The sequence below is a fragment of the Salvelinus namaycush genome, chromosome 8, assembly GCF_016432855.1.
Source record: "Salvelinus namaycush isolate Seneca chromosome 8, SaNama_1.0, whole genome shotgun sequence".
NCBI lineage: Eukaryota > Metazoa > Chordata > Actinopteri > Salmoniformes > Salmonidae > Salvelinus > Salvelinus namaycush.
The window spans coordinates 39,711,622-39,842,877 of NC_052314.1; the positions used below are offsets into that span (position 1 = coordinate 39,711,622).

The 131,256-nt window shown below is 42.9% G+C and overlaps 5 protein-coding genes and 1 pseudogene across 5 annotated transcripts; 3 read left to right on the forward strand and 3 right to left on the reverse strand.

Annotated features, from left to right (window-relative positions):
* Positions 1 to 965: 965 nt before the first annotated feature.
* fam183a (family with sequence similarity 183 member A) lies at positions 966 to 2,493 on the forward strand. Its single transcript, XM_038998889.1, has 4 exons — positions 966 to 1,104; positions 1,859 to 1,915; positions 1,989 to 2,092; positions 2,231 to 2,493. Exons 1-4 carry the CDS (start codon positions 966 to 968, stop codon positions 2,342 to 2,344), a joined length of 414 nt encoding a protein of 137 aa, XP_038854817.1. The 3' UTR covers positions 2,345 to 2,493.
* A 4,047-nt stretch (positions 2,494 to 6,540) lies between these two features.
* ebna1bp2 (EBNA1 binding protein 2) lies at positions 6,541 to 14,838 on the reverse strand. Its single transcript, XM_038998793.1, has 9 exons — positions 14,665 to 14,838; positions 14,437 to 14,520; positions 9,506 to 9,681; positions 9,024 to 9,147; positions 8,058 to 8,147; positions 7,869 to 7,944; positions 7,600 to 7,729; positions 7,262 to 7,466; positions 6,541 to 7,110 (listed from the first exon to the last, which is right to left on the reverse strand). Exons 1-9 carry the CDS (start codon positions 14,758 to 14,760, stop codon positions 7,063 to 7,065), a joined length of 1,029 nt encoding a protein of 342 aa, XP_038854721.1. The 5' UTR covers positions 14,761 to 14,838; the 3' UTR covers positions 6,541 to 7,062.
* Positions 14,839 to 15,522: 684 nt separating this feature from the next.
* LOC120051909 lies at positions 15,523 to 38,899 on the forward strand (annotated as a pseudogene).
* A 686-nt stretch (positions 38,900 to 39,585) lies between these two features.
* On the forward strand, positions 39,586 to 47,841 carry LOC120052123 (transmembrane protein 125-like). Its single transcript, XM_038998969.1, has 2 exons — positions 39,586 to 39,971; positions 46,854 to 47,841. The coding sequence occupies exon 2, from the start codon at positions 47,161 to 47,163 to the stop codon at positions 47,839 to 47,841; it is 681 nt and encodes a 226-aa protein (XP_038854897.1). The 5' UTR covers positions 39,586 to 39,971; positions 46,854 to 47,160.
* Positions 47,842 to 53,780: 5,939 nt separating this feature from the next.
* Positions 53,781 to 90,485, reverse strand: LOC120052664 (AP-1 complex subunit mu-1-like). The gene is made up of 12 exons (XM_038999709.1): positions 90,149 to 90,485; positions 76,493 to 76,649; positions 75,594 to 75,661; positions 75,365 to 75,495; positions 69,972 to 70,119; positions 64,391 to 64,517; positions 61,335 to 61,477; positions 61,154 to 61,225; positions 60,570 to 60,728; positions 56,219 to 56,344; positions 55,984 to 56,059; positions 53,781 to 55,160 (listed from the first exon to the last, which is right to left on the reverse strand). The coding sequence occupies exons 1-12, from the start codon at positions 90,188 to 90,190 to the stop codon at positions 55,138 to 55,140; spliced, it is 1,272 nt and encodes a 423-aa protein (XP_038855637.1). The 5' UTR covers positions 90,191 to 90,485; the 3' UTR covers positions 53,781 to 55,137.
* An 89-nt stretch (positions 90,486 to 90,574) lies between these two features.
* On the reverse strand, positions 90,575 to 92,243 carry LOC120052665 (leucine-rich repeat-containing protein 19-like). Its single transcript, XM_038999711.1, has 2 exons — positions 91,618 to 92,243; positions 90,575 to 91,448 (listed from the first exon to the last, which is right to left on the reverse strand). Exons 1-2 carry the CDS (start codon positions 91,865 to 91,867, stop codon positions 91,033 to 91,035), a joined length of 666 nt encoding a protein of 221 aa, XP_038855639.1. The 5' UTR covers positions 91,868 to 92,243; the 3' UTR covers positions 90,575 to 91,032.
* Between the last annotated feature and the right edge of the window lie 39,013 nt (positions 92,244 to 131,256).

A 131,256-nucleotide genomic window follows, 5' to 3' on the forward strand; every position in this document is an offset into this window, starting at 1 on the left:
TTTGTCCAGGGCCCATAGGGCTCTGGTCAAAAGAAGTGTGCCATGTAGCGAATAAGATGCCATTTGGGACACAATCAGAGTGTACATCTAAAACATTCTGATTGGTGAGATTGTGGCAAAAAAAAAAGAAGAAAAATCACGATATGAAGACAAGAAAAAGTAAGATTGATAGCCACTCGCAAAACCTAGTAGGCATACAACATAAACCTAAGACAAGACAAATGGGTCTCTATGAAAACTCGGGAATCAATATCAAACACAACGGTCTTCGAAATTAAATCAACAGCAGTCTGAAAAACAAAAACTCACAGACTGACCAAGCAATAATCTCAGGCTATATATATATATTATTCGTCGAGCTTATCAGATATAAATATAGCCCTAGAGACGAGGCCGGCCGAGGACAACCAAGGTCTTGTATTGGAACTGGACACCACCTCTGGCAGGGCAGCCAGGCCTAAATATAAAAAAACACGTACTGAACGGAGCAGCTCGTGTAAAGATTTAAAGCCCCTAACGTTTGATATAGTATCTCTAGATATCAAACAAGCAAACTTGGCTTGCATTTTACAATATTTTCTTTGATGTTTTTCAATTGCCAACGTTGAAGTAAATTGATTTAATGGTGGCCTACAAGACAGAATGTACTCTCTTCACTAATAAGGCAAGAGCACAGTAGACTACAGCCCCTGTAGCTCTGAACAGAAATACATGTTTTATTTCATCCATGGCTGACTGAAAGAAAATGTGTACTGTGCGCCCTCGTGTGGCCACTAAATACCTGTACATTCTGAGGTTCTGTTTATTGTTGCTAGGCAACGAGAGAACTAAATAAAACTTGTTGCGATTGACAGCTAGTTTGTATTTCGACGGCTGGCTTGCTACAAAGTTGCACACTACGTAGTGTCTCTGGTGTTTTCTCTTGGTGTTTTCTCTGGATTGCGTCCGAATTTACACGAACCAGGATGGCAGCGGCTAAACAACCAAAAGAAAAGCATCCTGTGGATATTGTTCATCAGAACGCAATTCACGTCAAGACCATACAGAAGGAGAATAGGAGCCAACAATTGTACACGCTATTTAGCATAAACCCGTACAAAAAACGTAAGCACATTCAACCGCCGTAGAAAGGTTTGTGTATTAATGTGAACGATGAGGAATGTCATGATGAACAACTACTGTAATTGCTTTTGTTCAATCCCTTACTGTGTCATAACCTGGTCACAAGCTAGTATCACAGGAATGAAACCACTTCAAAAGCTTTAGCTATATACAAACTCAAAGTACTGGACAAAAAAACGAAAACACCTAGCTATCACCACACTCCAATTAAGAAATACAACCTCCTGAGTTGACAGCCTTTAATGCTTTGCCGACACCTCTGCTGTATAAGATCACTCAGTTAGTAACATACTGCAAGGACAATACCAGGACGACAAGAGCTTCAACCAGAGGAGTCTGCTCAATTCAGTTTCGGTCCACCAAATTAGGCCCGACCGCTTTTTCAGTCAGAGCGTCTGGATTATGGAACACCCTGCCAACCAGTGAGAGTATTTTTGCTAGCGTGAGGCAGACCTAAACAAGTGTCTAGTGTAAAACCAGTCATGTGAAGATTAAGGCATTCTGTTACTTAAAATGTCAGATACTGTAGGACCAAAGGAATTTAAACTCTGAAGTAGTATCATTATATTGTATATTTTTGCCTATTTTGATTTGTTTTATATATAGAGATATCTTAAGCGTTATATTGTAATGATGTATTGAAGTATATCGTTTTCTGTCCGGGACTACATATATCAGCTATCTAGCTAAATCTCTGACAAATAAACCAATAAAGTCATCTTCTTTTACTTCTCAGTTCATGTTTTGACTGACAAGCCTATGGCCAGCCCCACCCACGACAACATAGAGGATCGTAAGTATGATGGCTAGCTTTTCAATATTATCGGAGATGTTGGCCAGTCTCTTAGATTATGTTTCCCCCCCAGCTGCTTTCCTGAAGATCATCCACAGGGCTTGTTTGGAACCAACCAAGAAATACACTCACCCCCAAACTGAGAGCCAAGAGATAGGCTGGATATCCAGACCTCTGGTAAGAACTCCCACTTTGTGAGTGATTATGAGAATACGTTTCAAAGTTGTGTCCCCTTCTTTAGTGTCCTTAGCCTGCTCTGGCACTCCTACAATCTCATTTTTCCTAAAAAAAAAATCGCTTTTTTGCCCTGTCAAGATTGTTTCAGATCGCCGTGATAGGAGACTGAACTGGCCGCGGCAGAACTCTGAGATCACCAAGTACATGGATACAGCATGGCGTCTGAAAGAACAGACCCAGAACCTGGGATAGATCTCCGGCCTACTACAAGCAGGCTACGAGACTCAATTTGGATAAACTACTGGATCATTGGCCTCTTCGCTGGATATCAATTGAGAAATATTAAATGGAAACATGGCTATGAAGAATATTGCTTTACTGTCCCAAATAAACAACTGGTTGCAGACAGACCTACTGTATAATGTCAAACACCATAACGTCATACAGGAAATACATATTGAACTAGTACAAATCATTTATCAAAAAGAAACAGGAGCAGGTATAGCCTGGTCCCAGGACTGTTTGTGCCCTTGCCATCTCCATTGTGGTCATTGTCAAGCCAACCATGATACCGCATGACAATGAGTGACAAGGAGTTTGTATAATACCAGACTGGCACTCAAATCAAACTTTATTTGTCACATGCACCGAATACAACAGGTGTAGCACCTTACCATGAAATGCTTACTTACAAGCCCTTAACCAACAATGCAGTTCAAGAAAGCGTCAAGAAACTACACTGCTCAAAAAAATAAAGGGAACACTTAAACAACACAATGTAACTCCAAGTCAATCACACTTCTGTGAAATCAAACTGTCCACTTAGGAAGCAACACTGATTGACAATAAATTGCACATGCTGTTGTGCAAATGGAATAGACAAAAGGTGGAAATTATAGGCAATTAGCAAGACACCCCCAATAAAGGAGTGATTCTGCAGGTGGTGACCACAGACCACTTCTCAGTTCCTATGCTTCCTGGCTGATGTTTTGGTCACTTTTGAATGCTGGCGGTGCTTTCACTCTAGTGGTAGCATGAGACGGAGTCTACAACCCACACAAGTGGCTCAGGTAGTGCAGCTCATCCAGGATGGCACATCAATGCGAGCTGTGGCAAGAAGGTTTGCTGTGTCTGTCAGCGTAGTGTCCAGAGCATGGAGGCGCTACCAGGAGACAGGCCAGTACATCAGGAGACGTGGAGGAGGCCGTAGGAGGGCAACAACCCAGCAGCAGGACCGCTACCTCCGCCTTTGTGCAAGGAGCAGCACTGCCAGAGCCCTGCAAAATGACCTCCAGCAGGCCACAAATGTGCATGTGTCAGCATATGGTCTCACAAGGGCTCTGAGGATCTCATCTCGGTACCTAATGGCAGTCAGGCTACCTCTGGCGAGCACATGGAGGGCTGTGCGGCCCCACAAAGAAATGCCACCCCACACCATGACTGACCCACCGCCAAACCGGTCATGCTGGAGGATGTTGCAGGCAGCAGAACATTCTCCACGGCGTCTCCAGACTCTGTCACGTCTGTCACATGTGCTCATGTGCTCAGTGTGAACCTGCTTTCATCTGTGAAGAGCACAGTGGCGAATTTGCCAATATTGGTGTTCTCAGGCAAATTCCAAACGTCCTGCACGGTGTTGGGCTGTAAGCACAACCCCCACCTGTGGACGTCGGGCCCTCATACCACCCTCATGGAGTCTGTTTCTGACCGTTTGAGCAGACACATGCACATTTGTGGCCTGCTGGAGGTCATTTTGCAGGGCTCTGGCAGTGCTACTCCTTGCACAAAGGCAGAGGTAGCAGTCCTGCTGCTGGGTTGTTGCCCTCCTACGGCCTCCTCCACGTCTCCTGATGTACTGGCCTGTCTCCTGGTAGCGCCTCCATGCTCTGGACACTACGCTGACAAACACAGCAAACCTTCTTGCCACAGCTCGCATTGATGTGCCATCCTGGATGAGCTGCACTACCTGAGCCACTTGTGTGGGTTGTAGACTCCGTCTCATGCTACCACTAGAGTGAAAGCACCGCCAGCATTCAAAAGTGACCAAAACATCAGCCAGGAAGCATAGGAACTGAGAAGTGGTCTGTGGTCACCACCTGCAGAATCACTCCTTTATTGGGGGTGTCTTGCTAATTGCCTATAATTTCCACCTTTTGTCTATTCCATTTGCACAACAGCATGTGCAATTTATTGTCAATCAGTGTTGCTTCCTAAGTGGACAGTTTGATTTCACAGAAGTGTGATTGACTTGGAGTTACATTGTGTTGTTTAAGTGTTCCCTTTATTTTTTTGAGCAGTGTATTTACTAAAGTAAACATTTTTATTTATTTATTACATAATAGCAAGGCTATATACAGGGGGTATGCATAGATAGACAGCGAGTAGCAACAGTGTAAAAACAAAGGGGGGGTCAATATAAATAGTCTGTGTGGTATTTGATTAATTGTTCAGCTTGGGGGTAGAAGCTGTTAAGGAACCTTTTGGTCCTAGACTTGGCGCTCTGTTACCGCTTGCCGTGCAGTAGCAGAGAGAACAGTCTATGACTTTGGTGACTGGAGTCTGACAATTTTTGGGGCTTTCCTCTGACACCGCCTAGTTTATAGGTCCTGGATGTCACGAAGCTTGGGCCCAGTAGCCGTAGAACTTCTTGAGGATCTGGGGACCCATGCCAAATCTTTTCAGTCTCCTGAGGGGGAAAAGTTGTTGCCGTGCCCTCTTCACAACTGTCTTGGTGTGTTTGGACCATGATAGTTTGTTTGTGATATGGACACCAAGGAACTTGAAACTCTCAATCTGCTCCACTTCAGCCCTGTCGACGTTAATGAGGCCCTGTTCGGACCTCCTTTTCCTATTGTCCACGATCATCTCCTTTGTCTTGCTCACTTTGAGGGAGGGACTGTTGTCCTGGCACCACGCTGCCAGATCTCTGACCTGTCGGTGATCAGGCCTACCACTGCTGTGTCGTCAGCAAACTTAATGATGGTGTTGGAGTCGTGCTTGGCCACACAGTCGTGGGTGAACAGGGAGTACAGGAGGGGCCCCAGTGTTCAGGATCAGCGTGGGGGCGATCCGTCAGGAAGTCCAGGATCCAGTTGCAGAGGGAGTTGTTTAGTCCCAGGGTCCTTAGTTTAGTGATGAGCTTTGTGGGTACTATGGTGTTGAACACTGAGCTGTAGTCAATGAACAGCATTCTCACATAGGTGTTCCTTTTGTCCAGGTGGGAAAGGGCAGTGCGGAGTGCGATTGAGATTGCACCATCTGTGGATCTGTCGGGGCAGTATGCGAATTGGGTCTAGGTTTCCGGCATGATGGTGTTGATGTGAGCCATGACCAGCCTTTCAAGGCACTTCATGGCTACCTACGTGAGTGCTAAGGGGCGGTAATCATCTAGGCAGGTTACGTTCGCTTTCTGGGGCACAGGGACTATGGTGGTCTGTTTGAAACATGTAGGTATTACAGACCCAGTCAGGGGAGGTTGAAAATGGCAGAGAAGACACTTGCCAGTTGGTCCGCGCATCCTTCGAGTACATGTCCTGGTAATCCGTCTGGCTCCGTGAATGCTGACCTGTTTATAAGGATCGGACCCTTTTTACAATTTTCACCTAAAAAATGACGACACACACACCGATCCCAGAGGTTGAAGGTCTTCCTCACATCGGCTACGGAGTGTGATCACAATCATCCGGAACAGCTGGTGATCTCATGCATGCTTCAGTGTTGCTTGCCTTGAAGCGAGCATAAAAAGGCATTTAGCTCATCTGGAAGGCTCGCTGGGCAGCTCGTGGCTGGGTTTCCCTTTATAGTCCATATTCGTTTTCTAGCCCTACCACATCCGACAAGCATCTGACCCAGTGTAGTAGGATTCAATCTTAGTCCTGTATTGATGCTTTGCCTGTTTGATGGTTCGTCTCAGGGCACAGCGGGATTTCTTATAAGCGTCCAGATTAGTGTCCCCCTCCTTGAAAGCGGCAGCTCTAGCCTTTAGCTCGGTGCGGATGTTGCTTGTAATCCATGGCTTCTGGTCAGGATATGTACGTACGGTCACTGTGGGGACGACGTCGTCGATGCACTTATTAATGAAGCCAGTGACTGAGGGGGTATACTCCTCAGGCTAAACCAGGGGTAATTCTTGCACCAAATAAAAATAGTTTAGATTTAACATTTACCCAGATCTATAGAAAGTAACACATTGGTCCATCACATATTAATACTATTGATAGATGTTAAAGGCCTATTGATAGATGTTAAAGGCCAAACATGACAGCTGTTCAATATTACAAAATGTCATGTCACTAGAGGGTAGTGAATCAGTGTCAATTCGCAGACTTGAAAAGGTGTGGATTTTGCTAAAATCTATAAGTATTACCAAAAACTAAATGACAGCATACATTTATTGAAGTGGCTTGATCATTGTAACCACCGTCAGAAAATAGCTTCACAAACTTACACGCGTTACAACAATGTATAAAGATTTATTTTAAAAGAAACATGGATTTTTTTACAGACAGTAATAAAAGAAACAAAATGTAATTGTCTTTTGATGTCCAAATTCATGTTTGGGGTTTTAAACCTCCCCTCTGCAGAGGGAGTGTAGCAGGGCAGTTATTGAATTTGGCGTGTATAGTACGGTACCGCTCAGTCAGGTTATGCAAAAGGTGACATTCTAAAGCTCACATGCAGCCAAGTCCACATCTAGCCTCCTCCGCGATATTCTAGGAAAGATCATTCTGAGGGCTGGATGCAAGTGGACATCTTGGGTCATAGTGACAAAGTCCTCCATATCAGTCCACTGCCCCAAGGGCTCAATAACAGGTGGCGTGTGGAATTAAGTATAGAAAGAGAGCACTTCTCTTCAATATATGCGCTGGGATGCAATGTGTGTCACCCAAGACTGATGACGGGGTGCAAACCTGGCTGATGTCACAGACCGAGAGACCAATCAGACTGCAGGACCTTCGGCACTCAACTCTTTAGGAACGACCCTTCATCTTCTTGCGTGCATTCTTGCCCGGTCGTTTCTGAAGAATCACAAAACATAGTAGAAAAGGAGAAAAATTACAAAAGATCTACGATTTCAAATAATATAACTGGGGGAAAAAATGTAATTGAACAATCAATTATTTGTACTTTAATTTAAAATGTGATCAATGATGTCTGTCAGTCACTTACAGCCCCTCCTTTGGCAGGGCCCCTTCCTCCTTTTCCTCCAGGTCCCGCTTTGCCTCCTTTCCCTCCCTTTCCTCCTTTCCCATGAGCCACCTTGGCACGAAACCCTGACACATCATTGTGACTGTCCTTGGTGTTCCACTTGGTTCCACTCTTCTTTCCGCCAAAGCCAAACCTCTGGTCCTTATACTTCCTCTTAGCATTGGGGCTGTCAAGTCAAGAGGTTTGAGTCGAGGTACAGTACACACAAATGTTATAAAAGCACTGAATACAATGAGTATAGGTAGGTAGTGGAGAATAAGCATTGTGCACAACATTCACATCTGTGTGTGGCGTCTTACCCTTTTTTGTTCGTGGCTTTTTTATCAGGTGTTTGGCCTCCTGCTGTTTTCCCTGCTCCTCCTTTAGCTGGAGCGCCTCCTTTAGCCGTCTTCTGATCTCCTTCCAGGAAGTCCAGTTTGTCAGTCATGCCTACGAGAAGAGGAGGGTGTTTAAAACGGTATGAATCACATTTGGCAGTTTAAGCAGATGCTGTCAACCAGAGCAACTTACCAACGACAAGTGTGAACAAGTTGGGCCGTAAGCACAACACGTAGAACTGAGGACCTACCTTTCTGATACTTCTTCACGGCAGACATCATGGCCTTCTTCTCCTTCTGCCTCTTCTGAATAACCTCCACTTGCACCTACAGGACAGATTTCATATGACCACATGTACCACGATGACATAATAAAAAGTTAAGTGCCAGCGAGACCACCACTGCTGTCCTTCAAGGAAAAAGATGAGAGGATTACTAACCTTCTTGCCGTACTTCCTCTGTTCTCTTAGTTTCTTGGCCTTTTCGGACTTCTCCATCATTGTCTGCTTCATGATGAGTTTCTTCCTGATCTATAGGAAAAGACAACGGGTCGCATTATTCATGACCACACCAGTGTTTCAGCGCCAGTAAAATGTCAGAATTTGCTGGACAAACGTGAGATTTACCGGCCATACCAACAGAAATCCATTTGAATGCCTCCGCGTGTAAGGTAAAGTTTGATTAGGAGTGCCCACGGGCGATTTATTGACACCACGATGGAAGTGACTGCAATACTAATGCAAGAATGATAGCCCACCAAGGGTACGTTGGCGCCTTGCATAAAGCACGTCTCCCTCTGTCCATCTGGCTAGTCAATATCCGCTGTTTCAGCGTCAATTTATTGTGCCTTTATCCTCGTTAAAGTTGCTAGTTAGCTAGCTTGATTTGCATTTCTTTATTAAAAAAAAAAAATTTAAACGGCCAACTATTCGACCAGACATTAGATTTGTGGAAGAGGAGGAAATCAAAATTACTTCATCTTAATACTCCTTCTTGGTGGACTTGTATGGTACGTCTCACCTGTATGCATACAGTTCAGTCAGTGGTGCAGGAAACTTTGTGGGCCAGTACCATGATACAATGTAGCTAGTTGGCAAGCAAGAGCGCAAGACAGACTGTCAGATTAGAGATTATGCGATAACAAGACAACCTGAACCAACCTCCATGCATAGCCAATGTGATTTAAAGAGGATATTGATTTGTGTCAGGATACTTTGTCAAATATTGTTTTTAAGCATTAAAACAATTATTATATAATCTGCCATAAACAGGCAATTACGGAATAGTAAAACAGCAACTCTTTTTATAACCGTTTTGGTGTCAGAGATCTACCCATACCTGATGCAATTAAGTCACATACACATGGCAAGATATCTCTGGTCTAAGGCTACATCAGGGCATCCTACCTTCTGCATTTGCTGGTCCGACTTGGCCATCTCTGCAAAGTAGTCCTCGGGCCTCTTGGTGGCTATTTTAAGCTTCAGGAGCCGGGGCATCGCCTCCAGAACAGCGGCTTGGGCTTGGCGGTAGCTGGAGGACATCAATGCAAGAGAGGATGTGTTACAACTGCCATAGCTTAAAGAGCATAATATTACACCAAAGTCTCTCTTCAGTATGATATGAATGGATTTTTTTATTTATTTAACTTGGCAAGTCAGTCAAGAACAAATTCTTAATTACAATGACTGCCTACACTGGCCAAACCCTAACCAGGACGACGCTGGTCCAATTGTGCACCGCCCTATGGGACTCCCGATCACGGCTGGTTGTGATACAGCCCGGGATCGAACCAGGGTCTGTAGTGACGGCTCTAGCACTGTGATGCTGCGTCACTCGGGAGCCCCACACCCATGTATTCAACACCCATGTATCGGGGCAATACACTCACAAGAACATCTCTCGCTGGAAGTCGTCATCCGGGTTGAGGTCTCCGCTAGCCTTGTTGTCAAGTCTGCCCTCGGACTTGGCAACGATGTCATCAGCTGGGAGATTGACCATGTCCAGCCTCTCTACCCAGGGTAGTGTGTTCTTACGGAAGTCGGCAAGGCACTGTTTCAAACCCTCCTGTACACAACCATGAAGAAAATAAGTATTAGAAAAGCTAACGGTGATTCACATACTAGGCAACACCAATTTGGTGACTTCTGGCATATCAACAAAAATCTATCGGAGCACGTTTTTGGACTCATTCAGCAGTTTTACCTTGTTAAGTACAATACCATTGGAAACGAATGTTGTAAGTTATTTATAGTCCTAAAACTTACACATACAATCGTAATATGTTACTTATTTAGATTATTTTAAAGACAATGTTGCATTTTGATTTTAATGGGTCGCCAACGCAGTAAGTGCAACACTTTTTTGTTAATCACTAGGGTTTCTGTTAGCCGGTAATAGCCGGCTTTTGACAACAACAACAAAAAAGCCCCTAAATAAAATAAGAACTGTCGCCGGCCAATTGTCGGGGAGAAGGGGGGGGGGGAAATCCCATTGCAAAATGTTTGGCCTATTCATTGATGGAAATACCAGCCGATTAGGGGAATAACGGTACATGTAGTGGTGCCGAACCAGTCGGCGTGCACTGTAAATCCAAACGAATAGGCCTATTTTTTTGTTGCTATGCCTACGCTGCGTTTTAAGCCTGCCTGGAGTAAATCTGAGCTGAAAAACATATCAGGCTATTCTGTTCAAACTAGAGCCTATGCGCAAGTTGTAATCAAAATTCAAATCTTAATTGTCGCATTTCAAACTGTCCTTTTGTGAGGCGCGGCCAGGAACGAGAACTGGAGGATGCTCCATCATCGCTTAAATCTCCAGTTTGGGAACATTTTGGCTTCCCAGTAGATTACAACAGCGAAGGACAGAGCGTTGTGGATAAAACGTTAACAGTATAGTCGCTAAACTCAACGAGAGCTGGCAACAACTCAAATATGTTGACACATCTACGCCAACATCCCTCCAGTATACCAGAGCAAGATGGAAAAGCAAAGGAACACCACAACACCGCCGGTCTCCCCTCTGCATTCAAGCCGCCGATTCTGACTTGGTCAAGAAAATAACAAGAGCGATAGGTAGGCAGTGTTTACAGTCTTTGGTTTATAGCCGTGGATATGCGCCCATTCTCGGTGGCTGAGAATAGGAAGGGTCAGCACCCCGTGAAAGTGCTCGAGCCACGTTACGAATATAAGCTAACCAAAGCTGTGGCATGGGTCCTCAGATCCTCAAAATGTTCTAGAGCTGCACCATTGAGAGCTCCAACACTTGGTAGTATCTAACAAATCACAAATCTAAAAGAATGGAATTAAGAAATATAAATATTAGCACGAGCAATGTCAGAGTGGCATCATCTAAAATACAGTAGAAAACAGTATATACACTGCTCAAAAAAATAAAGGGAACACTTAAACAACACAATGTAACTCCAAGTCAATCACACTTCTGTGAAATCAAACTGTCCACTTAGGAAGCAACACTGATTGACAATAAATGTCACATGATGTTGTGCAAATGGAATAGACAAAAGGTGGAAATTATAGGCAATTAGCAAGACACCCCCAATAAAGGAGTGGTTCTGCAGGTGGTGACCACAGACCACTTCTCAGTTCCTATGCTTCCTGGCTGATGTTTTGGTCACTTTTGAATGCTGGCGGTGCTTTCACTCTAGTGGTAGCATGAGACGGAGTCTACAACCCACACAAGTGGCTCAGGTAGTGCAGCTCATCCAGGATGGCACATCAATGCGAGCTGTGGCAAGAAGGTTTGCTGTGTCTGTCAGCGTAGTGTCCAGAGCATGGAGGCGCTACCAGGAGACAGGCCAGTACATCAGGAGACGTGGAGGAGGCCGTAGGAGGGCAACAACCCAGCAGCAGGACCGCTACCTCCGCCTTTGTGCAAGGAGGAGCACTGCCAGAGCCCTGCAAAATGACCTCCAGCAGGCCACAAATGTGCAGGTGTTGGGTTTGCGCCAGACATAGCGTTTTCCTTGATGGCCAAAAAGCTCCAACACCAAACGTGTTTGCTTATTTATTTCTTTAGGCAATGGCTTTTGTTCTGGACACTCTTCCGCAAAGCCCAGCTCTGTGGAGTGTACGGCTTAAAGTGGTCCTATGGACAGATACTCCAATCTCTGCTGTGGAGCTTTGCAGCTCCTTCAGGGTTATCTTTGGTCTCTTTGTTGCCTCTCTGATTAATGCCCTCCTTGCCTGGTCCGTGAGTTTTGGTGGGCAGCCCTCTCTTTGCAGGTTTGTTGTGATGCCATATTCTTCCATTTTTTAAAGAATGGATTTAATGGTGCTCCGTGGGATGTTAAAAGTTTCTGATATTTTTTAATAACCCAACCCTGATCTGTACTTCTCCACAACTTTGTCCCTGACCTGTTTGGAAAGCTCCTAGGTCTTCATGGTGCCGCCCCTTGCTTAGTGGTGTTGCAGACTCTGGGGCCTTTCAGAACAGGTATATATATATATATATATATATATAAAATCAATACACAAGTGTATATTTTTAAACCTGCATAATTAGTTAATATTGCCTGCTAACATGAAGTTATTTTAATTAGGGAAATTGTGTCCTTTCTCTTGCGCTCCGTGTAAGCAGTCAGGGTATATGCAGCAGTTTGGGCCTCCTGGATTTTTGTTTTAGATTCCGTCTCTCACAGTTGAAGTGTACCAATGATAAAAATTACAGACCTCTACATGCTTTGTAAGTAGGAAAACCTGCAGTGTATCAAATACTTATTCTCCGCACTGTATGCACAAACCACTTTTCCGTTATTTTTTTAAGGAGTAATGTTTTTAATTTCACCTCACCAATTTGGACTATTTTGTGTATGTCCATTACATGAAATCCAAATAAAAATCCATTTAAATTACAGGTTGTAATGCAACAAAATAGTAAAAAATGCCAAGGGGGATGAATACTTTTGCAAGGCACTGTATCCGAGGACTTGAAGCATGGATTCCGATTGGTCAGACCAGCATTGAATAGACTTTAGCGCGGGTACTTCCTGTTTGAGAAACCTAAACTGGTCTGTGCATCAATACTGGCACAGTGCCCTCCACTAATATTGGCACACTTGGTAAATATGAGCAAAACAGGCTGTGAATTTTTTTTATTTGCTGTTCATTCGCTTGGTCTTTCATTCAAAATATTCACAAAAATGTACTTCAAATGATTGAAAAAAATAAATGCAAAAATGTAATAAATATTTTTTCTCTGAAACATGTGCCACAATTATTGGCACCCCAAAAAAATGTTATGGGTAAAATCTAATTGAGTTATTAGGAACACTTTAAGTGATAAGCCACGACTTCCTGTTTCACTGGGGAGTAAATGTGAGGTGACACACAGGCCAAGTTTCCATAGTCATCCATCACTATGGGAAAGAACAGAGAATACAGTAATGATGTGCGACAAAAGGTTGTTGAACAAATTTTCTGTTCATTAACTTCAATTTTTTTTTTTTTAACCTTTATTTAACTAGGCAAGTCATTTAACAACACATTCTTATTTACAATCACGGCCTACCCCGGCAAAACCCTAATGACGCTGATCTGAATAGTGTCCCACCCTATGGGACTCCCAATCACAGCCGGTTGTGATACCGCCTGGAATCGAACCAGGGTCTGTAGTGACACCTCTAGCACTGAGATGCAGTGCCTTATAACGCTGCACCACTTGGGAGCCCCAAAACTAACCACGACCCTCCATAGTCTCTATGGGGTTGCCACAGGGTTCAATTCTCGGGCCGACTCTCTTCTCTGTATATATCAATGACGTCGCTCTTGCTGCGGGTAATTCTTTGATCCACTTCTACGCAGACGACACCATTCTGTATACATCTGGCCCTTCTTTGGACACTTAACAAACCACGAAACGAGCTTCAATGCCATACAACACTCCTTCCGTGGCCTCCAACTGCTCTTAAATGCTAGTAACACGAAATGCATGTTCTTCAACCGATCGCTGCCCGCACCCGCCCGCCTAGCATCACCACTCTGGACGGTTCTGACTTAAAATATGTGGACAGCTATAAATACCTAGGTGTCTGGCTAGACTGTAAACTCTCCTTCCAGACTCACATTCAGCATCTCCAATCCAAAATGACACCTAGAATCGGCTTCCTATTTTGCAACAAAGCCTCCTTCGCCCATGCTGCCAAACATACCCTCGTAAACTGCCTATCCTACCGATCCTTGACTTCGGCGATGTCATTTACGCAATTGTAAATGAGAACTTGTTCTCAACTGGCCTACCTGGTTAAATAAAGGTGAAATTAAAAAAATTGAATACAAACAGTGACAACGGTTGGCTGTTATCAAAGTGATACATTTGACAGTCAAATTTGTGTATTGGTGTGTGGCCAGCGACTTTTATGGAGAGACCTACCCGAATTATTCGCGCCATTTGAGAAAGAAAATGATAGCTGCATTCTAAGTCCTGCAACCCCAAGCGTGTATGACACAAATCAAAGACATTGATCCGTTTTAAGCAATTGATATTGTGTAATGTTACCTCTATAACCTCTATAATAACAGTATGTAATTCCCCCCCCATCAGCGTGTGTAATGTAGTAACACACTGTCCACATCATGGAGTAACGTAATATAAATGAGATAGTAAAACAATTCAATAATTTAATTTAGGATGATAGAAAAAATGAAGCAAACTCAGACTCTTCCAATAATCATATATCTCACTAGTTTAACCATTTAGAGATTTAAAAAAAATCCTAAACAGTTTAACCAGGTTTAACGATTATAGCCTACATAGGACGTAGATCTTTGGAAACAATGGTTGATTGCGCATGTCAACACTCACCACATTGTTGACAATCTTCTTCGGTTCTTGTGTTGTAAAGTTCAATCCAGGCTTTAACAAACCCTTTGCAAATGCATCTTGAAGCTAATGAAAAAGAAACACAGCAAATTAAAGCTTTTTATAACCTAGCTAAAGTTAGCAAAGACATCGCTAACTAACGTTAACTACTATTTAACTTCGCTAATGTTAGCTAGCTACCAAGCACCACGCTATAGAATATCCAGTTACCTCTCCGTCAGATAATTCGCTGTCATCCTCCTCAGACGTCTCACCTAATTGCTCGTCATCTTCGTTAATATCCATGGTTTTGTTAACGAGAATCATTGGATACAAACAGTTATTTGATGTAAAAGCAGTGCTCACATGGAGCGGTTCACGTGGGAAGGAAGTGGCGGCTTTCAGGGTCCTCCGAAAATATCTTCCGGTGAAACACTCAGCCCGAAGAGATGAAAGGTTCCTACCCAACGTTTTTTTTTGCAGTATTTACAGTTTTCCTGGATTATAACTCGTGGAGAAAAAAAGACCAGAAGAGTCAGGACAAAAAACATATTCAATTTATATTGATATGGGTGTATGCTTTAATAATTTATATTCATTGTTTATTATGTAATTACGCATTGTATGAATGCTTTTCCATAGTGATAGAATGTAACGATAACATTCTATTCATATTATATTCCACGCCTCGGCAAAACATAGCATGTTAATCTCTGGATGTATCAATGATTTAAAAATAAATAATGAATAAGGAGTTTTGAGGAATCAACCAATTGTTTTTCCAATAAAGGTAAGTAGCTTAGTTAAATAAGAATAATTACTTTTCAAAGTTGAATGTATGGTTCCAGGTAAGGCTATAAAAATGTGCCTATTGTAGATCAGGAGTTGTAGATGTAAATGTACAGGTCCAATAGCGCAATTTCAGATCAAAGTGAAAAGGATCAATATGGTCTTAAATAATTTAATTAGTTTCCTTAAGAGTTTTGCTTGCCACATTTTAAAGATCAAAACCCTTCTGAATTAGTTTTTTCTTCTTCTGTCCTTTCACTGGCAGATTTTAGTCTGCAGCTTTGATTTGACAACACTCTGATGTCTGCAGTGGTGGCCCAGTGCCACTACAGCTTTGGTTTGCAGAGGGGCGTGGCCAATAACCTGTTCTACTTTGATGAGCAGACTGTCATCTTCCCATCCGGGAACAACTGTGTTCGTTATAACATTGATCAGAAATGGCAGAGGTTCATCCCAGGTATCTGCATGCTCACATCTCAGGAGTACAACAATATGGCTAGGGTGTTTTATAGTTGTTTAATGTCTCTGACACTACATCACTTTCTCTGAAATCTATTCATAGACAAATTTAAACCTGGCATCATTTTTTTGTTGCACCTGTTAAAGATATCCAACTTCCAGTTATGTTGTCTTTGTGATTCATCTTTGATTTTGCTCCTTAGGTTTGGAGAGGAGTCAGGGAATGTATGCCCTGGCTATCAGCTCAAACCGCCGATACCTGGCGGTGTCGGAGCGTGGAGAGAGGGCCACCATTACGGTGTACGACCTGCAGCATGAGCAGAGCCGGAAGAGGAAGGTGCTGAATGGAGGGGACATCCATGTCCAGGAGTTTGTCTCCATGGCCTTCTCCACCGATTCCAAGTACTTCATTGGCCAGTCAGGGGCGCCAGACTACACCCTTTTCTACTGGATGTGGGAGAAGCAGAAGGTCATGGCCATGGTGAAGACCACTGTGGCCGCTAATCCAGTCAACCAGGTGATGTCGGACTGCTCTCTTGTTATTGGGGCCAGGGAAGAGTCCTTGGCAAGGAAATGGTGATGTGGAATGATCCGCGTGTTCATTCAAAATAGCAGTGTTATTTTTCCATAGATAAGGCAGGGTTTCCCAAAGTCTGTTCTGCCCCCCCCCCCCCCCCCCCCTGGGTGCACGTTTTGTTTTTTCCCCCTAGCACTACACAACTGATTCAAATAACCAACTTATCGTCAAGCTTTGATTATTTGAATCAGATGTGTAGTGCTAGGGCAAAAAAACAAAACGTGCACCCAGGCAGCACCGACATTGGGAAACCCTGAGGGAAGGCATTAAATCGCATTCCGGGTTCTTGCTCCTTACTCTGTTATAGTATTAACTTTGTAGCTGATGACACACATGCTTATTTACTTTCAAAAGCTATATTATGATGGCACTGTCTCACACTCAACACTCTTAGAAATGAAGGTGAAGGTGCTATGGAAACATAATACACTCTTTGGAAAAATGGTTCCAAAAGGGGTCCTACCTGGAACCAAAACGGGTTCTACCTGGAACCAAAAAGGGTTCTCCCATGGGGGAAGCCGATGAACCCTTTTGGAACCCTTTTTCCAAAGAGTGTATTATGTTTCCAGGTCAGCTTGAACCCATACGACAACACCCAGATCTGTGTGAGTGGGAATGGAGTCTTCAAGCTGTTCCGCTATGCAGAGGGGGTTCTGAAGCAGTCCACCTTCCATAAGCAAGAGACCCATAACTTCCTATCCCATGCCTGGATGTCTGAGGAGAGGGTGATTGCAGGGACAGAAGCAGGTAGGCTGATGGTGTTTGAGTCTGGAGACCTCCGATGGGACATGAGTGTGACCACCAAGACCACCATGTCACAGGACCCAGACAGGTGGGCATAAGGAGAGAGGCTTGTGCTAACACAGTAATAACCTACCTGTCTACCATGAAATACAATTTTACCAAATTAGCTGTTTAGGAAAGCTAGATCAATCTAAAGTGCTCTTGGATATCATACCACAAAGGCAGTTAGAGTCCAGTTTGGGCAACTTCTTTCATTGCACAGGGCACAGAACAGATGTCACACAATTTCCATGCCTGCTGTGTTTCTTTTTACCTGCACACCTAAGAAGGTGAAAGCCGAAACGTCTGTGTATGTTACCCTCCTAATGGCGTAAAACATTCTAATAATAATACAAATAAATGTTTTACAGTGCAGAGGGAAATGATGAAGAGATCCCTCAGTTGCCACGGGTTACGGCCATCACAGCTTACTCGAAAGGCTTTGCCTGCTCGGCCGGTCCTGGGACTGTGTATCTGTTTGAGAGAACCGACGACAAGGACAACTACAGGAAGACCAGGGAGATCAGGGTGACAGAATTTATTTCACCAAACTATAACAATCACTCAAGCGAGCTGTATACTGCAAATCTAAGCACCTTCTGTACAAACAGACTATTTGTAAAGAGGTTTCTGATAATGTCTCTGCCTTTGTATTTATGCTTGTGTGTTTGTATTAATGTAACTGTGTGGGGTGTGCATGTATATGTGTGTGTGTGTATTCATGTATGTGTTCCATTTCAGATCCCCCCAGACCAGTGCAGTCACGATCCCAGCAATGCAGAGCAGCAGCAGATAGTCTCTCTGGTCATCAGTCCATCAGAGGAGACAGTAGTGACCAGCACAGATCGTGGTCAGCTCTACAGTATCACCCTGTCCTCTGCTGAGATGAGCAAGGGGGAGCAGGTCCAGTTTGAGTTCCTGTCCCACTCTTTCCACTCTGGGGCTATCACCGGCCTGTCCATCTGCATCCGCAAGCCCATCATCGCCACCTGCTCCCTGGACCAGTCTGTACGCATTTGGAATGTTGAGACCAAGTAAGAGCTGCGGGTTTCACAATCCCTTTTAATACAGATTTTCTGGAGTTTATGTCAAGTCTATACAGTGTCCCAGCCTGTGATGATTAACTCAGCTCCTTTGTTGTTTTAGACACTGAATGGTAGTTACAGTATATCTGAGAAAAAAACATTTCTTGGCTGGCTGTTAGGTTTTCTAGAGCCTATATTAGGTCTGTTTTTAGAGCCTATATTAGGTTTGTTTTTAGAGCCTATATTAGATGTTTTTAGAGCCTATATTAGCTCTGTTTTTAGAGCCTCCATTAGCTCTGTTTTTAGAGCCTATATTAGCTCTGTTTTTAGAGCCTCCATTAGCTCTGTTTTTAGAGCCTATATTAGATCTGTTTTTAGAGCCTATATTAGATCTCTTTTTAAAGCCTATATTAGATCTGTTTTTAGAGCCTATATTAGCTCTGTTTTTAGAGCCTCCATTAGCTCTGTTTTTAGAGCCTATATTAGATCTGTTTTTAGAGCCTATATTAGATCTCTTTTTAAAGCCTATATTAGATCTGTTTTTAGAGCCTATATTAGGTCTGTTTTTAGAGCCTATATTAGATCTGTTCTTTAAAGCCTATATTAGGTATGTTCTGTAAAGCCTATATTAGCTCTGTGTTTAGAGCCTATATTAGATCTGTTTTTAAAGCCTATATTAGCTCTGTTTTTAGAGTCTATATTAGATCTGTTTATTAAAGCCTGTATTAGGTATGTTCTTTAAAGCCTATATTAGGTATGTTCTTTAAAGCCTATATTAGGTCTATTTTTTAAAGCCTTTGTTAGGTCTGTTCTTTAAGGCCTTTATTAGGTCTGTCTCCCTTTCCGTTCCCCCCAGCACCCTCGAGCTGTATAAGGAGTTCCAGGAGGAGGCGTTCAGCATCGCCCTCCACCCGTTTGGCCTGTTTGTCATGGTTGGCTTCTCTGACAAGCTGCGACTTATGAACCTGCTCATAGACGACGTCAGGACCTTCAAGGAGTTCACCGTGCGAGCCTGTAGAGAGGTCAGAACGAAGAGTTCTCAATGCCAACAGTGCCTCATTGTAGATAGCTGAACATCACTGGTACTCAAACATTGATTTCTAGCTATTCCAGCTCTTGCAGTATACTGTGTGCTTTTTCCTTTCAGTGTGCCTTCAGTCACGGAGGACACCTGTTTGCTGCGGTCAATGGAAACATCATCCACATCTACTCCACCACCACGTTCGAGAACGTCCTCAACCTCAAAGGACACAATGGGAAGGTTAGGAATGGTACACTGGGGGAGGTCACTGATGGTTTACGGTGGGGTTTATCATCAGAGAGTAAGACCCTAGCTAGCAAGCTCCAACTAGCCCACTATCAGCCTGCCTCCGGCATATTTTCTCGCCCACATCTGGCAGCCGCTTGACCAACCTCAGTTCCAGTAGGCCTTACCTCAGGCCAACATTTCCTGGCCATGTGACCTGACCAGGAAAAACGTTTGGCGCTAGTTATAGCTTTAAGTTTTTCCTGGTCAGTTCACCTGGCTCGAAACACTCAGGGTCGCAGAGATAACGTGACCGCAAGTGGGTATTTTGTTTGAGGCTCGCCTGTCTCCATCTGCAGGTGCGCTCCATAGCCTGGAGTGGTGATGACAGCAGGCTGGTGTCGTGTGGTATGGAGGGGGCTGTGTACGAGTGGAACACCCTGACCGGCAAGCGGGAGTCGGAGAGCGTCCTCAAGTCCTGCAGCTACACCAGCGTCACCATCTCCCCTGACGCCAAGACTATCTTCGCCGTGGGGACCGATTGTACCCTGAAAGAGATCCAGGCCTGTCAAGTGAGACCCCCAAAAAGTTACATGTTTCTTCCCTCTAGGGAGTTTTTCCTGTATGTTGCTTCTGCTTTGCTTGCTCTTTGGGGTCTAGGCTGGGTTACTGTAAAGCTTTTCTTGACAACTGCTGATGTAAAACATTAGATTTAAATTTTATTGAAATGTCAGATACTCTGACCACTGCGTATTAGTTTTGAGATATAGTCAGTTATAATGATGCTATAAAATTATTTCAGGTTTTTCTTGTAATCAAATCAACAACAAAAAAAATCACATGCGCCGAATACAACAGGTGTAGTAGACCTTACCGTGAAATGCTTACTTACAAGCCCTTAACCAACAATGCAGTTCAAGAAATAGAGTTAAGAAAATATTTATGAAATAACCTAAAGTAAAAAAATTAGATCAAGAAGTAACACAAGAAAATTACATAACAATAACAAGGCTATATACAGGGGGTACCGGTACCGAGTCAATGTGCGGGAGTAAAAGGTTAGTCGAGGTAATTTGTAAAGTGACTGCGTAGATAATAAACAGCGAGTAGCAGCAGTGTAAAAACAAAGGGGGGTGGTGTCAATGTAAATAGTCCGGGTGGCCATTTGATTAATTGTTCAGCAGTTTTATGGCTTAGGGGTAGAAGCTGTTAAGGAGCCTTTTGGTCCTAGACTTGGCGCTCCGGTACCGCTTGCCGTGACTGGAGTCTTTGACATTGTTTGGGGCCTTCCTCTGACACCACCTAGTATATAGGTCCTGGATGTCTGGAAGCTTGGCCCCAGGCACTACCCTCTGTAGCGCCTTACGGTCAGATGCCAAGCAGTTTCCATACCAGGCGGTGATGCAACCAGTCAGGATGCTCTCGATGGTGCAGCTGTAGAACATTTTGAGGATCTGGCTATAATAATAGCTATAAGATGGTTTTAATAAGTGAGGGGTGCAGTTAGAACTTATTAGCCAGTTCTAAAGTATCTTCTTATTCTTACTATGCAGAAGTTTCCCTCGAGAGCGGTACTATGCTGACTGTTTGGAGTTAATATTTTATTTCCCTTAACTCTTCATTACATTTTTTGATGTGTTCAGTTTCCAGCTGTGTGAAGTGAAGTTCTGAAAGGGAAATAAATAGTGTTTCCCTCTCCGTCATAATGACTGGGGCCAGAGAGTTGATTAAATTCACACTCTGTTGTCACTTATTCTCATCCTTGAGTGACGGCCATCTTTCTGACAGTCTATGAAAATAATCAGGAAAGAGGATACAGTCCGTCAGATAGAGGCCCTTTGAGTTATTCTGGGCTGCTGGAGCTTGGAGAGAAAAACCCACAACAATCATAAACATCTCAATTTGGAAGAGTTTTATCCAGTCCTGAATAGATCAGTGGTTTTGTGGGATGTTGGATGCCTTCATCCTTCCCCATTAGGCTATTTGCATTCCAAGTGTTGGTGAAGTAAACAACTTTCCCTGACAGAATATCCACTTCAATAAATTAGTCCCTCGGGGTAACAAAGCTCGTCTTAAAAATGTACATTTACACTCCTGGATGAGGCTGGCATAATAACGCTAATGTTATGCATGAATGTTAACAACGCTTTACCTCTGCTGCATTTGTTTCTTGCCATCCCTTGATAGGACCCTTTATATGGTAGCCTCTATATGGTAGCCTTTATATGGGCTTTTCCTGGTTAAATAAAGGTTCAATTAAAAAAAAAATTGGTAGCCTTTAAATGCACATCCACTGTGTCCTCATCCCCTGGCTGTCCCATCTCTCTCTCTGTCAGATCCTACGTGAAGTGCCCGCTGAAGATGTGGCTTACACCACCATCGCTATGTCCCGTTCTGGGCGCACGCTTTTCACTGGGACCTCCATCGGAACCATCAGGGCCATCAAGTACCCCCTGTCCACCCAGAAGGACTGGATCGAGTACCAGGCCCACTCTTCACCTGTCACCAAGGTACGACTTGCAATACCTTCACAAAACAGTAAAATACTGTGCATTGCAATGGAATACTACACCACGCAGGACAATTTGAGCGATTACAGTGTAATGAACCACAACAACACAAAAACACACACAACCTGTTTTACAAGCATTTCGCTACATACCGCAATAACATCTGCTAAATAGGTGTATATGACAAATCAAATTTGACTTGATTTGATTTTTGATGACGCGCTGGATTCAAGATTGATGGCAAAGGCCATTGATTTGAGTACATTCGGGAAAGTATTCAGACACCTTGACTTTTTCCACATTTTGTTACGTAACAGCCTTATTCTAAAATGTATTCAAATGTTTTCTTCCCTCATCAATCTATACACAATACCCCATAATGACAAAGCAAAAACAGGTTTTTTGAATTTTTTGCAAGTGTATAAAAAATGTAACACTGAAATATCACAGTTACGTAAGTATTCAGACCCTTTACTCAGTACTTTGTTGAAACACATTTAGCAGCGATTACAGCCTTGAGTCTTCTTGGGTATGACGATACAAGCTTGGCACACCTGTATTTGGCGAGTTTCTCCCATTCTTCTCTCCAGATCCTCTTAAGCTCTGTCAGGTTGGATGGGGAGCGTTGCTACACAGCTATTTTCAGGTCTCTCCAGAAATGTTCGAACGGGTTCAAGTCCGGGTTCTAGCTGGGTCACTCAAGGACATTCAGAGACTTGTCCCGAAGCCACTCCTGCGTTGTCTTGGCTGTGTGCTTAGGGTCATTGTCCTGTTGGAAGGTGAACCTTCACTCCAGTCTGAGGTCCTGAGCGCTCTGGAGAAGGTTTTCATCAAAGATCTCTCTGTACTTTGCTCTGGTCATCTTTCCCTTGATCCTGACTAGTCTCCCAGTCCCTGCCGCTGAAAAACATCCCCATAGCATGATGCTGCCACCACCATGCTTCACCGTAGGGATGGTGCCAGGTTTCCTCCAGACGTGATGCTTGGCATTCAGTTCAAAGAGTTCAGTCTTGGTTTCATCAGACCAGAGAATCTTGGTTCTCACGGTCTGAGAGTCTTCAGGTGCCTTTTGGCAAAATCTAAGCGGGCTGGCATGTGCCTTTTCCTGAGGAGTGGCTTCCGTCTGGCTACTCTATCATAAAGACCTGATTGGTGGAGTGCTGCAGAGATGGTTATCCTTCTGGAAGGTTCTCCCATCTTCACAGAGGAACTCTGGAGCTCTGTCAAAGTGACCATCTGGTTCTTGGTCACCTACCTGACCAAGACCCTTCTCCCCTGATTGCTCAGTATGGCCGGGCGGCCAGCTCTAGGATGAGTCTTGGTGGTTCCAAACTTCTTCCATTTAAGAATGATGGAGGCCACTGTGTTCTTGGGGACCTTCAATGCTGTACAAATGTTTTGGTACCCTTCCCCTGTCAACTGTGGGACCTTAAATAGACAGATGTGTGCCTTTTCCAAATCTTGTCCAATCAATTTAATTTACTACAGGTGGACTCCAATCAAGTTGTAGAAACATCTTAAGGATGATCAATGGAAACAAGATGCACCTGAGCTCAATTTCAGTTTTTAAAAATGTCTAATCGCCTTTTGCTTTGTCATTATGAGGTATTGTGTGTAGATTGATGAGGAAAAGTTTTATTTTGTCCATTTAAGAATAAGGCTGTAACGTAACAACATGTGGAAAAAGTCAAGGCGTCTGAATACTTTCCGAATGCACTGAACGGAGGTGTTGAAGTGTGTGTCCTCTCTGTGTTCAGATGGTGATCACTTTTGATGACCAGTACCTGCTGACGGTATCTGAGGACGGCTGTCTGCTCATCTGGAAGATCATAGACAAGGAGTGCCGCTGCCTGAAGAGAGACAAGGAGATCACCTACGCTGAGGAGATCCTCATCACCAAGTCAGACCTGGAGGAGAAGGTAGCCCACCATGGGGATTTTGGAGCATTACACTGATGTGATACATGGGTTGGGTGTGTTCCATTATTGTAGGTTTGTGAGGGCCATGGTCACTCCTACTCTCACCTGATTAATCACATTATCCCTGTCCTCCTGTCCTCTCCTCTTCCCCCCTCTCCTCCCCTGCTCTCATGCCTCCTTTTCTCTCTTCTCCCACTCGCTTCACTTCACTTCACTTCACTTCACTGCTACTACTCTTCTTCTCTCACTCTACCTTCTCCCTCGCTCATTCTCTCCCTCACTACCTCCTCTCCTCCTATAACAGAACCAGCTGATGTTAGAGCTGAAGACACGTGTGGAGGAGCTTAAGATGGAGAATGAGTACCAGCTCCGTCTGAAGGACATGAACTACAACGAAAAGACCAAGGAGCTGTCAACTAATTTTGTTCGGCAGATGGAGTCGCTCAAGACCAACATACAGGTGAGACAGACAGGGCTTCAAACACAATCAGTTACCTACCTCAAACAACTTAACTAAATGAAGTACTTCTGAGGACACACGAGAAGCAAGTACAGGGAGTGAACATTTTAATAAATAACCGACATGAAACAAACAAGGACAGCGTCTGGACAGGGGAAACATAACTAAAGTAAAGCTGACACGGCGATCAAACTGAGAAACAGACAGATACGCGTAACGATGGTGACAAGTGTGCGTAATGATGAGCAGCGAGGGCGCCAGGGAGGGAGGGAGAACGAGAGCAGGCATGATAGTACTCATCAATTTGATTCAATTCATTCATGCTCTTTTCTATAACCTGTAGGGAACACAATATATGGCATGTAGTGTGGCACAAATTAGGATATAGGGGAGGGTAATGGGCAGGGTATATGCAAATGAAATACTGTAGTATTTACAATAGATAAAAAAGTGTAGTGGTTTTGTGGATTAGTGTGGACTGTAGTATTTTTGCGGACATTACTGTAGTAGTTACTACAATGTTTTTTGTGTGGATAATACTGTAGTATTTACAGTATACTCTACAGCAGTAGTTCCCAAACTTTTTATAGTTCCATACCTCAACCTCCAGCTGCGTACCCCCTCTAGCACCAGCGTCAGCGCACTCTCAAATGTTGTTTTTTGCCATCATTGTAAGCCTGCCACACACACACAATATACGATACATTTATTAAATATAAGAATGAGTGTGAGTTTTTGTCACAACCCGGCTCGTGGGAAGTGACAAAGAGCTCTTTTAGGACCAGGGCACAAATAATAATATAATAATAATAAATAATTTTGCTCTTTATTTAGCCATCTTACATATAAAACCATATTTGTTCATCAAAAATGGTGAATAACTCACCACAGGTTAATGAGAAGGGTGTGCTTGAAAAGATGCACATAACTCTGCAATGTTGGGTTGTATTGGAGAGAGTCTCAGTTGTAAGGGGTGCGTAACTGGTGGCAGGGAAGTCAGACGCAGTAGAGCAGATCTCGGTAATAGCCAGAGCAGTTTAATTCCAAAACCAACAAGAAAATAACAGCTTGGGTACTAAACCCGACACGCACCAGTCAACATGTGCACAAGCACTTACAAACAAACAATACTACACAAAGACATGGGGGGAACAGAGGGTTAAATTATGGTCAGTAAAGAAAACTTTAAGCTTGTCTCTCAATTTAAAAAAAACATGTCAATACTTTGCCCCTTGATAACCAGCGCACTTCTGTATGTTGTAAAAGCGTTACATGGTTGCTGCCCATATCATTGCATAATGCAGAAAATACACGAGAGTTCAGGGGCCTTGCTTTAACAAAATTAACCATTTTCACTGTAGTGTCCAAAATGTCTTTCAAGCTGTCAGGCATTCCCTTGGCAGCAAGAGCCTCTCAGTGGATGCTGCAGCGTCGGGAGCAACTGCTTGCACGTGCGTTACCACTCCACTATGTCTCCCTGTGATGGTTTTTGCGCCATCAGTACAGATACCAACACATCTTGACCACCAAAGTCCATTTGATGTCACAAAGGTGTCCAGTACTTTAAAAATATCCTATCATGTTGTCCTGATTTCCAGAAGAGGATGTCTTCCTTAATTGAGCCCCCATGAATGTAACGGACATATACCAGGAGCTGTACCAGGCCCGCCACGTCTGTTGACTCATCCAGCTGTAACGCATATAATTCACTGGCTCGTATGCGAAGCAGTAATTGTTTCAAACATCTCCTGCCATATCACTGATGCATCATGAAACAGTGTTGTTTGATGAAGGCATTGTCTGTATAGTTTTTTTGGCCTTTTCCTCCAGCATTGTCCCAGCATATCTGCGGTAGCAGGAAAAATGAAGTCCTCCACAATAGTATGGGGCTTGCCTATCCTAGCCACTCGGTAGCTCACCATATAAGACGCTTCTAGCCCCTTCTTATTAATGGTATCTGTTGCTTTTATACATGTCTTACTACTCAAAAAACTCCAGTGGCTTATTTTTCAAATTGTCATGTTTCGTTTCTAAATGTCTGCGAGAGAGTAACGGTTAATGTGATTGGATTTTAATTATTTGACTTGGCTTCCTGCATTTGACATTGTGTTGTTATTTCGCTGAACACTAGATGGTTTCATTTTATTTTTGGCAGTTACACGAGGCTACTCAGGCGAGAAAAAGAACTCACCCAAATGTATAGCCCTGTTGGAAAATATAAATGTACTCCCCAGTTTGGGAATACCCGCTCTACAGTATACTACAGTTTGCTCCGTTCCGGATATTATTATGAGCCGTTCTCCACTCAGCACCCTCCACTGACATGATTGAGGGATATTGCAGGGTGTAGTATAGTATTCTACAGTTTACTAAAGATTTCTATAGTAAGTACTGTGGTATTCTATAGTAAACTGTAATATTTCTGTGGGCGTACATATAAATAATCATATTTATTTCAAAAGCATTACTTATGTCTATGATAATTCATAAACATTAGTGTTTTTTAAGTTAAGTGAATGTATTTGGTTTATTTTTTAGGAGTTACATTTGACCCCAGCTACTGTTACTGAGACAGATGTACTGTACTTTCCTTATATTAAAAAAAGTGACTGGCCGAGTTCAAGTGGTCTCAATTGCCCCTGGTCTCCCCGACATCTGATTTACCTCGTACCAAATAACTCTGAGTCTGTTTACTGTACTGTACAGTCTTAGAAAAAAAGGGTCCCCAAAGGGTTCTTTGTGGGGGGATAGAGTTCTTGCAAGAACCGGTTTTGGAAGGCAAAGGGTTCTACCTAGAACCTTTAACATCCTAAGAACCGTTTTTGGAGGAAAGGGTTCTTTGATAATTCTTCGTAAGGCAAGAAGGGTTCTACATAGAACCATACATCATATTTCACAGCATGCGCTAATGAAGGGTGATTTTCAGAATAGTTTGTTTAAATATCTATGTTTTTGCATGTACAATGATTGGTTGATTATAAAGAACATTCTAGGTAGAACCTTCTGCAAATGGTTCTACCTAGCACCAAAAAGAACAAAACGAAGAACCCTTTATGGTTCTACTTAGCACCTTTTTTTCTAAGCTTGTAGCTCAGTATAATACTTTTAACACGGTTTGACTTTCAAAAGTGTTCAGCTCTCATTATGGTATGCACTGAGTGTACTTTGCCCTGTAAGAGTCGGCCTTGATAAGAGCTACTGCTAGATCGATACATGGAAATGAGAATTGAAAGTGGCTCTGGCTAGGCTGGCGTAAGGTGAACACCTCAGTGAGGTGCATGTGCAGAGATATCCCTCTCGCTCTCCACCTTTCTTCACCCCTCTCTCCATCTCTCCTGTCAGATCCTGAAGACGGAGAGAGACAATATGGAGGTAGCTAATCAGGAGACCATGTTCGAGGTCGTGGAGAAACACTCCAAAGAGCTGCAGGATATGGGTAAGTTCTGTTCTATTCTGTTCTATTCTATGCTATTCTCAGTTCTTGTCCGTCTTTCAGAAGAAAACAAAAGTGACCTTTAAGTTTGGAGTTAAGAGACTTGAATGAGACTTGAATGACTCCCATTGCAGTGTGTACATTGACAGCAGCACATAATAGCATTGACTGTGTTTGATCCAGGGTCCTCATTGGATATCCTCTCTGTCTCTCTCTGCGTTCCCCTAGAATCGGCCAACAGTCAGAAGCTGATGCTGGAATATGAGAAGTACCAGGAGCTGCAGTTCAAGTCTCAGCAGATGCAGCAGGACTACGAAAAGCAGCTGCAGCAGATGGACGAGAGCAAGACTGCTGCCCTGGAGGAGCTCACCCTCTACTACGACGGAAAGATGCAGGAGAAACTACTGGTGCTGGAGCAGGTAGTGGATACTAGGATATCAAGGGGTTGTATGGGGACGTTTGGAGGTGGGATTTGCGGCTTTATATAGTGTCCTCACAGATAGGGTCCTGTTTTTTCCCCTCACCAGGAATAACTTCGGGTTAGTGCCCAGAGTTCTCCCTGGTCAGATCATGTGGTCCGGAAAAACTCCTGGCCTTACTTCAAGGCGATGTAGTCTAGTCAGGCATTTAGCGGCAACCTTCACCCTCCCTTCTGTCCTCTCGTTCTCCTCTTCTCCCTGCTGTGACACTGATTGGAAGTGAAGAGACAAATGAATATCGGAGCACCAGGTTCTCCATCGAGGATGTCTGCGGAATCTTTAAGGAAATGCGACGTCAACTCCCATCATTGCTAATGGGGGTGTGAGAGGCGGGCGTGGGGAGAGGGGTGGGGTATGTGGGGGGGCGCAACACTGGGCCTGCATAACCACCTCATTATTTCATTCTGAGAGAGAGAGAGAGAGAGAGAATATTAAAGAACCCACACTACAATACATCACATTACCATTTAGCCCTCAGATGTCATACTCAAGAAATAATCACGAAAGCACAGCAAGTTGACAAGACACTGGAAGAGAACCCTCCTGAAAGGATTCACAGAATACTTCATTCGCCCCCACCCAATACATTCCCAGAAATATTTGTAAAAAGTCTGATGGCAAACCATCAATACCAGGGAGGCCAGAGGAGATCTGCATAACTGCAATGGACAGTTCCTGCAGAGTAATGTCCAAAGCAGCTCTCTGCTCAGGGCCCAGTTTAGGAAGTCCTTGAAGGAACTGTGCAGTGCACACAGAGTCACAGTCTTCCGCACTGTAGAGAGCAGAATAGAAATCCACGGCATGGATTTGCGCTGAGACACCGACCTGAGATACCGACCACTCGAGATTAAAAAAAGAAAGTGCAAAGAGCGGCCATATCACTGAGAGAGAGTAGCAAAACGAGACTTCTCATGTAAGAATGACCCCAGTTCATGTGTTTTCTCCAGTAAAGTTCTTTCTAGAACAGGGCCATTCGGAGTGAGTAGTTTCAGTTCAACAGTTTATATTCCGCTCAAGTACTCTGGCAGTTTCTTTCATCATCCCTTGTGGCTCAGTTGGTAGAGTTGGTAGAGCATGGCGCTTGCAACGCCAGGGTTGTGGGTTCAATTCCCATGGGGGAACGGTATAAAAGTCGCTCTGGTTGAACTACCTCCATCTAAATAGTAGATGGAGAAGTATACTGTTGACTAAACACACATAATTTGGCCTTCCCAACCTTCTACCATTGACTCAAAGTTCCCCTTTGTAGCTCTCCACAGGGCCTGCATAATCACCTTATTATTTAGAGAGAGAGAGAACCTCAGTAGCCTAGTCCTGACTGGGATAATTGAGGCTGTACTAAAGGTGCATAAACAAACAGCCAACGATGGGATTATCCATCTTCACAGATGCCATGCTAGGATGACCTAACCTCTGTCTGTGTTGTGAGGCAGAGCTCCCATTCAAACCATCTTTATCTCACTCTCTATCCTTTCACCTCTCTCTTTCTCTGTGTCTCATTCCTTCTCTTCAACTTAACTCTTCCCATATATCTTGCCTTGTTATTTGCTACCTCTTTCGCCTTCCATTTTTCTTTCTCTATCAATTTTTATTATCCAGAGCGACTAGCAGTTAGTGCGTTTCATCTTAAGATACACTACATGACCAAAAGTATGTGGACACCTGCTCGTCAAACATCTCTTTCCAAAATCATGGGCATTAATATGGAGATTGTCCCCCTTTGCTGCTATAACAGCCTCCACTCTTCTGGGAAGCATTTCAACTAGATGTTGGAACATTGCTTCGGGGACTTGCTTCCATTCAGCTACAAGATCATTAGTGAGGTCGGGCACTGATGTTGGGCGATTAGGCCTGGCTCGCAGTCGGCGTTCCAACTCATCCCAAAGGTGTTTGATGGGGTTGTGGTCAGGGCTCTGTGCAGGCCAGTCTTTCACACCAATCTCAACAAACCATTTCTGTATGGACCTCGCTTTGTGCATGGGGGCATTGTCATGCTTAAACAGGAAAGGGCCTTTCCCAAACTGTTGCCACATAGTTGAAAGCACAGAACCGTTGAATGTCATTGTATGCTGTAGTGTTAAGATTTCCATTCACTGGAACTAAGGGGCCTAGCCTGAACCATGAAAACAGCCACAGACCATTATTCCTCCTCCACCAAACTTTACATTTGGCACTATGCATTGGGACAGATAGCATTCTCCTGGCATCCGCCAAAGCCAGATTTGTCCGTCGGACTGCCAGATGGTGAAGCGTGATTCATCACTGCAGAGAACGTGTTTCCACTGCTCCAGAGTCCAATGGCGGTGAGCTTTACACCACTCCAGCCAACGCTTGGCATTGCGCATGGTGATCTTAGGCTTGTGTGTGGCTGCTCGGCCATGGGAACCCATTTCATGAAGCTCCCGACAAACAGGTCTTGTGCTGATATTGCTTCCAGAGGCAGTTTTGAACTCGGTAGTGAGTGTTGCAACAAAAGGACAGACGAGGTACAAGCTACACGCTTCAGTAGTCAGCGGTCCCATCCTGTGAGCTCGTGTGGCCTACCACTTCGCTTTGTTTCTCCTAGATGTTTCCACTTCACAATAACAGCACTAGCAGGGCAGAAATTTGACGAACTGACTTGTTGGAAAGGTGGCGTCCTGTGACGGTGCCACGTTGAAATTCATGGAGCTCTTCAGTAAGGCCATTCTACTGCCGGTGTTTGTCTATGGAGATTGCATGGCTGTGTGCTCGATTTTATACACCTGTCAGCAGCGGGTGTGGCTGAAATAGCCAAATCCACTCATTTGAAGGGGTGTCTACATGCTTTTATATATACTGTATAGTGTAGCTAGGTGAGACAACCACATCTCAGTATTTTTTTAAAAATAAAGTAGCGATCAGCAAAATCTGTACTAGTAGGACAAAGTCAAGTGTTAGTACACGAAAGGAAAGGGTGTTGTTTATTTTTTGTGGGGAGTGAGGGGGGGGGGGTGCTGTGGGAATATTTAAGTTACACTTTGAAGAGGGTAGGGTTTCAGATGTTTTCGAAAGATGAACCCGAGACTCTGCTGTCCTAGTGTCCGAGGGAAGCTTGTTCTACCATCTCCCACTTATTTCTCGCTCCCTCCCTAACCTCCGTAGTGTCAGGAGGAGTCTCGTATCCAGGCGAGGGAGTTTGAGGAGAGCAGGAAGCAGATGGAGGAGGATGGAGACAGGGAGATGCAGGACATCAGGATCCGCTACGAGAAGTGGCTGAGGGACGAGAGGGAGACCAACATGCGCATGAAGAGAGACACTGGCATCATGAAGAAGAAGGTAGGGACATGATCTTCTCACCCCCACTCCTCCAATCTCTCTCAAAAGTTTCCTTGATTCCTTTTGTCCTCTTGCCTTCTTCTCAGGACATCAGAGGGATAAGAGGAGAGCATTGGAGGAGAAGATCAGAGGCTCCTCTCCTCAGATCTTCTCCAATGCTCTCCTCGCTTTCCTCTGATATTTTGAGAAGGAAGTGGGGAGAGAACGGGAGGATGCAAGATCCACCCCTACTTTGCTTCCAAGTCCCATCCCATCCTACACGCCCCACTCAACCCTCTCCCATCTAGCCCCTGCCTGCCTTTTCATCACACCTCCCAGTCAGCTCTTCTCTCCCAGCCTGCAGGCGTGGTAGATCATAATTACAGCCAATCAGACTGCAAGCAGGGCATGTCCGTCTGTCCACAGTTAGGCTCTAATGCGCTCCCTCTGCATGCTCACTCAATATCCCAGGGATCACTTTAATGGAAATGGATGACGTTGAATCAGATACTCTGCATATTCAGCCGTCCTATACACCTGGTCCCATTCTGTCTATCTGTTGTCTTTTCTTGTCTTCTTTTGTCTCCTTCCCTTTCTTCCTAGATCAAGTCTGGCAATTTTTACTATCCAATATGGTTTTGGATGTGGAGGCCTTATTATGGGTTATGGAAGCTATAAAGAATATGACCATTGTGTAAGGGACAATGAGTTATGATGACATTTTCCTCCTCTCCCTTCTACCTCTCCCTCCCTCCCTCCCTCCCTCCCTCCCTCCCTCCCTCCCTCCCTCCCTCCCTCCCTCCCTCCCTCCCTCCCTCCCTCCCACACACACACACACACTGCAGTTCAGCAGCCTGCAGAAGGATATAGACAACAGCAACGTGGAGATGGAGAGGATGAAGTTGGAGCAGCAGAAGCTACAGGCCATCGTCAAGTCCTTGGAAAAGGACATCCTGGCTCTGAAGAAAGCGATCCAGGAGAGGGACGAGACCATCCAAGACAAGGTGCGTGAGTGGCTGCGGTGAGGGGTGCAAGGGGTGAGGGGGTACAGCAAGATGCCGAGGAAAGGAGAGTGTTAGTTTTGTTCCAAAAGCAGCGAGGAAGAAATTATTGGTTTGCATCCAAGGTATGCAGAAACATGGAAGGTGACTGGACGTCACTGAAACTGTTAAAACACTGAGGAAGGAAAACAGTCTGTTTTGTATAATGGAGATCTACTGGTATGATTGTGTTCCAGTTCAATTTGTTCTAATGCCCGTCTCTCAGAATCAAACACAATCAACTCATACGCTACCATAGATTGTCCATCAAAAAGTTTCCTCTCCCCCAGCCATTCATCCTGACTGAGTCCCGGTGCCATGCATCACACCAGGCAAGGTGACTGTGAGACTGTAAGACTCCCCCCCCCCCCCCCCCCCAGCGCAAAACAGCACTGAGCCTTGAGAAGTGAAGGTCCACTAATGACTAGTCCCACTCAGACACCTGCTCTATGAGCACGAACGCACAAATGCGTACGTGCATAGGTGCACACACATGCATGCACAACACGTGTCAATGTGTAGAACCTCCTTGACAACACGCATGCTGCTGTTAGCGCTATTGATGTGTGAGACACTGTAGTGTGTTATTTCCCTTAAAGAGCATGTACATATTTTACCATCAGTGTTATGAGGGGTAGACAGGGGAGGAAGGCATTTGCATCTCTCTCTGTTGGCTCTCTTTGTGCATACAGGGAAACTTAATTAGTGTGTAAATGTCACAGATGCTGTCCTATGAAAAGATCACCCCCCTACACACACACACATACACGCACGTACGCACACACACACACACAAGATTAAACGGTTTCAAACAGCTAATTGGACAGGGAGTAAATTCGAACAAAATGGTTCTGCATCAAAAGAGGATCCACCCAGTTCAGTTGAAACACCTTCCTCTTCATGAATAAAGATTCACACTCAGCAGCAATAACCTTGGCATCTGTTGTTCCTACGCTCTCTTGTCTGGTTTGCTCGCTCGTCTCTAACGATAATACATTTGAACATTAAAAGGTGCTGCCCAGAAGTTAAGCCGAACATTTAGATTTGGATCACCAAAGGGCTTTTATTGTTGAACTACCTATACAAAATGACATTTCCTTTCAATTTCATGGGATATCAAAGTTTGGAAGAGGACCGTGAACATAATTGAACTTTTTAAAAAAGTGACTATAAAAATCTCATGGCTGTTAAATGTGTAGTCTGTTAGTGTGAATACAAACTTTATACAGAGATCTGAAGCCTATTTATGCTTTCTCACCAACTCCTATTGTTGTTGTGTGACAATGAGTTGGCAAGACAGTACAAACAGATCTGGCACCAGGCTAAAGTCTTGTCCTGTTCCTGTGTACTGTAGGAGAAACACATCTATGATCTGAAGAAGAAGAACCAGGAGCTGGAGAAGTTTAAATTTGTCCTGGACTACAAGATCAAAGAACTGAAGAAACAAATAGAGCCCAGAGAGAATGATATCAAGGAGATGAAGGAGCAGATCCACGAGGTAAAACGAGATGGCTTCTCTTCTTCCTCCTTTATCAGCTCTTTAACGGGTTAACTGACATTTTTGAAATAGTTGAAAACCATCGCTGAAATGTCCCTTGAATACATACATTCTATCGGCGGTTGTCCACAGTAGGCTAACTGAAATGTCTCTTTGATTAGAATGAGAATTCAATATTCACAGAAAAAAATCTGTTCCTACTTTTGAACTTGTCATCATTGATACTTTTTGAAAGCGCCTGCCAACTTCAGGCCCTTTTCATCTACATGGAAATGAGCACTGGGGTCCATATCGATTTAGGGTTGATCAGGGTTTAGATGAGTCCTATAGATCAGCTGTGTGAGAGAGGGAGGTGGGAGAGAGTGGAGAATATGGAGATCAAAGCTATGCTCCCCCCCCCCCACACACACACACACACACTCTACACTCACACTTGTATTTTCCTACTAGCACTGACTTTACACATAACTACTTAATGCGAAAAAAATGACTTACCATGACTGTGATAATGTGGCTGTCTCGCCTAGCTATCTTTAGATGACTAACTGAGTTGCTCTGGATAAGAGTGTCTGCTAAATGTATTTTTTAAAACTATGTAAAAAGGCTATTGGCTTCCGGTGATTTGTAGATGGAGGAGGAGCTGGATACCTTCCACAAGAAGAACACTCAGGGGGAGCTGGACATCGCTGAGCTGAAGCTCAAACTCACCACGACTGACAAGGAAATGCACAAGGGCCTGCAGAAGGTGTGTACTGTATACGTAGCGACAGAGAGAGAGAGAGGTCCATATGTTTACATTTGTGCCTTTATCTTTGTCTGACTATCAGTGTCACCCAATTTGTCTGACAAGTCCACGATCTTCACCCACAGTCTCACCTCCATCCCTCACTTTACCTCTCTTCTCCACGATCTTCACCCACAGTCTCACCTCCATCCCTCACTTTTCCTCTCTTCTCCAAGATCTTCACCCACAGTCTCACCTCCATCCCTCACTTTTCCTTTCTTCTCCTTCTCAGGTGAGAGATGTGGAGGCCCTGGTACGCAGGTTCAAGACGGACCTCCATAACTGTGTGGGGTTCATCCAAGAGCCCAAGAGGCTGAAGGACAGCATCAGAGACCTGTACGACCGCTACGCACAGCAGAGTGATGTGGTGAGACAGCGTTGGCTACCGTGTGTTCCTGTTAAGAAGTGGTGAATGAATACACGTTTTTAAATGGCTGCTCTTCGTGTCTCTCAGCTGGATAAAAGTAGTGTGGACGCAAACGTCCAGAGGGAGTACGCTCGGCAAAGGGAGCACCTGGAGAGGAACGTGGCGTCCCTGAAGAGGAAGCTGGCCCAAGACAGCGTGGTCCACCATGCTGACAACGTCAAGATCATGCAGGTGACAGAGACGAGACTTTCAGAAATGACTATTGGAGTAGATGGATAAGTGTGTCTGTGTGCTCAAAACTATTTTCACATGATTTGTGGATTTGGTTTCATTCCCATTTATAAGACACCCTAAAGCTAGGCTTGTCGTTTTAGTGTCGTAGTCCTTGACTGGCTGACAGACAGACAGACGGACTAATTGACGGACTGACTGGATTACTTGATTGCTTAATTGGATAATTGATTGGTTGCTACAGGAGAACGTGACTCTGATCAGTGAGGTCAATGACCTGCGGCGGCAGCTGCATCTGGTGCGTTCCCAGGTCCATGACTACAAGAGTCTGGTGGGAAAGAAGGGCCTGACGCAGACCAACACACTCAAAGGTGACCTCTTTCTCTCTGATTTACAGTAAAGAGAATAGAGTGCAGCTTTCTACTCATTGGAAATATTGGTTGAGTTAAGTTCCCTGAACTTTTCTTTGGAGTAGAGCGTTCATATTTCTAGCCACTGGGTGTCACTGTGTGAATAGTCTATAATAACATTTATATTCATATACAGTTGAATCCAGAAGTTTACATACACTCCAACATAGGTTGGAGTCATTAAGGCTAGTTTTTCAACCACTCCACACATTTCTTGTTAACAAACTATAGTTTTGGCAAGTCGGTTAGGACATCTACTTTGTGCATGACACAAGTAATTTTTCCAACAATTGTTTACAGACAGATTATTTCACTTATAATTAACTGTATCACAATTCCAGTGGGTCAGAAGTTTACATACACTAAGTTGACTGTGCCTTTAAACAGCTTGGAAAATTCCAGAAAACGATGTCATGGCTTTAGAAGCTTCTGATAGGCTAATTGACATAATTTCAGTCAATTGGAGGTGTACCTGTGGATGTATTTCAAGGCCTACCTTCAAACTCAGTGCCTCTGCTTGACATCATGGGAAAATCAAAAGAAATCACCTAAGACTTCAGAAAGAAAATTGTAGACCTCCACAAGTCTGGTTCATCCTTGGGAGCAATTTCCAAACGCCTGAAGGTACCACGTTCATCTGTACAAACAATAGTTTGCAAGTATAAACACCATGGGACCACGCAGCCGTCATACCGCTCAGGAAGTAGACGCGTTCTGTCTCCTAGAGATGAACATACTTTGGTGCGAAAGGTGCAAATCAATCCCAGAACAATAGCAAAGGACCTTGTGAAGATGCTGGAGGAAAGGGGTACAAAAGTATCTATATCCACAGTAAAACGAGTCCTATATCGACATAACCTGAAAGGCTGCTCAGCAAGGAAGAAGCCACTCCTCCAAAACCGCCATAAAAAAGCCAGACTACAGTTTGCAACTGCACATGAGGACAAATATTGTACTTTTTGGAGAAATGTCCTCTGGTCTGATGAAACAAAAATAGAACTGTTTGGCCATAATGACCATCGTTATGTTTGGAGGAGAAAGGGGGATGCTTGCAAGCCGAAGAACACCATCCCAACCGTGAAGCACGGGGGTGGCAGCATAATGTTGTGGGGGTGCTTTGCTGCAGGAGGGACATGTGCATGTCACAAAATAGATGGCATCATGAGGTATTATTGTGGGAAGCTTGTGGAAGGCTACCCGAAACGTTTGACCCAAGTTAAACAATTTAAAGGCAATGCTACCAAATACTAATTGAGTGTATGTAAACTTCTGACCCACTGGGAATGTGATGAAAGAAATAAAAGCTGAAAGAAATCATTCTCTCTACTATTATTCTGACATTTCACATTCTTAAAATAAAGTGGTGATCCTAACTGACCTAAGACAGGGAATTTTTACTAGGATTAAATGTCAGGAATTGTGAAAAACTGAGTTTAAATGTATTTGGATAAGGTGTATGTAAACTTCCGACTTCAACTGTAAGTGCTTTAGAAGTGGTTGTCTGGTCACTGTTTCATTCCAAGAAGGCATATGTTGTTTGGGGTAAATCCTAAGAATTTAGGGTAAAGTCCTATTGGTCTACTTCTACTTCCCTATAAAGTAACTCCTGCATGATCTCACTCTGTATTTGGTCCCTATACCCAGCCCTGCTGTCTCCCAGGGCCAACCCCAGTAACATGGTGGTCCGTCTGAATGAGGAGGACGAAGGGGACCGCATCATCCAGCTGCAGCGCCTGGAGATCCAGAGACTGAGAGAGGAGATCCAGGTCCTGATGAAGACACACCCCTACAGACCCCCCTCCACCGCCAAGCTACCCTCCCTCCAAACCAACACATAACCACCACTACCACCCCTACAGACCCCCCTCCACCGCCAAGCTACCCTCCCTCCAAACCAACACATAACCACCACTACCACCTCTACAGACCCCCATCCACCGCCAAGCTACCCTCCCTCCAAACCAACACATAACCACCACTACCACCTCTACAGACCCCCCTCCCCTGCCAAGCTACCCTCCCTCCAAACCAACACATTACCACCCCTACAGACCCCATCCACCTCCAAGCTACCCTCCCTCCAAACCAACACATAACCACCACTACCACCCCTACAGACCCCATCCACCTCCAAGCTACCCTCCCTCCAAACCAACACATAACCACCACCACCACCCCTACAGACCCCCCTCCCCTGCCAAGCTACCCTCCCTCCAAACCAACACATAACCACCACTACCACCCCTACAGACCCCATCCACCTCCAAGCTACCCTCCCTCCAAACCAACACATAACCACCACCACCACCCCTACAGACCCCCCTCCCCTGCCAAGCTACCCTCCCTCCAAACCAACACATAACCACCACTACCACCCCTACAGACCCCATCCACCTCCAAGCTACCCTCCCTCCAAACCAACACATAACCACCACTACCACCCCTACAGACCCCATCCACCTCCAAGCTACCCTCCCTCCAAACCAACACATAACCACCACTACCACCCCTACAGACCCCATCCACCGCCAAGCTACCCTCCCTCCAAACCAACACATAATCACCACCACCCTCTCTCCAAACCAATACATAACCTCCTCACCACCACCCTCTCTCCAAACCAATACATAACCTCCTCACCACCACCATTCACCCAACACAGTATAAGACCTCCACATCGTAGTAAAATGAATTTATAGAAAATGTTTACATATTTAAAGTGCCTTTTAGCAGAAGTAATCATTAATGGCATATTTTTAAAGCAACTTGGAAATAAAAAGTAGAACAATTCCTATTTGAGTTTTTATATATATTTTTTTATGAGATGGGCCCATTGGAATTTTCAAAAGTGAATGGAGGCTTTTCTTGTCAGGGTGGATCAAATCAATAAGTCATTGTGTCAGACTGGAAATTATGAAAGTTTTATGACAAACTATTCATTAACAAGAACAATGGACATTGTTGGGTATTGTTCATCAAAAACAATTTTCACCATATTGATTCAATATTTTATAGGCTTGTCAGTAGCCTTTTTGTGTTTTGACTGATGCATGTGGTGTGCATATTTAACGGGACTGCTCGGTGAAAGGGTATTCCTTTTTACGTTACCGTATAAACCAACACATAACCACCCCTACAGATTCCCCTCCACCGCCAACCTACCTTCCCTCCAAACCAACACATACCCACCACCACCCCCCCTACAGACACCCCTCCACCACCAATCTACCTTCCCTCCAAACGAACACATACCCACCATCACCCCCACTACAGAAGTAATAATGATTTCTTTTAAATTAAGCAGCTTGGAAATAAAAAGTACAATAATTAATATTTGAGTTTTTATATAATTGTATTTCTTTTTTTTATGAGATGGGCCCATTGGAATTTCCAAAGGTGAATGGAAGCTGCTCTTGTCAGGGTGGATCAAATCAATAAGCCATTGTGTCTGACTGGAAATGATTGTTTTATGACAAACGATTCATTAACAAGACCAATTGACAATGTTGTTTATTGTTAATCCAAAACAGTCTACAGCATATTGATTCAATATTTTATAGGCTTGTCAGTAGCCTATTTGTGTTTTGATTGATGCATGTGGTGTGCATATTTAACGGGGCTGCCCGGTGAAAGGATATTCCTTCTTACTACAACCATAATAATGGGATATGGCAAAAACGATATGCCTGTCATTCTCTGGCCCTGAAAAAAGTATTGGGAAAATCCTATTTTGTCTGTTTGGTCCGTGCTATCTCAACCATGCACACCCCCCTTCATGAGATGTGGTTATAATTCAAGGCTAGAGCGCGGGCTTTCCCCGTGGGACGTCGGCGAAAGGTCGCGCGCTGCACTGTAGCCCAAGTAGGATAACTGCATACGTGGAGTGTGTCTGAAAGTGTAGCCCGATCCGCTCTCGCCTCCCAACCGGTGTCGCTGCGGCGTCTTGTGACCAGACCTACAACAGGATAGTCCGCTCGACCTGAGCACTGTTCCGGGAGCGAGAGGCACACACGTTCATCACCCTCAGTGGCTCCACACCGCAGAAAGGTAGTCTAGTCAGAGTTGTGTTGATTATAGAGACGAGACTGTTTCAAACAGTTTCTGCACGCACCAGATTAGCCGCGGCATATGGTTGGGAATTGGAAATACCTCCCGGCGCACGAGCGCAGATCTGTGTGTGGAGCGGTTCCGTTTCACGCCGCTGAGAAACGGGGATTAAGAGCGACAGGGAACGTGTCACCAGCACGGACAGGTAAATAACGTACTGAATATAAATGCCAGACAGGCAGTGAATGAATCACACAGTCGTTTTGATAAAATCAAGTCAAATGACCAAAAGCACACTGTAAATTTCAATTATAATATTAATCGATCCACCTCTTTTTAGTTCCTTTCTGTGCTACTTAATTGAAGTAAGTAGTCAGACCACTGCATAGACTAGCCTATTTCCCATTTTGTAAATATCCAGTTAATAGAGGTGAACGAGTTCATCATATGACAGTGTTATTTACCTTTATGACAGCCTTAGGAAATGTGTTACTGTATGTTTATTGAAATGTCTACCATGTCACCATTCTCATGAGACAATCATCACAGAGTAGGCTACATTGGAGAGTTAGCTCACTGCAGTTGCAACACATTTGAATTCTAATAACCCGGTGTATTTTCTGAAAGACTCCAAGCGTATTTTCCTGAAAGTTATCTCCCATGAAAATACATTGTTGCTCATAATTGAGTTATTCCTCAAAAAATGTTAAGTGGGAAATTGGTCACTTGCTTGGTCCACCCCCTCATAAAGATATTTCTAAAACTTTCATCGTGGTTATTAGCTGTTTGACATACGTTTTAATTATTAGTGCATTAACAAATAGTGTCAGCAGACCAGTGACCTTATGATACATTTTTTACAGTCATGAGTTTAAAAAAAACATAATCCTTATCCGGTCCATTCTTCAGTCTACATATGATGCAAATCATTTAGTCTCGTCTGTTTTCAGACACATTTATGCCATACTGGAATAGCTGAATAAATATGAACCTTTTATTGACAGACCAAATGGGTGGAACAGGACTGAATTGTCGAGTGTGTTTTGACTTAAGTGAACCAGGAAGTAGCCTATACTGTAACTTGTTTCTGTCAATATCACATCACACCTTAACCTTTGGACCACAGTGTTAGTGTTGTCCTCCAACCTCTGAACACTGTTATGATGTAGCTATGTCATGGACGATGACTCCACTTTTATAAAGCTACCATACAAAGCAAAGGTCAATGCATGCTTTCGTATGGCAGGGAGAAACAGAGAGAAGGAGAGAGAGAATAGTAAGTGAACGCGTGACGTTTAAGGAGCGTGCGCGTCCATGTACAGTTGAAGTCGGAAGTTTACATACATCTTAGCCAAATACAAATACACTCAGTTTTTCCACAATTCCTGACATTTTATCCTAGTAAAAATTCCCTGTCTTAGGTCAGTTAGGATCACCACTTTATTTTAAGAATGTGAAATGTCAGAATAATAGTAGAGAGAATGATTTATTTCAGCTTTTATTTCTTTCATCACATTCCCAGTGGGTCAGAAGTTTACATACACTCATTTAGTATTTGGTAGCATTGCCTTTAAATGGTTTAACTTGGGTCAAATGTTTCAGGTAGCTTTCCACAAGCTTCCCACAATAGGTTGGGTGAATTTTGGCTCATTCCTCCTGACTGAGCTGGTGTAACTGAGTCAGGTTGGTAGGCCTCCTTGCTCGCACACGCTTTTTCAGTTCTGCCCACAAATTTTCTATGGGATTGAGGTCAGGGCTTTGTAATGGCCACTCCAATACCTTGACTTTGTTGTCCTTAAGCCATTTTGCCACAACTTTGGAAGTATGCTTGGGGTCATTGTCCACTTGGAAGACCCATTTGCGACCAAGCTAACTTCCTGACTGATGTCTTGAGATGTTGCCTCAATATATCCACATAATTTTCCTACCTCATGATGCCATCTATTTTGTGAAGTGCAAATGTCCCTCCTGCAGCAAAGCACCCCCACAACATGATGCTGCCACCCCCGTGCTTCACGGTTGGGATGGTGTTCTTCAGCTTGCAAGCCTCCCCCTTTTACCTCCAAACATAACAATGGTCATTATGGCCAAACAGTTCTATTTTTCTTTCATCAGACCAGAGGACATTTCTCCAAAAAGTACAATCTTTGTCCCCATGTGCAGTTGCAAACCGTAGTCTGGCTTTTTTATGGCGATTTTGGAGCAGTGGCTTCTTCCTTGCTGAACGGCCTTTCAGGTTATATCGATATAGGACTCGTTTTACTGTGGCTATAGATACTTTTGTACCTCTTTTGCACTTTTCGCACCAATGTACGTTCATCTCTTGGAGACAGAACGCGTCTCCTTCCTGAGCGGTATGATGGCTGTGTGGACCCATGGTGTTTATACTTGCGTACTATTTTTTGTACAGATAAACGTGGTACTTTCAGGTGTTTGGAAATTGCTCCCAAGGATGAACCAGACTTGTAGAGGTCTACAATTTTTTTCTGAGGTGTTGGCTGATTTCTTTTGGTTTTCCCATGATGTCAAGCAAAGAGGCACTGTGTTTGAAGATAGGCCTTGAAATACATCCACAGGTACACCTCCAATTGACTGAAATTATGTCAATTAGCCTATCAGAAGCTTCTAAAGCCATGACATCATTTTCTGGAATTTTCCAAACTGTTTAAATGCACAGTCAACTTAGTGTATGTAAACTTCTGACCCACTGGAATTGTGATACAGTGAAATAATCTGTCTGTAAACAATTGTTGGAAAAATGACTTGTGTCATGCACAAAGTAAATGTCCTAACCGACTTGCCAAAACTATAGTTTGTTAACAAGGAATTTGTGGAGTGGTTGAAAAACAAGTTTTAATGACTCCAACCTAAGTGTATGTAAACTTCCGACTTCAACTGTATGTGTGTGTGTCACAGATGTACAGTACCAGTCAAACGTTTGGACACACCTACACATTCCAGGGTTTTCTTTATTTTTACTATTTTCTACATTTCTACATTCCAGGGTTTTTCTTTATTTTTACTATTTTCTACATTCTACATTTCTGCACTATGAAATAACACACATGGAATCATGTAGTAACCAAAAAAGTGTCAAACAAATCAAAATATATTTTATGAAGTTCTTTAAAGTAGCCACCCTTTGCCTTGATGACAGATTTGCACACTCTTGGCATTCTCCAGGTTCATGAGGCAATCACCTGGAATGCATTTCAATTAACAGGTGTGCCTTGTTAAAAGTTAATTTGTGGAATTTCTTTCCTTCTTAATGTGTTTGAGCCAATCAGTGGTACTTTGAAGAATCTCAAATATAAAATATATTTTGATTTATTTAACACTTTTCTAGTTAATACATGATTCAATATGTGTTATTTCATAGTTTTGATGTCGTCACTATTATTCTACAATGTTGAAAATAGTACAAATGAAGAAAAAACGTTGAATGACTAGGCGTGTCCAAACTGACTGGTACTATATGTGTATGACACAGATTGTGTTCTGGCCAGTGCTGTGTTAGGTAGGTTGCAGCCTGGAACCCTGTGAGAATCAGGTTGTAGGTTAGTCTCCTGTTTCCCAGAGCAGGGAGATCTAAATATGCTGAAGGCTGCCTCTAAACCCACACAACAACACTGAGATAAAGGTGAACAAAAAAAAACAAATAGGTAAACCAGTTTCCTGTCAGCGGAGTTGAGCAAGGCAAGAGAGACAAGACGCGCGTGCATGTTAATTGGTGATTTGATTAGTGGTTTAATATTGCAGCTGTGCTCAGTACAGGCATACTGGGGCCATGGACTCAACACAGGGAGTTTATCAGGCAGGCTGCTAGGACAAAGCAACGCAGAAAGAGAGAGGAAACAGTCTGCATCCTAAGATAGAAATGCTGTTCAGAATCGGGGTAGGATTATGATGGGGCGTATGGTTACCGTGTGCTTGTGTTCTGTTGTTTCTCCATCCAGTTTTCAGAAGAGCTAGAGCCAGGTGTCTGAGACCAGCAGGCTGGAAATACCAGTGTTTTCCTCATGTTATATGTTTGTACTAGTCTCTTGACAGTCTCCAATTAAAATAGCATTAAAGCAAATTTGGGGGGGTGTGACTAAACTTAACTGAACCGAACCTGCCCTCCCAAACCTCGCTACATCTCTCTATATCTCCCTTCCTCTCTCATTGCTGAGTGAAGGCATCCTGGGTCTGATGGTCTGATGTCTAAGGAGGACACAGTGACAAGGAGACCGAGACACAGGCAGTGAGTCAGCCCATTGTCCCCTCACTGTGCCTAGGCACAGAGAGAGTCCCCAGGCCCCTGACTGGAAAGTGACAGGAAGAGAGACACGGCCTGAATAAAGAACCATTCACAACCTCTCTGTCTCTTTCTCTCACTACATCTCTCTCTCTCTCTCTCCTTCCCTCTCCTTCTCTTTGTGTACTTACTAACCTCTCCCCTCCCTCTCTCATCTCTCCCTCACTCTCTCCCTCAATCCCTCCTTGTCTCTTTTCCCCTCTCTCCACCCACCACGCCACCTCTACCCAGAACATCCCAGCCTCATCCCCAGACGCCAGCCCCTAGCAGCACCAGCCTCACAGCCTCCTGGCCCCCATGGCACTTGGCACTGATTCCCACCACAAGGACATATGGTGCCAACCCTGACCCCTCTCCTCGCCCGCGGGGGACCACACCGCCAAAGATAGATCGCCCTTTGACAGGAACAGGAAGAGGAGGGAGCTCCGTCGCCACGGCAACTCCTAGCCCCACATCCTCCCCAAGGGCCTCAGATAAACACAGCAGGACCTCAGTGAGGTCCCTGTTTTGTTTGTCGCCGGCTAATTTGTGCCTTTGAGATTTCACCACCATCAGACTTTTTCTTTAGGCGTTCCATTCCATGCCTGTTTAGACTGTATGAGAATGTGCTGATGGACCAGGACCAGTGCAGGAGTATGACATTAGTTTGCTGAAAGCCAGTGAAACTTCATCCTGTCTGGGACTTCTCCTCTTTCCCTCCTGGCTGGCCTGGCCTCTCAGGCCTGGATGAATTATTAAACAGACTCCACAGCCAAGCTCAGGCTCAGTGCTGCTGGGAGCTCTATAGGCCTCTTTAAACCCTTGCTGATTGAAGGGATCGGCGTCACGGGTCATAGGTCAAACGACACTGCAAAGAGAAAAGAGGTAGAAGCAGTTTCTGCCGTTTAACTGCAGATCAAAGCAAAACCTCTGCAACTCTCTGGCTCCCTTGGCTCTCATCTCCTCCAGACAGAAGTCAAACAACCACAATTTTGTTTATTCTTTACTGGACATTATTATTATATTGAACCCATTAATACTTGATCTGCAGACTGATTACCATATAATGGCCGACTCCTGTAAAAAAAAAACAAAAAAAAACAGAAGAGCACTTCAACATAAAATTAGGCACTAATGGCTTGGTGGGATGAATTCAGCAGGGCCAAATAACAGAGGAGGGAATACGGTGTCCCTAAAGCGTAGCAGGTAATTGGAGAAAAGCACAGCTTCTCTGTCGAGCCGACCGACAGACTGACCTTCAGGCTGAAAACTCGGAACCAAAAAGGCATGAACTAACTGATTTTCAAGGCTTACGGTTATCTCTGGGATTTCATCATCGTTATCACATGGAACATTTGCATAACTGAAATATGCTGCACTGCACAGAACTACCATCAACATTGTTGGGTGCAGACGTTCGGGAGAAGCCGTTGTCTGCACCTGTCTGCTAGAAAATACGGAAGAGAGACTACAGTAGAGCACAGGGAGAGAAAACAGAGGAGCAGATGATAAAGGTATATATATTGAGGTCAGTGTAATCTGGGCGATGTGATGGAGAGGTCAGCTGTGATAAGAGAGAAGGCAGAAAGGCTTAGAGAGAGAGAGGGAGGGAGGGAGGGAGAGAGAGGGAGGGTAGAATGTGTATAGGTGTGTGTGAGTTAGTGCATGCGAGAGAGAGAGAGAGGGAGAGAGATGTGTAGGTGTGTGAGGTGTAGGTGTGTGAGTATTGTTTTTGTCCAGCTCATATGCTACCTCAATTACTTCCTTCTATTCCTGTTCTGTCAGTGGCATCAGATCAAAACCTGCTGGGATTTAATTAGTGACTCAACAACACTCACACACACACACTGTACACCTCTCTCCCACACACTGCACACCACGTTCTCACACAGTGCACACACACACACTGCACACCACGTTCTCACACAGTGCGCGCACACACACACACACACACACATACACACTGTGTACACCTTGTACACACATCCACCTCACAGTTATGAACTGAAACCACGTCGAACATTGGGACTCAAATAAACACAATGCACTCTGTGTAATTAAGTATCCCTTCATTTCACACCTCACGTGAACACCTTGTCTCGGTGCGATAGTCCCTGTGTGTTGGTGACGAGGGCTCATCGCAACCTGCTGCCGTTCAGCTCCGACAGACAGGTAGGGTTCGCGTAAGCAGGCCTGCCGCTCTGCGCTCGGCTCGCGCTGCTGACTTTGATAGCGAACACGCCGACAGGCTTTTAAAGACGAGCTGTCTGCGGCGTAACCTTGAGAGTCGCTGGGACTACAGGGACAGCTTATTGATAAGGGGATTAATACTTGAGCCCCTTTGTCGTTTGCGCCGCTGTCTTAGAAACATCACCCCCGGGGAAATAAACAAGAGGTTGCTCACAACACGGAGGACGAGAGCTGGGTTACTAGACATAGCTTCAGGGTGCTGGTCTGCATGCACAGGAGGAGTGAACCGTAAAGATGACAGGCCATGGTATCAGAGAGAGAGAGAGATGCGAAATAGAAAGTGTGTGTGTGTTGTTTATTCGATTAGCCTCTGATAGTGGTCTCACCTGATTGCCTCTGTACAAATTTGCGGAGTGAGAATGAGGGGGTTTCAGGTTGCCATTTCAGCAGTATGGTTTCAGTCAGTCCAAACACCTCTCTCTGCAGGCTACCTCTGTTTATATGGCAGGAGCTCTACTGTTTACAGCTGCTGTAAAGATGGCATATGCCGCAGTGTGTATGTGTGTGTGTGCGTGCATGTCAGCAGGTGGCTCTTATCTTCCCTGTCTCTCCTATCCCCAGGTATCTATCAGGCTCCATCCTGGTCCCATAGCTCTGAGGGTTCAGTGACGGGCTGTCCTCTCAGGCTGCAGTGGATTACATGAGGGACCCTGTGATCCACAAATAATACCTGTAATCCAGTGAGAAGGAACTGTGATCCGGAGAGAGGCCCAGTGATCGATCCACTAAGGGCTGCTGTGATTCACTGAGGACTGAGAGTTTCAGAGAGAAGGAACTATGACCCAGCACTGAGCATACCAGTGGTCCAGGTTGTGTCCTGTTAGTGTTCTGCTCTGTCGAGCGTGGCCGTCAGGCTGGGAGAATCAGGATGCCAGAGCTGGAGGACTTCCCCCCGATGCGGGGTGACCAGCCGGCTGGTCCTGACCCGGTCCAGATCCAGCGCAGCATACTGGACGAGCAGGTAGAGCTGTGGTGGTTCCGCGACCCGGCCAAGTCTCTGCTGTGCTACTCCGTCGCCGTCCTACTCATCCTGGGCTGCGGCCTGGGGGGCATACTCCTCCTCTCCACCACTACCAGCTTCTCTAGTGACTGGCGCATGGGAGCGGGCATGGCTCTGTGTCTCTTAGCCCTGGCCGTCCTCCTCAAACAGCTCCTGAGCTCCGCCGTGCAGGACATGAACTGCGTCCGCAGCCGGAGGCGGATCGATATCCTGAAGAGCGGAGGGCTGTCGGATCTGTTAGTGGTTCTCATCACAGGGCTGTGTCTGGTGGTCTGTGGGGCCGTACTGCTGAAGCTGGCACTAGAACACCACATGCCCAAGCCTGGCGTAGCCCTTAATGATATGTACATCTCTGGGGTGGTGTTGTTAGCTGGAGGGGGGTCAGCGGTGGTGGGGGTGGGAGTGTACACGGGGGTGGTGTTCCTGTTGGAGAGGACGTGGCCGGGACAGAGTTTCAGGGATAGGGCCATGGGGGTGTTCACTATCTCTGGACGACACATGGACCAGGGTAGGAGGGAGACCACCTCGAGCTTGGCTAACCTCATCTGACCTGACCACCAGAGACATAGCATGGGATAGGTAGCCCAAAACAGCAGATGACCGCAACACTCATATGGCCCAGATCTTATCCATATATGGGCACTGGGGAGGGTTGGAGCTTATTGGTCAGCTCTGGCTTGAGGTATGTGGGCTTGTAATTGCTGGGGCCCCATTTGGTGTGAACGTGGGCCACATCCACCTTGCTGTCTGGGAGGGACCAATGGACATCACATGTGAAAATGGCATTTGAGCAAAGTGGCCGCCTTTGAGCAACTAAGTATCAATTCAATTTTGCAGGTCCATGAATTGCAATATGGGATAAAGAGCTGTGTCTACACTACATGTTTTATTTTAATGATTCAAGCATGGGCCATCCTTGGATAATTACTTTTATGAGATTGAACCCCAGCAGAGCACTACTCTCTATAATGTGAAATAAACAGAATGACAGTGACACAGACACTGGTCCCGGACACAGAACAAAGATTCAGATTCATAATGTGTCTAATGTAATAGTATCATCCACTACAAAGCAGTTGGTGAAAAAGCTGCTGTATGGAATAATCATGTCATAGAATAATGTAAACAGGTTACTGTACTGTACGAAGTGATTTCCTGATAAATGTCACATTTTGTCACCTTTTTATGTCACAGGTTTACAGCTGTGTTGGGTAGTCAAAGGCCTTGCAACTCTACGAAGAATCTGAGGAGAATGCCATTGTCGCCTGGTTGAATGGTACAATATGGTTTAATTGAACAAAGCATCTGTGTGTTTGTGTGTGTGTGTGTGTGTGTGTGTCTGGCCCTCGCAACTCCTTATCAGGCAGTGCATGTGAGCTGCCTGTCGCTCAGAGACAATAGGGGTCACTGAGGCGGCCATTGTTGTTGTACCGACGGCCGGCCAGGCCAATGGACAATGGGCAGGCTGTGGATCGTAAGGGGTTGGCATCGCCCAGTACGGCTTTCCCTTACCACCCACTAACACACACACACACACAGCAGCGGCAGCGACTGTGGCTGTAATCCCTCATTGACAAGGGACTGTTCTCTGACCTGAAGTCTCTCTCTGTCTCTGCTGTGCAATGCTATGCAGGACATGCTCTTTAGGTGGTGGTGCCAAGTAGGTCTGTGCATTCACGACAGAGAGTGTGAGAGACGACAGCCATGAAACAGTGATGGGAGAGGAAGCGAGAAAGAGAAAACAGTACAATATAGCGACATGAGAGCAACCAGACGAGAAAGAGAAAGAGAGACAGAGCTAAACCCTCAGGTGCAGTCCACCTTTTAGGCCATAGAGGGTCCATACTCACAAACTTGTGCTTAAACTGGCAGTTTAGACCTTAGGTTTAAAATGTATATCTGCTAGCTTTTCTCATAGGCAAACCTGGCACAATTGGCCATCTGGCTACCATGAGTCATTTGTATAGTGAACAAAAATATAAACGCAACATGTAAAGTGAAATAAAAATAAAAGATACCCCAAATTTTCCATACGCACAGAAAGCTTATTTCTCTCAAAGTTTGTGCACAAATTTGTTTACATCCCTGTTAGTGACCATTTCTCCAGGTGAGGCATATCAAGAAGTTTTTAAATTAGCATGATAATTACACAAGTGTGTTGGGGACAATAAAAGGCCACTCTAAAATGTGCAGTTTTGTCGCACAACACAATGCCACGAATGTCTCAAGTTTTGAGGGAGTGTGCAATTGGCATGCTGACTGTAGGAATGTCCACCAGAGAAGTTGCCAGAGAATTTAATGTTAATTTCTCTACCATAAGCCGCCTCCAATGTCGCTTTAGAGAATATGGCAGTACGTTCAACTGGCCTTACAGCCGCAGACCACGTGTAACCACATCAGCCCAGGACCTCCATATCCAGCTTCTTCACCTGCGGGATCGTCTGAGAACATCCACCCGGACAGCTGATGGGTTTGCATAACCAAAGAATTTCTGCACAAACTGTCAGAAAACGTCTCAGGGAAGCTCATCTGCATGTTCGTTGTCCTCACCGGGGTCTTGACCTAACTGCAGTTCGGCGTCGTAACCAACTTCAGTGGGCAAATGTTCACCTTCGATGGCTACTGGCATGCTGGAGAAGTGTGCTCTTCACGGATGAATCCCGGTTTCAACTGTACTGGGCAGATGTCATACAACGTATATGGTGTCGTGTGGGTGATTGATTTGCTGATGTCAACATCAGGCACGGTGCCAGGATTTTTTCTTTCCCGGTGCAAAGGGGGGGCTTGACCAATATGTTGGGGTGCGAAGAAAATTTTCAGGACTATTTACAAGGGCATTTATTCCATATGCATAATCAGACAACTGTGCATTGGTAATAATGTTTCGGATGAAATGGCTATCACAACGTCAGAAATGAAATTAATAATATCCAAAGTGCAGCCACAACGAGAAGTGCAATGTATTTAGCCTATGCCTGTTAACTGTGCACACACTTGTAAAACGAACTGGCTATCAGCACAATCTTAGTGATTATATTTCTATTGCAAACAAAAATAACTTGTAGGTCGATGACATACATGCGTCCTGCTGTGCATTGGTTATAATGTTACGGATTAAATGTCTATCACAACGTCAGAAATGAAAGGAATAATATCCACAGTGCAGCCACAAAGAGAAGTGCATTTACCCTATGCCTGTCAACTTTGCCCACATGGTGTAAAACGAGCTGGCTATCATCACAATCTTAGCGATTATATTTCTATTGCAAAAATACTTGTAGGCCGACTGGCCGACAATATGCATGCAACTTCTTGTTCCATCCAGATCAGCGCGATTGAATCATGTTCCCCCCACCGGACAGGCACGCTCTGTCAGTAAATAAAAGGTCTTTCAGTTACTCACCAAGTGTTGTTTTATAGAAGGACGATGCGTCTGTTGTTGTGGTTCAGTGCAAATGAGTCTATAATCTTCTGGACATCCAGGGCCTTGGTTCTTTCTGCGTGTATGGACAGGCAGGCAAGCTTGCTGAGTCAAAGGTTTGCCCAGTATTTCATTCTGTATATCATGATGCGTGTACTTAACATTTCTAGGATTATCTGAGATGTTCTGTGCCACTGCTTTGTCGAATTTGCCCATGACCTGTAAAAGTTCAAGGAAGTTTCCCTCTCTGTTAAAGTCCCTGGTATGCAGTAAAACGCAATGACTCCACAACTGCTCTCATATACTCTCTGTTCTCTGACTATTTTCGAATGTCCATCACCTAGAGCATTGCATATTGTTGAGCCAGACTCTTTCTGAATAGTCCACTCATTCCACGCTGTCATTCCATATTTATGCTCCACACTAGCATTGTGTGTCTTGAACAAACTTGTCGCCTTCTTCCAGTTCTGGTAGCCATCGTGGGTAAATTTTGCCTTCTCTCCACCATAGTTTTCTGGATGTTGAAAGTGGCGGCATGCAAAGCAGAAAGCACAGTCCTTTGAAATAGAATATTCCAGCCATTTGTAATCCTCATACCATCTACGATTGTAGTAGCGATCTTGCTGTCCAACTATTGTGGCTGGATAATGCCGAAGAAGATGGTGCCTTGGTTCTTCAACAGGTGACTGGCTTAAATCAGAGGGAGTGGTGGCTGTGCTAACAGTGCAGCTAACGGTGGCTTTGGAGCAGCTAGCAGTGACGAACTGCTCTGGTGCTCCCTCACGTCGTGGCTCACGAGTTTCTCTCTCCGACTCATCTTTCTAATCTCCCTCTGCAGCCAGGGATCAGATTGGAACAGAATAGCTGGTTATTAACTTTTACATATTTCTTTATTTAAAAAATACTAAAATGCTTTTGAGGGGGCTTAACTGGGGCTACGCAGATTTGTGATGTAGCTATAGCCCTCCCTAGCCCCGGTGTAGCGCAGTGCCTGGTCAACATCGTGAACAGAGTGCCCCTTGGTGGTATGGGCAAACATAAGCTACGGACAACGAATACAATTGCATTTTATCGATGGCAATTTGAGTGCACAGAGATACCGTGACGAGATCCTGAGGTTCATTGTCGTGCCATTCATCCGCCGCCATCACCTCATGTTTCAGCATTATAATGCACTGCCCCATGTCGCAAGGATCTGTACACAATTCCTGGAAGCTGAAAATGTCCCAGTTCTTCCATGGCCTGCATACTCACCAGACAATTGAGCATGTTTGGGATGCTCTGGATCGATCTATACGACAGCGTGTTCCAGTTCCCCCCAATATCCAGCAACTTCGCACAGCCATCAAAGAGGAGTGGGACAACATTCCACAGGCCACAATCAACAGCCTGATCAACTCTATGCGAAGGAGATGTGTTGTGCTGCATGAGGCAAATCGTGGTCACACCAGATACTGACTGGTCTTCTGATCCACGCCCCTACTTTTGTTAAAGGTACAGTATCTGTGACCAACAGATGCATATCTGTTTTACCAGTAATGTGAATTAGGGCATAATTAATTTATTTGAATTGACAGATTCCCTTATATGAACTGTAACTTTGAAATTGTTGCATGTTGCATTTATATTTTTGTTCGGTGTATGTTCGGTAACAAAATAAATCATCTTAAATGGTAGAGCCACTATCCAATTGCATTTCTTAAACTAGGTCAACTTGGCCACCAGAGGTCGTTCCCCTTGGTCTGTAACAAGTAAAGTGTGCCAATATTTGCATGATGCATCTTTGACTAGGCTATTGACATTTTTTTTTTACGGAAAGAAATATGTAGGAGGATTATATGTTTATATTCGTAGCTACGTTGTTAAATTTTTTTTGGTTTTGTCAAATACTGTACCTCTTTTATGCTTTCACTGACTGGTGGTGCAGTCTGCTAAAGCGGTATGCTCAAAGTTTGGAGGATGAGACGGCTGTGAGTTCATATTTCACTTGTGGCAACAACAACAAAAAATTGGGGGGGAATAATGCTTCACTACTGGTCATCAAGTCAAATAACGTATATTTCACAAATTAATCATTATAAAATGTACATTTAAACATTGTAGGTCTACAAGTCCATGTAATGTAATATGATTATTAGGTCCTTGCAGTGTGTTTGTCTACTAGTCTGAAGAAAGATGTAGCTCCTTATTAAATTAATTCTTAATCTTAATATTCAAGGTGTTGTCTGCACTTCTCGTCTCAACACACTAACACAGAAATGTAATTCTACATTTAAGGGATTTTTTTTTTCATGTGGGTTTCTAACCTTTGCTGCAAACTGGGTCAACTATCAGGAGGTAGCTTTCCTACACTGAGATATTTGACCAGTCACTCACATACGCAATCTTCTTTGATTGGGACAGAAGTTCCGTTGGAATTCTGTTAAAGGGATAGTTTGGGATTTTGCAATGAGGTCCTTTATCTACTTCCCCAGAGTCAGATGAACTTCTGGATACCATGTCTGTCTGTGTGTGCAGTTTGAAGGAAGTTGCCATTTAGCGTTTGCGCAATTGCTAACTAGTTTTGTCGCAACGACAAAGTCTAGCTGTTCCTGTAAACCTCCGGTCATTGTGCTAAGCTAGTTAGCATTTTCTCGCGAAACTACCTCTAACTTCATACTAGACGCAGATACATAAAAATGGTATCCACACATTCATCTGACCCTGGGTAAGTAGATAAAGGGCTTCATTACCAAAGTCGTGAACTACCCCTTTAAGGACGCTTTTATGAAAAAGTGTTGGATCATGTCGAACTACGTCGACAATTTGAATTGGCTGATACGGAATTTGTTACCGGACATAATCATGCTGTTCAGCTGGTCATACTTAGCATAGTGGCTAATTGTGCCAGGTTTGCCTATGAGAAAAGCTAATACCGAGACATTTTAAACCAAAGGTCTAAACCTCGGTTTAAGCAAAAGTTTGTGAGTATGGACCCAGGGGGTTCAGCTCGTCTGTTCCCATCTTTCATTTGATAAAATACAAATCTCACTGATATATACGAAAATAACTAGAAGAGAAGGTACAAAGACATTTATTTATTTATACATAGGTCCCTTTGCCTCCCATTGACTTACATATGGTTAATAAATAAGATATTGAGAGATTGAAAAACACATGTACTAATCATTAAAACCCCACTGGAGAGGATATCTGAAAGAAAATCGTCATATTTGTTCTGTTCCTCAAACAACTATTTTACAAGGAAAGTGTAATATTTCATACAGTAGGCCTACACACCGCAAACTCATGCACATAACAAATTGACTGTAGCGTCTAGTCTGGGCTGAACCTTTCAACTCTATTCCCCTGGCAGAGACCCAAGGCTGATATGAGGGGTTGGTGCCCAACAGACTACAGTAACTATACCAAACAACACCTGCTTTGGAAAAGTTGGGTGTTTTTTTTGATGGAGAAACATAAATAAAAACAGTAATTTTAACACATTTTGGCATACAATAGCCAGGCAAGGTCTTGTTCATACTGGTCCACCTGTATGTCTGGAGGTTTATTTCTTTCTTTCATGTATTTTCCTCAAGTTATCTGTTCCCGCCAGATAGATAAACGACTTCCTTGTCAGTAAACCAAAAAGAAAAATAATTCCTTCAGTCTTTTCCATATAGTTGTAAGCTGAGTGCAAATACAAAGATGGCGACGGATGACAATATTGTTTATTTTGTATTATTTAGTAATCATTGATCTGACCAGCTCGGTGTTCATTTCATGAGACTGAATGCTGTTACAGAACTGACCCTAGATAACATCAACTGATAACCACACCCACCAGATACAAGTTTATATCAGTGCTGTATAAAAGCCACGTTTCAATGTTCACAGACTTTCAACCATGTCTCACACCCTGAATTCTTACGGTAAATAAAATACACTATGCCTTGAGAATAAACAAACTATACAATTTTTACAACAAGACCAATAGGAAAACCCTACATTCATTACTCTATAAACTGAGAAAACATGTCTCCAGATGCTGTAAAACTTTGTCAAAGGTGACACATCAGTCGAGTTCTGAAGGGAAACTATGGAAAGGTCTCAATTGCATACTCCTCGCGTCGTCTCCTCGTCTCCTTCTCAAAACCCATTGGAGGAGATGGTCAGAGGAGTGGGACCTCTGGCTTTCTCATCCAATGGTGTTTGAGAAGGAGACGAAGAGAGAGGACACGAGGAGTATGCAATTGAGATCGTCACAGAGTCTTTACGGTACTCAATGTCTGCAGATCAGGGGCATGATGGCTGCCTGGTCCTTTTGGAGAGTGGTGAAAATTGTTATCCTTTCCTTGTCCTCTGCTGTCCCTCACTCCCAGGGAGCCAGAGAGAGAGAGAGGGGGAGGGAGTGAAGATCCATTCGTCTGGCAGCAGGCTTGCCCTTAGTTTGTCCGAAGTTGGTAATCTGCCAAAAGAGGGAGATGTAACAGTAATACATTAACACTGTTCTGTGCATCATCACTTTGCCCCTGTACTGTGGCTGACCACATTAACGTTCAAATTAGCGCTGTTAGCATCTAAACCCACAAAACTGGAGCTCGGCGTGACTGTGGCTTCTGCCGAGTCCCCAACAACCGGATGTTCAGGTTTTCAGGGGGAAATGAAAAGAAAGCCTTTGAGATGACTTCCGCTTTTGAATGTGAACAAGGCGACATCTCTTAACTCCTCCAAATTTACTGGATTGGTTGAACAGTCAGAATAGAACCTCCCCCTACATAAAAAAAAAAAAAAATCTCGTCAAGACCAGTATGTAGGGGATCTAGTTTCATGCGTTTGCTATGTTAGGTTAGAGTGACAGTGATCACATTGGGGTCAGTGGAGCATTTATAAATGGCATTACAATAACCGCTTAGAACTCGCTTATGAATAAGTCAACACTGCCAGTGTAAGGTATCGGAGTGTGGTGCGCCTCTCTCCCTCTCTCTTTATCCCCCTCTCTATCTATCTCTTTATCCCCCCCCTCTCTCTCCCTTCCTCTCACTCGCTCTCCATCTCTCTCTTTCTCTGCCTCCATCCCTCTCTCTCTCTACCTCTGCTGATTACAGTGGAAAGGTGATAGTCACCTTGGCATGCAGAGCCAAGTGACACGGAGAACCTAATGGCACCAAGGCATAATTCAGATTCCCCATGCCCCAGCTTTATAAGGAGAGAGGTAATGGATATGAAAGCTGGGTTCACTACTGGGCCGTATTGTGCTGAGATAAGGAGTGTGTGTGTGTGTCTCTCACCTCCACTCTGTGTTATGTAGCGTACCCATGGTAACGCCTGATAGCCGCTCTTCTCAATGATCTTAAGATAGCGTACCTGAGGAGGAGCAAAGAACAGTTACAAAAACAACAGACACACACACCACACATACTGGTGAGTCTGCTCCTTCCAACCTGTATGCATTATTCAATGAAACTCATGTGTGGCTCTACGAGGGTTCACGTTAACAGAGATAAATGGGTTCTGTTAACTTACCTGGATACCAGATACAGTGAAATAGGGGATCTCAAAGTTGACAGTGATGGGCCTCTTCCCCTCCAACTCATCACTCTCCACACTAGGCAGCCCAAAGTGAGCCCTCATCATGTACTCCTTGCCTCCCTACACAAAACACACACACACTTTTATTGGGAAATCTGTGGCATTTCTCTCCTGTAGGTTTCTTTGTAACATACCTGATCTTATCAAAAACAAAACTAGCTAGACTATGCATTCCTATACTTGTAAAACTCTCCTCACACCTGCACTGGTGCAGGATACATCAGCAGTTCGCAGAAATGCCTTGTCCAATCAAGGTAAAGTAAACAACTACAGAGGTGACTTGAATGTCGTTGGTCACACATCAAACCCATTCCCCTACCACACACACACACACACACACACACACATCACTATAACACCACTACACAGTTATTAAAACTGTCCATGCGGCTCTGTTGTTTTTCGAAGCCAGGAAGGATGTGGGTTTACAGCAGCAGAGAGAGTTGACAGTCATGCTGAATGTAATGTTAATAGTCGGCCATGGGGTTGAGTGCAGTATCCTTATCGGTCTTTATCAATATGAAGTGTTGAGGCGTTTATATTTCCTCTAAAGCCGTTATCAGTAATTACTTGGCTAACCTCCCCTGGGTTCGTCTGGTGGAAGTGTAAAAACATGCTATCTATAAATGTGCTGCTTCCTGTGAGAATACTGTGTGTACTGCCTTCCGAGAATGGTAGGACAAGACTCTATTTTTACTATTTAGTTACCATTCAGTCGATAATTACACACGGGGTTGTTCCACCTCAAAAAGCTCACGACAGAAAATAAATGTTAGTGTTCCTGCAACATTATTTTATCTCTGAGAAATGATGTTTAATTGATTGCATCCAAATTGGCCATTTTTAATTTATAGGATTCATATAATATTTAATAAATATAGTACCTAACAGTCGATTTGGACAAAACTTTTTTGACAAACAATGAGTTAGACATGAGGAATCCAAAGGAATGGTCAATAGCCCCCCACGGACACCCTACACCTTACGTCAATCCCACCCCAACAACGATTAGATAGTATCAGTTCGCTGTGTCTGACAGTACATTTACATTTACATTTAAGTCATTTAGCAGACGCTCTTATCCAGAGCGACTTACAAGTACATACATTCATACTTTTTTGTACTGAGTAGTACGGAGCCGCGGCTCTGAGTATTGTTTCTTCATCCTATGTAATGTATTCCCAGTGAAATTTGTGACGTTTTTTTTAAATTATCCTCTTTTCATTGAAGTTGTTTGTTCGGTTTATGTCCCATACTAAATTCTGTTATTACCAGAATGTTAAAGGTATAGTTCACCCAATTTACAAAATTACATTGGTTTCCTTACCCTTCAAGCAGTCTACTGACAAGGTATGAAAGTAACCCATGCTTTGGTTTTGTTGGCCACTGTTTCAAATGCTAACTTTTTAGCATTTGTGGCACAAATCCAATGCAAGTCAATGGTACCTATATCAGTAATTTCATGCTTCATGTTTAAATCATACTAAAGTATCTAAAAAATAAGTCAATGATGTTACTTATAGATTATTTGGATATGAGGTGTGAAAATGCTAATATAGGAACCATTAACTTGCATTGGATTTGTGTCACGAATACATACCTAGCATTTGAAACAGTGGCCAGGTAAACATAAACCAAAGCATGGGTTGCTGTTATACCTTGTCCATAGAGGAAACCAATATGTAATTTTGTAATTTAAGCGAACTATCCCTTTAACCTGTTTGGGCTGCAGGGGCAGTATTGAGTAGCCTGGATAAAAGGTGCCCATTTCAAACGGCCTCGTACTCAATTCTTGCTCGTACAATATGCATATTATTATTACTATTGGATAGAAAACACTCTCTAGTTTCTAAAACCGTTTGAATTATATCTGTGAGTAAAACAGAACTCATTTTGCAGCAAACTTCCTGACAGGAAGTGGAAAATCTGAAATAGATGCTCTGTTCTAGGGCCTGCCTATAAATGTCCTTGATATATATCAGTATACATGCACTTCATACGTCTTCCACTAGATGTCGACAGGCAGTGAGAGAAGAAATGGAGTGTATAACTTGATCTGGGGTCGAATAAAAGCTCTTTGTATGACGTGTCACCAGTTTCCTGTTTTCTGGAGCGCGCGCGAAGGGACCTGGTATTGCCTTCTGAAAGGCTGTCGTTATAGACGACTAATATCTCCGGCTTTGATTTTATTTGATACATGTGACAATATCATCGTAAAGTATGTTTTTTCAATATAGTTTTATTAGATTATTGAAATTTTTTCGGGACGTTAGGCGTGTTGCTTTGTCTGCGTATGTTCAGGAAGGAGAGCTTCGCGCCACTTTGCTAGCTTTCCGTGCTAATTGACTGGAGAAGAGGACATTCTAAATCCAAACAACGATTGTTCTGGACAAAGGACCCCTTGTACAACATTCTGATGGAAGATCATCAAAAGTAGGACCCATTTTATGATGTTATTTCATATATCTGTCGTACATGTGTACTAGTAGTTTGCGGCCAGGTTTTGGGCACGCTCTCGCCATAACGTAAACTGCATATCGTAATGAAGTTATTTTTAGAATTCTAACATGGCGATTGCATTAAGAACTAGTGTATCTATCATTTCCTATACAACATGTATTTTTTAGTTATGTTTATGAATAGTTATTTGGTCAGAATATGTGAGTGTCAGAAAAATATCCGGACTTGGTGGGAAAAAGATGCTATGTTAGCACAATGTATAACCACTGATTTCAGCTCTAAATATGCACATTTTCGAACAAAACATAAGTGTATGTATAACTTGATGTTATAGGACTGTCATCGGATGAAGCTTATCAAGGTTAGTCAAAAATTATATATCTTTTGCTGGTTTGTTACGATCGCTAACTTTTGCTGCTGGGGAATGGCTTGTGTTTCTGGCTATTGTGGTAAGCTAATATAATGCTATATTGTGTTTTCGCTGTAAAACACTTAAGAAATCGGAAATATTGGCTGGAATCACAAGATGCCTGTCTTTCATTTGCTGTACACCATGTATTTTTCAGAAATGTTTTATGATGAGTATTTAGGTATTTGACGTTGGTGTCTGTAATTACTCTGGCTGCTTCGGTGCTATTTCTGACGGTAGCTGTGATGGTAGCTGCAATGTAAAACTGATTTATAGCTCAAATATGCACATTTTTCGAACAAAACATAGATTTATTGAATAACATGTTATAAGACTGTCATCTGATGAAGTTGTTTCTTGGTTAGTTTGGTTGGTTCTTGGTTAGTTAGGTTGGTTTTGTGCATGCTACCTGTGCTATGAAAAATGTCTGTCCTTTTTTGTATTTGGTGGTGAGCTAACATAAATATACGTGGTGTTTTCGCTGTAAAACATTTAAAAAATCGGACATGTTGGCTGGATTCACAAGATGTTTATCTTTCAAATGCTGTATTGGACTTGTTAATGTGTGAAAGTTAAATATTTCAAAAAAATATATTTAGAATTTCGCGCCCTGCACTTGAGCTGGCTGTTGTCATAAGTGTACCGACCTCGGGCTTGCAGCCAGAAGAAGTTAACATGAATAGCAGGAACAGCACCATCTAGTGGTCAGAACCTGGTATTATCAGGATGTAGGATGGGACATAAACCTAACAACTTCAATGACTTATTTCTATGAACGGGGAGAAAAAACTAAATATACCAAATTCACTGAGAATACATTACATAGGATGAAGAAACAATAGTCCAAGCCGCAGCTCCATACAACGTGTCAGACACAGTATCAGTTCTCCATCTACTCGTTGTTGGGTAGGGATTGGCGTGGGTGGGACTTTTAATCGTTTCTTTGGATTCCTCATTTAATTTTTTAAAAGTTTGGTCCAATCGACTGTAAGGTAATATATTTATTGAATATTATATGAATCCAATAAATGAAAATGGCCAATTTGAGTGCAATCAATTCTTAATTTCTCAGAGATCAAATTATATTTCAACAAAATAATGCTAATCGTATCTGTTTCTAACTAGAGAAACAATTTCAGAACAATCGGAGATGGTGGGTGTGATGGCTTCCTGGAAGGACATGGAATGACCCCATAGTATGGTAATGAAGAGTACAACTGTTGTATAGTCCTTGTGTTCCTCTAGGTTGAGCAAGGCTTGAACAAATAGCATCTAAAAACACATGGTGACTGTTACAATATCTATGATAATACCAGAGGATGCACTAACAGGAATGCATCGACTGCCATCTGCAATAGGTTATTAGCATAGTAATGTTTAGTTTATCTCATGACGCTAGCTGTGTAGGCTACTTACAGGGAAGGACTTGATGTTCCACTGCACCACGCTCTTCTCGGGAAGATACTTGCAGCTGCCTGTGCTCGTCTTGAATTTAGGCGAGTCGGCGTCGCTGGGCACGGGTACCATGATGGCTACGTTGTTGGCAGTGGAGCGGCTCTTAAACTGACTCTTGGCCTGCAGGGTGGAGGTGAAAAGGTAAGGGTCACAGGGTTACCGACAAGGACGTGCAGTGACATAAAGAGGGGGAGGGGGGCAATTTATGGGGTATAACCCGCTTTTACAATACAGCGATGATGACACAGTCATGAGGAAAGAAACACAGTCATGGACATGGAACGGATGCTATTTTATGAAGAATTTCCTGTTCAATTATTAACTTGCTATGAGTTTAAGGGTGAGGAAACAGTCCCAACCCAAAGGTTTTCACACATTGAAGCAAAAAATGGAAACAACATGGATCTGCGTCTATGTACTTAAGAGTCTGGGTCTATGTACTTAAGAGTCTGGGTCTATGTACTTAAGAGAGGTCAGTGTTGGAGCTGCTGGTGAAACAGTAGATGTTGACAGTTTGACAGTGAATGATGGTGGACATCCTTTACCTTAACCTTGATCTCAACTCGGCTGTGGGAGAACTTCTCAATCACACTCTCGATCCATATAAGAGGCTTCACCTGTCACGGAAAGGCCAGGAGAGGAGAGAGAGAGGAGAGGGTCATCAGGTTAACATTGGGCAAGGGAGGGGTGTGTGTGTGTGCATGTGTGTGCGCGTGTGTCACTGACCGTAGTGTTGAGGCGGTAGGACATGAGCTCACTCTCTCCGTCCGGGGGGATGAAGGAGATGGTTCGATCGTTCTCGAAGCGAGACAGACGGACACACTGATGGAACTGGACATCTTCCAGCTCTACCGTCTTACTCTTCTCTCCTGATCCGACACACAGGCAAGGAGGGGGATATCGTATGCTATGTCCTAATAACAGTCAACTCCTGAGAAGTGCAAAATCTCAATAGCAGCCCATAGCAGTTCACCAGTCCCAGTTAAAGTGTACAGGAATGTACAGTATTTTATTTGCCTCGGATACTAACTTTAAAAAAAGGCTATTTCTCCTGTATGTTCCACTGTCATCCTTCCTGGTCTGAAAACCCACAGTGACACTGTGCACACACCACTGTTTCTTCTTCATAAGTACTTTATAAAGAGTTCCATCAATCAGCTTTTACAAGAGAAAGCTTCGGGAGACCACTCTCTTCAGTAGTGGAAGGCTAGAAAACAATGTGGATGTGTACCGTAGTGAGAGAGCCTAATGTTCTTGTTGTTTTCCCAGAGTAAATGGTCCAGCAGAGCTGCTATTAAAAGCTCTTATAATGAATCAGGGCCACTGGGCTTTCTCTTAAATCCCCCCATGAACCTAGAAAGAATAACCCTGTCCATACAGCAATGGCTAAATATAAATGGACAGCCATCGACGGATGCACGTGACACCATTCATTCCTATGTGACGACTCAACAGTGCACTGGAGCCAAATTAAGTCGGTTAAGAGGTGTCGTATGGATGCAGAGAGCTAGAACACAGAGTCTAGTCTTTGGAGAGACCTGTTTAGACAGCTCAAATCCCAGCAGGTAAGCCCTTTGGAGGACTGGTCCACGACACAGGTATGATGTCCCATGTTGCATCATCACTGGGTAACTGTGGAAAGGTGAAAAAGGAGGCACAGTCCTTTATGTTTTGGCTCTAAGGGGGTGTACACAGTCCCCTGAGGTTCACCCGAAAGGCTGTGTCATCTCCCTAGCGAGGCAACATAACACTCATGTATCCATATCAGATAGGAATCCTGCGTTTGATTTGTTTTCCCAATTTGAACTGTTCCAGCTCTCATATCTCATGTCTCATCTCTCAAAATCGACTTAAAATCTCTCCCTGTACGCATGTGTCTTGATTTCCCTGCAAGTTTCATCTGTATGATTTCCTCATACCCAGATGTGACTGTCCTCACTCTCCCGTCTCTTCCACAAACTGTATGTAGTAACAGGCTCTGACCAGAAGAAGGTGTTGTTTAACCCATGTCTGTTCACGCGTAGAAAGCCAGTCACAACAGTAAGCGTGACTAAAACAGTAAGCGTGACTAAAAAACGCTTATTAGTATTCAAACACACGAGCATTTGTGGTTGAAAGTTACTTTAGGATTGCAGTGGGGTGTCTCTTAAAAGGCATCCATACGTATGACGTGCACAGACACAGATCAGTAAACATACAAATAAGAAAGATATTAAAGTCTGTGCCTCCTCCTCTGATTATGGTACAATAGGGTGAGTGCAGAAGCCCATTTGAAATGCTCATGTTTATCTATTCATTATTTGTCGGAGTAGTTTTCCTTTTCTGTTCCAGACATCCCACTTCACTTCCAGTCCGTGGGCAGCATGCACATGTGAGGAGCCGTCCAGGGGGCATCTTTCATCTGCCAACAGCAGCAGTAGCCTCGGGGAGGGATTAGCAATGGGGCTAGACCAAGAAAGAGTAATCCACCAGATGCCCCACAACCAGGGCACATGAGGGGTGAGACCAGGGACTGGGGCGGTGAAGGTGGGGGGTGTAGGTAGGGATGGGGAGCAGTGGAGTGGTGGGAGCAGGGATGGGGAGAGGAGGCAGGGGGAAAGGGGGTGAGTTGGGCAGGATTGGGAGCACACAGATTTTGAAGGGGGAGGATTTGACCATGGGAGTGGAAGATAATTGTCCATGTTACCTATATTATGACCATCGCTCTCCAAGGCTGAAGAGTCAAATTATTTGGGTTTGGTATAATAGTCTTTACCTCTTGGTGTCCGTTTACATACTTGTAGGATTGTGTTTGTACAGTTTGTGTACTTGTGTGAGTGTGTTATGTGTGTGCGCACTGTAACGGAAAACAGTCATTTATATGGTATTTTTGGGTATTATCAACAGTAAAATACTGTGAAATGTTTTACAGCAGCATACTATACATTATTGTGCATTGTGGGAATATTTTGTGGGCAGGTAAAGATGCTGTATTTGGAATGATACTGTAATTCCATCCCACAAAATACAGTACCGTACCATATTTTTTGAGCTCCAAAAACCTTTTGACCACTAGTGGGAGCATGGTATTGTTGTTTCTGGGTCAAATGCAGTATTTTGATGTGTGCCTTATAAGAGGCTACATTTGTTGCACGTGTTAGTGAGAGTACCAATTTCAACTAGTATGTGGTAGTAGTGCCCCATCAATTTAACATTTATGGAGGACAGATTGGAGTGTCAGCAAGTCTTAAACCTTAAATGTTTGAGCATTTTGCCATGTCCTTTTGGTCTGGTTTGCCCTGTAGTAGCTGCCAGTTTGGAAGCCTTTGTTAACCTGCCCTGTAGAAGTGCAGGTGATATAAAACACATTACCCAGCAGCCAAACTGTTTGCACCAATTCAATGTAAAAGTAAAATACTGTGAAATACAAACACCATATCCCCTCAATGAATTTCATTCATCCATCCATCCATTCATTACGAATACAGTAGTTGTAACTTTTTTTCTTTAGTATAATACAGCCAATTCTATAGTATTGTAGTGTGTGTCATTAATTAAACAGTACTTGATTTGATACCATATTTATATTACAGTATGTGTACTGTAATAAGAAATACAGGAACTAACTTGCCTCTTCACTGCCTGCAAATTATTGTCAAATTCATGGCAACACCTTACTGTGTGTGTGTGTGTGTGTGTGTGTGTGTGTGTGTGTGTGTGTGTGTGTGTGTGTGTGTGTGTGTGTGTGTGTGTGTGTGTGTGTGTGTGTGTGTGTATATTATACTGCATGTGTTTTTACTCACTTCCTGTGATCTCGAAGAGCACTTTGTCGTTGAGGCCCAGTCTGAGTTCTGGCATTCCAGACAGAACCACTTTGAGCTTGATGCTGCCCATGATCTCACTACGCAGGACACTACCGGTCGCACTTACCTTGCACAGGGAGACAGACAGACAGACACGGTTACATTAAAGGGAAGTTGAAGTTAAAAAAAAAACTTCTCTGGTTGAAAAAGGCCTATGTTGCATCGATATTAGTCAGAAACGTTGATTCAAGTGTACAAATTTACTACAAAGTGTAATAGCATAATTTTTCATAAAGTCAGTATTTTCCCAAAACAGAGATGTGAGATTTCCTAGATACAGTGCATATTTGAGGGTTGGGTTTTGATTTCAATAATGCCCACTAACACAGCATGGTAACGCCTAGGGAGAATTGTCATGCACGGAGAAACATCTGCACTGATTGGGCTCTATCCAATCGTTTACATAAAAGATAACACATTGCCAATGTTAATGTTGAAAGAACACTTGGCCCCTAAGCCCCACTTGCTGATGTGGCCACTTGCTACTAGCTAGCTTCATTGACAAACAAAGAGATGGAACTTGGGCAATGATGAACAGCGTGTAGTTTGTGCTTTACATACGATAGTTTGACAGCTTGCTGATGAGGTTGTGGATGCAGCAGCAGCTGACTCAATACTGTCTACCTAGTTTTCATGCAAATATTTTAACTTGAGAAATACTGCACCAAACACCTTTGCCTGATGTAAAATTGTGCAACTAAGACCTCCTCGGCAAAAACTTTCAAATTAATTAGAGATTTCTTCATTTATCTTCTAATAATTCTGACTATTTTGAGGGAGAAATGTTGCTACCGTGACTCAAGAGGGACAAACAACAATAACTCCCCAGGGTACAATATAGCAAACATAACACACCCCCAAGATGCAAGTCTCGCTTTTTCTTAATGCGAAGCAGAAAAACCCAGGCGGAATCGGTGAGTTCAGCCCCCATTTAAATGGGGAGAGACTACAGCAGGACATTTACAGTTGAGATAGTCTTGTGTTACCACACTCGCAGTGCGAAGTCTCCTTCATCACGAAGGAACCAAAGAAATCAGGAAACCCTGGATTTCAGTATAGAAATGACAAAAGGAGTTTTTAGAAAGGATGAGAGAGGTATGGAAAAGATTGACCTAGAGACTGAAGATGAAAAAGTGTATTGTCACAAAAAGGGAACTCTGAGGAAAGGCAGCTATCTAGTTAAATGATAATGTAACATGAGAGGCCCATCAGACTTGCTCTTCCTTACAATCAGTCAGTTATTAGTCTCTGTCTCTGACCCCTGGGATACATAAAATGGGCTCAAGGGGCTGGTTACGTGTCAGACCAAAGGGCCGTGGGTATCCTGGTGTAACACTGTTACATCAATCCTCCGGTTTCTGTGGTAAGGAAATCTGAAATAATTTCCTCCCACTTCTGACAATACATTTTGGGGCTCCCGAGTGGCACAGCGGTCTAAGGTACTGCATCTCAGTGCTAGATGCGTCACTACAGACCCTGATTCGATCCCGGGCTGTATCACAACCGGCCGTGATCGGGAGTCCCATAGGGCTGCGCACAATTGGCCCAACGTCGTGCGGGTTAGGGGAGGGTTTGGCCGGGAATTTGTTCTTAACTGACTGGCCTAGTCAAATAAAGGTAAAAAATAAATAAAAATTCAAGGAAGTTGGAGAATGGTGTCTGGAAGCTTCTCTGACACAATGCTGATTAATACTGTAAATCTGACCTGGTTTCTTAGTCTGCACACTGCAAATGATTATCAAATCTTTAAATATATACAGTAGAAGTCAGAAGTTTACATACACCTTAGCCAAATACGTTTAAACTCAGTTTTTCACAATTCCGGACATTTAATCCTAGTAAAATTCCCTGTCTTAGGTCAGCTAGGATCACCACTTTATTTTAAGAATGTGAAATGTCAGAATAATAATAGAGAGAATGATTTATTTCAGCTTTTATTTCTTTCATCACATTCCCAGTGGGTCAGAAGTTTACATACACTCAATTAGTATTTGGTAGCATTGCCTTTAAATTGTTTAACTTGGGTCAAATGTTTCTGGTAGCCTTCCACAAGCTTCCCACAATAGGTTGGGTGAATTGTGGCCAATTCCTCCTGACAGATCTGATGTAACTGAGTCAGGTTTGTAGGCCTCCTTGCTCGCGCATGCTTTTTCAGCTCTGCCCGCACATTTTCTGTAGGATTGAGGTCAGGGCTTTGTGATGGCCACTCCAATACTTTGGCTTTGTTGTCCTTAAGCCATTTTGTCACAACTTTGTAAGTATGCTTGGGGTCATTGTCCATTTGGAAAACCCATTTGCGACCAAGCTTTAACTTTCTGACTGATGTCTTGAGATGTTGCTTCAATATATCCACATAATTTTCCTACCTCATGATTTTACATTTACATTTAAGTCATTTAGCAGACGCTCTTATCCAGAGCGACTTACAAATTGGAAAGTTCATACATATTCATCCATATTCATCCTGGTCCCCCCGTGGGGAATGAACCCACAACCCTGGCGTTGCAAGCGCCATGCTCTACCAACTGAGCCACACGGGACCCTCATAGATGATGCCATCTATTTTGTGAAGTGCACATGTCCCTCCTGCAGCAAAGCACCCTCACAACATGATGCTGCCACCCCCGTGCTTCATGGTTGTAATGGTGTTCTTCGGCTTGCAAGCCTCCCCCTTTTTCCTCCAAACATAAAAATGGTCATTATGGCCAAACAGTTCTATTTTTGTTTCATCAGACCAGAGGACATTTCTCCAAAAAGTACGATCTTTGTCCCCATGAGCAGTTGCAAACCGTAGTCTGGCTTTTTATGGCGGTTTTGGAGCAGTGGCTTCTTCCTTGCTGAGCGGCCTTTCGGGTTATGTCGATATAGGACTCGTTTTACTGTGGCTATAGATACTTTTGTACCCGTTTCCTCCAGCATCTTCACATGGTCCTTTGCTGTTGTTCTGGGATTGATTTGCACTTTTCGCACCAAAGTACGTTCATCTCTAGGAGACAGAACGCGTCTCCTTCCTGAGCGTTATGACGGCTGCATGGTCCCATGGTGTTTATACTTGTGTACTATTGTTTGTACAGATGAACGTGGTACCTTCAGGCATTTGGAAATTTCTCCCAAGGATGAACCAAACTTTTTTTCTGAGGTGTTGGCTGATTTCTTTTGATTTTCCCATGATGTCAAGCAAAGAGGAACTGAGTTGGAAGGTAGGCCTTGAAATACATCCACAGGTACACCTCCAATTGACTCAAATGATCTCAATTAGCCTATCAGAAGCTTCTAAAGCCATGACATCATTTTCTGGAATTTTCCAAGCAGGTTTAAAGGCACAGGCAACTTAGTGAATGTAAACTTCTGAGCCACTGGAATTGTGATACAGTGAATTAGAAGTGAAATAATCTGTCTGTAAAGAATTGTTGGAAAAATGACTTGTGTCATGCACAAAGTACACTGCTCAAAAAAATAAAGGGAACACTTAAACAACACAATGTAACTCCAAGTCAATCACACTTCTGTGAAATCAAACTGTCCACTTAGGAAGCAACACTGATTGACAATAAATTTCACATGCTGTTGTGCAAATGGAATAGACAAAAGGTGGAAATTTTAGGCAATTAGCAAGACACCCCCAATAAAGGAGTGGTTCTGCAGGTGGTGACCACAGACCACTTCTCAGTTCCTATGCTTCCTGGCTGATGTTTTGGTCACTTTTGAATGCTGGCGGTGCTTTCACTCTAGTGGTAGCATGAGACGGAGTCTACAACCCACACAAGTGGCTCAGGTAGTGCAGCTCATCCAGGATGGCACATCAATGCGAGCTGTGGCAAGAAGGTTTGCTGTGTCTGTCAGCGTAGTGTCCAGAGCATGGAGGCGCTACCAGGAGACAGGCCAGTACATCAGGAGACGTGGAGGAGGCCGTAGGAGGGCAACAACCCAGCAGCAGGACCGCTACCTCCGCCTTTGTGCAAGGAGGAGCACTGCCAGAGCCCTGCAAAATGACCTCCAGCAGGCCACAAATGTGGCAAGATTGTCAATCAGTGTTGCTTCCTAATTGGACAGTTTGATTTCACAGAAGTGTGATTGACTTGGAGTTACATTGTGTTGTTTAAGTGTTCCCTTTATTTTTTTGAGCAGTGTATATGTCCTAACCGACTTGCCAAAACTATAGTTTGTTTACAAGAAATTTGTGGAGTGGTTGAAAAACTAGTTTTAATGACTCCAACCTAAGTGTATGTAAACTTCCGACTTCAACTGTATATCAGACTATTAGGAATCTAATTTGAACAAAAATGGATCTACCCTGGAAACCATATTTGAGGAATTTGTTCCACCAATTCCGCTCCAGTCATTACCATGAGCCCGTTCTCCCCAATTAAGATGCCACCAACCTCCTGTGCAGCACACCTGGAGTTTAAAAAAAGGCACGTGAAAGACTCTGAGAGCATAAGGAAAAAGATGCTGTGGTCTGATACAATTTTCTTTTTACTGAATGCAAAGCACAATGTAGGATATAACCAGGCACAGCTTCAGAGCTTCAGAACAAGAATGTGAAACTCATTGAGTGGCCCAGCCAAAGCCCAGACTTGAATCCCATTGAAAATCTGTGGAAAGACTTGAAGATTGCTGTTCCCCGCCTCTTCCCATCTAACTTAACTGAGCTTCAGAAAATCTGGAAGGAAAAATGTGAGAAAATCCCCAAATCCAGATGCGCAAAGCTGATACAGACGACTCAAAGCTGTAATCGCCGACAAAGGTGCTTCTACAAAGTATTGACTCAGGGGTGTGAATACTTTTGTAAATGAGATATTTCTGTATTTCATTTTCAATAAATGGGCAAACATTTCTAAAAACATGCTTTCACTTTGTCATTATGGGGTCTTGTGTGTCGATGGGTTTCTAAAAATATATATTTAATCCATTTTGAATTCAGGCTGTAACACAACAAAATGTGTAATGAGTCAAGGGGTATGAATACTTTCTGAAGGCACTGTAGTAGATGTATATACAGTAAAGCATAGTAAAACTATATACAATAAAGCTGAGGTGTATTTTTGTCTCCGCTCATACAGGGGTAATAATGGCTTATTATCAGGGTGTGCTGGCTAATTCCTGCGGGCGGCTATGGGAAAACCTGGGACTATTTTAGACTTCATAGTCACTGTTACCCTAGAGCAGTTTTTCCCAACCCTAGTCTTAGAGTACTGCCAAAAGTACACATTTTTATTGTATCCCTGGACAAGCACACATGATTCAACTTGTCAACTAATCATCAAGTCCTCGATGAGTTGAATATGTCTTTGTCCAGGGCTACGACGAAAATGTGTACTGTTGGGGGGAAACAGTGCCCTTAGAGACACCATATTATTAAACAGATACAATAGTCACAGACTGAAATCATAGTGCAGACCCTCACTAGCACATTGTGGCTACTGTGTTCGTGGTATACTAGGGACCCTTTGATACTACCCATGATTAATTACAATACTTGAGGTGTTTTTACTGACATCCGAGTGAAAAGCCTCCTCACCAGCAGGTTAACGGACTCGATGACGTCCATGAACACCTCGTTCTTCCTGTACTTGATGCCCTCTGACCTCCAGGACACTGCATTGGTGACGGTGGCGGGGGGGCGAGGGGCACCCACATCCAGTTTGTGACCCTGCTGGGTGATATACCTGCAGAGAGAGGGGTTGGGGGGAGAGGGGAGAGGGGGGAGGCGAGAGGACAGATACCATGTAAGCTTATTTAGAGGGAAAAGAATGCTGTCGTCGCTACCTCACTTTCCAACTAAGGTTCGAGAACAGAGAAGAAAGCGGAATATGAAAAATACTGAAGTAGAATCCAAGAACGTGAGGATCAGTACAAAGATGTTTGTTTTCTAGGTGATATCAATCTTTCTATATATATATTCATGATTAATGAGCTTATGATAAGACCCCAGAATAGAAAGTTAATTATATTAAACCTCACTGGATTAGATAGATTAATGAAAGGATTCGTCTTGGGTTGTGAGCAGGTTAGTCATGGGTGTAATTGGAACAAGGGGGTTTACATTGTGATTCTATTGTGATTATAACCAAAAGACTAAAACGGCACTAAACTAAAACTCTAAGGCTCAAATCATCCTGGAGTGCATTTTGTGAGCTCATTTAAAAGGTGCAATCTGCAATAGTTAAAAACGATCAAGTTGACCTCAGACTGTCAGGCCTTGTACCCATAGCTCTGTGAGAGTGGTTACATGTCTCTAGCCTAGCTCCATCCCATTGTGTCTTTAAACACAGTAGACCTTGTATGTCTATTGTCTACTACTGGCTGTACTATCAATACCGTATGCTGCAGGATGATGTGATGAGACTGGGAGTGGGTAGGAGGGAGATGATATACAGTACCTATGCAAACACATGACCGTTTATTCCGTAGGTGGAACACCTGCCCGCTGCCTCTACCTCTCACTGACGAACAACCAGGGTGACAGACAGCAACACCATCTACTTCCTCAAATACACACACACACACACACACACACACACAGTCCTGCCGCCCGACCTGTAATCCCACCAGATAGATCTCTCCTCTGCCTGCATCTCTCCCAGCTCTCCCTGTGGTAATGACAGACTGATCCAATCTCAACCATAGATCCTTCTGATGCCTGCAGACTTTCTCTCCTCCACTACCCTTCCCTGGGCTCCTCTGAGAATCCCCTTATTGCTCAGCTTGAAAGAGTCTGCACATTGCAAAGGCCCCGAAAGCCGCCCCCCAAAATTGCCCCAAAAATTACGTTACACTGGTTTGAATTCACCACTTGACACAGGCCATGGTGACCTCATATAGTGTTTAATGGTAATCCCACGTGATACAGGGAGATCATCTCATCTCAATACCTCATCTTGACTCAAGGAGAGTGTAAAGAGATGAAAGTCAAGTTGGAGACAATTGGGCTTGTTTGGTGTGTTGGTTTTGGTCCTGATTCTCCCCAGAAATGCTAATGATGTATCCAACAAGAGCATCTGAGTTGGCGGGAAAATCGACAGTCATACTACGAAACAACACACACAAACACACTCCTTCTCTTTAAAATACACACAGGGGAAGACAATTGGAATGGTAGCCAGGCCAGGGCCCGGTTTTCTCAAAAGCATTTTAAGGCTAAATTAGATCCTTCGTAAGAGCATCTTTACATTTCTGAGCCGTTTCCCAAAATTGTCTTTATTAATGTTGCACTTGAAAGCGATCGTAATCTAAACGCTCGTAATCTAAAAACCACTCAGTAGAACAGATAAATGCGTTGTCAGATCACTGTTTGCCCTCTGCCCCTCCCGCGTCACTTTACACACAGAAAATCTCCGCTAAACATAGAATGAAGATGTTAATTTGTCTCTGTGACCTCCAAAAACATCATAGTTCAATATAAATAGCCTAAAAAGTTTGCAGTGATTCAGAGGGGTTGGGTTTAAATGCGGAAGACACATTTCAGTTGAAGGCATTCAGTTGTACAACTGACTAGGTATCCCCCCTTTCCCTTTCCCAATGTAATAAACAAGCGAAGCAAGGATATAAAAATGAAAACCGAGAACCTAATTATATGAGTGCTAGATTAGACTACATATTGACATCACTTTCATGTAAGTGCAATCGATAGATAACTAGTATTAGGTCATTAGGCTACAGCTGGGCTACATTATCTGAAAGCTCAAGCATTTCACTGTAGCGGAACCAATAATTTAAAGGTTATCATCATATCCTATTTGTAGGGCACGTTTATATTTTCTAAATAGCGAACGAGGCAATGAGCGACTTTGGCTTTATTCATTCTTGCTCACAGTTTACACAAACTGAAGAAATGCAGAATTTAGCCTACATAATCAAACATTGCGTACAAAATATTCCGAGAAAAAAAACACTAGCCTTTATTGTCGGGAATAATTCCAGCAAGGGACAGCTCCTGCAACGGCACAGTTAAATTCCACTTTGTAATGAGTGCATCGTTAAAACAGTCATAAGCCTAAATTCCATCGCAATCGGGAAATCGCGCCCAGGTGGGCAGTATTTAGGGGGGGGGGGGGGGGGGGTTGTTGTGGAAGCGCCCGGTTGGGGGGAGATGGAAAAAGAGGAGAAGCAGGGGAGGATGGAGGAGCGTCGGGATGAGGTGGAGGGGCTCCTTGGCGAAACGAGGAGCAGAGCTGAGCTCGTCTGTCTGGGTGTCGAGTGGAGCCAGCTGACAGTGGCATTGTGTATGTGTCAATGGGAGACAGGCTAGCGATTATCAGCCCTATTCAGGCCCACATTCACAGACAACACAGACAACACACTGATAAAGACCTCATCAAAGCTCAGGGCAAAAACACATCTTCATACGTCCACATCAGACAGTCACCATATTATCAAAGTAAACCATCTGTTTGAGCAATTATAAAAAGACAAAATTATATTATATGATGTTACAAACAGGCTTTCAATTAAAGTGTAAGACTAATTACAAACAGGTAATTAAGCAGACAAAATAGGCAGATTGCCATGGTAGTCTGGACTTCTGCCAGAATATGGCATCATTCCCAGGGGCAAGTAACAGAACAGGAAAACAAAGTCCTGTTAACGAGCTAAACCCTCTGAACCCTATAGGCTACAGTATACTGTCTGGCACTAGCCTAGATGGTAGTCTTTTATGGCATCAAACGGCAAGCCATCTAGTAGAGAGATGAGTAGACAGAGGTGTTGACTGACTCGAACTGACTCTACTCTTTAGCCGAGAAGAAAACATGAAATATAAAGTCTTATTAACATGCTAAAGCAGGGTTTCCCAAATGTTTCTGGCCCACGACCCCATTTTGATATCTGAAAATGATTGCGACCCCACCCATGTGAAAATATAATGTAATTAACAGCCAATGTTAACTTTTTTATTTGGCGCTATGTCAGTCAATTGAAAAACATTCGAACAGTATTTCTGATTGTGAGTTGAGAAGACAATTGTGTACTTTTAAATGTGGGGCAGTCAATTGCAAATTAGTAATGTCTCTTGTCTCACCACCACTAATGAGATGTGGGGGAGTCAATTGCAAATTAGTAATGTCTCTTATCTCACCACCACTAATGAGATGTGTGTGCTTGATGCATGTCGCGTCGGAGATTCTCAAAATCAGGGGGCGTGGTCGACAGTGCGCACTTCATCTCTGCTGTCACATCCAATCTGGATCGTATTTGGTTTTAATACAGACGAGAGCACTGAATCCAGTTTGACATTGATATGAGCTGGCGAAGGGTTGCCTACCATGTGTTTTATGGTGATTTCGAACCAACTGGGAACTCTGAAAAATACAAGTCAAATCATGACATCAGTGATGAAAGTCAGAGCTCTAGAAAGAGGCCCGAGTTCCCGAGTTGGAATTCCGAGTGGGAAGACCGTTCAAAACTATTTTTTCCCAGTCGGAGATCGTTTCTTTCAGAGTTCCCAGTTGTCTTGAACGCGTAATTAATGCTCAGAGGGAGACGGCAGAGTATTTCCTTTGAGTCAGGAACCAAGCCTCCTCCGTAGTGAACCGTAAATGCGTTGTCTGTGGCATTCGGTCACATGACAGCTTGATCAGCTGTACGATTTCATTTACCGACATGTCAACTGAGCCAGGATCACAGTCAAACGGATTGGGAAGTAGGTCAGTCCCAAAGTGCTCTTCCGAGCATTGGAGGTGAGCAGCCATCACTCACCTGGGACACACTGATGTTGTTTTCTGTTATTTTCTTTTCATTACACAGAAAGTCAACCAAGTCAGATTTTTAACATCCATTGTGAACGACAAAAGTTCCTCTCTCAATGTGAAAAATCTTTCCAACACCCCCTCAATAACCACCAAGCCTCGGTGTGAAATAGAACAGTCATGCTCTGATCCCATATCCCTACATAGTTTTGCGAAAAGGCGTGCGCGCAATGGATGTGATTTGATGTAGTTTACAATTGAAGATACCTGCTGCAGCATATCTCCGAGTTCCGTGCTCAGCTCTTTTGCCACCTTTTTCTCTCGGTTTATCATACAATGTCTCCATATGGCAGAGGGAGACACATTCATAACTAGAGTGCAGAGGCCTGCCTGCCGTCCTGTGATAGATGGAGCCTCATCTGTGCAAAAGCCCACCATTCGATCCCATATGGAATCACTTTTTTGTCAATATAGCCACGCAGCACAATGAACATCCCCTATGTCGTTTCATGCTCAGGAATCGCGAGACAGAACAATATGTCCTCGTGAATAGCATCCCCCGACATGCATGGGCATCTCGGCCCTCACAGCTAATGTCAGTTTGAAGAGCATACGCTGGGGAGTTTGAGTCGTTCAGTCAGAGTTTCCTCTTGATTGCTAGCAATAGCATGAATTATTCGGTTAACAGTGCTATCTGACAAAGGTATTGATGCGAGTGTCTCTGCCTCCCCACACATTCTTTTCACCATATCAATTGCAGCTGGTAATATCAAAGTCTCTGCAATAGTGCGTGGTTTCATATCCGGCCTAGCCATTCACCGTGAGAATGATTCATGTGCAACGGTCAAGTGCGGCCCTTTTCCATGATCTAAGGGCACTCTCTTTAGATTTGAATAATTTTAATTTACATTTTTATGGTTAACCACATTACAATAATTTTGAGATACAAAGACGATATTATAATACATATATATTTTTTCTTCAGGATTTTGTAAATTCTCCCACAAGCCCCATTTTCATATCAAGCGACCCCACCTGGGGTCACGACCCCTAGTTCGGGAACAGCTGAGCTAAGGCCTTTGAACCTTATACTGTAGCCTACTCAGCAATATGGTAGTCTGTTGGATGGTAGTCTGTTTTAGCATTGCCCCTGTGTTGCAGTCTAAAATGCCAAGCCTTCCAGGCCAGACTGTAGTCTTAGCTGACTGTAACTGAGTCCTCTACTCACTCTTGCAGGATCTTGCTGTCTGTGGTCTGGGGAAAGCCAAAGTCCATGACCTCGTCCATCAGCTCATACACAATCACAAAGTTGTCACGGATACTCTCCTCCTCCAGCTCCTTAAAGTACTCCTTAAACACCTACAGATTTACAGACAACTTAATACAAGATCAATACAATACCAGAATAGTAAGCACAGTGTATTATAGTAGGTGTTGTCAGTGAAGCACACACTCACCTGTACTATTTTGTAGAGGAAGGAGTATACCAGAGCAGCATTGGCATTCTTCTTGGTCATTGCCACCACTAAAGGACGACTGTTAAGTATGTACTAAACTGTTGAACAGAAAAAGGTACTGTGCCAATGCTGTTTTAAATCTATCAAATGGAACATTTACAATCTGCAGTTGCTACATCTATTTTTGAACTTGAACTCTTGAAGAATATAACTTAGAAATGCCTCATGAGCTTAGTTCAACTGTCGTAGCCCAACAGAACCCAACATATAAGCTTGCTTTACTCCAATGTTTGTAAACAAAGTAAATGTAAACAAACACTAGATAGCCTCAAAACATGGTTAAAACTATAATTTGATATCATGGGATGGTCAGCCCTTGCATCCAGAGCTCTGTCTACGAATTTGAGTGGTTACATTTCTCCAGCCCCAACCCTCAGCTTTTTACCAAAACAGATCAACATTTAAAAATGCACACCTGTTATTTGAAATGCATTCCAGGTGACTACCTCATGAAGCTGGTTGAGAGAATGCCAAGAGTGTGCAAAGCTGTCATCAAGTCAAAGGGTGGAACCTTTGAATAATCTAAAATATAATATATATTTAGATTTCTTTAACACTTTTTTTGTTACTACATGATTCCATATGTGTTATTTCATAGCTTTGATGTCTTCACTGTTTCTACAATGTAGAAAATAGTAAAATAAAGAAAAACCCTTGAATGAGTAGGTGTGTCCACACTTTTGACTTGTACTGTACACAGCGCGACATCATGAATCTGCATGCATGCAGTGAGGGTGTGAACTGTGAATTGTGTGATACGTCTCGTGAGCGAGACAGAAGCTGAGACAGACGGCCTGACTGGCTGAGCAGTAACAGGACTTCCTGTTTGGACAGGATACGGTAGAGGTTGCTGTGTTTGATCCACAGGAAGTGTGAAGAGCCGCTGGTCACCAGGGGCGACGTGTCTGCGTCCTCCTCCATCCTCATCATTATAGGCATGAAATGGTCGATCTCATTCATGTCCATGTTTCCCATGTAGTTACGACTTATCAACACCTACAAGGAAAACACATAACATAAAAATAGAGGGGGAAGGTTTGTAACATGTCCATGTTGCTCTTGTAGTTACGACATATCAACACCTGGCCAATTAGATAACGTGACATAAAGGGCATTGTAACACATTGATGTACATTCATTTTCTATTCAATTCAGTTAATCTTCATTTAGATAGTATATTTCAAATCAGCAGAAATTCTAAATGTTTTCCAAGGAGTCCATAATGGAAGATATGCAACAGTACAAATTGAAAAAGATCCGAAATGGAGCATATGTCCTTCCCCTCGCTCTGACGGCTCAGTGGTAAGTTGTGTAACATCATAAAATTGTCTGTCGAAATGGGCAGCAGCCTCTGCCAGGAAGACCACTGTTAAGAAACAGTAAATAACTAGTCTGTGATCACAACACCCAATAACAGCATTGTGCAATATACACTAGTGGCCCGAGGGAAGCATCACTTTCTCTCTCGCTCACACACACACACACCTATGTCTTACTATACTTGTGAGCAGTGGCAGAGCCCCACCTGTTTTGAGCCCCACATTTTAAGCCAAAAAAATTACAAGTAAAAAAGTGCCTGTTTTGCATGTTATTTTGGCATTAACACGTGACACATTTCAGTTTGTAAACAATGTAAAAAAAATATAAAAAATAATTGCGTCAATAAAGCCGTTTTTTTTCTTTCTTGAGTAAGGCAGCTTCAAAATGCAGGTGTTTCAGCCTAGCTCAGTGCTTTCTGTGGTGGTAGGGCAGCAAGCAGAAAATACGGAGCGAAGGTGTTGGTAATGTTCTCTAGTTGCACCGTGATTGGCTCAGTGTTCTGTCACTCATGGGGACACTACGTCACCGCCAAGTCTACGGGTAAAGCTAAAGAATTCAAGCCCCTTGGGTGCTGCCATAGAGTTACATTAGAAGTGCCCATCTAAGAAGGTTCAAGGTCATTGGCCACAGATAAAATGACATCAAATCACGTTACATCTACAGTAGCTTTGATTGGACTGATCATGTCAACATCATACTTTAAAAATCTTAGCTAGCTGTCATCCTCATGAATCAAGTTGACAATCTACTGGCAAATCCTTTTTAATCCTTGTCATATAAATGAGAAATAATGAAGAGAAATGAAATAAACGTATCGGTGCTAATCGGCCATTGGACATAACCTTTTCTCAATAGGGGGTGCTGTTTGCACTTTGTAAAAATTTCGTTCCCAAATTAAACTGCCTCGTACTCAATTCTTGCTCGTACAATATGCATATTATTATTACTATTGGATAGAAAACACTCTCTAGTTTCTAAAACCGTTTGAATTATATCTGTGAGTAAAACAGAACTCGAGTTGGAGCAATCTTCCTGTCAGCAAGTGAGAAATCTGAAATCAGCCAGGCTGTTCTGAGGTCGGTTTATTAATTTGCATGTCTTCTATTGGTTGAGATGCACTGCATACGCCTTCCCCTGGATGTCAGCAAATAGTGAGAATTGGAATGGAGTTGCTAGGCCGATCTGAGGCCATATAAATGGACTGGCAACGTGGGGTCCTCTCTTTCCTTCATTCGCCATGACGCAAGACAGACCTCAGGATGGCGTTCTAGAAAGCTCCCGTTATAGCCCTTAGATATATCCGGCTCTGATTTTATTCGATATAGGTGTTAAAGACATCATAATGTTGTTATTTTAAACCGAGTTATATCAGTTTATATCAGTATATTGCGATTTTCGGATATTTATTTGTGCTGCAATCTAGTGAGTTGGGCACGTCTGGGCCACATGGCTAATGTTTACTGCTAATTCCAAAGTTGAAGGCGACAATCTACAACCGAGCAACGATTCTTTTGGACAAAGGACAACTTGCCCAAGATTCTGATGGGAGCTCATCAAAAAGTAAGAACTATTTATGATGTTAATTCGTTGTTCTGTTGAAAAATGTAAAACTCATATTCCGCCATTAATTTCGGTGCGGTCTCGCTTTAACGCATGCTGTATGTCGTAGTAACGTTAATTTTAAAAATCTAACACAGCGATTGCATTAAGAACTAATGTATCTTTCATTTGCTGTCCAACCTGTATTTTTTAGTCAAGTTTATGATTAGGTACTGATTAGATTAGGTGCCTCTCCCAAGATTTCTCCCGACATATTGTTGGCAGCTTGGCTACTATTCTCATTGTATAACCACGATTTGTGCCGCTAAATATGCACATTTTCGAACAAACTCTATATGTATTGTGTAATATGATGTTATAGGACTGTCATCTGAAGAAGTTTGAGAAGGTTAGTGAAAAAATTAATATATTTTGCTGGTTTATTCGTTATCGCTATTGTTGGCTTGAATCAATGCTGTTGTGTGGTTGGCTATTGTAGTAAGCTAATATAATGCTATATTGTGTTTTCGCTGTAAAACACTTAAAAAATCTGAAATATTGGCTGGATTCACAAGATCTTTGTCTTTCATTTGCTGTACGCTGTGTATTTTTCATAAATGTTTTATGATGAGTATTTAGGTAATTCACGTTGGTCTCTGTAGTTATTCTAGTTGCTTTGGTGAGAGTTGTGATGGTGGCTGCAATGGTAAACTATGATTTATACCTGAAATATGCACATTTTTCTAACAAAACATATGCTATACAATAAACATGTTATCAGACTGTCATCTGATGAAGTTGTTTCTTGGTTAGTGGCTATTTATATCTTTATTTGGTCGAAATTGTGATAGCTACCTATGCAGGAAAAAAATGGTGGAAAAAAAAAGTTGTGTCTTTTGCTATCATGGTTAGCTAATAGATTTACATATTGTGTCTTCCCTGTAAAACATTTTAAAAATCAGAAATGATGGCTGGATTCACAAGATGTGTATCTTTCATCTGGTGTCTTGGACTTGTGATTTAATGATATTTAGATGCTAGTATTTACTTGTGACGCTATGCTAGGCTATGCTAGTCAGCTTTTTTACTGATGGGGGTGCTCCCGGATCCGGGATTGTGATGAAGTAGAAGTGGACATAAACATTACACAACAAGTTGGAAATCGCAAATTCAACAATGAGTGGTTTGGAAGGAATCAGTGGCTAACTGCAAGCATTGCAAAGCAATCACTAGCCTGCTATTCAGTGGAGTGGCTGTGTGTTGTCCCAAGGGGATTAACCTGTTTGGGCTGCAGGGGCAGTATTGAGTAGCCGGATAAAAGGTGCCCATTTCAAACGGCCTCGTACTCAATTCTTGCTCGTACAATATGCATATTATTATTACTATTGGATAGGAAACACTCTCTAGTTTCTAAAACCGTTTGAATTATATCTGTGAGTAAAACAGAACTCATTTTGCAGCAAACTTCCTGACAGGAAGTGGAAAATCTGAAATCGATGCTCTCTTCTAGGGGCTGCCTATTAAAGTCCTTGATATTTATTAGTTTAGATGCACTTCATACGTCTTCCACTAGATGTTGACAAGCAGTGAGAGAAGAAATTGAGTGTGTAACTTGATCTGGGCTCGAATAATAGCTCTTGGCATGACGTGTCACCAGTTTCCTGTTTTCTGGAGAGCGCGCGAAGGGACCTGGTTTTGCCTTCTGTACAGCTGTCGTTATAGACGACTAATATCTCCGGCTTTGATTTTATTTGATACATGTGACAATATCATCGTAAAGTATGTTTTTTCAATATCGTTTCATTAGATTATTGAAATTTTTTCGGGACGTTAGGCGTGTTGCGTTTTGTGCCTTTGTTCAGGAAGGAGAGCTTAGCGCCACTTTGCTAGCTTTCCGTGCTAATTGACTGGAGAAGAGGACATTCTAAATCCAAACAACGATTGTTCCCGACAAAGGACCCCTTGTACAACATTCTGATGAAAGATCATTAAAAGTAGGACCCATTTTATGATGTTATTTCATATATCTGTCGTACATGTGAACTAGTCGTTTGCGGCCAGGTTTTGGGTACTCTCTCGCCATAACGTAAACTGCATATCGTAATGAAGTTATTTTTAGAATTCTAACACGGCGATTGCATTAAGAACTAGTGTATCTATCATTTCCTATACAACATGTATTTTTTAGTTATGTTTATGAATAGTTATTTGGTCAGAATATGTGTGTCAGAAAAAGTGTCGGAAAAATATCCGGATGTTGGGGGAAAAATATGCTACGTTAGCACAATGTATAACCACTGATTTCAGCTCTAAATATGCACATTTTCGAACAAAACATAAGTGTATGTATAACCTGATGTTATAGGACTGTCATCTGATGAAGCTTATCAAGGTTAGTCAAAAATTATATATCTTGCTGGTTTATTCGCTATCGCTAACGTGCCTATTGCTATCGCTAACGTGCCTTGATGAATGAATGCGGTAGTGTGGTAGGCTATTGTAGTAAGCTAATATAATGCTATATTGTGTTTTCGCTGTAAAATATTGTGAAATATTGGCTGGATTCACAAGATGTTTGTCTTTAATTTGCTGTACACCATCGATTTTTCAGAAATGTTTTATGATGAGTATTTAGGTATTTGACGTTGGTGTCTGTAATTATTCTGGCTGCTTTCGGTGAAATTTCTGATTGTAGCTGCAATGTAAACTATGATTTATACCTGAAATATAGATTTATTGAATAACATGTTATAAGACTGTCATCTGATGAAGTTGTTTGTTGGTTAGTTTGGTTGGTTCTTGGTTAGTTAGGTTGGCTTTGTGCATGCTACCTGTGCTGTGAAAAATGTTAGTGCTTTTTTGTATTTGGTGGTGAGCTAACATAAATATACGTGCTGTTTTCGCTGTAAAACATTTTAAAAATCGGACATGTCGGCTGGATTCACAAGATGTGTACCTTTCATTTGCTGTATTGGACTTGTTAATGTGTGAAAGTTAAATATTTCTAAAAAATATATTTTGAATTTCGCGCCCTGCACTTGAAGTGGCTGTTGTCATATTGTGGCTGGCTTCGGGCTTGCAGCCATATTAAGGGTCTCTTTTTCCAATAAAAAAACTATAAACATTCAACATTGGCCATGCTGTCAATGAAGCATGATTTGTGCCGCGCTCAAAACTGTATACTCAGAACTGCGAAATCTGACTTCAGTGAGTTCAAGACAACTGGGAACTCGGGAAAAATTAGCTCAGACTGGGAAAATAATTTTTGAACGGTCATCCAATTCGGAATTGAAAATCCAGAAGTTGCGCCTCTTTTTAGAGCTATGACCTGAAGATCACTGACGTCATCATGATTCAACCTTGTTTTTTTCAGAGTTCCCAGTTGTCTTGAAAGCACCAAAAATCCAGAGAATGCCAGACATTGATAACAAAATTTGCCCACGAAGGACCGCCGCGCCAACTCCATGTTCAAGTGAGCGCAGCACGACTAGGTGTGTCCAAAAATGTCTTGTATGCTGCTGCATAAATGACGTAATATGCCAGAGAGATATGTATGCTGTAGCTAAGAAAAGTAATACTAAGTATATGTTGTGTAGTAAACTGTTAGAAGCTCATGTGCCTCACCCTAATAATTTGGTCTATTTTCCCCTCTTAATTTCACCTACTGTTCTGACTTGGTGGTGCACATGTAGCCTATAACCTGTTTTAGAGAAATGTAATCAACAAATATTGTAAGAGCTTTCATTGTCTGCTTATATGCCCCCTTTATTTATCCTACGGTTCTGACTTGGTGTACAGGGAAAACACTGTAAGAACGTCCCATGTTCTGAATTCTGTCACTGTACATTTCAAAAGTGCTGAACAAATAGTTATATTGACTACATCCGTCCTAGCTCGCTCATTAATGTCTTAATCGAAATTACGGATCGAAATTACGGATTGCCTCTTGTCGTCCCTTTATGCCATAGTTTGTACATCTCAATTGTCTGTAGAAACCACAATTGTTTAAGCAAGTCAACCATATCATGTTTTTTTAAAGGCAGTAAATGAGGCTTGAATGAAATGTTTCGCTGCCAAACAAGGCTCCGCTGATAGCCAGTTGTAGCAGTGGTATGGTGATGGGACTGCTGTTGGGACAGCTTTATGTAGGCTCTAACAGTTTGTGGGCCCCGTTTGTCACTGTTATAGTGCAATTAATGTATTGTTGAGTGTTGTGTAGTGGCTTTGCTGGCATGCATCCCACAAATATTTTTGTTTTGCCCCACCAAGATTTACATGATAAAATCGCCACTGCTTGTGAGGACTTTTTGGAGACCAACAATTGATTCCCATTCAAAATCCTATTTTCCCTAAACCTAACCCAAAACCTAACCATTACCCTAACCTCCAACCCTAACTCTAACTCTAAACCTAACCATTACCCTAACCTCTAACCTTAAACCTAACTGCTAGCCCTAAACCTAACCCTAAGCCTTAAATAGCCTTTTTACAAGTGAGGCCGGCAAAATGTCTTTGAATTTTAGTTGGTTTCCTATTCTTTTGAGGACTTCTGGTACTCACAAGTATAATAAAATGTGTACACACACACACACACACACACACACACACACACACACACACACACACACACACACACACACACACACACACACACACACACACACACACACACACACACACACACACACACACTCATTTCAACACCAATAACAAGATGAGTCAGCATTGAGAGTCGCTGGACTGGAGCCCTCACACTCTGAAATAAGTGTTGAAAGAGATCAAAGCCTATGCTTGAGGGATCTCACACACTGAAGACATGGCCTACAACCCTCTGTACTAGAGGGGCCTCTGTGCCGGGGAGATCACACAGGGCAGAGACAACAAAAGAGGAGGAAATAACAAATAAGACAAAGGAAATACCAAAATGAAAAAAACTCATCACACAGTGAAAGGATATGGACAGACGGAACCCCAGACAGACGGACAGACATTTCAAAGGTTGTTGCATATAAAAAGCAGTCTGCCCTTGCAGGAAACACAAACGCTACCTGAATGTTAAGAACGTAGAGGAAAATGATAGATTTCGGTGTTCACAATTATTACCATTTTGAGAATAAATATGGCTTTGGAGGACGTGATTGGCTTCTGCTTAAAATGTACATTAAACTGCCATTGAGGTTCAAGGAAATAAAAAGTTTAAATATTGTTCAAACCCATTGTCACCAACCCTTCATCATGGCCATTGCAAGTTCCTCATTCCTGTTTGAATCCCCAGCCACTGTCTGCAGTCATCCTGAGCTAACAAACCTCCCTCCAGCCACCTTTTGTTTTTCATTAAAACACTTTCTCTGTTGAACCATTACTTTTGTATTCTGCTAGCCTAGACTCCAGCCATTATACTGTGTTGGGGGTCTGGCTACCGTGAGACTAATATTCTGATAACTGTAAAAAGGTGAACCTAAGGACACACACACACACACACACACACACACACACACACACACAGCAACTCCAATGGAGTTAGCCAGTGCATCTTTCTACAGTACTGCAGAGACCAGACACAGACAGATCTGTCAGACTGCTGCAGTGATGTGGTAAGTGTTAGAGATTGAATGAGAGACATGTCTGGGAATATGAAAGCAGGCTTATGGTTCAAGTTCAGTGCCACTGTTGGCTGACAAAAGGTCAAACACACTGGCTGACTATGAGGGCCTGGTTTATTCACTCACACACACACACACACACACACACACACACACACACACACACACACACACACACACACACACACACACACACACACACACACACACACACACACACACCATATCCCCTTAAAAATGATGGGATGATTCAGCCAGGGGAAGTTTGTTTGGCAATGGGACACTGGTTATTGTCAATGAGGCATTGTTTACAATCAATATGAACTACTGTCTGTACGACATCTCAGTTAAGGTAAACAGACCAGAGATCCCTCAGGTTCCATCTCAAATGGCACCCTATTCCCTATGTAGTGCACTACCTTTGAACAGGGGTCAAAAGTAGTGCACTGCATAAGGAATAGGGTACCATTGGGAAACAAGCTCAGGGATGTGGTGGTAAACATCCATGAAAAATCTATGACGCTACCAGAGGGTCTAAAATTACTTTCCCCTCCGAGAATGACACAGTTTGACAATCAAACACACATCATGGCTACTATATTTCACCTTGAAAACAAATGTCAGGCTATATTTATGACCATGTCCCATCACATGTCAGGCTATCTATACATTGTGGTGTCTAGTTTCTCATACAGTGCATTCAGACCCCTTCCCCTGTTTCCACATTTTGTTACGTTACAGCCTTATTCTAAAATGGATTACAAACATGTTTTTCCTCATCAATCTACACACAATACCCCATAGTGAAAAAGTGAAAACAGGTTTTTTAGAAATGTTAGCCAATGTTTTACAAATGAAAAACAGAAATACCATATTCACATTACAATTCAGACCCTTTGTTATGAGACTCGAAATTGAGCTTAAATGCATCCTGTTTCCATTGATCATCCTTGAGATGTTCCTACAACTTGATTGGAGTCCACCTGTGGTAAATTAAATTGTTGGACATGATTTGGAAAGGCACACCTGTCTACATAAGGTCCCACAGTTGACAGTGCATGTCAGAGCAAAAACCAAGCTATGAGGTCGAAGGAAGAGTCCGTAGAGCTCAGAGACAGGATTGTGTCGAGGCACAGATCTGGGGAAGGGTACCAAAACATTTCTGCAGCATTGAAGGTCCCCAAAAACAAAGTGACCTCCATCATTCTTAAATGGAAGAAGTTTGGAACCACTAAAACTCTTCCTAGAGCTGGCCGCTCGGCCAAACTGAGCAATCGGGGGAGAAGGGCCTTGGTCTGGGAGGTGACCAAGAACCCGATGGTCACTCTGACAGAGTTCTAGAGTTTCTCTGCGGAGATGGGAGAACCTTCTAGAAGGAGAACCATATCTGCAGCACTCCACCAATCAGGCCTTTATGGTAGAGTTGCCAGATGGAAGCCACTCCTTAGTAAAAAGCACATGACAGCCCGCTTGGAGTTTGCCAAAAGCCATCTAAAGGACTCTCAGACTATGCGAAACAAGATTCTCTGGTCTGATGAAACCAACTCTTTGGCCTGAATGCCAAGCGTCATGTGTGGAGGAAATCTGGCACCATCCCTACGGTGAAGTATGGTGGTGGCAGCATCATGGTGTAGGGATGTTTTTCAGCGGCAGGGACTGGGAGACTAGTCAGGATAGAGGGAAAGATGAAAGCAAAGTACAGAGAGATCCTTGATGAAAACCTACTCCAGAGCACTCAGGATCTCAGACTGGGGCAAAAGTTTACCTTCCAACAGGACAACGACCCGAAGTACACAGCCAAGACAACGCAGAAGTGGCTTCAGGACACGTCTCTGAATGTCCTTGAGTGGCCCAGCCAGAGCCCAGACTTGAACCCGATCGAACATCTCTGGAGAGACCCAAAAATAGCTGTGCAGCGACGCTCCCCATCCAACCTCACAGAGCTTGAGAGGATCTCCCCAAATACACGCGTGCCAAGCTTGTAGCATCATACCCAAGAAGACTCAAGGCTGTAATCGCTGCCAAAGGTGCTTCAACAAAGTACTGAGTAAATGGTCTGAATATGTATGTAAATGTGATATCAGTTTTTAATTTGTAATAAATTACTTATTAATTATTACTGTTTTTGCTTTGTCATTAAGGGTTATTGTGTGTAGCTTGATGAGGCTATTTTTTATCCATTTTATAATAAGACTGTAAAGTAACAAAATTTGGAAAAGGTCAAGGGGTCTGAATACTTTCCGAATTCACTGTATATTACTTAAGACAGCAAACGTATGAGTGCAGTTTAAAAGTAGCCTAGTGTACACACATCCAGAATTGCATGTGCAGGGTACACAAAGTAAAGTAATGAAATAAAGAATAGATACCACACACTGATAAATGTTCCAGTTGTTTAATTTGCTCAATAAAACAGCTTGGGATCATTCATCAGTGTGTTGGTGTAAACGTTGTATTTCAAATATATGATTGCAGTCAGTGTACAAAACCAAGCAGCCGTTTATCAGCATAACAATATATTTCAAAGAAAGACACATTCAGATGATCAATTCAGCATAAAAAAAGCTACATTCATGACATCTCAAACTTCAAGAACAAGCACACAATGTGTTGATACAGTTGATACAGTGTATCCAGACACTCTAGTCTCGATCGATCGATCGATAAATACATAGATAGATATCCTCAGCCTCCAGTACAGCCCGTCTGGGTTGGTTTTAGCAGGGAGAAGGCCTGAGGGCAGAAAAGGATTTAGCACTGATAGGGATCCAGGGATCCATCCCCTTAACACCCTCAGGCTCTCCTTCTCCACAATATTATTACCACAACCACACGAATAAGGGAAGTCAGGTTTGGCTTGATTAGCCTATAGTCTGCTGTCTGAGTGAGCAGGTACCCCAGACTTTGTATGCAAACAACTCTCCATGAATGAGCCAATTAAACTAGGCTATTATTGCACCTTATCTTGTGTTCATAGAGTTGCCTAATAAGACATTAAACGTGACATGCCAGCCCAACGGGGGCAGATGACGCTAGTTTCTACTTACTTGTTTGAGGGACATTTATGTTTTTTCTTTCAGAAATGCTTTCTTGAACATGTGAACTTTTATGTGCCTTAATTACAAACTTGTATGGGATCCGTAAATATTAATTTTTATTTTATTTTATTATGAGCCTAGTTTAGCCAATGAGAAAGCGCGTAGCTGTATGTTAATTTTTTTACATTTTATTTTACCTTTTTTTAACCAGGTAGGCTAGTTGAGAACAAGTTCTCATTTGCAACTGCGACCTGGCCAAGATAAAGCATAGCAATTCGACACATACAACAACACAGAGTTACACATGGAATAAACAAAATATACAGTCAATAATACAGTAGAAAAAAAGAAAACAAAAATGTCTATATACAGTGAGTGCAAATGAGGTAAGATAATGGAGGTAAGGCAGTAAATAGACCATGGTGGCGAAGTAATTACAATATAGCAATTAAACACTGGAATGGTAGATGTGCAGAAGATGAATGTGCAAGTAGAGATACTGGTGTGCAAAGGAGCAAGATAAATAAATAAATACAGCATGGGGATGAGGTAGATAGATGGGCTGTTTACAGATGGGCTATGTACAGGTGCAGTGATCTGTGAGCTGCTCTGACAGCTGGTGCTTAAAGCTAGTGAGGGAGATATGAGTCTCCAGCTTCAGTGATTTTTGCAGTTCGTTCCAGTCATTGGCAGCAGAGAACTGGAAGGAAAGGCGACCAAAGGAGGAATTGGCTTTGGGGGTGACCAGTGAGATATACCTGCTGGAGCGCGTGCTACGAGTGGGGGCTGCTATGGTGAACAGTGAGCTGAAAAAAGGCAGGACTTTATCCTAGCAGAGACTTGTAGATAACCTGTAGCCAGTGGGTTTGGCGACAAGTATGAAGCGAGGGCCAACCAACGAGAGCGTACAGGTCGCAGTGGTGGGTAGTGTATGGGGCTTTGGTGACAAAACGGATGGCACTGTGATAGACTGCATCCAATTTGTTGAGTAGAGTGTTGGAGGCTATTTTATAGATGACATCGCCGAAGTCGAGGATCGGTAGGATGGTCAGTTTTACGAGGGTATGTTTGGCAGCATGAGTGAAGGATGCTTTGTTGCGATATAGATTCTAGATTTAATTTTGGATTGACCCACCACCTGGATTCGGTCATATGTAGCAACATTTGAAATAGTTTTTTTACATTGGATAAAAGTAGAGACTCAGAGCTAGAAAATTGTAAATCATACACTGCAGTTGAGGAACAATGAGAAAGTCATTTTGATAAACTTGTACCCCCACTGTTGAGAAAATGGCCTGTGAATAGTTTGGTCCACCTACTGGATACCTTTTCTTTGTCTACACCCATTCAGCATTGTTCACACCCATCTCTTTAAGGATTCACAGTGGAGTAAACAGCCAAAGATTTCAAGACTAAAAGTGGTGAAAGTGGTAGCAAAAAGTAGTAGTAAAAATAAACTTCTGATTTTGGTGCAGGTCAAGTTGTTCTTCACATTACCGTCTCTGGTAAACACACACTATATCAAGTTTATTCGTCACATGCACAGGATACAGAAGGTGTAAACGGTACAGTGAAATGGTTACTTGCAGAGTGGAGTCTTTTGTTTAGACAAGTAGCTAGCTAAACAATTCGTCATAATCCCAACTCTTAATGCCACGTTCAAATCAACTGGGAACTCATATGGAAAGCTGTGAAAGCCTGTTTGCAGATGAAGAGAGAGGTCCCAATGAATGTCCCAATACTGAGACTAAGGGTATAACCTATATAATGGGTTATACAGTATGTTAGCAAATGTTGTATACATAAATGCAGTTAAAACATGACACACAATGTATATACCTTCTATAACTGGAGCAGGCCAACCCCGCTGGAGGTCTGCTGGGTGTGCAGGGTTCTGTTTCAGCCCAGCAATAACACACCTGATTCAACTTGTCAAACCTACTGTAATGAGTTGATAATCAAGTGTGCTATTGCTTGGCTGGAACAGAAGTCTGCTCACCCCGTAGAGCAAGGGTCAGTGGAGCAAGGTTGGCCACCTCTGGTATAGAATTATTTTTTTGTTCACCTGAAATTATGCTTTAGTAAAAATAACCTACTTGTATTACTCAATTATCTATTGTTGTTTGGACTGTAAAGAACTAGTGTCAATGTTGATTAATCATAAATCACAATCCTGCAATAAATAGGGGAAGGAGTGATAACATGATCAATTATGTGTTTAAACTAACTGCACATCTTTATCAGTACAATCCTATCCTGCCCTGAATGGAAGAGTTTAGTTCTTCTCCAACACCATCCATCCATGATGAGCATGTCCTGCACACTGCTACTCCCTCGATTTTTTAAAACAAGTTTTGCCATATGTGCTGTCCACGCCTATACTGTGAGTCTCCTATCCTCCTCAATTGTTCAAGTCACCAGCCTCCACTGGCGTTGAACCATCATAACTATATTGAAATAATCTACCTAGCATTGATTAAGGTTCAAAATGTTATGGCCCCCCCTAAACTGGGTCTGTGGCACCCCATTTAAAATGTTCTGGACACGCCACTGCCTACACTGTCCTAGATCTGCTGAGAATGTTTATAAGTGATTGAGCAATAATTTGTCAAGAAATTCGTTTTACTTGATGTAGGTGTAGGGCTCAGAGAGTGCTGAAATAGATTGCTATTTCTCTGCCGACAAAATTCAACGGAAAATTGAGCCGATCACGAAGTTAAATAGCTATGTTAAATAGCTATGTTGTGAATGTAATAACATTTACGTATTCAGAAATAAACAACATTTAGTTGTAAGTAATCAAAGATAATAAACAAGTGTGTAATTTTACTATAGCCTGCCCTACCGCTATCTTTCATATTCTTATCTGCGTTTATAGTTTTACGCATGGATTACTGCGCTACACTGGCAGGTGCAGCCTATGCTCAGCGCTGTTGATCTCGATGCCTTAAACTATAAACTTCTCCGCCACGTAAACTGTCAAATCTCAACTCACCTTGCCTTTAAGATCCAGAATGAATATAGCAGACGCCGACATCCTGATAAACTAATACCGGACAATATACTGATGTTTGACGTTCAATATCCCTTACATTTTATTCAGTGAACCTCCTATCTCTCTCGCTCTGTTGTCTAAACCACGCCACGGCTCTTTCCGGGTAGTATTTCGTCGTCAGACCTGTCGAGCAGCTTTCAACCAAAACCAAACCCACCGTGTGGACAGTCATTCTGTGCGCGAGTCTCTACATCAATGAATGGGTCTACATACCACGATATCGATTCTCTTCTGTTCTTCTGAGGTTATGCATAAACTACTAGCAGGAGTGTTTGTCTATTGTACCATATAAAACATTGTTATACCGTATTATAGATCGATGCATACCTGTTTCAAAATAATTTGATGGCTTTTTCTACAGAAGTGTGCTATTGAATTTAAAAACGTTTATTTGATCTACAAATGTAACAAAGTGGAGTGCAAGCACACCCAAAAAATCAAATTATGCCGGAACTCAAAAAAGCAAACTCAAAACAAATTGATTCATTATTTGATCCACTTTGAATAATCATTTCCAAACATATTTGTATTTCAAGTCTGCACAAAGTCAACCCTACTTGGAAATCCAATGAAAGACACACATTCACAGGTACCCTATTGCAAAGCTACATTGAGTTGGCTCTGCTCTGAGAGAGATTGCTATTGTCAGTTTTGTATTCATCTGTGACCTTTTTTTCCCCTCCCAAGATGATGGAGATAGACATGCATATATTTAATATCGGCATTGGCCCTAATCAGTGTCCAAATTGGCTACATTGACCTCTCTCTCTCTCTGTATGTATGTCTGTCTGTCTGTCTTTCTCTCCCCTCCCATTCCACCTCTTCTAGCCAATGGAAAATACCATGTCATCCTCCTCCTCCTCCTCCTGTAGTTCCAGTGCCCTCTTAGCCCTCTCCCTCTCGCTGGCTTGTATGTAGTTATCCTCTATGAAGCCATCATCATCATCCTCCTCATCCTCCATGTCCATCTCTCCCTGGGGGACAGCAGCAGGGTGGGGGCTCCGTGCCTGTCCCCCATGGTTGTGCATGGAGAAGCCTACCTCCAGGCTGTTGGCGTCACACTGGCTGGCTGTGTCCCCCTCGATCAGCCGGGTGTGACGGTAACTGGCCAGGTAGCGGCGGACCAGCTGGCATTTGGCCAGGACAGCGATGAGGAGGGAGAGGGAGATGGCCGTCACCAGTACTGCTACCAGGTACTGCCAGCTTTTGGAGAAACGGCTCTGACCACCATCCTCACTGCCTGTTGGGAGAGGGGAATAGCTTTTACTGCTCAAATCATTATTATTATGTTCACTGCCAAAACAGAAAAGAACACGTGAGTAAGCGTGACAACAGATAATTGATACTAAGTACATAGAAATTAATTGATATAATGAAGCAGAAGTAAGTTAAAAAACTGAGATCCATACCATTAGTTGTAGTCATTGAGTTAGTTGGAGTTGGGCTGGGATGTTCAATGACCTCTGTTAACAGTTTCCTATGGAATGGTCTTCTGATTCCTGTCGACGAATTATCAGAGCCATGGTCAAGCTCTTGGTTCCCATTGAGATCCAGGAAGGATATAGTTTGAGCAGAAACAGACAGGGGGGCTTGCAGTATGTTGTGCCCCAGAAACAGCTTCCCTAACCTGGGTAAACCCTGCAGAGCTCCAGCCTCCATGGAGGTCAGTTGGCAACCACTGAGGTCTAGTATCTGCAGGAAGGGCAGGCTGCAGAAGTGGCCTTTCTCCAGCAGAGGGAGGTAGTTTCCTGAGAGATTTAGGTGAACCAGCTGATCCAACCTCTGTAGTTGTCTGAGGTGTTGAGGGTTAGTAAGGTTCAGGTGGTTATGAGAGAGGTCCAGTGCGGTTGCATTGTTCCATATCTCTGTTGGAATATGGGCCAGTTTCCTCCAACTGCAGTTAAATGATGCCTTGTGGAAGAGATGGACAAGATTGGTCAAGCCAACCCTTCCAATTTTGTGGTTGCCATTTTGCAAGAATCAAGAAGAGTTTGGAAAAGAATAAATCAACTTGAGGATTTTCTCCCTAAAACCATTGTATGGGTGAATTGAAAGGGAATTATTAAAATGGTGATGTTAAAATTAATGAGGAAGGTCATTCCACCAATTCAGTACATTTTGAGAAGTGTAACTTGTTAAAAAAAAAGAAGTTTGATTTCACCTAATTATAACCATTCTGTCATAAAGAGCACATGTTCAATGTCATAAAACCAGTTTTCCCATCTCAAGAGGTGAAATTTAAAAAAAGACTCTAGTAAGTGTCTATTAAGTGCCTTTGTAGGACGTCATCGTCAATAAGAATTTGTTCTTAACTGAATTGCCTAGTTTAATAAAGGTCAAATACATCAAATAAAAAAAAGAGCCAAATAAACAGGGTTCACCGTAACAGGGTTGACGGTTTCTTCTTAAATCAGCCATAAATCCCTTTGTTAGAGGGGGAATGGAAGCTTCTTGTGTGCAACAGGGAATAAAAAAAAAGGTGTACAATTTTTCTTTTTTATATGAGAGAGGTCCAGTGCGGTTGCATTGTTCCATATCTCTGTTGGAATATGGGCCAGTTTCCTCCAACTGCAGTTAAATGATGCCTTGTGGAAGAGATGGACAAGATTGGTCAAGCCAACCTATGGGTACCTGGGTTGACGTGTTATGCTTGATCCGCTCCGTTTTCCACCACAAAACACCAGGAAATGGCCAAAAAGAGTAGAACCAGCTCATTTGCTTTTACTCTATGATTTGACTATTATATGTTCAATGTTTCTTTAGAAATAAATATTTAAAAAGGAATAGTTTCTCCATATTAAAACAAGAGTTCAGTGCACATAACAGGGTTGACCATAAAATGAGGGACAGACGTAAATGAATCACTAATCACATGAAATAAATCATCTTCAGACATGACTTTGTCAAAACAACAAAATAACTAAGGCTGTACACAATGACAGTGAAATGTGGAGAAATGTTAGGATTAAGGGGGTTCAAATCTTCATAGAGGTGACACAGGGTTGACGGAGGGACATGTCAAAATGAAGTATTTTTGCACTTTAGCAAGCCTTTATTCACATAAAATAAATCTGATTTATTGAATTGTCCATGTGGTCTATATTAAAGAAGCACAATCTTGACATATAATTCTAATGTTGATATCCTATAACGAAGTAGACTTGACTCCCAGAGGTAACACTAGTTTACTGTATGATCAACAACAGGAAAAGTGTAGCACAAACAGGAAATTCTCCGTCGTGTCATCCTCGTGTGACTGCTTAGAACTGAACAAAGGGAAGAACATGGGGAGAAGGACAAAGCTGTGTGTGTCTTTCTTACCGTGCCAGTATTGACAGTACACGGGCCAACAATGTGACCGTGAAGTGTGTTCCAACTAACTGTTCCCCAGAAACACAAAACCACACACAGACCGGGACCCCAGGACCCCATGGTTCCCCTACTTCCTGTAGAAATGACAAATGGAGAAACACAATACATATTAATCAGACTGAAAAGTAAGTCATAACTAGAATTGGACTGCATTTGTGTAGCCATTATAACCTGACTTATGACCTAACTGAAATATACCTGACCAGGAAAAACTACTGGCCCTAAATAACACCAGAATTGGGTTGAAAAACATAAACCGTTTTTGACATGTTCAATCAAAGCTGCAACCAGTGACCTCTGTAAGTGAATATGTTAAATGTATATTTGTTTGCATGCGATGTTGATTCATGCTGTCATAAATGACTTATTGCACTCTGAAGATATCTATTGGCATGTTCTCACAAAGACAACAGTCCGTCCATACCAGTTTTTGTGTTCCCACCAGTTTAGTGTTGTACATCTTCTATGAAGATGTGTGTACACACTTTCTATGCACTAAAAAGTTGATTTAAAGCGTTTAGGTATAGAATGAAGAGCTTTTCACACACAATAGCAATAGCTTTTGTTCTGCAGAGTGTTCTTATGTAGTTCTTAGAACCATTTGTGTCTCTCTCTCTATTTTTTCACCCTGCCTTTTCTGTTTTCAGAGTCCTCTTGGCACCATGGTGATTTTTCACAGAGGGGCCAGGCTGGCTGGTCGGTCTGCCATTAGGCCTCTTCCCCTCTCCTTCTCCTGCTATTCAGCTCAGCATTGTTGGCTGTAAACACCCGAGTGGGGCTCTCTTTATCTCTTCCTGTCCTCACACAGCCAAGGCACAAAAACAACACGCCAGGCCTGGGAGCTATGGAAAGCCTCGGAGCCCACAAGGGGCTGTGTGTGTAATAGTAGGGTGTGTGTATGTGTGTGTGCGTACATCTAGCGTGTGTGCATGCTTGTCTGTGTGTCTGCATCTGCATTAGCGTTTGTGACTGCATAAGTGTGCACTGTATGTTTAAGAGTAGGCTTTGAGGGCCTCCCGGGTGGTGCAGTGGTCTAAGGCGCTGCATCGCAGTGCTAGCTGTCCCACCAGAGATTCTGGGTTCGAGCCCAGGCTCTGTCGCAGCCGTCCGCGACCGGGAGGTTCATGGGGCGACGCACAATTGGCCCAGCGTCGTTAAAGAGGGTTTGGCCGGCAGGGATATCCTTGTCTCATCGCGCTCTAGCGACTCCTGTCTTCCTCTCTCTCCTCTCTGGGTACAGAAGTCACACACAAAGCCATCCTGCATCTGATCTCCTGGTGAAACGTAGGGCTACTCTGTGGTGCCGCTGAGCAAGTCATCCTTCAACCTTCCTCCTCATTCATGGTGCCAGATATATATTTGTTTTGCGTGGGAACTAAGCGATGCCATTGTTTGTCAAGAATGAAGGACATGGTTTGATCATACAGTGATTGGAAAAACAGCTGGCAAAGAGAGAGGGAGGTTATTTATGAGGAAGATGTTTTAGGCATGCAATGGGTACAGGGAGCCTGCTACGCAGGCTAGGGTGGTATTCTTAAAAATAGTTATTCTTTACTTTGAATGAGTTTCACATCTACGACTGCAACTATGTTAATTCTACTGTTTGTCCTAAACAAAGAAAGTGTCAATGGGTACAATCGTTTCTAACATTTGCTTAAAGGCGTACACACTCTGCAATGTCATCAATAGAGCCAAGCAACTACTGCAAACAAAAACACCATGAAACTGATATATTTAGCTTTAGAGGATAGTCAGATAGCAGAGTAATATATTTGACGGACTAATACCTCTTACCAGTGTTGTGTTCAAGACCACCTAAAGCGAGACTGATTCAAGATCAAGACCAGAGGGGGACAAGGGGTCTGAGACCGAGTCAAGACCGAGACCAGAAAAATGAAAGTCCAATTCAAGACCATGATTGTAATTTTGTCAAATCACCACCATAATAAGAGTTCAAAATGTCCAGTTTTTCTGTGCTCATATTTCAGATCAACATATGGATTTTTTTGACATTCAGAATAGTGAAAAAATGCATGCTGAGGGAAAATAGAGCCACTCTACAAATGATTGCTAACCCAAACACAGTGGGGAACAATGGGCCTTCTACGCCTTCAGAGAAGGGCTAAGGATTTATAAAAGAATGATTATAATAATATAACTATAATGATAACTATATTACTATTTTCAATGATGTTCTAATTTAATCGCTTCAGTTTTTGTTGGAAAGGAAAGGGTTAACGCTGAAGAGAAAAAAAAGATCCAATCAGGATTTTTCTTTGCTGGTCTCTGGGGTGATAAATCTTGCTAGCTAAGTCAGCCATTTGCTAGGCCATCAGAAGCTAGATAAAGGCATCTGCTATTCAACTGTATTAGGGCAACCTTTTGTAGTGCCATTGGAAACAACCAATCACATTTTGACTTAATGAGTGGGACCGTTTTTACTAAAACTTATGGAAACATCTGCCTTCTTGAAAGTCAACAGGTCACTGTGCAATAGCTAGCAGTAGTTTTCCCACGGTCTAACTAACGTTAGGCTTCGTGTTTTTAGCTTGCTACATACATAGATACGCTAGCCTATTAGCCAAATTATGACTGACTTGTCATCATTGCCCTTGCTATTTTGATTGTATTGACATTCCCAGCGTTAGTTACATTTTGTCATTTTCCCCCCAGAATATTCAGTCATTGAAACTGAAACAGTGCATCCCGAATGGAGGCAGCAAACAATGTACCAGGCCAGCTGTCATTTACAACCTAACGGCAATATATTTTTGACTACCAAGAAATGTATTAGTGAATTATAATAATCATGCATTGAACTGCATGCATCTATTCTGCCAACAATGCCTTAGTGTACTTCATGGAACGTTGAGTAAAAAAAAAAACTATTTTTAAAACCTCTTATAAAGTTGGTTTTGAAGCATAAACTGGGAATTTGATATTTTTTACTGATATTAGGATTGTCTGTTTCATATCTGTTAAAACGCTGTCAGTTCCACTTTAAACTTTAGGTCACGGATTACTTTGTGTGCTAAACATGAAATGTTTTTTTTGCAATGGGAAGTAACGTTAATAGTTGTATATTTCGATTGGGAAATGCTTCATGGTTTTTGTTTACTTATGATTGGGTCCTACTGGTTTATTATGTCAGAGTTTATGGACTGCTGCTCCTTTACCATCATGCTGTGTGTGACTGCTGTCTTTCCATTGGCCCTATGCAGAGGTGTAGTGGTGCCTGGAGAAGTGGGTATACTCTAATTTAGCTAAAAAGTTCCCAATGATAAATCCTGTCTTTTTTGTGAGTTTTTCTATGGATTTGTCAGTTTTTCCTCCCATTTTTTTTATATTGAAAAAATACACATTTGATGGTCTTAAATCCACAACAATGCTTCAACCACATTAATCTGATTGGGTGGGCCTGTAAGGGCCTGGCTCCCCAGTGGGTGGGCCTCTGTCCACCAGGGCCCATCCATGTCTATACCCCTGATGCAAACAGCACATAATGACAAATGCACATCACAAATAGCCAACTAACCAACACTTCGGACTAAACTTTTTCAATACCTGGTTTGCATACCCATTGTTGCCTATTTGCTGGGAGATATCATACGTGGAAACGTCTTTCCTACTCTACCGGCTACCGATGTCAGTCTTCTGTGAGCTGCTCCATGCTAAAAAACAGTTGATAGCTTTTTTTTTTACTCATGCTGCCTGCACATGATATTCCGCTGAAACTAGGCTATGTGTGTGGCGCGCATGTGAATACATCGGTTGCTGTCCTTTCAGAATCACGAACCTGTCACACACTGAAGGCGAATATGTTTGGCACTGCGCAAACATGTCTATAATAGATATAAAGGCTGTTAAGATATTAATGTTTCATATTTGGCCTGGCGAAGCGCTTTTATGCGCTGAATGAATGGAAGATGATAATTGGGAGTTTTTTTACTCCGCTGGTCTCGGGAAGAAATGATGAATCCTCACTGTCCGAGACCGAGTCAAGACCGAGTACAACGAGACAAGACCGAGACGTTCAATGTGTAGTCTCGAGGCCGGGATCGAGTACTACAACACTGCCTCTTACCTTTAGCGCCCTACTTCTCCTTTGTAATGTAACTGCACCTCACCACAACATCCTGCCTGAATGAACAATGGTTTACATTATTATCAACACCCTGGCTGAAAAGTCAGCGGCTGTCAAAGGTTTAGCCTTATTTTGTGTGGGCATGACTGACTGGTAGAGCAGCATTGGCTTGCAATATGATATCTTACTCAGAAATGGACCCATGCATCTATGTATTTATTTCTCTCTCATTAATCTACTTTCATTTTATTACATATCGCCATATCCATCAAAATATAATTAGTGATATACAGTATACTAGTTGAGATTGTTCAAAAGGTTCTTTCCATTTGGTTATTATACTAGTAAGTTGTCATGGTAATATATACCAAGATACTGTACTTAGTGTATGCACTTAAATACCAACAGGTGAACCAGGGAAGTCATATGATCTCAGTGTTGACAAATGTAAACAAGGTAACACAGCCCAAAAGGTAAAAGTGTTGAGAAAGTCCACTCGTTAGAAGTGTCCTACCTGGTCAGCCTGGTCTATATGTACCTGAAACTCAGGTCCGGATATGACCCTCTTCCTTATAGCTCACATTGAAGCAGCATTGTCACTGAACGTTTCTTTTCACCTTTGCTATAAAATGGAGGCCGAAAGGGGTGCGTTCGCCTCAATCGTGTTGTGAAGGACAAGTTAATGAGTAACTTTGTAACTACATAGGTGCGCTCGTCTCCTACTTTCACTAGACCTGGCCTCAGTCAATATTGCCATGCAGTAAAGAACGAAGGTGGTTGCTTTGAAATGACATGCTTTGTCCCACATGTCCTACTGTTTACACACAATAGCAGTCTGTACTACGGATAACACTTTCCAGTTATCTGAGTTCACAGCTGAGAACCCATGTTATTTACACATCAATACAAATTCATATTTACACATTACATAGGCCTACTTATCAAAACACGGTCTATCCGCAGTCAGGGTATGATATAGCACAGACAATACCTGTACATTTTTAAAACCAGTTAAATGTAACTAAATGTAAACAAAAATGTGATCTATGTAACCCCAAAATAAATGATTTATCACGAGAGGGCCATAAAAAATAACTAGTAATTCTGCATACTTCAAGAAACGTTCAAATCTAAACTTCCTGGTAAATAAATTCCTGAGGTGTAGTCACTTTTGAGGACACAAGTTCAAGTGCGCAGTACAAATATGATAAAAATCGGAAAATATTTTATATGTTGTATTTCCTATTCAACAAAACTGTATGGATAAGGCTTGAAATGCTTACGTGCTTTCTAAATATAGCATAATCAAATTATAAAACCAGTAACTCTAAGATTTCACCTTACTTATAACTGTCACATACATATTTGTATGTTTAGTGTTAGAGAAAATGTGCATATTTTCTGAAGGTCTCTCTTGTTCAAAACGTCTGCCTCCATCGCTGTGAACGTCTCACAGAACTCTAGCTTGGCTTCCTGAACTCGTTAGGAGCTCACCTTTCATCTCATAATAATCTTGTCTGTCTATGACAAACAGCAAGTGTTTTTTTTCTTTAAAATCTATTCATTCTTTTAGATTAATGGCTATGTCGATCTCTGAATGTGCTACCGTGATGAAACCGCTCTCTGCTGCTGCACTACAATGTAATTATTGTAGGATTCAGCCAGGAGTCTGTGTCCCTGTGAACAAGGGCTATTGCTCAATGCAAGCCATTTCGATCCATGGTATACACAGATCGATTTATAAGCTAAAATATCGGTCGGGACTAGAACCACACAGGTCCCCTTTACGTCCCCTTTACATTTATTAATAAATCACAAATTGGATACCCCACAGACACACCTTGCTTTGATCTTATAAAACCACCTCATCTCTGAACGTCTTGAGGTGAGCGAGGGAAACAGAAAATATATGTGTAAAGCGTTTTTGTGTTTAGTTAAGAGGTTTCAGCCTTGAGGGAGAGAGCAGGCCTTCTGCAGCCCTGGAAGGAAAAGAGGGGTGACCCTGAAAACAATAGGGCCACATCCCGGCCTGCTCCAAACCTGCAGCATGCACTCCATGCCTCAGACCCTCTGTGTGGTTCTAGCAAGGCAGACAGGCAGGACAGTAGGGTCATATTTATTTGGGGGGATTCAGATTTAGGAAATGTACGGCTTTCCTACACACAAAATGTACGCCATTCCTACACACGCCTGTCCTACGCACTTCTCAGTATTTGGTATTCAGACTTACCTTATTTCGTCCTGTAATGCACTCTACAGATGTGCCTACCTTCAGGGGAGGACTGGGACAGTTAGTTCCTGACATTTTGATCACACCAGTCCACATCAATGCATGCACCCCCACCCGCACCATCCCCCTACCACCCACCCAGTTGGCCACCAACAATATACACACACCCCATCCCCACACGTACACCCTACAACTGACCCGACACACCCTACTTAGACAAAGGCAGTAGTGCTGACACAACATTGGCAGTACAGTACAGCGTTTCTCAACCATTTCTGTAACAGTGACTGACGAGACATGGTCCTCTTCCTCTTTTTTTAACCAGCTCATGTTGAAAGCAAATACAATATGTAAAAACACACTGGAGATACAACTGACCACAATAACTTTGCCTATGCTCTAGCCATTTTGTTTTCCTTCATGTTGTGTTGTCTATCTGTCTCAGCATCTTCTCTGCTGTGACTCTGTTCTTCTTTTGTTGTCTGTCTGTCGGTTTAAGACTTATACAGTTGAAGTCGGAAGTTTACATACACCTTAGCCAAATGCATTTAAACTCAGTTTTTCACAATTCCTGACATTTAATCCTCGTAAAAATTCCCTGTCTTAGGTCAGTTAGGATCACCACTTTATTTAAGAATGTGAAAAGGCAGAATAATAGTAGAGAGTGATTTATTTCAACTTTTATTTCTTTCATCACATTCCCAGTGGGTCAGAAGTTTACATACACTCAATTAGTATTTGGTAGCATTGCCTTTAAATTGTTTAACTTGAGTCAAACGTTTCGGGTAGCCTTCCACAAGCTTCCCGCAAAGCACCCCCACAACATGATGCTTCACGGTTGGGATAATGTTCTTCGGCTTGCAAGCCTCCCCCTTTTTCCTCCAAATATAACAATGGTCATTATGGCCAAACAGTTCTATTTTTGTTTCATCAGACCAGAGGACATTTCTCCAAAAAGTACGATCTTTGTCCCCATGTGCAGTTGCAAACCGTATTCTGGAGTTTTTATGGCGGTTTTGGAGCAGTGGCTTCTTCCTTGCTGAGCGGCCTTTCAGGTTATGTTGATATAGGACTCGTTTTCACTGTGAATATAGATACTTGTGTACCTGTTTCCTCCAGCATCTTCACATGGTCCTTTGCTGTTGTTCTGGGATTGATTTGCACTTTTCGCACCAAAGTACGTTCATCTCTAGGAGATCTCCTTCCTGAGCGGTATGGCTGCTGCGTGGTCCCATGGTGTTTATACTTGCGTACTATTGTTTGTACAAATGAACGTGGTACCTTCAGGCATTTGGAAATTGCTCCCAAGGATGAACCAGACTTGTTGAGGTCTACAATGTTGTTTTCTGAGGTCTTGGCTGATTTCTTTTGATTTTCCCATGATGTCCAGCAAAGAGGCACTGAGTTTGAAGGTAGGCCTTGAAATACTTCCACAGGTACACCTCCAAATGATTCAAATGATGTCAATTAGCCTATCAGAAGCTTTAAAAGCCATGACATCATTTTCTGGAATTTTCCAAGATGTTTAAAGGCACAGTCAACTTAGTGTATGTAAACTTCTGACCCACTGGAATTGTGATACAGTGAGTTATAAGTGAAATAATCTGTCTCTAAACAATTGTTGGAAAAATTACTTGTGACATGCACAAAGTAGATGTCCTAACCGACTTGCCAAAACTATAGTTTGTTAACAAGAAATTTGTGGAGTGTTTGAGTTTTAATAACTCCAACCTAAGTGTATGTAAACTTCCGACTTCAACTACATTATTAAAGCCAAACTAACTTGGCTATATTGCAAATTAATTCTTGTCATATGTGTTCCCCTGAATCAACACCTAACCATAGTGCTAATTACTATTACAGGGCTCCAGACTAACATTTTCCCATGTTGTCACTGGTGTCACTGAACTTTACAATTGGTTGCACCAGCACGTGATTTGGTCGGACCCAAATCATGAGTAATCATCTTATAAAGTAAGTCATAGTGCTTTATTAAGAAGTGTAATAAATAGGATACTGAGGTATTCAATAAATAAGTTGTTTCATCTAACATGTCCAAGCAGGAATGCATGACTCAAGATATTTTGTAAAACCTAGTCCAGTGACTGTCATGAATTTTGGGTTCACAATTAGACTTTAGGTGCTAAGTTTTATTGTCAAAATAGGACTCCAGAATTTCCAGATTTATTTTGTTCAATAGAGATGAATTACATGTATCTTTATGTGCACTAACTAAAATCATAGGCTAATTAATTTGGGGTTCTAAAACCGAAGAAGTGGAAACTCAAAAACACATTATCTAACTCTAGATATGATATCAACTGCTAGTATGCATTTATTCAACCAACAGTAAATGTAATGTCCTAAAAAACTTTGCAGTTGTAGGCTACTACCCATGAGCGCACTTTGCGCACGTCACCCAAATATCTTGGTTGTGAAATAGTTGCTATTGAGCTGAATATTGAGTTGAGAAATAATACATACAGAAAGCTGAGGCCCTCCTCTCTTCGAACGGGACGAGTGGACGCACCTTCCAAAGCTGTGTTTTTCCCGCAATTGCATTTTCAAATATTACACAATCAGAACCAATTTTGCTCTGTGTTTTTAATTTTATATGTGAGTTTGCATGACCTCATCTCAGCCTATCAGAAAACCAGGCTGGCCCATCTTGGTAGGGGGGCTGGTCGATGCCCACTGATAAGTCAAACATTGATTGTAGATTAGTATAACAGAGAAATTGCGAAATAATCTTACAAATCAATAACTTAACAGGCCCATGTACCTGCCAACCATGTCACCTTTATGTTTTTGTATTTTTATATATAAAAAAAATATTTTTGTGTTTGTCAATTTTGACCAGCCCATCCAACTAAAAAAATGGTCCAGCCCATCTGGCATTTGCCAGAATTGCCAGATGGCCAATCGGCCCCGGCTACCTTGTGCGCTCTGAATAAATGTAATTCAACCAAATTCTCCCATTTGCTGGCAAACAGATTTTCTCATGGAGTTTTAATTCAATAGGGGGTTCAGAACATTTTTATTTTAAGCCGTCCCTTTAAATTCAGTGTATCTTTTAATTGAAATTTTGTGGACAGACTCCAGAATATTCTTTATTTTATTTAACCTTTATTTTAAACAGTGAATACATATTGAGGCTTACAGTATGTCTCTTTTTCAAATGCGCACTGTATAATACAACATAAATATTCACAATTATACACAAAAAAAATAATATACAGAACAATTTTTCGTGGAATTTCTGTCCTTCTTAACACCTTTGAGCCAGTCAGTCGTGTTGTGACAAGGTACACAAGATAGCCCTATGTGGTAAAAGACCAAGTCCATATTATGGCAAGAACAGCTCAAATAAGCAGAGAGAAACGACAGTCCATCATTACTTTAAGACGTGAACGTCAGTCAATCCGAAAAATGTCAATAACTTTTAAAGGTTCTTCAAGTGCAGTCGCAAAAACCATCAAGCGCTATGATGAAACTGGCTCTCATGAGGACTGCCACGGGAAAGGAAGACCCAGAGTTACCTCTGCTGCAGAGGATGAGTTTATTGGAGTTACCAACCTCATAAATTGCAGCCCAAATAAATGCTTCACAGAGTTCAAGTAACAGACACATCTCAACATCAACTGTTCAGAGGAGACTGTGAATCAGGCCTGCATGGTCTTGCTGCAAATTGCTGCAAAGAAACCACTACTAAATGACACCAATAAAAAGAACAGACTTGCTTGGGGCAAGAAACGAGCAATGGCCACCGGTGTAAATCTGTCATTTGGTCTGATGAGTCCAAATTTGAGATTTTCGGTTCCAACCGATGTGTCTTTGTGAGATGCGGAGTAGGTGAACGGATGATCTCTGTGTGGTTCCCACCATGAAAGCATGGAGGAGGAGGTGTGATGGTGTGGGGGTGCTTTGCTGGTGACACTGTTGGTGATTTATTTAAATTTCAAGGCACACTTAACCAGCATGGCTACCACAGCATTCTGCAGCGATACGCCATCCCCTGGTTTGCGCTTAGTGGGACTATCATTTGTTTTTCAACAGGACAATAACCTAAAACACACCTCCAGGCTGTGTAAGGGCTATTTTACTAAGAAGGAGAGTGATGCATCAGATGACCTGGCCTCCACAATCACCCGACCTCAACCCAATTGAGATGGTTTGGGATGAGTTGGACCGCAGAGTGAAGGAAAAGCATCCAACAAGTGCTCAGCATATGTGGGAACTCCTTCAAGACTGTTGGAAAAGCATTCCACTTGAAGCTGGTTGAGAGAATGCCAAGAGTGTGCAAAGCTGTCATCAAGGCAAAGGGTGGCTACTTTGAAGAATCTAAAATGTGACCTGTTTCAGGAAACCATGTGTATGTTGCGGGTCACTACTTCACAGGAGAGTTTGAACGTAAACGTCTTTTTTTTTTTTTGCAAAAAGCTTTTTTTTGTTGCAGAAATCAAATCAAATTGTATTTGTCACATACACATGGTTAGCAGATGTTAATGCGAGTGTAGCAAAATGCTTGTGCTTCTAGTTCCGACAATGCAGTAATAACCAACGAGTAATCTAACCTAACAATTCCACAACTACTACCTTATACACACAAGTGTAAAGGGATAAAGAATATGTACATAAAGATATATGAATGAGTGATGGTACAGAACGGCATAGGCAAGATGCAGTAGATGGTATAGAGTACAGTATATACATCTGAGATGAGTAATGTAGTGTATATAAACTTCAAGTGGCATAGTTTAAAGTGGCTAGTGATACATGTATTACATAAAGATGGCAAGATGCAGTAGATGATATAGAGTACAGTATATACATATACATATGAGATGAGTAATGTAGGGTATGTAAACATTATATTAAGTGGCATTGTTGAAAGTGGCTAGTGATACATTTTTACATAAATTTCCATAAATTCCCATTATTAAAGTGGCTGGAGTTGAGTCAGTATGTTAGCAGCGGCCACTAAATGTTAGTGGTGGCTGTTTAACAGTCTGATGGCCTCGAGATAGAAGCTGTTTTTCAGTCTCTCGGTCCCTGCTTTGATGCACCTGTACTGACCTCGCCTTCTGGATGATAGCGGGGTGAACAGGCAGTGGCTCAGGTGGTTGTTGTCCTTGATGATCTTTATGGCCTTCCTGTGACATCGGGTGGTGTAGGTGTCCTGACCTGGAGGGCAGGTAGTTTGCCCCTGGTGAAGCGTTGTGCAGACCTCACTACCCTCTGGAGAGCCTTACGGTTGTGGGCGGAGCAGTTGCCGTACCAGGCGGTGATACAGCCCGACAGGATGCTCTCGATTGTGCATCTGTAGAAGTTTGTGAGTGCTTTTGGTGACAAGCCAAATTTCTTCAGCCTCCTGAGGTTGAAGAGGTGCTGCTGCGCCTTCTTCACAACGCTGTCTGTGTGGGTGGACCAATTCAGTTTGTCCGTGATGTGTACGCTGAGGAACTTAAAACTTACTACCCTCTCCACTACTGTCCGTCGATGTGGATAGGGGGGTGCTCCCTCTGCTGTTTCCTGAAGTCCACAATCATCTCCTTTGTTTTGTTGACGTTGAGTGTGAGGTTATTTTCCTGACACCACACTCCGAGGGCCCTCACCTCCTCCCTGTAGGCCATCTCATCGTTGTTGGTAATCAAGCCTACCACTGTAGTGTCGTCCGCAAACTTGATGATTGAGTTGGAGGCGTGCATGGCCACGCAGTCGTGGGTGAACGGAGTACAGGAGAGGGCTCAGAACGCACCCTTGTGGGGCCCCAGTGTTGAGGATCAGCGGGGTGGAGATGTTGTTACCTACCCTCACCACCTGGGGGCGGCCCGTCAGGAAGTCCAGTACCCAGTTGCACAGGGCGGGGTCGAGACCCAGAGTCTCGAGCTTGATGACGATTTTGGAGGGTACATGCTGAGCTGTTAAATGCTGAGCTGTAGTCGATGAAACACATTCTCACATAGGTATTCCTCTTGTCCAGATGGGTTAGGGCAGTGTGCAGTGTGGTTGCGATTGCGTCGTCTGTGGACCTATTGGGTCGGTAAGCAAATTGGAGTGGGTCTAGGGTGTCAGGTAGGGTGGAGGTGATATGGTCCTTGACTAGTCTCTCAAAGAACTTCATGATGACGGAAGTGAGTGCTACGGGGCGGTAGTCATTTAGCTCAGTTACCTTAGCTTTCTTGGGAACAGGAACAATGGTGGCCCTCTTGAAGCATGTGGAAACAGCAGACTGGGATAAGGATTGATTGAATATGTCCGTAAACACACCAGCCAGCTGGTCTGCGCATGCTCTGAGGACGAGGCTAGGAATTCCGTCTGGGCCTGTGGCCTTGCGAGGGTTAACACGTTTAAATGTTTTACTCACCTCGGCTGCAGTGAAGGAGAGCCCGTAGGTTTTGGTAGCGGGCCGTGTCAGTATTGTCCTCAAAGCGAGCAAAAAAGTTATTTAGTTGTGTCTGGGAGCAAGACATCCTGGTCCGCGACGGGGCTGGTTTTCTTTTTGTAATCCGTGATTGACTGTAGACCCTGCCACATACCTCTTGTGTCTGAGCTGTTGAATTGCGACTCTACTTTGTCTCTATACTGGCACTTAGCTTGTTTGATTGCCTTGCGGAGGGAATAGCTACACTGTTTGTATTCGGTCATGTTTCCGGTCACCTTGCCCTGGTTAAAAGCAGTGGTTCGCGCTTTCAGTTTCACGCGAATGCTGCCATCAATCCACGGTTTCTGGTTTGGGAATGTTTTAATCGTTGCTGTGGGTATTACGTCGCCGATGCACTTTCTAATGAACTCGCTCACCGAATCAGCGTATTCGTCAATGTTGTTGTTGGACGCAATGCGGAACATATCCCAATCCACGTGATCGAAGCTGTCTTGAAGCGTGGAATCAGATTGGTCGGACCAGCGTTGAACAGACCTGAGCGCTGGAGCTTCTTGTTTTAGTTTCTGTTTGTAGGCTGGAAGCAACAAAATGGAGTCGTGGTCAGCTTTTCCGAAAGGAGGGCGGGGGAGGGCCTTATATGCGTTGCGGAAGTTAGAATAACAATGATCCAGGGTTTTACCAGCCCTGGTAGCACAATCGATATGCTGATAGAATTTAGGGAGTTTTGTTTTCAAATTAGCCTTGTTAAAATCCCCAGCTACGATGAATGCAGCCTCAGGGTGTGTGGTTTCCAGTTTACATAGAGTCAGATAAAGTTCGTTCAAGGCCATCGATGTGTCTGCTTGGGGGGGGAATATATACGGCTGTGATTATAATCGAAGAGCATTCCCTTGGTAGATCATGCGGTCGACATTTGATTGTGAGGAATTCTAAATCAGGTGAACAGAATGACTTGAGTTCCTGTATGTTGTTATGATCACACCACGTCTCGTTGATCATAAGGCATACCCCTCCGCCCCTCTTCTTACCAGAAAGATGTTTGTTTCTGTCGGCGCGATGCGTGAAGAAACCAGCTGGCTGCACCGACTCCGTTAGCGTCTCTCGAGTGAGCCATGATTCCGTGAATCAAAGAACTTTACAGTCTCTTATGTCTCTCTGGAATGCTACCCTTGCTCGGATTTCGGAAGGAAATGCCTTCTCGAACATGTAAACTTTCATGTGCCTTAATAACAAACTTGTATGCCATCTGTAAATACAAATAAAATTGTTAAATTATGAGCCTACTTGGTTTATTCACAGAAAAAGGCAGCAACCTTCCCGCTAACCATGATTGGCTGAGATAATGAGTGGGCTGGACATGCCGAGAGATGAGTTTGGATTGGTCTGCCATATAGCATGCTTCTGTCTATTTGAGCTGGTCATTATGTCTAGGTAATCCTGTCTGACGAGGCTTTAATTTTTTTTTTTATCGCATAGTTAAACTGCATAAGCCTAATGTCAAGTTAAATTCTACTGTTAGCTAGCTAACGTTACGTGTATGCTCTCCACTTTCTGGAGGACCGAGTTTTGAAATCAGTGGAATTCGAGTATGATAGCTAAGGAGATGGAGAAAACACCTGTCTGCGGATTTCATCTTTAAACTAAGGGCAACCATGGTATCCGACAGGAGACATGTCCATCCATGATGTATACGGGTAAGATAGTCTAGCTAGCTACATTTTCAGATATTACACGTTTCTAATTTTGACAAAGTGGCTTCATTTCATGTTAGTGTACTGTTAACAAGCCAACGTTAAGTGGCTGGCTCGCTAGCTGACGTTACGTGTAGGATCTTATTATTCATATCTCATAGCCATTTGCTTGACTAGTTACAGCCTAATGTTAGCTAGTTAATATTGAATCTGGTTGAGTAGCTACCTGCAGATTCATGCATGGTAGTAATGTCTTGAGTTGGGATTATGGCTCATTGTTTACTTGGCTAGCTACATGTCTTAACAAAAGACTCTCGTCTGAGTGTGCCAGAGCGCAGAATAACTGATGAATTTATGAACGCTCAACACCGTTGAATATGGCTGGAGTCAGTAAACGTCTACAAAAAAGCAGAAATAAATTGTTGCCAGCAGCACAGTTATAGTCACCAACGCTCTGGATAACATGAACAAAAATCTAAACAGCTCTGCTAGGGCGAGTAAAATGGTCAGAGTTGGGTGTTCTCTCATGTGTCTGGAAGTAGCTAGCAAGCCAGCCAATGTTAGCCAGTTAGCTTGGGTGCTTGAATGCTGTTGTCCGTTCGTTAATTCAGAGCTCTGACCTCACAATCTGACAGCATAGTTACAGTCACCAACGGTCTGGATAACACAACAGCCTAACAAGCTCTGCTAGGGCGAGTAATGTTCAGTGAGCTGCTCTCTCATTTGTCTCTGGAAGTAGCTAGCAAGTTAGCTTGGGTGCTTGACTGCTGTTGTTAACTTCTTTGGGCTGCAGGGGCAGTATTGAGTAGCTTGGATAAAAGGTGCCCATTTCAAACGGCCTCGTACTCAATTCTTGCTCGTACAATATGCATATTATTATTACTATTGGATAGAAAACACTCTCAAGTTTCTAAAACCGTTTGAATTATATCTGTGAGTAAAACAGAACTCATTTTGCAGCAAACTTCCTGTCAGAAAGTGAAAAATCTGAACTCGAGGCTCTGTTCCAGGGCCTGCCTATAAATGTGCTTGATATCTATTAGTATACATGCACTTCATACGCCTTCCACTAGATGTCAATAGGCTGTGAGAGGTGAAATGGGGTTTCTAGGTATTTCTATGGTCAAAAGAGAGAGCTTGGAATGACATGACCCCAGAATTCCTTTGTTCAGGAAGCGCATAAAGGTCACCAGTATTGGCTGCTGAAAAGCATTCGTTATAGACGTCTTATATCTCCGGCTTTGATTTTATTTGATAAATGTGATAATATCATCGTAAAGTATGTTTTTTCAATATAGTTTTATCCGATTATTGAAATTTTTTCGGGAGGTTAGGCGTGTTGCATTCTGTGCGTTTGTTCACGAAGGAGAGCTTAGCGCCACTTGGCTAGTTATGCTTGCTAATTCATTTGGGAAAAAGGCCATTCTAAAACCAAACAACGATTGTTCTGGACAAAGGACCCCTTGTACAACATTCTGATGGAAGATCATCAAAAGTAGGACCCATTTATGATGTTATTTCATATATCTGTCGAACATGTTTACTATTAGTTTGCGCCCAGATTTTGGGCGATCTCTCGCTATAACGTAAGCTGCATGTCGTACTGAAGTTATGTTTAGAATTCTAACACGGCGATTGCATTAAGAACTAGTGTATCTATCATTTCCTATACAACATGTATTTTTTAGTAAAGTTTATGAATAGTTATTTGGTCAGAATATGTGAGTGTCAGAAACATATACGGAGATTCTGGAAAATAATTGCTACATGGTCACATTGTATAACCACGGATTTCAGCTCTAAATATGCACATTTTCGAACAAACCATATATGTATTGTGTAATATGATGTTATAGGACTGTCATCTGATGAAGTTTATGAAGGTTAGTGAAAAAATTAATATCTTTTGCTGGTTTATTCGCCATCGCTAACGTTGAATTGAATGAATGGGGTTGTGTGGTAGGCTATTGTAGTAAGCTAATATAATGCTATATTGTGTTTTTGCTGTAAAACACTTAAAGAATCGGAAATATTGGCTGGATTCACAAGATGTTTGTCTTTCATTTGCTGTACACCATGTATTTTTCATAAATGTTTTATGATGAGTATTTAGGTATTTCAATTTTGTCTCTGTAATTGTTCTAGCTGCTTCGGTGCTATTTCCGATTGTAGCTGCAATGTAAAACTATGATTTATACCTCAAATATGCACATTTTTCGAACAAAACATAGATTTATTGTATAACATGTTATAAGACTGTCATCTGATGAAGTTGTTTCTTGGTTAGTTTGGTTGGTTCTTGGTTAGTTTGGTTGGTTTTGTGCATGCTACCTGTGCTGTGAAAAATGTCTGTGATTTTTTGTATTTGGTGGTGAGCTAACATAAATATATGTGGTGTTTTCGCTGTAAAACATTTAAAAAATCGGACATGTTGGCTGGATTCACAAGATGTTTATCTTTCATTTGCTGTATTGGACTTGTTAATGTGTGAAAGTTAAATATTTCTAAAAAATATCTTTTGAATTTCGCGCCCTGCACTTGGACGGGCTGTTGTCATAAGTGTACCGACACCGGCCTGCAGCCATAAAAGGTTAATACAGAACGCTCAGATCAACCCTTAAAGAGATGGGTGGGGCTAAAGCTTTAAGAGGGTGTAAACAATGGGTGTAGACAAAGAAGGGCTCTCCAGTAGTAGTACCCAAAACATTCAAAGACCACTTTCGCAAGTGAGTTTACAAGTTTAGCAACTTTCAAAGCAAAATGACTTTCCCATTGTTCCTCAACTGTAGTGTATGATATACCATATTGTAGCTCTGAGTCTCTACTTTTATCCAATGTAAAAAACACAATTTCTAATTTTGCTACATAAGACCGATTTGAACCGGTCGGTCACAAATATGAAATATATTTTGATTTGTTTAACACTTTTTTTGGTTACTACATTATTCCATATGTTTCAAAGTTTTAATGTATTCACTATTATTGGTGTGTTCAAACGTTTTAATGTGTATATATATTCAGTACCAGTCAAATACAATAACCCATCATGTGAAGCACAAATAAAACATCACAAATCACCCAGAAAAGCAGTTTACATTCCTCCACAAATATGTTACCAATTAATACTATAAATTGCCTGAATTTTGTTCCAGCATACGATGCATTAAAACTAAAAGCAGCATTGGCTAGCTCGGTGGAGACCCTATGAACCTCAAGAGTTAACCAATCTTGTGTCACGGCCGTTAACAGAAGAGGACCAAGGTGCAGCGTGGTATATTTTCCTTTTATTTATAAAAATGCCGCCGAACAAAACAATAAACACTACAAAAACAAACCGTGACGCTCAAAGGCTTTGTGCCCTAAACAAAGTCAACTTCCCACAAAGACAGGTGGAAAAAAGGGCTACCTAAGTATGGTTCTCAATCAGAGACAACGATAGACAGCTGCCTCTGATTGAGAACCACACCCGGCCAAACACAAAGAAATAGAAAACATAGAAATAAAGAAACTAGAATGCCCACCGTAGTCACACCCTGGCCTAACCAAAATAGAGAATAAAAACCTCTCTATGGCCAGGGGGTGACATCTTGTGAACGGGTAGGCAACTCATGTGTCTTTACTTCAACAGCAAAGTTACATAAGACGGAAGTTTATGAAGTAGAGCTTTGTAAACAAAAAGGGAGTAATGTAGAGATCTACGGGTCTAGCCACCTTTTTTAAACAGGATGCAGTGATGAGTGTCAAAACTGTCACCTGTAAAAAAGCTAAGGGCACTATGGTAGATGGCATCCAAAGGTTTAAGAGTATTTAGCACTTTGATAAATAATATCACCATAATCAAAAAACGATAAAAAGGTTGACTGAATAGTCTGCTTCCTACTGCTTAGAGAAGGCATAATCTGTTTCTGTAGAAAAAGCCAACTTTAAATCTTATCTTCTTATCCATCTCATCTATATGTTTTTTTAAAATGTGAAATCCATATAAATCCAAATGTCTAAGTATTTATATGCAGGAACACATTCGTTTGGAGAACCATCTAATGAGTGAACATGTAGTTAATCTGAAACAGTTTAAAACCTCTTGGCAATAGGGGGTGCTATTTGCACTTTGTAATAATTTCGTTCCCAAATTAAACTGCCTCGTACTCAATTCTTGCTCGTACAATATGCATATTATTATTACTATTGGATAGAAAACACTCTCTAGTTTCTAAAACCGTTTGAATTATTTCTCTGAGTGAAACAGAACTCATTCTGCAGCACATTTCCTGTCAGGAAGTGAGATTTCTGAAATCGAGGTCCCTGTTCTAGGGTCAGTTTATAAGTCCCCATGTAAGCTATGGGGCTACATGCACTGCATACGCCTTCCTCTAGATGTCAGTAAGCGGTGAGAATTTGAATGGAGTGGATTGCACCATCTGGGGCCCTATATAAGACCGTGGAACGGAAGTACCGTTCTTTTCAACGGGGCGCCTGGCGCAAGAGGGACATCACAATGGCGTCCTGCAAAGCTTTCGTTTTAGCAGTTCTATATCTCCGGTCATGTTTTTATTCGTTATAGTTATTAAAGACATCATAAGGTAGTTAATTTAAACCGACTTATAGCAGTTTATATCAGTTTATTGCGATTTTCTGGGATTTCTTTGTGACGCGCTATCAGGAGTTGGACACCTTTCCGGCACATAGCTAACGTTAGCGGCTATTTCGACAGGAGAAGAGGACATCTTTCAACCAAAAGACGATTGTTCTGGAGAAAGGACACCTTGCCCAAGATTCTGATGGAAGCTCAGCAAATAGTAAGCAGTCTTTATGCTGTTAATTCGTATTTATGTTGACAAATGTCAAATAATAATTCCGCCATGAATTTCGGTGCGGTCTCGCTTTAGCGCATGCTGTATTGCGCAGTAACGTTAATTTTAAAAATCTAACACAGCGGTTGCATTAAGAACTAATGTATCTTTCATTTGCTGTCCAACATGTATTTTTTTAGTCAAGTTTATGATTACTTATCGATTAGATAGGTGCCTCTCCAAGATGGCGCCGGACAGATTGCTTGAAGTTTTGGCCACTAATCACATTGTATAACCACGATTTGTGCCGCTAAATATGCACATTTTCGAACAAACCCTATATGCATTGTGTAATATGATGTTACAGGACTGTCATCTGATGAAGAATATCAAGGTTAGTCAAAAATTATATATCTTTTGCCTGTTTGTTACGATCGCTAACCTTTGCTGCTGGTAAATGGTGTTGTGTTTCTGGCTATTGTGGTAAGCTAATATAATGCTATATTGTGTTTTCGCTGTAAAACACTTAAAAAATCTGAAATATTGGCTGGATTCACAAGATCTGTGTCTTTCATTTGCTGTACGCTGTGTATTTTTAAGAAATATTTTATGATGAGTAATTAGGTAATACACGTTGCTCTCTGTAGTTATTCTAGTCGCTTTGGTGAGAGTTGTGATGGTGGCTGCAATGGTAAACTATGATTTATACCTGAAATATGCACATTTTTCTAACAAAACATATGCTATACAATAAATATGTTATCAGACTGTCATCTGATGAAGTTGTTTCTTGGTTAGTGGCTATTTATATCTTTATTTGGTCGAATTTGTGATAGCTACTGATGGAGTAAAAAAATTGTGGAGTAAAAAAGTGGTGTCTTTTGCTAACGTGGTTAGCTAATAGATTTACATATTGTGTCTTCCCTGTAAAACATTTTAAAAATCAGAAATGATGTCTGGATTCACAAGATGTGTATCTTTCATCTGGTGTCTTGGACTTGTGATTTAATGATATTTAGATGCTAGTATTTACTTGTGACGCTATGCTAGGCTATGCTAGTCAGCTTTTTTACTGATGGGGGTGCTCCCGGATCCGGGTTTGGGAGGAATTAGAGGTTAAAAACATTACTTAATTTTGCCCATATTAAGCACAAGTTTTAAATCAGCAAGGTATTCCTGCATAGCTATAAAATGGGACTGTAGTTTTGACACAGCCAGATCAACAGTCGGGGCAATAGCATACATAATAGTATCATATATATGATCAAGTTTAAACATTTTAATCAATTTACCAATGGTGTTTATATAAATAGTGAAGAGAACAAGTCCCAAAATCAATCCCTGTGGTACACCTTTATGTACTTTAAGAAATTCAGATGGCCTGATTTCCATACTTTTGGAATATTTTTTGACAACAATGTTAAAATAAAAAATGAGGGTTATTGAGCCAACAATGAGCGCTGCACACATAAGCAGACCAGGATCTACTCTGTTGTCCCCTGTGGATTTCTTGTTGTCTATTGCTAGCGAAGCATCCAGGACTTATTTTTCTGTAAATAGCCTAAAAGAAAAGCTTTGACTATAATTTATCTGATTATTCAACAAGTTTCCCCTGTCAGCATGTCACACCCTGATCTGTTTCACCTGTCTTTGTGATTGTCTCCACCCCCCTCCAGGTGTCGCCCATCTTCCCCATTATCCTTTGTGTATTTATACCTGCGTTCTCTGTCTGTTGCCAGTTAGTTTTGTTTCGTCAAGATTACCATTGGTTTCCCCTCTGTTCCTGTCTCTCGATTGGTCCTGTTTTGACCTTTTCTGCCTGCCCTGACCCTGAGCCTGCCTGCCGTCCTGTACCTTTGCCCCACCTATCTGGATTACTGAACCCTGCCTGCCCCTGTTGGATTAACTTCTTAGCGATAGGCCCTTTTTTTTCTCCATTTCCTACCTGAATGACGTGCCCAAAGTAAACTGCCTGTAGCTCAGGCCCTGAAGCCAGGATAGGCATGTAATTGGTACCATTGGAAAGAAAACACATGGAAGTTTGTAGAAATGTTAAAATAATATAGGAGAATATAACACAATAGATATGGTAGGAGAAAACCCAAAGAAAAACCAACCTGAATTTATTTTTTGAGAGACCATCCTCTTAGAAATGCAAGAGAAAGGTCATATTGAAAATTAGCTCCCTGGATGCAATTCCTATGGCTTCCATAGGGTGTCAGCAGTCTATGTTCAAGGTTTCAGGCTTGTAACTTCAAAAACTAATAAGAAATATCAGTTTTAGTAGAAGGACAATCTTAGAAATTTGTGTTTGCACATGCCATGAAGACATTACGCACCTGCTAAAATCGGTTTCCTATTGAACATACTACTTTCTGAAATAAATATTATAGTTTGATTACATTTTAGGGTATCTGAGGAGTAAATAGAAACTTGTTGAAACAAAGTTTAGGGGTAGATTTTCAGATTCCTTTCTCTGCAAGTTGAACGAGTGGATTACTCAAATCGATGGCCCCAACTAACTGGCGCCAACTGACTTTTTGGGATATAAAGAAGGATTTTATCTAACAAAACGGCACTACATGTTATAGCTGGGACCCTTTGGATGACAAATCAGAGAGATTTTCAAAAAGTAAGTGAATATTTAATCGTTATTTGTGAATGTATGAAACCTGTGCCACTAGAAAAAATATTTTGATGTGGGGCGCCGTCCTCAACCAATCGCACGGCATGTTTTCGCTGTAATAGCTACTATAAATCGGACAATGAAGTTAGATTAACAAGAATTTAAGCTTTCAGCCGATATAAGACACTTATGTACCTAAATGTTTAAAATCCATAATATTTATGATTATTTATTTTGAATTGCGCACCCTCCAGTTTCACCGGAAGTTGTCCCACTAGCGGGATACCGATCCTTTAAATAAACTGTTGTTAATTCGACGTTGTCTGCATCTGGGTCTTACCTGAAACGTGATCGTACGAACTGGCCCTGACTGACCCAGCAGACCCGGGCCAGCTGCGCAATGCCATCTCCTCCCAAGGAGCCACCATCGGTAGGCACAAGGAATTGCTTCATGGCCTTATGGAGGGGGTCCAAATGTTGGCTGAACGCCATGACCGTGCGTTGGCTGAAGAAATTCTGCGGGTTGTCTGGGAGGCAGCCTATCACGGTGGTTACCCCACAGCCCCTCAGTAACTCAGCTGTTAGCAGTGCCGTCTCATCGGTCACTCCACCTTCTCGAGAGCCCTTCTTACCTCCCCCAGAACTCTTCAATGGAGAGCCGAGCACCTGTCGAGCATTTCTAGCTCAGCCCCCCTCCTTCCCCTCGGATCGCTCCAAGATAGCCTACCTCATCACACTGATGTCCGGGAGGGCTCTAACCTGGGCTACTGCTGTATGGGAACAACAACCGGCCATATGCGTTAGTCTGGATGTGTTCGTGGGAGAGATGAAGATTTCTGATGCCCCGTTCTCCGGGAGAGAAGCTACCCGGAAGCTAATCCAGTTTCGGCAGGACTCCTGCTGTGTGGCAGACTATGTGGTGGATTTCCGCAAGTTTGGCAGCGGAGAGTGCTTGTAACCAGGAAGTGCTGTTTGATATGTTCCTGCACGGCATCTCGGGAAGTCAAGGTTGAGCTTGCTGCTCTGGAGTTACCTACACATCTCGATTCCATCATTGCGTTGACCATCCATATCGATGGCCGATTACGGGAACAACGGAGGGAGAGGAAATTTGATTTCGCTCGCACGTCCTGGGATTCCACCTTGCCTCCTAGTCATCCCAGAAGTCCCCAACGGTCCGGTTGCCGAGAGAACCCGAGGCTTCCTGACCTCCCAGAGAGTTGCCGAAGACGGCCGAGTCACCGCTTCCCGAGCGTACAGTGGTTCCTCCTTTAAAGGTTGCGGTACAAATGCCTCAGCATTTTGTGGCATGTCATTTAATTCTCAGCCATTTTTTCTGTTACTGCAAGTTATTGCTAGTTTGATCACCAGAGGGCATCTTTGAGAAGCATTTGATAGTCTTCCATATTGCAGACACACGGGAGACCGGGGTTCAATCCCCCAACGGGGAGGAAGGAGTAGGCTGTCCTTGTAAATTTCGCTCTCGGAGCGCACACTGGACATTCGGGCCAAGGCAGTCAAGCTAACGTTGGCTAGCTTGCTAGCTACTTCCAGACACTCTGACCATTTTACTCGCCCTAGCAGAGCTGGTTAGGCAGTTTTCGTGTTAACCAGAGCGTTGGTGACTGTAACTGTGCTGCGGGAAACAATTGAATTACCCTTTTTTGACGACGTTTACTGACATCGGACATGTTCAACGGGTGTTGAGCGCTCGTAAATTCATTATTCTGCGCTCTGGTACACTCAGACGAGAGTGCTCTGAAATCGGAGTAGATAGCCAGAGCGAATTTACGAAAGCACCCGAATGGCCATTGAGAACGCACACCGACTATACCATTTAGCTAAGCTAAGAATGACGGGAATAATCAAGTCAATTAACATTGGGTAGTTAGATAGTCTATCGACTCTGCGGCTTGAGCATGTTTTTGGTGCACTGTCGATAGTGCGCTGGACTTTCGGCAAGAAGGTTGAGGGTTCGAAAACCTGCTCCCTGCTTGTTTCATTTGAAGTCGTGCACAATTATCAGTTTATTATTTGGTTTATATTGCCCATTCATTGTCAGTTAGAAACAGTAGTGCATTGGGACCCAAAAGCATAATCAGTGCTCTAACTCCCCCTTGGTCGTTAAGGCAAATCTGGTCTGTGGTAGGACGGGGGGTTTTCACACCTTGTCACGACTTCAACCGAGGCAGGCTCTCCTTCCCGTTCGGGTGGCGCTCGGCGGTCGTCGTCACCGGCCTACTAGCTGCCACTGACTCTTTTTCCTCCCCCTCCTTATGTGTTTATTTGTATCACCTGGTTTGAGGGAATTGGTAATTAGTGTGGCTTTATTAGTCAGCCAGCCTGTCTGCTTCTTTGTGCGGGATTGTTCGTCTGTTGCTTTGGATTTCGGGAGTGGTTAGTGTATTATGTACTGGGTTTGTCTCCCGTGTTTGTAGACAGGTGTTTATGACACCCAGTAAGTCCGTGTTGGACATTTTGGTTTGCCGGTTGGGAATTAAAAATCACCGTATTGAAGCTCTGCTGTTCCTGCGTCTGATTTCACACCCCCCGACACCTAGGTCGTTACACACCTAGCTCGGCTATTAGACTATACTTTAGTAAAGGTTGAATAGTCTATTGTTCAGCTATTAGCCCCCCTCCCCAACTTGCAATAAATGGTTGTCTTTTTGTCTAGCAAAACATTTAGATTTTCAATCAAAAATAATTGTTCTGAAAGCAAAAACGAGGCTTCAAAGTAAAACAAAATGTTTCGCAATCAAATATTTTGTATTTGAGAGCAAAACTTTATGCATTTTATTCCCCCCAAATATTTTGAGAACATAACATGCTTTTGAAAACAAAACTCCAATTTAATTTCGCTTTCAACCACCCTCCATTTTGGCAATTTTTTGAGTGTCAGTTAGGCTACAACCAATACTGTTCAGCCTTTCTTTCCGACAGAAATGAAGTCATAGTGGACACCTACGAAGAAGGACTGTGTGATGATGGCATCTCAGGTAAGCAGTACTGGGCGTTCTTCCGTCTAACTTTTACATAGCTAGTAGTTAGCTCCTATGATTCAGTGTCGGTTCATAACATTGTACTATATTACATAGATGCATACATACCGTAGAATGATAAATCATGCAATTATTATTTTCAAGCTAACCAAAAGCATTTAGCTACGAACACCTGTTCTGGCCATTTTCAGTTGAACTAATCTTTTTTTTCATGTCAACTCATAAGCAGGCCATGTTGTATCTGTTTCATAGTCGATATATAATCATATTTCATGACAGTGTAACGGTTAGCTTTGTTTACAGAAGGATGAATGAACACAATATGTCTGTCAGGGAATGCTATTCTGATATGTCAGATGAAGAGTTAGACCAGAAAGTCAGCGCATTTAAGGCAAGGATGCTCCATGCGGGCTTTAGAATGGTCAAAGGAAGTCTCAGAGCAATGGGCCATCGTGTATAATGGCGAAGAGTCTTTGCAGCGTGTAGATGGTGCAGGTATCATTGCCAGAATGATCCAGCTTTGTTGCATTGCTCGGCAAAAATACTCTGTTCCTGCACCCTTGTCACTCGTCCACATTGATACAAATCATAAATTGATAAGGTACTAAGATGTATAATGTCTCCATCAAATCTAAGAAGTTATTTAAACTTTTTTATTCTTTCTTATTCCTAGACAAATTTTCAATGATGTATGAAATTGGAGTTGTTCTTCATCAACTGGTAATACATAAATAATGAAGCAGGTTAATAGGTTAAATATTTCACTTTTAATTCCAATGCATATTTTTCAATATACTATTTTAAGGTAAGTATATTATTTTGTATACATATTGCATATTTCCCATCACCTAATGAACAACCACAATACCAGTCTGATATTAAGCTTTCTGTGCTGTATAGACGTATCCTGAAAATGCCATCTGCTGCTTTAGATTGAACAGTCATATCTCAGTTATTGTTTTCATATCTACAAAAATAAGCTATTTTCTTTACTTTCAGAGTGCGAGCTGATCAAGGGGTCGAAAATGTAGATATTGCCAGATGTTCACTGTCCGAGGAACAGACCGTGGAAGCTTTATTGCTGGCAAAAGTGTTCATAACCAGAGGTAATTCAACTGTTCTGTGTTCTTTTTCTCTCTTCCTCTCTGCCTGTCTTGTTGTACATGGAACCTGTCTCACATGCACAATTTGGAGGAAGAAGGATACCTTGACCTGTCGAATTCTATCCACCTCTTCTGTGTGGGATATGTGTTCCTACCTTGTCTTCGGGCAGATCTGCAGCATTTCACAGAGAGTTGGAATAATCACCCTTAAATACAGAGGCGAACCTGACACCTCACCAGCTGTGGCACATCGGAAAGCTCCAAACACCTGTGCACATTTTTGTTTTTGCCTAAGCACTACACAGCTGATTCAAATGATCAAGTCATCATCAAGCTTCAAGTGGTATTTATGTCTAATAATGACATTCTCTTCTATTGTTTGTCCTCATGTGTCTGTTTTTCAGCATAAAGTGCTCTTTGGCCACTTAGTGTGGACACCAGGTGAGACCACACACACGCAATAACAGTCTCTCTCCTTTACTTCATCCCTCTCTCCCTAATTCCTCTAGGTTATATCAGCTGTGTCGGTGAACCCCTCTCGCATCTGAACTGGCAGACACAGAGGGCACAGCATGATCATAGGTGAGAGGTCAGGTCAACAGGAAGTATTATTAAAGAGCTGGGACCCTTAGCTGGGACCCTTGGGATTGCAAACAGAGGAAGATCTTCAAAAATAAGTGATTTATTTAATCGCTATTTATGATTTTTTGAAGGCTGTGCTGGTTGAAAAAGATGTTGATGTGGGGCACCGTCCTCAGACAATCGCATGGTATGCTTTCGCCGTAAAGCCTTTTTGAAATCGGACAACGCAGTTAGATTAACAAGAATTTAAGCTTTTAAATGATATAGGATACTTGTATGTTCATGAATGTTTAATATTTTGATTATTTATTTGAATTGCGCGCCCTCCAATTTCATTGGATGTTGTCGGCTTGTGTCCCGCTAGCGAGACGCCTATCCCTAAGAAGTTTTTAACTTGATATATCGCAATTTACGTAAATAACTCCTGGCTCCAGCAACACAATCCCCTCATCAACTGGTCTACGGGTGCAATCACGGGCTGGAGTCCGTTCTGCCACGCCCATTGTCTGAAGTCAGTGCAACCTGCCCCGGGACTTCTCCCTGGGGGCTCGGAAGGTGCCCCGGACCTCTCCGCCATCCCTACGGAGTACCAGGACCTCCGGGAGGTGTTCAGCAAGGCCCGGGCCACTTTGCTTCCGCCACACCGACCCTATGACTGCGGGATTGACCTTCTCCATAGCACCACGCCGCCTCGGGGACGTCTGTACTCTCTGTCGGGACCGGAGACCAAGGCTATGGAGACCTACATTGGGGACTCCCTAGCTGCAGGATTTATCTGTTCCTCTCCCGCCGGCGCAGGCTTCTTCTTCGTGGAGAAAAAGGACAAGATCCTGCGCCCATGTATTGACTACTGGGGACTCAATGGCATTACTGTTCAAAACCGCTACCCGCTACCACTCATTTCCTCAGCCTTCAAGCCGCGCCAGGGGGTCACTGTGTTTTCCAAGCTGGATCTACAGAACGCCTACCACCTGGTGCGGATATGGGGGGGGGGGGAGTGGAAGACTGCCTTCAACATGGCCAGCGGCCACTACGAGTATCTGGTCATGCCTTTTGGCTTCACCAACGCCCCTGCTGTGTTCCAGATAAATTAAATAAATTATGTTCTCCGTGACATGTTGAACCGGTTCGTCTTTGTCTACGTTGATGACATCCTCGTCTTCTCCCACTCTCCCCAAGAAAATGTGCTCCACGTCCGGAAGGTTCTTCAACGCCTTCTGGAGAATCAGCTGTTTGTGAACGTGGAGAAGTGCGAGTTCCATCGCTCCACCATCCCCTTTCTGGGGTTACATCATCTCTGCTGGGAGTGTCCAGATGGACCCCGGGAAGGTGAGAGCGGTGGTGGATTGGCCTCAGCCTACATCCAGGGTGCAGCTGTTTTCTGGGGTTTGTCAATTTTTATCGCCACTTTATCCGGGGTTACAGCACCCTGGCTTTCCCCCTGTCTGCACTCACCTCTACCAAGGTTCCGTTCACGTGGTCCTCTGCCGCTGACCGGGAGTTCCGGGACCGCAAGCACTGCTTCACCACTGCTCCTATCTTGGTTCATCCTGACCCTTCCCTTCAGTTCGTGGTGGAGGCCAATGCTTCAGATGTCAGAGTGGGGGCTGTCCTGTCCCAACGTTCTGCCCTGAACCTTAAGCTGCATCCCTGTGCCTTCTTCTCCCATCGCCTCAACGCCACGGAGAGGAACTACGATGTTGGGAATCGAGAGCTTCTCGCGGTGAAGATGGCGCTGGAGGAATGGAGGCACTGGCTGGAAGGTGCGGAACATCCGTTCATTGTGTGGACCGACCACAAAAACCTGGCAGATAACCGGATGTTTGTGCCTGACGCTGTCCGCTCTGCGGTCCTGGAGTAGGCCCATTCTTCCAAGCTTGCCTGCCTTCTGGTCTCCCGTCGGACCCTGGCCTTCGTGCGACAATGCTTTTGGTGGCCTACTATGGTTCCGGATGTCGCCGCGTTTGTCGCCGCCTGCACTGTCTGTGCTTAGAACAAGACTTTTCTTCAACCACTGCCTGTCCCTCACCGTCCCTTGTCCCACATATCCCTGGATTTTGTCACGGGTCTACCCCTGTCTGAGGGCAACACTGCCATCCTGACTGTGGTTGACCAAAGCTGCCTACTTCATTCCTCTCCCCAAACTACCCTCGGCCAAGGAGACGGCCCAGCTCATGGTGCAGCACATCTTCCGGATCCATGGACTGCCCGTGGACATGGTCTCCGACCGGGGTCCTCAGTTCTCATCCCGGTTCTAGAAGGCGTTCTACACCCTCATTGGGTCATCGGCCAGCCTGTCCTTTGGGTTCCACCCCCAGTCCAATGGCCAGTCGGAGCGAGCCAACCAGGATCTCGAGACTACTCTGTACTGCCTTGTCTCCGCCAACCCCACCACCTGGAGCCAGCAGAAGGTGTGGGTGGAATATGCCCGCAACACCCTTCCCTGCTCTGCCATGGGCCGATCGCCAATTGAGTGTTCCATGGGGTATCAGCCCCCACTCTTCAACAAGCAGGAAGAGAAGGTCGGCATACCTTCTGCACAGATGTTTGTCCGCCGCTGCCGTCGTACCTGGAGGAGAGCCCGGTCGGCCCTCCTCAAGACCACCTCCAGGTATCGATGACAAGCAGCTCCCCAGTATCGTCTCGTACAGAAGACCCGGGATCTGCCCCTCCGTGTGGAATCCTGCAAACTCTCCCCCCCAGTTTAGCGGCCCGTTTCCCATCTCAAAAATTATTAGCCCCTCTGCTGTTCGTCTTCTGTTGCCCCGTACCCTTCGTATACATCCCAACTTTCATGTGTCCAGAGTTAAACCCATGTCTCACAGCCCTTTGTCTCCTGTTTCCAGGCCCACCCCTCTCCCCCATCTCATCGACGGCCAACCGGCATACACGGCGAGGCGTCTCCTGAAGGTTCGACCTCAGGTCAGGGGATTCCACTACCTGATTGACTGGGAGGGTTATGGCCCAGAGGAGAGGTGCTGGGTCCCCACCAGGGACATCCTGGACCCAGGCCTCATCGCGGATTTCCAATGCCGACACCAGTGATCAATTAATTTGATGTGGCAGAGAGAAGGAAGTAGAACCCTTCAGGATTTAGCCAGGTTATCATTTTAATCCAAAAGAGTGGTTACTTAATAATCAGATTTAGTCTTTCTTATTTGTCTTACACAATTATTCCTCAGTTGCTTAAAAGCTTGCCAGTCTGGGCCTAAGCCTGTGTTCCTGGCCTTGAACCAAGCGTCATCTCTTTTTTGAATGACTTCTGATAATTCCGGAGTGTACCAGGCATTCAATCTACCTTTAACCTTTCATTTTTTGAAGGGGGCATGATTATCCACAAAAATATTGAAGACATCGGCAAAAAAGGTCCTCTTTGTGATGCAAGGCTTTGATTGTTGTATTCTCACATCACTAACACAAACAATTGGGGATCAAATTAAAAGGGCCTATTTATATAACGAATATGAATTCGGAGGGCAGAAATTATTAAATATTAAAGCATTAGACCTCTCACTAAAGGCATCAGTCATACAAAAGTTATACTTAAATCCAAACTGGTTCTCTAGTAGATTGGTACGAATGTCTCATCCTATGTTCAAGAAGGGCCTTTTTCCCTTTATTCAGATTACACCTGCTCACTTTCGGTTGCTTGAAAAGGAAATAATCTCCAAAATATCTTTATTTTTTAAGCAAGCCTTAGAAAGTTGGTTGCAATTTCAGTTTAATCCACCTGAAAGGACGGAACAAATAGTACAACAAATCTTGTGGTTAAATTCAAATATAGTAATTGATAAAAAAACTGTATTTATCGAAGAAATGTTTAAAAAAGGTATAATTTTTGTGAATGATATCATAAATAGGACTGGTGGAGTAATGTCACACATGCAGCTAACGCAGACATATGGAAATGTCTGCTCTACCCAAAATTACAACCAATTAATTGCAGCATTACCACAAAAATGGAAGAGGCAGGTGGAAGGGGATAAAAGTAAGGAACTTGTATGTCGGCCTTATATTAAAGAACATAAATGGTTAAAGAAAAGTGTGATAAATAAAAACATATACCAATTTCATTTAAGGACCAAAAAACTTACAGCTGTGCCATATAAATTGCAAAATAGTTGGGAAGAGATTTTCGATGTACCCATTCCATGGCACATGGTGTATGAATTGATACGCAAAACAACGCCGGATTCAAAACTTCGAATTTTTCAATTTAAATTATTGTACAAAATTCTTGCAACTAATAGAATGTTATATATATGGGGGATACAATCTTCCCAGCTCTGTAGATTCTGCTGTGAGGAGGCAGAGTCATTAGACCATTTATTTTGGTATTGTCCGCATGTAGCTCGTTTTTGGTCACAGGTCCAGGAATGGTTGAAGAATTGCAACATTTGCGTAGAACTAACGCTACAGATAGCAATACTGGGGGATTTGAAAAGCCATAGTCAATCAATCAATAATATAATAATTATTTTAGCAAAAATGTTTATTTTTAATTTACAATCCGTGGAAGCTATGAGAATAGGAAGATTCAAATCTTTTGTGAAGCATCACAGCACAGTTGAAAAATATATGGCAAATAAAAATCCGAAATGGATGATGTTGGAAGATAGATGGGAAAGGTTGAGTGGAGCTGAAGGGTGGGACTAATAACAAGATAAACAATGTAGGGCATACGGGATCTGTGAAATGTGTATAGGTGCGGAGCTATTGTGAAATAGCACAGTTACAAGTGGAAATCAAACTGGATGGACAACAGAAATAGAGGAAGGACTAAGAACAAACAAGAGAGAACTATTATAAAGTAGACTGTGTCTGTAAAATGTGTATAAGATGTATAAATTGAAGGTAAAAACAGAAATGTTTATCAGTTTACTCCAATTGGGGGATCGGTGGTAGGGTTTGCGGGGAATAATAATAAAGGTATACTCTTTAAAAAAGTATGTATGTCTATGTAGGTATGTGTATGTATATATGTGTATATGTATGCATACGTGAATGGATATATATATTTACCCCAAAAAATATGGGGGATTGGAAATGATGCAGACAATTACATTGGAAGCAACATTCTTTCCGCAATATTAAGCTGATCCACCCCAAAAAAGAAACAAAAAAAACAAAAAACAAAAACAAAAAAAACAATTGGGGATCAATGAAAGAAAGTAATCTAAATATATGCATACTCGTCTCCATTTCAGCACCAATTGATGGATTTAAAAATTCTCTGATCTTGTAGATTATTTAAGTTTAGGAAAGTATTTATAAATCATGAAACAGGTTTGAGGGCCTTTACGCACAAAAGACAGAAAACGGTAGTTTGAGTCATTCTGAAAATTGCCATAATCAGAGTCTTCAACCCATGCTAATGTTGGATGATTAATGTACATAGAATTATAGTAGGGAGAATAGTGTACAGTAGTAGGCTATACCCTCATCTATTACCTGCACTAATCATGGAACTGTGATGACACGACCAAGTATTGCGCCATGCGATGGGTTCAAACTGATACAGCTTGGTCTGCGCTCCGCTCCATAACGATTTAATTTAGCCTACATGTCTTTTTTATACATTATCAACTGTTACTAATGATCCTCAGCCACAACCACACGTCCGTGCCAGCGTTTACAGAGGAAGCAACACATTCTTTTTAATGGAATGATAATGTAGGTCGTACCAACTGAAGCGAACTAACAGTAAATTGGCAGTTGAATATGTGTGGTAATTATGCCTACTGACGGTCGATACTGATAGTGGCTAAACATTTAACATGATAGAAATAGGAAACAGAGAAAGTCAGGGTAACCTACAATTAAGTAATTGTAGAGTGGCCATCCCTTGAGGTTAAAAGGCAGTATAATTAAAAAATCTGCATAATGGCACAGCATTTCATAAGTTGATATGTTGATATGCTTCAGTATGCTGCCATATTACTTTTTTCCATTTGTCTAAAATAGATGTCATTGAAATGTATATTTATATTTACAATTCCCTTATCCAAATGGATTACTCATCTACTTGCTCTTATAAATAGCTCTTATCAAGTTGTAAATTGCAGTGCACGAATGGTGTTATTTCTACTGGGAAAAAATGAAGTGCAATATATGCTTTTTCCTCTTGGAACCGGTAGGTTCGCTAGACCTTCTTCATGGTTTCCTTACGTATAAAGTGGAATTGTTAGGGAATTAAGTCAAGGTCAGAATATGCTGTATCTGTAGACACACCTCTGTCACACCTTCATTTATTCCACCTCCATCCCAAACGAATAGCGGGTGAATAGCATGCTATTCTCATGCTTAAATTCAAGGTCAGAATACGCATAGAGAGAAAAGTGCATGAAAAGATCATTATGTTCTATTATGTGAGCTTAACTCGGGTCGGAATCCCCCCCTAGGCGCCAAACAAAAGAGAACTGAATGAAACAACTGAATGAAACTACCTGAACTTGTATAAAAATAATTGTTTGTTTTTGTCTTCGATTGCAAAAAAATCCGCTACGATGTGCCCTAATTAATGTGACCTTGCAAACTGGCCACTCAGCAGTCAAGCAATCGTAGGGTTTCTCCAGGGGTTGAGTGCTGTTTGTCCCTGGTATGGTGGTTGCCTCTTTTAAAGCAGGGTAAATAACAACACGTGTACATGTGTATAGTATATTACAATGGAGGGCTGGGGGGGGGGGGGGGGGGGGGTCTAGCTGTTTGCATTTCACACTTAAAATGTCATTAGGAGATTAGATTAGACCTGCAGTTTAGATTCAATACCAGAGCTGACCTTCCATTGCCTGTGCATCAACATGCATCACTATCAATACATCACACTGTTCTTAGATACCTCATCTTTAGCTTTTGGGAACTACATAGTCCCTTCTTCCGGGGCAGAGGGCTGAGCAAGCACCCAGACAACAGAAAGGAGACCCACAGGCTTTCCTGTCTCTGCCCCTGCTCCAGGCTGCCCATGCCTGGTTCTGTCTGACTGGGCTGCACACTGGGTGATTCCTGCCCTGCGCTCCAGCCACTTCCTGAACACATATCAGCACCTGCAGCACAACGTCCTGTGCTCAAGAGCCTTCCACTGGCTAGAGCGCGAACTGACTAACAGAGCTCATGGTTTTGTCCCTCTCACTGTCATTCTTTAGCTCTTTGTCACTCTCACTTGCTCGCTAATTTCTTCTCACTCTTTTTTTCCTTAGTCCCAACTTTTCTCTCTCCTTTTTATCTTCTCCTTCCCTTTGTTTCGTGTCCTCGGGAACACATTCTGTTTCTTTTTCTCTTGTTTTATAGTCCTATATTTACTGCTCCCCTCTCTCTATTTTGCTTTCTCTCTCGTTTTCTCTCCCCCTCTCTCCCTTTTGTCTTTCAGCCAACAGCTCTCCAAAGTGTTATTCAACTTCCTAATCGACTGTAATATTCCAGAGACATTTTGGCTGGATAAAGTATCACACCACTCCCCTTCCTTGTTAATAATAATATTCCGATGGGAAAGCTATTCTATTCCTGTAGGCCTAATTACAATTTCAGCCTCTCAGGCTGAGAAAGCTCAAATTTAAGTAGTTGTAAAAAGGGCTGATTTGATCTTATTCTCTAACTCAAGTCATATAGTTTATTGTAGTCTCTTAAAATGGCTACTCATACAACACACATAGTAATACATGTTGTTATGATTAGCACTTCCTTTGTTTTATCTGCTGATTTTCCATAATCACATCAGTGGAGTTTTGGGTGGTGTGTGTGTGTGTGTGCACACGCGCACAAATGTGTGTGTGTTCGGGAAAGTACATGCTTATGAGCGTGTATATGCAGACATTAGGTATGGCCATTGTAGATTCAGGTTTGTGCAGTAAGAACAATCTCCGTGCCTTGCCCCTGTTTGGTGCTCTGTTGCCCCGGAGCTTTGGGTTAACCCTGTTCCAGAATGGGACCCATGTCACCCAATCCTCCTTCCCCACCCCCACCCTCTCCCTAACCCCATCCTCCCCCTGCCCCACCCTCACCCCGGGGCAGCAGCTGGGGGGGCTCGCTGGGCCTAATGAGTACCATGTTGTCTTTCCAGGACAGGACAAACTAAGGGAGGGAGGGAACGGCTGGAAACATGGCGCCCGGTTTCCAAGTACATGGAGCAATAAAGTGGAGCCTATTTCCACTCAACTGTCACAGTACAGAGGACACACAGAAAGTGTCTAGAATGGTTTGTAATGAGAGAAGCCAGTATAAAACCATTGCACTGTCTCAGCCCTTGTAGAGATCACTGAACTGTAGAGATACACCTTATTGATTGATAACTGATAAGTTGGTGGCAATGGGTTGTGGAATTACATTAATGCCAATTACTTAATTGGAAAAATGTGTAATTATAAGTTCACAAAAAATCTGTCTAGTAAATCAAGCTGAAGGAAAAACATACATATGTATTGTGATTCTACACATAAGAACAACAGTTTTACTGCAGCAGGATAAACCTGGGATTGGGCATCGGGATAGGTCATAGGATAGCTGTGTGTTGTGTTGAGCATGCTGTAAGATATACCGTATCTGCATGACTCAACACATTTGTTTGGCGATAAGAAGACTGCTGAGGAACACAGGAAATGGGAAGGATGGAGCAAAACCGAGCAGAGCATTCTTTCCATGGGCACTTCACTTGATTCACGAGGAGTGTGCAGTGTTTCAACTGAATGTAAACTGTTGTATCACTGCACATTGTTTTAGAGTCTTAGAGTGATGCTGACATGATAGGATCATGATGTGTGTGTGTGTGTGTGTGTGTGCAGCTCACATGGCCTTACCCCCAATCTATCTCCCTAATGCTGAGTGCCAAGCAGAGATGCACCTTACCATGTTTACAGTCTTCGGTATGACTCGGCCGGGGATCGAACTCGCAAACCTTCCAATCGTCCAATATACTACATACTAGCTAGCTAAGCATTTAGGATAGTGGTTCACTCTACGCTATGCTTACCTTATATCCTCTTTCCACAAGACAGTGACACACGCCCAACCTCACATCCCTCTGCTGACTGTCACTTCACTCAGTGTCACCCCATCTGACGAACCACAACACTGTCTTCATCTCCTCTGATGATGGAGGCGGCTGGGTGGATGCTGTTTATTATTACACAGAGCTGTGGCCGGATCACTTCTCCAGAGCAGGCGTGGGATTTGCTGAGTGGTTTATTCCACTGGCTGCCCGGAGGAGCGGGAAACATGACAAGGCAGGCGAGATGACAAGTGTCATCACCATGGTACACACACACACACACACACACACACACACACAGACAGAGAGAGAGAGAGCACTAGAAGTCTCCTTGACTTGTTGTTCAGCCATACTGACGACAGATAGACAGCGCTCTGACTATGAAAGTGTACAAAACACAGGAGCCCCACGGCTTGAGTTTCCGAGCCCGGCCAAGGATTTCACTTCTTTATCTCTGGGTAACTTCCTACACGTTATATACACACTGAGAGAGGTTTAATGTAATCACTGGTTGCCCTGAAGCCCCCAGGGGTCTGGGTTAGGGTCCCAGGAGTCGATGTCCTTCCCAGACTGAGGAGAGGGGGCAAGGGAGGTAGGTGGTCTCAAGGGGCCAGAGAGGTGTACACTGCACCCCTACCCCAGCTCACAGGGGCTTGTGCGAGTGAGTCAGTGCATGTGGGATTCTGCCAGCTCTTCACACAATGGGTGGAAATGGGAATTTAATACAAAAGTTCTCACAGTCTCAAGGACCTTACTCCCTCCCTCCTCCTCCTCCTCCTCCTCACTTTCACCCCCACTCCCGACACCACTAAAACCACAACTAAATGTCCAAAAAGTACTAAAACATGAAGGCGAGTGCACGGCTGTAAATTCACCTCTACGGTTTGAGGTTTATTCACAGACCAGCTTTTGTCCACTAGATTTTGAGGTTTGGTGTTTTCAATTCAGATTACCTTCAAGTAATAAGACTGTAATACAGTTACAGTGCAATATGCAAGATAATGGATGCTGCTGTCCAGCATATCCTACACTCTTGGGGGAAAAAAACTGCTATCTAAGAACATAAAAGGGTTTTTTGGCTGTCCCAGTGGGAGAACCCTTTGAGTTCAAAAGAGTTCTACCTAGAACCAAAAAGGTTTCTCCTATGGGGACAGCCCAAGAACCCTTTTTGGAACCCTTTTTCTAAGAGTGTACTGCTCTTTACAATAACAGTAACAGAATACAATCATCATGTGATATGAGCCAATGTAAACTCCATAAACTTGATTGTTTGCTCTCCCACTGATGACCTTGTGCGAGGTAAGCGGAGACCGGGCGCTTTGCCTTTGTCTGGCGGTGCCATCTAAAGCAAACCGAAGTAATCAGCAGCCATCGCTCTTACAACAAACACTACTGATAATTACCTCAGGACAACAAAGAGCTCGCTGGACAATGGACCATGTCTGAGGAGGGCCTGGTTTCCACCCTTTATATCCCCCTAAAACACGCACTTAGGAAAGCACACACGTACATGCGCACCACACATACATGTAAATGTATGGGTGCACACACACACGCAAGCGCACACACAAACACCCTGTCTCATGCTTCTTGAAGCCTCACTGCAGCCAGCAGTCAAAGTAACTATGTTGACACAGCATCCAGTCTTTTCCCCTGTGGGCTTCCTCTCAGAGTCCACTCTCCCTGCAACTACCAAGATGTCTGTTTGTCTGTCTGCCCATGTGTTCTACCCTCGCTCCAGCTACCTCTGAGAGCACACAATACCAACTTTTGCACAAAGATTGCACGAATTTCCTCCAAAAAAACATGTATGAAAATGATTTTTTTATTTGCATTTTTATTTTCTTCTGGGAACTAGTGGTGCAACATTTTTCATTCTTTCTGGGAACAAGCAGTGTAAACTCAGTACTGATGCAAACAAAAGAAGTGTGGGAATTCAAGTGACCCTGAGAGAGCCTAGTAGTGTGACTGATTAGATGAGTCTCTGTCCTCATTGTCTTCAGAGATAAGTCAGTCTTGCGAGCATCATTTTTGTGACCTTGTGTAGAGGAAATAGGAAGGCCCTCTTAAGGTGATGGTCTATTTACATTATCAGGGACATGGAGGTCTCTGTCATGGAACCGAAGAGCCAGCAAACCTGAACCAACATGGTATAGTCCTCTGTTTGGACTGTATCAAAATGGAAACATTCTGACCTGGAGAC

What these genes read in the sequence shown, in the direction of transcription:
- fam183a (XM_038998889.1), top strand. Translation starts at nt 966, where the DNA reads ATGGCAGCGGCTAAACAACCAAAAGAAAAGCATCCTGTGGATATTGTT. An exon ending in CATAAACCCGTACAAAAAAC is followed by an intron (nt 1,105 to 1,858) that starts GTAAGCACATTC and finishes TTTACTTCTCAG; the next exon opens with TTCATGTTTTGACTGACAAG. An exon ending in GCTGGATATCCAGACCTCTG is followed by an intron (nt 2,093 to 2,230) that starts GTAAGAACTCCC and finishes TGCCCTGTCAAG; the next exon opens with ATTGTTTCAGATCGCCGTGA.
- ebna1bp2 (XM_038998793.1), bottom strand. Translation starts at nt 14,760, where the DNA reads ATGATTCTCGTTAACAAAACCATGGATATTAACGAAGATGACGAGCAA. An exon ending in AGAAGATTGTCAACAATGTG is followed by an intron (nt 9,682 to 14,436) that starts GTGAGTGTTGAC and finishes GGTTGTGTACAG; the next exon opens with GAGGGTTTGAAACAGTGCCT. An exon ending in CGTGAAGAAGTATCAGAAAG is followed by an intron (nt 7,730 to 7,868) that starts GTAGGTCCTCAG and finishes CTCTTCTCGTAG; the next exon opens with GCATGACTGACAAACTGGAC.
- LOC120052123 (XM_038998969.1), top strand. Translation starts at nt 47,161, where the DNA reads ATGCCAGAGCTGGAGGACTTCCCCCCGATGCGGGGTGACCAGCCGGCT.
- LOC120052664 (XM_038999709.1), bottom strand. Translation starts at nt 90,190, where the DNA reads ATGTCGGCGTCTGCTATATTCATTCTGGATCTTAAAGGCAAG. An exon ending in GCTCTTCGAGATCACAGGAA is followed by an intron (nt 61,478 to 64,390) that starts GTGAGTAAAAAC and finishes GTGTCGGATCAG; the next exon opens with GAGAGAAGAGTAAGACGGTA. An exon ending in CTACATAACACAGAGTGGAG is followed by an intron (nt 55,161 to 55,983) that starts GTGAGAGACACA and finishes CTCTTTTGGCAG; the next exon opens with ATTACCAACTTCGGACAAAC.
- LOC120052665 (XM_038999711.1), bottom strand. Translation starts at nt 91,867, where the DNA reads ATGGAGGCTGGAGCTCTGCAGGGTTTACCCAGGTTAGGGAAGCTGTTT. An exon ending in CTCAATGACTACAACTAATG is followed by an intron (nt 91,449 to 91,617) that starts GTATGGATCTCA and finishes CTCTCCCAACAG; the next exon opens with GCAGTGAGGATGGTGGTCAG.